This window comes from Mercenaria mercenaria, chromosome 14, assembly GCF_021730395.1.
Source record: "Mercenaria mercenaria strain notata chromosome 14, MADL_Memer_1, whole genome shotgun sequence".
Classification (NCBI taxonomy): domain Eukaryota; kingdom Metazoa; phylum Mollusca; class Bivalvia; order Venerida; family Veneridae; genus Mercenaria; species Mercenaria mercenaria.
In genome coordinates this window covers 20,815,195-20,959,373 of record NC_069374.1, presented here as the reverse complement: position 1 = coordinate 20,959,373, position 144,179 = coordinate 20,815,195, and the positions used below count along the sequence as shown (strand labels likewise).

At 33.2% G+C, this 144,179-nt stretch overlaps 2 protein-coding genes and 1 long non-coding RNA gene across 7 annotated transcripts; 1 reads left to right on the top strand and 2 right to left on the bottom strand.

Moving 5' to 3' along the window:
* Window positions 1-67,248: 67,248 nt before the first annotated feature.
* Window positions 67,249-109,201, bottom strand: LOC123526524 (neprilysin-like). Of its 5 annotated transcripts, none has more exons than XM_053523018.1 (24): window positions 107,151-107,359; window positions 106,852-106,994; window positions 102,275-102,403; window positions 100,185-100,378; window positions 98,309-98,341; window positions 96,845-97,006; window positions 95,496-95,582; window positions 94,533-94,747; window positions 92,647-92,826; window positions 92,137-92,247; window positions 90,296-90,435; window positions 88,676-88,769; window positions 84,692-84,820; window positions 82,769-82,867; window positions 81,987-82,064; window positions 79,372-79,475; window positions 79,065-79,123; window positions 75,166-75,217; window positions 73,637-73,704; window positions 72,388-72,518; window positions 71,389-71,454; window positions 70,759-70,863; window positions 69,359-69,435; window positions 67,249-68,546 (listed from the first exon to the last, which is right to left on the bottom strand). In XM_053523018.1, the coding sequence occupies exons 3-24, from the start codon at window positions 102,370-102,372 to the stop codon at window positions 68,447-68,449; spliced, it is 2,382 nt and encodes a 793-aa protein (XP_053378993.1). In that variant the 5' UTR covers window positions 102,373-102,403; window positions 106,852-106,994; window positions 107,151-107,359; the 3' UTR covers window positions 67,249-68,446. The 5 variants fall into 5 exon arrangements, with proteins under 5 accessions (XP_053378993.1, XP_045161648.2, XP_053378995.1 ...); XM_045305713.2 differs by having other exon boundaries at window positions 106,852-106,957; XM_053523020.1 differs by lacking the exons at window positions 106,852-106,994; window positions 107,151-107,359 and adding an exon at window positions 109,087-109,201.
* Window positions 109,202-124,298: 15,097 nt separating this feature from the next.
* LOC123526674 (protein artichoke-like) lies at window positions 124,299-126,140 on the bottom strand. The gene has a single exon (XM_045305921.2). It carries the CDS (start codon window positions 126,138-126,140, stop codon window positions 124,299-124,301), a length of 1,842 nt encoding a protein of 613 aa, XP_045161856.2.
* A 3,314-nt stretch (window positions 126,141-129,454) lies between these two features.
* LOC128548388 (uncharacterized) lies at window positions 129,455-133,560 on the top strand. Its single transcript, XR_008367003.1, has 2 exons — window positions 129,455-130,085; window positions 130,751-133,560. It is a non-coding gene; the product is annotated as an uncharacterized LOC128548388 (long non-coding RNA).
* Window positions 133,561-144,179: the final 10,619 nt, after the last annotated feature.

The following is a 144,179-nucleotide window of genomic DNA, read 5'->3' as shown; positions in this document are numbered from 1 at the left end:
ATTTACTTTGTTGTTGACTAGTACATGTAAGTGCCTTTTATTTTAACAATTTACGAATATTTTCGTTACTTGTTTTAACCGTAAAAAAGCGGAGTTAACGTACTAATGATGATAATGTGATTATTTCTCTTTTTTACAACAAACGCATCACCATCACCTTGGTATTGATGTTTAAATGTTCGTTCATGCATTATGAATAATGAAAGCATATGTTTGACTGTGGCGATATGAATATTCGCTTCTTGGTCCAAATTCTTACAGATATTACCTGAAAAAATGACTACAAAGAAGTAAACAAATTATTAAACATTTTAAAAAATGAAATAAGTGCGTACACGCTTAGATAAATAGCGCAACAACAAAACAAAGTGTTTTCACGCTTTGTTATTGCCTATAAATACAATACAAAAATTCAATGTATATAAAATAAATTTATGTTGGGCTAAGTGTTATGTATGTGTATAATTTTACGAAACAATATCTGGGGCCGTATTCATAAAGCATCTTAAGTATAAGTATAAGAAATTGATTATTTACTTAAGTATTACTTAGGTAAGAAATTTATTTTACTTAAGCATATTTGTTATTCATGAAACAACTTAATAAGTAATTATTGGCTTTTATTGTGGACGAAAACATTAAAAATAAAACAATAATTTCAGACAGATACAACATGCACAATTATGTTTAAAGTGTTTTTATCTGAAAAACAACACATTAATCGTACTCACGACGCCAATTCGTTTTCTGACTTAAGTCATTTCTTACGTATCTTAAGTTTAAGCTGTTTTATGAATAGGACTTAAGTTTTTTTACTTAGACTTAAGTTGAAATCACCACAAACTTAAGTCAAAACTTATACTTAAGATGTTCTATGAATACGGCCCCAGGTATATTTTGTAAAATTTAAATAATTCATGCTATATCATGCATAAAACTAAAGAACATACAAACATCAATCCTTAATTCAAAAAGAAACATAGATTTTATGATTTGATTCCCGGCTTAAAAACTGTCAACCTCTACTGTTAGGCAAGTGTTGTTGCTTTTTGTTTTTGAATTTCAAGTCAAAGCCAAAATCACTGTATAGGAAATGATTTGACATAGAAAACGAGTGGTCCAATGAATATTTTGTTCAGACAGAAGCATGGAATGGAAGTTATTGCCAGTTTTCCAGTTTTACTATTGTCTCTTGGCAGCAGTCACGTTCGGAACAAGTACTGTAACAGAATCGAAAAATTGCTTGTCGTTGCATCAATGAAATATCGTGGAGAAACAACAAACATATCGAAACATAGTGGTTGCAAACGATAACAACGAAATAACATACTAATTATGTTCCACAATTTTACAGCGTTTCAGTTTTGAAAATATTATATTCATTTAATGTATGTACAGTAACTTTATTATTACCATCTAAAACATGATAAGCAATAAGAACGACAGCTCTTTCACCGTTACATTTCTGTTACAAAGACTTTACACGGACAACAACTGAAACACTTGGAAAAAAAAAACTAAAAAGGTCTTACCAGTAATATCATGTTTGTTTATAACAATAAACAAGACCAAGGCTACTTTCGACATTATATGAGTTATACTTACGCTTTCAATGCAAATCAACTGGTTTTGCTTTCTTACATGCTATGTATATTGCCTCCTGTAACATCTTATTAGATGTATTATTTACCACCACTAGAATCTGTAAAATTTATCGTATGTTTGACTCGTATTAAATACATAGATAGAACAATAAAAATAATAAAAAAACTGTGTATTTCAGTTTCAAGTATTTTTTAATATATCAAAAAACCCTTTAATAGCAATTTGATGTAAAACTTTTGTTACGCTATTAAATAATACCGTTATTATAATTATAAAATTATTTTGTTATAAATCAAATGTAATATTCTCCACAATGCCAAAAGGAAATAAAGCTGAAACATTTCCAATACGTTTTTAATTAATATATAATTTTTTTATGTAAAACGAATAGATAAATTTTTAAAGGAAGAGCTGGTCTTAATAACTTGTAATTATTGAGCCGTGAATACAAAACTTGCGGTTTTCATTTAACAATAAAAATAATTAAACGTTTCATTTTTCAGCATGTGAATATAACATTAGTTGTTTAAACATTTAAACAGACTTGTCCGTCATTGAAAGTAAATTAAGCACAGGGTAAATCTTTAATGGCTCAAGTCCTTACTTGGACATATGAGTTACGAACTAAACTTCTAAACAAAATATAGTAAGTTAAAGGAGAGCGATGGTCTAGTGGTTAAGGTGTCAGCCGCTCAATCCAGGGGTCGTGGGTTCAAGCCCCACTGGGGTCACTACCACGTGCTCTCATGTGACGCCAGTCTTGGTACAAATAAGCTTTAAATTTTCATCACAATCGAGCTGAAATAAATTAGTATAACTAAATACAGCAACATAGACAATTTTTTGATGTATAGAGTGGCCAAGAGTTAGCAAATACCGGCAAATATTTAACTCCTTGTTCGAACATCTGAACTCAAGTTCCAACTACGACCTAGTTTTACATTTCAAAATAAGGCAAACCAGGGTTACGTACTGTTCTGTTAATATATATAGGTTAATTAATGGGAGAGCAGTTCCTTTGAGTGATAATGGTCCTAACAAAGTGATAATAGTCCGAGGGCTATTATCTTCTTCCAGAGCCCTCATCACTCAAAGGCAGCGCTCTTCCATGTTTTTATTTTTTAATTACACGTTTACCTATAATATAGTAAGAAAAAATTAATATACCACTGTTTTGACACTAGGATCTACTTAGGTCAGTAGATTCGAGTATTCCAGTTTTTATTTTACCTTTTTTCATGCAATTGTATAAAACTCAAATGCATTGACAGTAGTACTTTGTTGGCTACGGTATAGCTTTAGACTGAAAATAAATTGTTTAACGAAAAGTACAATAGTTCAGTTGCATATAATAAATCTCAAAGTGAAATGTTTGCTGTTTTACCTGTATGAAATGCTGTGACGTCATTTCTGTTTACGAATGTTAATTTCCCGCGCTAACGTCTGGGCCATTATCGATAATCGCCCTTGGGCCAATACAATCAAATTTCAATATGAAAGAAAGTTCTTTTTTAGCCAAAATCTTGTTGTCAGTGAATTTATGATCTCTGTCAAATTTGATTATGAACCAGATCTGAAATTAGACTTAATTTGTGTGAACTGTTCAAGGTAAAGTTTCTTTAACATTTTGAAGAATATGTTCAACAGACGTTATAGAATACCAACGCTTCAACATTTCAAGTACCTGTTTTTTTAACTTTAGAACATGAAATGGCCATTTTCTTTTACTTACAGTTCTAGATCTGTTCAAGAACCGGATCCTGAAGAAAAAAGTTTCAATGTAGCTATTTCTTGAAATATTGAAGAATTTCTGTTTGACTTTCACGCAGAGAATGATACCGCGTATATGTATCCATGCTGCATTTCTTGCATACATGCAGTATATTTGCAGCATAAATACTACAGTGCATATTGATACATATACTGAAAAACAGGGAATTGAAGAATATCATGCATGTGTCTGTTTGCATCACATCTGCAGTGTCCGACTGTGTAGTATGTGTTATAACTGTGGAGCTAGAATTTAAGCAATGTAGTTGTAGTGTTTTGAACAATTTGCAACATCAATAGTCAGGCTATGAAACTGTTTCCGATTGTATTACCCGGAGACCAGAAGCAGAATATTTTGTACATGATTTAAAGATAATTCCTATAGTTTTTTTCCTATCATAGAATTTTTTCAAAGTCATATATATGATAGGAAAATTTGTGCTGAAAACAATGAACAAATAAAAACAATGGGTCACCAGGCTTGTCTTTGTGAAAAATTGTTTGGAACACACCCATTATTGCTGAAACTTTTAGCGATTTTTCAACATTTTCATAATGTTCTGCTTTTTTTTTTTATAAATACCAACCAAAATATGCATCAAGAAAGTCCAATAAGGTTTATTCTATTTACAGATTTTATTTTGTACTTGATTTGATATCATAGTCATAATTGTAATACTACATCATTACAATAATGGGTACAAATGGAGAACAAATTCTTGTTACATATTCACTTTTGCGAACATTTTACCCATAGTAAACAATTTGTTTTTTCATAGAAAAAACGGTTTCATAGATTTTTTTCCTGTTTTCTTTGTGTATAGATAATTGTCTAACATTATATGAACAATACTGTCTTTGTACTAAAATGCGCTGTCAACACACAACCACAAATGGCAAGTTGCATGATACATGTCAGGCATGATACATGTCAATACAACATAAATCAGTATCAACATTTGATCACTGATAAAACTTATTAAAAATGCTATTTTATTCAAGATTCCTCATATTTAAGATTGTCTGTCACATGTTTCAACAAATGTCGACTTCACTTCAATTTTCCATAGATTGTGTCGGCTGTGCAGAAGGATGCGCATAAAAACTATAGGAATTCCCTTTAAATAACTGACCTATACTGCAAATATGCAGCTGTGTATAACATTAGATACATGCCCAAAACAGCAAGTTTGTGGTATTTACTTGTTTACAGTATTTACAGTTTATACTGTGTTTTCAGTATATACTGCAATTGTTGCATATTGGCAGTATATCTTTAACATTAATTAAATATTTGGAATGTACTTCATGTATGCTGAAAATCAGCAAGTTTTCTGTATATATTGCATTATCTCCCTAATAGTTTCCCCGTCCTCGGGTCCAGTTTTGTTATATTTTCTGGTCCTTTGGGATCAAGGAGTACACCCAATTTTACTAAAAAAAGCTGATTTAAGCTAATGCTAGGGGGGCGTGAGTGGTGCTGCACTTTTCATAACCTCTCATGAACAGACTTAATCGATCAGTCAAACTGAGTTTGCATTTATTTTGCTTCTTTCCGTTCTATGCTTCCAGAGAATATTGTAAGCTATTAACGCTATACCTTATCACTAATACAGTCAGATTTTCTTATGGAATGGCTCATATATATATTTACACAAAGTAGTAGATTTTTTTCCAGCTTATGCTTTATCATCAAAGTTCATGTTACGAATGAATCCTTTTGTACAAACACGCTATAATAAGTTTAAAGATCTAACTACTGCTTGCTATGATGACGAGTATTCTAGACGTAGCTGTTTATTAGCATTCTGAAGTAAGTGATAGGCTATGTGTTGTATTGTGCGCATATTTAAAGTTTACAAGACCGATGTATTTGGTGTTATCTCAGATGTTAAAACCAAGCCTACTATGTATCTATAAGTAATAGGATAATAGGTTTAGCTTATATTTACCGGAAATCTTTTTTTTACAGTCACTATCTCGTCCATATGCCTGTCTAAAGATGTTGTGAAAAGAATAAAGGGCGGGCAGGATGTAGACAATGGTGATGTGTCCTTCACGGTGAAAATAGAGAGGAATGGAAAACATGTCTGCAATGGAGTGTTTATAGACAGAAAATATGTTTTAACTTTAAGAAAGTGTGTTGAAATTTGGTAAGTACTTACTGAATTACATTTAGTTGCAATGTTTAATCACTCTGAAATGAAAATCTTATAAAGCTATTTAACACATATTCATAACGACAGTTTATAATAGGTTAGAGAGCAAGTACAGTTAACCGTGTTACGTAAACCAAAGCAATCCAAATAAGCAGTATCTATCAGGAAACGGGTTCAATAAGGGCCACAGGGGTGATGAACGAAACTAAGAATAAATATTATTGGGCAATATTCACACGTTCAACGAAAACCGACTGTAAGCATAAAAAACGGATTACCCTTAACATAAAGTAACATAAAACTGGAAATGCCAATAGATTTTTTTTCTTGTCAATTAAAACGGTAATGAAATAAAAACAACATAATGCGGGCATATGATTCAGAAAAAAAGTAATTCAGTATTTACACTAAAAAGACGTTTTGCTCATGATCGACAAAAACACTTCCAGTATTAATTAAAATAAATTTATTGAAAGAAATCTGAGAAAATTATACGTTATTTCGATAGAGTTCTCTTAGGTACACTTAATTAAACAGTTGCATTCCGTTCTTCCAAATGACAAATATTTATTGCACAAATTTATAACATTATAACCTTTCTCTCGTCTGATTTTTGCAAAGCAGTTATACGATGTTTTGTTGTCCCTTGCTCACCGTCGGCGTTGGTTAAGACACTACTGAGGCTAACTTTCGCTCAAACTTTATGAACTATAGTTCTTAATCTTTGCAAACGTATGCATCATTATTATATGAGTACGTAGGCCAAGAACCATCACGCTTAAATACATTTTATAAGAAATATATTCCTTTATATATTTAGATAAATAAATAAGAGTTTTATTAACTATTTTTTACTTTAATACTATCACAGCGTTGCAAACTAGTTTACTATTAGTATGGCAGTATGTAGGTCAAGAAAGATAGCTCTTTTATCCATTTTGTCAGAGGTATGGCCCTTTATGTAATTAGAAAATTAGAATTTCTTTTTCAGACCCACTTTCGTTGAACACTACATACGCTCTATCTTTCTACACTTATTTATTATCGTAAGATTAGGATGTAGGTCAAGAATAACAACATTCCCCAACTTTGCATTTGTTTAGAACTATGGCCCTTTTGTCTTTTGTTATTGCTTTTTTGTTTAGGTTAACTGTCCATGAATATGACAGTGACGATAACCTTGAAAATATACTTTGTTTTCACCATCATTAAAAGGGTAAGAAGTCTAAAAACCATAACTCTTTTCTTGCATTTTGTATTATGTCAAGCATTTATAGACAAGCGTTGGAATCCGCAGGCGGAGTTCTTGTTAAACATGTTTCCGTATACTAGTATTAGGCAGTTACAGTTATTTTGGTATATTTGCAGGGAAGCAGAGGAATTCAAATTACTATTTACACCTATGGATTCTAAAAGACGACAGTCTGTCGTGGTCACTCGCACTATAAGATTCCCCGCTGTAAGTACTGAAAAAATGTGTAGTATTTAATCAAGACTATTTCCTGCAGCTTTGTGTAAGTCATTTGTATTACACTTTGTACAACGTTTTAAACTGATATACTTCTTATATATAAGTAAGCGCTTAACGAAATAAGTTACCAGTAAACGCTGAAAACAATGGCATTGGTAGCGTATTTAGTTCCTAAGAAAAAAACTTTTATATATATTATGCTATGCAGTAACATTTTATTGAAATTTCTGAAAATTCTGTAAACATGTAACAAAATGGATTACAGAGATAAAATGATTTTCTCTTTGTTGACAGCTCCTTATTAAAATAACCACTCAAAACTGGTACATGTTCTATTTAGAATGACTTGAAAATATTATGTGTGAACAGAAAACCTGTCAGAAAATATCTTGAAACCAATACATTATCCTAAATAGATAAGTGACAGATATCCAGACATTGTCATTCTGGCTCTAAAAAGGAAACTTCGGAGAGGAAGAGGCGGTGTTAGGCCATTTAGACGATTTGCTACTAGCGAAAATGAAAGCACGATGACAAGATGTAAAGTTATTGGATTCAAAAGTAAGTTAAAAAATGGACATTGGGGCTTGGATCTTTTCCTTTTTAATGAAAAAAATATTACTTTTAATATTACATTCCAAACCAAACTGTTTAATTGTAGTGAAATCCTCGTTACAAAAGTATAAGTTAGAGAAAATCTCGACCAATGCACTACCTGTTTCACAGTATCTGCAAATACAAGATTGTTGGCTCACGTAAATAACCTGTTTAAGAATCCTGTTTTAGATCATTATTAATGTTCAGCTTTATTTCACAGGCAATGAACATGTTTACAATGAAGTTGACGTCAACATAAAATCAACAAGCAAATGTCAAGGTTCCAGTGAAGAACGAAACATATGCTTTAATGCAGTTCGAGGCAAAGTTTGTGAGGTATTTTGGATTTAGATTGGATTTCTATTAACAACAGCTATGTTCCAAATGTGTCATTTCCCCGCATCGAAACAATAGTATATGCATGGATGTGTAAATCATAAACAAACTAATACAATAAAACATCAAGGACAAAACAAACAAGCAAATAAACGATATTAGGACACCGCCTTGAAGGAGTCAGTGATAAAGTACAACTGGTGGCTGTAAAGCCGGTTAATGTTACTCTTTACCCAGACATATTCCATAATTATAGGACATTTTAAATACATCATCCCCTTCAAAAGAATCCATGCATTACGTAATGGTACACATGTAGCGTACATAATACATAACGTGCAATTTGTTACTATTACGTGTATATATACATGGCTGCGAACTTGGGTTTTGCTACCAGTGTGTATGTAAGGGATTCACGCAGCGTGCACAAGTGTTATTTATACCATACTGTTACCTTTGGAACATGTTGCAGTTAAAGAGCTGCGGTTTGCACGCAATTGACAAATTTAAGCCCACATAATGTTTTTTGATGTTGCATTGATCTTCCAAGGCGGTGCCTCTTTATATTGTTTTATCATTGACTACTTCTTTAATTGTCTCTGTTTATGTAAATAGCGTTTACATACATAGATACATATATACATACATACATACATACATCGCTGCAAGGTTTTGTTTTGGAAGACTGTGTTATAGGATCTTTGTTCTTGTTTGATGTTTAATATTTTTGAAATTTCAAAGGTAGTTTGGTCGCTTTAATCTATACAATCGTCATTTGTGTTATTCTCAAATGGAACTAGTTATTTTGCCACATATATTTTAATAGTTGCGCTACATTTAACTGAACATTTTCAACAATATTTTAGAAAGACGATGGGTCAGCTATTATCTGTAAAACAGGCACAACATCAGATAAGAAGTGGTACCTGATGGGACTTGCGTCAGCTGGAAAAGGTTGCCAAGCTGACAGCATCAATGGCGTGCGGATATCCTACAACTTGGATTTTTTATATTTCGTAATCAAATTAAATTGATCATTGTCTGCTCATCTGAGTACGTAGTACTTGGAATGACCTGCTGTGACTATTCATCTTCTGTCCGTCGTCAAACGGCATCTCCCTTAAAACATCGTTGACACTTGCTCTAAGATAACCATCAACTACATTCAAACTATTGTAATTCATTAAAACGTGACTGCTATAGGGCATTCTTCAGTTAATGCTTATGTATTGTAGGAATAGTAATATTTTAAAGTAAACGTTAAGCGAAATGTAGCCGATAAGATTGGGAAAGAGTAAATTCTAAATACAAATTAACTGATTCAGTAGTACATAAAGTACTCATTGTAATATTTTCCTAAGTTTTATAATATTTGTTCCCTTTCTTAAAAAATTGATTTTGTTCTTTTTTTAGCACACTAGGCCATTTCCAGTCTGTAAATTGCTCATGCGAGATTGTTTTTAAATTAAATCTTTCTACACACACCTTAAAGTGTTATAATTACGTAAAATATTATGCTAAGATTATAAGGTAGTTCGTTAGCTGTTGAGTGGAGTGTCTCTACTTTTGGTCTCTACTTTTGTTTTAGAACAAAATGACACATTCTGGCAATTAAGTACCTATTAGCAGCAAAACGAACCTTACTACTTAGATTTGGCATCAGTCAAACATCGTAGTATTAAAATCTTTTTCTTTCGTTTCTATAGATTGTTTGAACACATGTTAGTGTATGAAAATTAGCTTCCTTGTATGCTTGTATACATGATTGAGTGGTGGTCCCAATACACCCGCTTTCACGGCCTTGGGTATTGTGTAATCACCCCATGGATATTGTGCCTGCTTTTTAATTTTGTCTTTTGACAGTTCCCGTGATAAGCATGCTCCATAACCTCAGATCCCCCTTCTAAATTCCAGTTTGTTTAGTTCTGACCATTGTTTTCTCGTTTGGGGCAAACCTATTACTTCATCTGGGGACCAAACGCCGCTTTTCTTGGATTTACACGCCACAACCCGTGTATCATTGAAGGTTCCATGTTTACCGCCGTTTGAATAAATCTGCGGATGTCTCTAAATTGCTTTTTGTACTTTTAGCATGCGTAAATGTGGAGTTCTGCTCAACCCGGGGCTACAGGGCGTGGACGGTAGCATGCATTTCCACTACCGTCCATGAACAGGCTCAATCAAACCGAGCCTGCAACATTTTCGTATTTGTCGTGTTGAGCGACCTGTGAAGTTTCCACTTTTTCTATTTAACATGACACTCAGGTGAGCGATCTAGGACTATCTTGGTCAATTTGTTTAATTGTAGTCTTAGTTATGCACTGGAAACTAGTAAATAGATTTAATATTTTAATATTTTTATCTAAGTTACTCATCAGTTATGCAGGAAATAGTATTTTTCCACTAATCACTATTCAGTTATATTTCATTTTGTTACTAAATGCAAAATGAGGTTTTTTCGTAACCATTATTTTTATTTTGTAGTTGTTAGGTATCACCGAGTAACCATGAACGTCTTTCTACCAAATCAAGAGGTAAAACATAGCATTGTTAGTTTGTATAAATATGAACATCTAAATAATTTAAGTCTAAACATCATATACCACAGATTGGTTACGAAATACCTTCACTGTAAAGAATGTAAACTGAATAGAAATAATTTGGAATGACACGTTTTAGTTGTAGCTTATTAAATATATTTACATTGTAGTAAAAGACTAAATCACTTACGAAACGTCTGGCGGACAGAGAGAATTGTTGAACTTACATCTGATTTTTAATAAAAATAAGTGTGGCTAAGAAAATCACTTTGTGTGCACAAAAGTTTACAACTTTTTACCTGTTTACACTGATACCAAGACCAATATGGACTACAGAAAAGCTCTTTCGAAAGTTAAAAAAATTCCAGGATGGGGGCTTTTAATTTTTTTCTTTATTTTCAATTTCAGATGGTTCCAAGATGTATCCAGGCTCAGAACATATCTTTTTGGTATTGCTATGTAAATGAATGCACAAAATAAAAATGTACCTCTTATGACTATAATGTGTTTCTTTAGCAATTTATTAAAGACATTATTGGAGATAAAACAGCCCCTTGAAAATAATAAGAACGAAAGCTATATACATAATATCAGCAAGCAAAATACATCAACACATTAACTCACATTATTTATCACTACCATAAATAAAGATGTACACATAGCATTATTATCAACAACGTTGCGTGTGTACCCATGACTAGAGAACATCCTGTCAAACGGATCATGTTCAATGCACGGAAACTGGACTTTAATGTGTATTATGTTGAGCAAGAAGACATTTTCTCCTTAGAAAGTGTTTCTTCCAAATTATTCGGCAGACATCACACATTGGGAAATGGTCATTTACCAGCAGTATTCTAGAAAGCGCCAGCTGCATAACTGTATTAAATTTTACGAAAAAATTTAATTGCAATTGTGCTGGTAGCAAATACGATGAAAAGGGAATATAAACAGTTGCAGATAAGCAACTTTCAGTATAAAGTTCATGGCAAACATTTAAAGGATAACAAGATACCACTAACAATTGAAATTTTGTAGAATCTTTTCATCCGTCAGTTGAAATTAGTGTATCCAGAAACTTTTCAGACATGCTTAAAATTACAAACATTAAAATTGCAAAAGAAAGCAAATGGATTGGCTTGCTTACTTACGTGAAGCAAAACAAACCATCTCTGCTATCCAAAGTTTTCCGAGAGAAAAACTAAATGAAATGTAAACAAAGCTACAAGAATTTTTTTTTTTAAAGCAAATCGTTAATTGAGACAACTATCACCTTGTAAAATTAAAATCACTGCAGAGCATGCAAGCAGAATGGACAACGTATCAGCAGGTAATTTACCCGATAACACCTATGGGCGATTCTGGTATCATCAATCCATGTTGAATGAGTAAGTGCATCTGGAAGAAAAACAGTTATGAATGGCAAATATGTCAAATATTCAAAAAAAGGGGGAACCAATCTTGATATATGAAGAATTTCTGGAACAAATTTATATGACTGAAGATTATATTATGCAATCTAATCACCTGTGAACAGCAAAATAATTTGCCTCAGAATGTTCGTAAAAAAACGACTAAGTTGTTAAAACAACAAATTATTACAGTGTTGGAGAGTCAATCTGACAACCAGTTTGTTATGGATGCATATGTAGGTGTTGTTTATATAGCGACTCACGTTGCCAAAGCGGAATGTCCACTTTCCTCCTTTAACGCAATACAAGTTATCTTTTAAAGTTTCATCACACCAGTTTACCATATGAGTATATAAAACATACAAAAACAGCCTTCTCCCGAGATATTCCAAAAGGCATAAACAACACACTTATATATGACCAGTCGAATTCTGTTCACGTCACAAATTTGTATACAAAAGGAAACTAGCTGCAGAAACAATACACTATGAAACACGATTCGATTCAGCTGCATCTGTACTTGTTATATCTGACTGGGGTGTACTTAAAAAGGTCGCGATAATCGGATATGTTAGAAATTGAAGCAACACATTATTGATCAAGAAAATTACTTTATTGAGATTCTTCCTTTTTATTGCCGGAGGGATAAAACCACGATTTTCGCAGAAAGTGTTTCTTTCACTAACCAGTATTTTCTTCTAAAGAAAACCAGTGATATTGATGGTAAGATAAAACTCTACAAACACAATTGAATAAGCTGTAGCAGAACCCAATTTTTTATAAACGCTGTTTCGAATAAAGATTCACCTAAGACGTAGGTCGAGAAGGACACTGACGACAAGGAACTACACACTGATAGACGTAACTTTGCAACACTTGCATCAACATCAAACATATATAATTGTTCTTTTACGTTTTTTTTTGTGATTTACCTGTTTTAAAACTTGAAAATATGGAATTTGTAATCCCTGATAATACTTCAGCTTAAAACATTGATTAAATTAAACTTAGTACGTTTTTTCATATATATATATCAACAAATGACAAGCCATGCTACTTCTTTCCATATGGCTTCTTGAGATGAGGTGCAGTCGGAGAAAAATTGTTGCCGCGAGACTGATTACCAAGCTCTTCATATCCAGATATTCAAAACGTACTTATGGATTCTCCAAACCGGCGTCAAGGATTCTGTAACAAACCTCTTTTAAGAGACGTTCTCAAAGCACTAAAGATTGTAATATGTCAGAATAGAGTCAGAATAGTTTTATTGATGGAAATTAATGGTTAAACACCGTATATATTCTTTCAAAAATAATAAAATCTGTAAAAAGATCAGTTTGAAGCACAAAAGGCAACCAGGCAAAATAACAGAAGTAGCAGACTCGGTTTGATAGAGTCTGTTTGTGACAGGTAATGAAATGCCGCCTCCATCTAGCACCGGCTTAAACAGAATTATATTATATAGTAAAAATAAATGTTCTGCATAATTCCAAAGGAGTAGAGAAAGTAACAAAGACTGATGCTGTGGTATAAGTAAAAAAATCATTTGGAAGCATAAAACAGCATAACAACAGAATAGGAATGGGAATGAAATGTCCAATACTCCTCAAGCCACTTAGCTTGTAATAAACGGATCTTTAAAAATCCATTATCTACAACATATCTCGGGTCAGCTAAGAATTCTGACGGAATTTCATTACTTTCAGTTGGAGATTTTTTTCAGTTCAAACCATTTTTATGAATATACTTTTACACGTCTGCATACGGATTTTAGCCACCAGTCTCAGAATTGATCTTCACCTTTTCCCTTTAATAGTTAGTGACTGCATGCTGTCGTGATAAATTCAAAAACGTACCCGATTAGTATTGTACTTGTTGCGAGAGGGATTCCTATCGCATGCATGTATAAATTTATAAAAGCTTATAGCGAAATAAATAAGGATATAATGCCTAAAAAAAACAACAACAAAAAACGTAGGGTTTAGTTTTTCAGCATTGTACAGTGTCACAAATGAGCTTTGCACAACCATGTCCCAAAATCACAGAACGATGTAAATAAAGCAATCATCTCTAGGGGAATACTTTACTCGTAATTTATTTACAAAAACAAGCTTAAAGCACCACTTACGCAAATACCCAAAACCCTCGCATAAGACAGAGGATATATGAAAAAAAAAACATTAAAGAACAAACAAAAATAAATAAAAAAAATAATAACGAAACAAAACAAACTAGAAGACATATTTCAATACAGCTTAGTCCTTCTTTCTTTCAAGAACTGCCTAATATTGCATCCTGCACCTGCATCGTCAGACACAATCCAAAATGAAAAGAGAGCGTCCAACTGTAAATAGGTAAAACTTCAAACATGCAGCGTGACTCCGAACAATCGTGCAATAACGAATAATTTTGTACCTTCCTCGAAAATTGCAACTATCCGAAATCTCACGAAATTGTAAATAACATCCAAATAGGTATCAGAGTTTTATATACATTCCCGTATAGGTGTCTTAATTTTTAATTTTAAATCTAATATGAATTACTACAGAATAGTTTAGCAAAGTATTAACTACATGTTATCGTGATGATCCTAGCAGGTTAATAGTATTATCAAATTTTAGACTAGGAATATATAAATTATTGAAACAAAGCAAAACAGGGGTGTCTGAATAAGGTTATATACTTAAAATATTGTTCAAAGTTCATGTCAATAACTGATAAAATCTATAATATAATAAAGATTAAAATCAAAGAACACAACAAAGCAAAATTATAGACTTTTGTTTGTTTTTTTCTGTTCATAAGAGGTTATTGTAAAATAGATGTATTCCACGATCCCCAAAAAAGACTAGCCAATTAAACACCGAGTCCGAAGCTGACAGGTATGATAAAACGCTTGACAGCTTTTGCATTCAATACGTTTAGCTGAAGCCGTCAGAAAAATGAAGACAAATGGCACTCATTTGAGATTCTCAAAGGTACTTATATACTGTACTTTTTTTCTATGAACAGATTATCATGGATATCATTAGGGACGGTGAAAGTGTGCTCTATCTATTAGTGTACATCAATTATTCTTACAAAATGCAATTTTACAGTCTTCTGAGATTTAAACAATATACCATTGTCAGTTAATTTTACTCAATAGCCATCGGTATACTAATCTTTGCTAATGTAATATTCGATAATAAGAGGGTTTATTTTATTATACCAAATATAAAACTGTTGAAGTTTCCGGTCAGTTATTTGTATCTTTTACGGTTTAGAGCGTTTCCTCTGATAAAATTTAGATAGTTTTAACTGTTATCAACCTTAAGAAATAATGCCAAGTCATGGCCTTTTGAAAATTGTTAGTTAAAAGAATTATCTTAATATATAAAGATAGTAACTAAAATATCGCTTAGCTTAGTAAACATGCGGGCGAGAACAGAAAATTTGGTTTAAAGAGCATAAATATAGGCATCTGTATACACAGAAATATTAAAGATGATTATATTATGCTATCTTTCTTGCAGCCAAGAAACTTCACCTTAGGTCGAGTGAACAAGGAAGCATTTTCATGTTAACACAAAGGGTTTTGCACTGTTTTCATAGTCTACAAATGTAAAATATAACTGTGTTGGAAATATATTGACCTAAAGGTGTTTTCTGGTAATGGCAAACGCTGTCACAACTAAAGTTGATCGTTTTACAGGCATATGAATTCTTGACAGTCTTTATTTGTTCTATACCAGTATTTTGTCCTTAGTGATTTAACAAAAATTCAAAACCCAAAAAGAATACACATACACACACACGCAATTCATAAACTGTTATGAGGAGTCGTTATGGCTTTTGGTTTGAATTTTTTTTTTTTTTATGTCCTTCACCTTACGCATTGATTTCAGCTAATTTCACAACTGCTCATAACGAATAATAAAACCATAAAATGAAAACAATACAGTTTTCAGTCCTAGTTTGTTATAGTAAGAGATGTTATTTACAAAGCATTTATAGACACACTTTGATGACAAAGAACATTTTTAGTATTGAAATCAAATCTAAAGTAATTTAAAGAATTGCTAGAAAATTATGAAATACACATTACATTTAGTGATGAACTAGTTAGTTATTGTTGGGGGAAGGAATAAATAAAAATCACTGTATTATTTTTATACCAGGCGAAATAATTAAGGTATTATTGTGTAAATTTATACCACATTGTTGGAAGGAAATGTTATCTAATTTCTACAAATGTCTACAGTTTTCAAAATATACAATTCTAATATTTTATATTGTTATATTATTTAATATTATGTTTTTTACTTCAATGTGCCTATGTATGTATGGGTCCATGATATTAGTGTAAAAAAGCTGGTGGAAAGAGTTTGCTTCATAAAATCCCACCAGAACTGTTTTGTTCCCTGTCTTCTGATTCGTTTCGTCAGGTCCTTTATGGTGTTTCTTCTGATGTTCTGTCTCCTGCAAAGGCATTGAATACGTGCGATTTCGGTTCTTAAGGGTGTTTTTTTTACAAATGTACAAGAGCATTTTTATGTTTTACATGACGTGCATCTTTTTCCATTGCGTGTGTTACTGATTCAGCTGGGGGATTACTTTTATCTACAATGCCCCGTGACTTTGAGATATGATTGGGGTTAGGTTAGTTGAGCACCATAAACTAGTTTAAGCTCCCCAGTGGTGTTTTTGGCACTGATCGTTCTTAAGCAGTGTGCCACTTTCTTCATTTGTTTGTTCGTTTAATCGTGTATGATTTTCGAGCGCACGTCCGTTTTGGGAAGCTGGTTGGTTTGCAACGTAACATTCCATATTGGATATATATCATTGTTCTTTTCAAATGATCGATTTAGCTCAATATAAATTGTTAACTTTTGATAAAAGACATCAAAAAACTTGGAAATGGGTTCAAAACTGCATAGATGAAGAGTATTGATATGAAATTGTGCAGTATGAGGGGGCATCTATGTCCTATGTACATAATTATAATTATATTCCTAGAAGACTCAATTTACCTTTCCAAGGCGGTCACCCAATGTTAAACTTTATATATATTTGTGTCGTTGTTTCATCTGATTCTTTTACTCGTCTATGTATTACTGTGCAAAATATGTCTTAATTTTACACAGTCCATACATTGAGTATATACACTGTTGCAGAGCTTCGTTTTGAGGGGTGGTGGGGGCGATATGCATTTAAACAAAGTAACTATTTCTACTGGATCTGTTTTCTCGTTTGATCATATTTATTGCAGATAATCTTAGAATGCACTGTGGATGAACTTTGCTACGAATTGCAGAACAAGATAAAACGTGTTATATCTTATGTCTCCGTTCAATAAACGGCATACATGATTATGTCAGTTTTCTAAAAACACTAAATTGATAACTTTGTTTAATATTGTTTTTCTATGATATATTTATGTTGGTTGTCATTTGTTTCGCTTGACATAAACACTGTCATTAATATGCGAACATTTATTTGTTGGTTTGTGAATAAATTTAGAGAACAGCAAGTTATCTTTTTCTGTACATTTCCTGTTTGCCATCGTATTGTTTTCCCTAGAGAATCGTACACTTTTAGATGGTTATGCAAGATACTGATATGACGCATTTTTAATTTTGTATAATAGCGCCGATAATTGTTTTTCACATAATGAATTTAATCTATCCCCGTCATCTTGGCATCATGAATTCACATATATTTGCTTCATTTTTATCTTCGAGTCAGAAAGCTTTTGAAATGTTCAAACGTCATTGTCACAAAGCGACAGCTGGAGTTATGATTTCTACTGAATCTCAGCTATAGTTGTATGAACTGACATGGTACAAAATCCGCAAGTAGGTATACAGGACTGGCATCATCAACATTTTAAAACTCAAAAACGATGTGTCCGGAGGTTATGACACATTTCTTTGAAAAGATAACTTTTACAAGAATAGACGGCACAATTTTAATTTTGTTTTCGTTGGTTATTTGAAGTAGATCACAACGGTCTCATAACGGATATAGCGAAAGGTAATACAATGAACATGATCAAACAATACTGACATTCCCGCGCATTTCATGGATATCTAATAACATTGGTGAACATTAAAATCATTTTTTATTTCTTTACTCGTTTTATGCTAGAAAGGCGATTGCGCATGTTTCTTTTTGTGTTGTAATATCTACAGAATTCCATGGGATACGTTGATACCCTCGCCCTACCGGCAAAGCAAATTTCTATGATCAAATCGTCTCGGAGAAAATGGCCTCGCCCGAAGATCGAACTCACGAACCCGCGATCAGTGCTCTCTCCATTATTGAACTTAGCTAGCGATCTATAAACAAGTTAATTCCAAAGTTTTACTGCAGGGGTACATGTCTTATAATTGTTTTCGCAAACCCCTACCCTCAATTATGATCTCCTTTAAAGGCAATGATTTTCTAGCAAACAATATATTTTTCTTATTATAATAAGATAAATACCTTAAAAGTAGCTTTCAAAGTGGTATCATAGAAGTTATTAAGATTCCAAGAGAGACATTATTTCAAACAAAACCTATATCACATAAGACCAAACACAGTAAACCATTTGCAGTTATTAGGTATATTTTTTATATATAAATTTTGATTAGCAGATCAAATATGTGCTTAAAAACTGTTTTACTTTAAAAAACAATTGGCAATCCAAAGTCGTTAAATCCTATTGACAAACGTCAGATTCGCAGTACAATCTTGGAAAAGGGGAAAGTTTACAATGACCAAACCATATGTTAAATGCAAAGTATCTTATGTATATGTGAAGTAAAAATGTACTTTGTATAATCACTTGAAGCGACACTGAATAATTGACGAACAAAAACAAGAAGAACCACGTCCAGCAAGTAAAATATCATTTACCTGAACAAATTCCTCCAATTAGCTGTGTATATATATATATATTACGATCCGAATTTTCAAATATTCCCATTTCTATATGAAATTAGAAAGCACTTTAACGGTTTTGACTTTTCCATGTGCTTATCAAAAGTATTGATATCTCCAGCGTTATTCTGAAGTTGCATGAATCAGTCCCATTTTACTTACAAATGCTCAAATGAGGCTAGTTATTTCTATCTCAGTAAACGTAACAATTTGTTTTTAAAACGCATTTTTCTTCTTAAAACATTTTAATGTATACATCTGAAAGAGAGGAGGGAAATTTATTTATAATATTAGTGAAAACTACTGCTTTTTTATAAATCTGTCAAGTTGCTTATTTTAGACCAGTCGGATTTTTATTGAAAGTATAAATGAATAATTTTAAATCGGAACATTTATTAATATGGCTGCATCAAGTAAATTTTGTTTGTCGTACAGTATGGTTTCTGACAGTCATTTTCTGACATAACCCTATAGGAGGTCCATAAGTGGGATCACGTTATTAAATACTGAGTTTTCTATCTCTACAAGGTTACAGACATCCGCATGCTGGCATACCCTAAAGTTAGATATCATACAAATTGTGTTACAGGCGGCCATATTCCGTCAAGACCCGTGGGTACACAAGTCGATCCCCATATCTAGATTTGCCTAATTGACTTCAGTGCTCATGACTTTTCTTGTTTTCATTTTTATGTTGTGACTATTCTCCTAATATAAATTGGCACTAAACTATTGTATAGGATTTTTAAAATAAATTTCGCAACCGTTATATTACTTGGTCCTTAGCTGACGTTTTAGTGGAAATATGAATATTTAAAATGCCAAAGTAGCCTGTTTTGTAATATGATACCTGATAATATATTAAGTCTTTTTATGGAGTTCTTTAGACATTATTTAACATTTACGGATCCAGTCGTGGTCACCAGAAAAAAGAAAATATATGTATATTAATTTTGTCGTTGATCAAGAAATAATTTGGTAAATGTGGCTATATTTTTCAATTATTTTCGAGCGTAATTACCAATTACAACGGCAGTGCACTATTGAAATACACACAGTCGCCATATTCAGTTTTATTCTAAGTCATAGTCAGACATCAAGTAGATAAAGGCCTTTTTTTGAATTTGAACAGTTTTAGCACATTTGCTGCTAAGTATATATCAAAAGTTCATTTTTTTCAAAAGTTCAAACTTAATCCTAAGAAGGCTTCGTGAAACGGAGCCCAGGTGCCCATCTGGATATGACATAGTGCCTAGAGAGTCATACTGGACCGTTCTCTAAATGACGTCATATGAATTAAAGTCAATATGTACTAGATGTTTAAGCCTGATCGTCAAATTTTCGTTAGGTGATAGTCTATTGATGATATAAAGGCTGATTTGCTGTGGGATTATTTTGGGTCAATTTGTTGGACAATCAATTATGTTTATGAAGTGCAGAAGTATAGAGAGGTCCAAGTATAGTTCTCGAAGTGCTCTTTTTCTGTACTGTTCCATTCATTTTTGTATTCTACATATCGTCTTATTACGTGAATATGGGATTCATTTAGCGTCGATAACTATAATTAAGTGTCCAATAAGCTGAGAATACTGTATAGTATTAAGTATGATAGTTTACGTCCAGTTAACCGGTTTGAATTTGTGATATTTATTGTTTTTTACCGTTCCAAGGTGTTACCCCAAAATGTATTTTTATGTTTAAACTATTTGTATCGTTGTTTTTGTTCGATTGTTTACTTCTATGCATATCTATGTTTCACACATTCCTTTATTGTGTACGTACACTGTTTGGAGACGATACGTTCTAGAAATATGGCTATTTTTATTGGATCGGTGTCTTTATGCAAATACAGATGATTTTCAAAGTTACTGTGGTTGAAAAACTTTGATTTAATTTGATTTAAAAACCTTATTAATAAGTCATGTTACGGACTATACCCTCCAATAAAATTAACAATATTTAATATATATCGTATGTAATTTTCACCGTAACAGCCTTTTCTCCTGATTTACACATTTACAAATACTCTCTCTATCTTTCCCTCTCTCTCAATATAGATGGTACATACCTTTAATACATATTAAACTGTTAACCATACCTTGTGCTTCAGTTGCAAGAGACTGCTTATGTTATTTTCCACACTACTAGTTAAAATACAGCACGCGTATTAGTTTATGCATCAGTTGTATATAAAGTCTAAATGACTTGTCTATGTTAAAAGTGGGATTATCTTATTTAAGTTGTACCTCCATACGTGAAAGATTTTTCAAGACTAATTTATCACTTGTTAGTATCTATTTAGTACTCTTTTTGTGCTTATAGTATGAAAATGAAATTATAATTCCATAAGATTATGCTATTGCTAATTCGAATTTAGCGCAAATGTTTACTTAACTCAGGTTTTAAAAAAGACGTATTTTAGTGGAAATAACGTTTTGGTATATGTTAATCAGTAGATTAAGCAAGGATTACACAGTGAAATCATAAAAGGATATTCTTTATGTAGATAATAATTATGTTCATTTTATGCTTCAAATGGAGAAAGACTCTATGCAATGGGATTAGATATTAATGCTATTACAAATAGAACCAAATATCTTAAGTGGAAATTACTGGACAAATGAATACCGCATTCTGTTTGAAAAAAAATAAAACTGCTGATGTTCTCTACATTAGTTGCATTTGTCGTCCTAGTAACTTTTTCGTCAGATGAACGCATACTACTGGACACGTTTGGGATGAAAGTGAAAGCATTTGATTTGAATTATGTGAAGAGCACCATGACATTTGGAGTACCTAAGGAAATTAATCAACAAACAATGAAATCAGAATTACCACACATTCTCAGTATAACAACAGAAACATCTCACAATGGTAATTTCAAAGTGAAAATAAAGCCTGGTTTAATGAAAATAATCAATCCCTCGACACAAAAATTTGTTCTAACAATAAATGGATCGTACCTACTTGAGGACAAGAACGGTTGCTCATCTGTGACTAACTTGTCAATTCTTATTATGGTCCTGTCATCACCAAGTAACTTTGAGAGAAGAAATGTAATAAGAGAACCCTGGACAAATAACAGTTTTTATTCTTCCTACGGAAAAGTTAAAGTATTGTTTCTTCTTGGAATCATCTGTAGTTCAGATGTTCAAGATACCATTCAGCAAGAGTTTAAGATCAATAAAGACACTGTACAAGGATCGTTCGTAGATTCTTATCATAACCTGTCGCACAAGTCTGTAATGGGCTCCAGATGGACAACTGACCGATGCAGAAATGCAAAATATATTATCAAAACTGATGACGACATAGTGATAAATATGTTCCGAATTTTAAAAAATGATATGCACATGCTGTCCATTAACCAGTTTCATGTTCAATGCCGACGTCTATATCAGAGTGGTATTTTCAGAACGATACATCATAAATTTTATGTTGAATCCAAGCAGTTTAAGGGGTGGAAGGTTTATCCACCATACTGCAACGGGCAGTATGTGATGATTCTGAATGAAATTGTTCCCTATTTATACGAAGCTGCAATGCATACACCCTTCTTTTGGATTGATGATGTATTTATGTACGGATTAGTTATGAGCAATATACCTGCATTGAAATACAACGAGTTAAATCGGAAAGATTACGGAGAATACTCTGATCGTACATCTATAAATTGCTTAAAACGAAAAAAGCCGGAATGCTTTGCATATATTATGTTATTACAAATAACAGTCAGACTATGTTAGTACGGTCAGCTATTGTGAAGCAATATATTTAAAATGCTGCCATGCTTTAAGACTAGACGATTTATCATTACGTGGATAAAAACACTATGTTGTTCGATTACGTTGTTGTGTCCTGAAACAAAATGTTCAAAAATATAATATTATTCATTGCCATCTGTTGCGAAATTTCTTAACGCCTGAGCTTTTTTGTTGAACTTGCGTCTGTTGGCATCGGTGCTTCTTTATTTTATGTAATATTGTTAAGTCCGTCAGCTATATTAAAGAATTAGAAGTCAAATGTATATTAAAGAATTAGAAATCAAATGCATCCAGACATGTATAGCTCTGTCACATCTACCACTAGGTAGGAACATATTCTGTTTAATATCACGAATAAACATAAATGTTTATATTAAAATATAGTTTATTAAATAAATGTTGAATATTAATAGTTCTTGAATTATAGTACGTGTATTTATTACCTTTGTCAAATGAATTAACATTCCATTAACATGTCGTTTTGTCAGACAATAAAATTTATTGTAACTAAAATGTAAAAGAAACTTACAATATTTTACTATGAAGAACATTTGTGTTTAATTTGTATCATTTTTATTAAAACCTATCACGTTGTCCATCGTTGAAGTCTTTTGTCAGTCATGCTAAGAGTTAAAATGCAGATGATATTTACTGTCTTTCCAACGTACCAACAGATACAACAGAAGCTGGATGCAATATTAGTTTATCCTGACGTCACTAAGGTGTATTCAAATATTTTACTAGACGTAATAAAATGTTGGCTAGAAAACATCATGACTTTATGACAGAAGCTTTAAGAAGAATATTTAAAAAATAACATATATTTTAAGTACGCTATATTTTTATTGTTTGCGTTGTATTCTTCTATAAGGATCCTCTTATATATTTGAATTACATGTTTTTACTTTATTTTATTTGACTTATATCGAAATTACTGAGAAATTATATAGCTGATTGACAATATATATTATATCTAATAATAAACCAATTTATTCCTTGGAAATTGCATTGTCTTGTGAACAATAAACGATTGAACAGAGAAATGAAAAGGCCCATCCTATGATACGAGCACCATTATTGTAGTTCACACATCGTGTCTGTCTTTACTTGTGTATAAGAGATTTGCCCTTGCTTTTTTTATAATTGTTTTCTAGAATATTAATATATTGCCATAGATAGCAGTTCAGATATATATTAATTATCTTTATTATTTGATTGTAGCAAAGCATATTTTACTAGTCAAATGCAGATACTAAACAATCATGGATTTGGCAGCTCAGATTTGCAATACCGACAATTTCAAACATTTCCAGGCAGCGCATGTTTTATTCCATTTTAGTACATGAGATGACTTAGCCGAATTCTCGGAAGAAAATAATTACATAAGTGGTAGTTGCAATCCAAAGATTGCATGTTGAAAGACTGAGTGTCTTTGATATCAATCAGCCGTTGACTGTGAACTAAAGTTGCCCTGACTGTGAACTAAAGATTTCTTTTTCTTTTTTTATAAATTATATCCCAGATGCGATTATATTCATTTACATGGATATGTGGAAATCAATATGCACTATAACATGAATACAGTAATTCCAAATGATAACAAATGACACTGGATATAGCACGCGTGATGTTTTTTTTATATAAGTAGTCTGTGTTAAGGTAAATCAGATCAATGCAAATAATACTCCAAGTGAAAAACGTCGTAGATAAGATTAGTGGTTCACGATTTAAATAATTTCCAACTTGTAAGATTTTATAGACCGAAGTAATATTAGTTAAAGTATATCACAATTCACCAAAGGAGTATAGTACCGCGCTTGAATGGTAATGGATATTTCGACTTGCAAGATTTTATGGACCGAAGTATATCACAATTCACCAAAGGAGTATATTAACGCGCTTGAATGGTAATGGATAAAGCATCTTAACAGTTTTAAACATATTCGTGAATAAATAATTAAGTTTAATTTAACATTTAAATATTGTTTTATATTCAAAGTGTTCAATAACATTTACATATGCATAAGTAAACATATGAATATGTTTTAGCCTTTTAAAATTCATTTAGTACCTTGTACGAAAGATGTTATGCAGTAAATCAAAATTCACCTATTATAGTAATGGGAATACAACCGCGCTCGAATCAAAATAAATAAAGTATCTTAACTGTTTTAAACATGTACAGAAATAAATAATAAAGTGTCTTATAACATTAAAATCCTGTTTAATATGAAAATGTGTTAAATGACATTAAGATACGTTAACGTAAACATATAATTAAAATTTGTTTATCACTTGCATTTACCTTCAACGAAAAGAATGAACAACTTTCAGCATTTGTATGTCCTCCTCTTTACTGCCAATATCAACGTTTGTGACTCTTTATCTAAAATATTGGAAGCAATTTTCGTGCCGTCGCCGTTTACACATTAATAATGGTTTAGTCATATATTATATGACATACATTTATATCGTAAAATATTATGCACAATTATTTCTCCTGATATTTGAAAAGCACAATGAAGATAATTACAATAGATATATCTTTTGAATAACTTTGAACGGTTTAGCATATTTATATTGCGAATATTTGGTGGTATATCACTCGAAAAGATCTTCTTGTTCATTGCTGATTTTTTCTGCACTGTTAATACTTTTATTAACAATTTTGCATGCGTTAAACGTTATTTAAACTGTATCTAGTTCATTTTTACAAACACGAAAATATACATTTATAATTTAGTAGATTATAAATACCTGTACAATACCTCAAGCTATTAAATTGTAACTATAATAATATCAATATAATTATAAGATTAAATAATGAACGTAATGTAATTGCATATACTATATGATAAAACTATATTTTGCCACTAATTAAGCTTCATGTTAATACGATAATATATTTTGCCACCAATGAAGATTTATGCTGATACAATTTTTTTTTTAAAAAAGGTCCTTGTGAAGCAGAAAAAACAACCATACAGAAGAATACCAGACCCAGTTGGAACGACTTTATTCAGTAGAAACTTGCCCACTTAGCTCAGTAGGGAGAGAATTGTCTACGGATCGCGGGGTCATGAGTTCAATCCCCTGGTGGGGCGTATGTTCTCCGTGACGATTTGATAAAAGACATTGTGTCTGAAATCATTCGTCCTTCACCTCTGATAATTCATGAGAAGAAGTTGGCAGTTACTTGTGGGGAACAAGTTTGTACTGGTACAGAATCTAGGAACAATAGTTAGGTTAACTGCCGCCGTTACGTGACTGAAATACTGTTGAAAAACGGCGCTAATCCCAAAACAAACAATTTGAAAACAACAAACTGATCATAATAAAAAATATATGCTAGGCCTATACACCCACCAACCGCTCTAGCACATGCTTAACTCATTTGAACAGATGATAAAGCTACACCCAATGTGTGCTTCATACTCACAAACAACTCCTCTTTAATATAACACGGGTGGAAACCCGGATACAACTATTGATATTCTCCAAGCTAAAATGATTTATTCCTTACATAACAACCCGAACGAATAGCGATTTGAATCAACCGGTCTCTTAGGCCGACAAATACATTCACAAATGTTTTGTTGAAATAATAATATGCATTTCAAAACATGCATTAAAGTATACAAACGTAGACTTATACCGCGGGATTAAGAAGTAAGTTCTTACTAAGCTTGTATTAAAACCACTTTCAAGAAAATTGATAGATATGTGTTTGTACATTGATGATATAGTACGTATTTTTAACACAATTTGATTATGTTGAATCGTTTTATTAACATAAAAGTAACAGTCTCTTAACACAACATGATCACGTAATAAGAAATAAGTACAATATGAATGGCATTATTGATCTCAAAACTGTGGGTGGGTGGGGATGGGTTCGGCAGTTTGGGACAGGGCAGATAAATATATCTATATTTCCCTATTTACTTTTGGCAACCGAAAAACAATCATTAATTCTCTTATTGACAATACTTATAAAACCAAATACTAAATGCTATTTCAAATATGGATTATTTTCCTCTTTCGACTATTTTTTCTGACATACAATGCAAATCAATAAATTTTAGTGTCAAAGTTATGAGTTAAAAACATATGGTGAAACGCCCTCCACCCCCTCCCAATCTCAAAATTGGCGGATGGGCCCTCACCGACCATGCGCCTCCGCCCTTGCTCCTATGTCTATGTTACTGGAACTAATTGTGCCGTTAGGAACAGATGTACACATTATTATTTTGTACTGGGTTCAACATTTCATTTCATTGAATAGTAATTTTAAAATAATGAATGCCTTTAAACGTTAATTGACATATCTATAAAGAGATAAAGATACATTATGTATGCAATGTATTCAATTGCCTCCATAAAACATCTGAGAAAAGATGAATAATTCGTAAAACACGGTGAAATAATCTAAATTATGTCATGTTTATAGTTCAGTATCGGGATATTTGAACAGAAACATGTACAAAATGTAGGTGCGTTGACAAATCAGCTTTGCCATTTTACAAAAAAAAATAAATATCATCTTTTCTCTCACACATTTCAGATTGAGTGAGTTGGAAGAACAAAGTATTCGAACTCATTTAGGAATATTTACAGAAATACACCTGCCGATGTAATTTCACTAGAAGGGCTTATGAACACTAGAAAATGTAATACTGACAAGCAAGCAATGTAGTGCCTATGAGGTTCATACGACATTCTTGTCTTCCAATTTGTTTATGTTCCAATGGACCGACTGGCATGAGGATACCACCAAGATACTACATATCTATTTTGACGAGAATATTCCATTATTCAGAACAAAACATTTCACATCTGAATATATCATCTGTAACGAAGTCTTCCTCAGCAAAGCGCTTGGCCAGAGACTAAAAGGACAGATGATAACATGTACTTTCCATCAAACGGATACATTTTCATACAAACACTTGAAAAAAATCATTTGATCCACTAGTATGTCAAACAACCCATGAAAGAGAAAGGTATTGATATTTCATTGTGATGGGTTTTCTTATTTTTTTCTACATTTCATAATTTTGTCATTAATTCTAAGCAAACTACATCTTTCGTCTACAAAAGAAGTTATTCGTTTTAAAAATTCACTCTAGATTTCGCTCTCGGAGACAATACCATTTAAGGGCAAGGAATGCCTGACAAAAAGTTTAATTTATATGAAAACCACCTTCAAGCCTTTCAGAACGCTGAAGTTGACGATGTTTTGCACTGTGTTGCATATTTTAAACAACTTTTACCGTGCCGTTTTTTAAAAAAATTGTATAATTTATGGTATTTCCTCAATTGCTCAAGCTCAAGTAGAAACAAATTTCAGTGTGATGGTCACTATCTAAAACGTTTGCAGAGAATTCATTACAGCATTAATCTAAAGAAGAATGAAGGCAAAATAATGAACTTTTACCGCAAGTAACCCAGTATTTTTAGAGATGTCTAACTCTACCCCTCCTGATTCAGAAGTTAATTCACTTTGAACAGCAAGAAATCGCTTATAAAATGGAAATCTTCCACATTTGTACAATCCATAATAAGTCTTGAAAGAAGTAAAAACTTACTAGAAAAAAGGAAAATATGGGAAAAAATTTTGGTCCCAGTGGGGCTTGAACCTACCCCCCCCCCCCCCCCCCACCCCCTCTGAAAATTGCAGTCAAAGTAAGTTTATGGTAGGAATAGAAAACTCTTCAAAAAGGAGGTACTCTATTACGGGTTCAATACCTTAAGCCGATTTGAAGTATGCAATTTAAAAAATCCAAGAAGACGGAGTTAGCACGAGGACAACATTGCCTTATCCTTTAGTGAATAATAAAAATATAATTTCTGATTTCAAGTGTGACAAATTATTCGGGTTAGAGAGGAAATTGTAATGGAATGGTCATTTTCTATACAAGAAAGTTGTATATATCACATTAATATTCCCATTTAAACGATTTCGGTATCAATCCATGAAATTTGCAAAACAAATCAATGTTCCGTGCGAGGATATACTTAGTATAGATTTACTGGAGCACAATAGTGAACAGTTCACAAAATTATCAAAGGTCTAAAATAAAAAGGTGGTAACCTATACGTAGCCATTCACGACATAAATGAAAATGTTGCAGATTTGGTTTGATTGAGCCTGTTCATGGACGTTAGTGGAAATGCAAGCTACGTCCACGTCTGCTAACCCTGAGCTGAGCAGAATTTAACATTTACACATGTTTAAAGTACTAAAGTAATTTTAAGATACCCGCAGATGTATTTATATGGCAGTGTAAATGGGATCTACAGTGATTCACAGAATGTAATTCCAAGAAAAGTGACAAGAAACGAGAAAATGGGCAGAACCTAAACAAATCATATTTAGAGAGAGGATCTGAGGTTATTGAGCCTGTATATTACAGATATTTCCAAAAGACAGCATTTAAAAGGAGCACTTTTGATTGAACAATAACCAAAGCTATAAAACCGGGAATATTGGAGCCACCAATGCCGAGCCATCAATGCCGAAATATTCATGCTGAAACATGAAACAGTACTCTAACACAACATATAAGGTGTGCTGAACGGAATGGAGTATACTTTTAACGTTTCATGTAAACATGTCCAAACATTAAGAAATGCAAAACGCACGAAATGTACTGGAGAAATGTTTGTGTCATATGCATACACAGTATGCTATGTTATATCTTTTATTTGCTCTTTTAGCAAAATCTGTTCTGTGCCATGATTAACTCCTATATTCTATATTAAGATTTCTGATTGTTTTCTAAACAATAATCATAATCAGTTCATTCAAGAATAAGTTAAATGCAGAATTAGTATGTTTTAGTACCGTAATTAGGAGAATCGACATTATGTAAATATATTTTTTCCAAGCTGTTTGTTTCAGAAACAACATTCTCTCGGATATTATGATGAAGTGTTTTTTTGTTGTTTTTTTTTTTTTTCGATGGATTTCGCTTATTGACCACAGTGTCGCCACATCAGTCTGAACTAACCCAAGAATCTTTGCGTTCGGGAAATCAATTTATGTTTTTTTCCATACTTCCCGAACGGGAAACTTGTTACTAAATATAGTAACTTGTTTCCCGTTTGAGAAGCAAAATCATCATTTTGTTTGACTAATTTTTTAAATGTCTAAACAAATGTTACTTAACTTTTATATTGATTAATTTCAAAGTTTTCCGAACAGGAAAAATTACTTCCCAATCGTGAAACACAGAGTTAAAGTTACATTGAAGTGCATTCAGTCAAAATTATTACCCCTTTTTCCAGTCAGAAATTTCATTTTTGTTTGTTTTCAGGTTTTTGTACAGGTCCATATGAAGCTTTTTATGATGCATGCTATTGCATAAAAATCATTTTTCGCCAGTATGATTTTAAGCAACATAACATTTAAAAAATGAACTGCATGTGTAGGAGTATAAACTGCTTATTTGTTGCAAAAAAAGTGGTGAATGAAGCATTTGAAAATTTTAATTTGTTTTAGCAGTCATAAAGCATGGCAATGTTACAAAGTGTTTTATTAGTATTATTTGTGTAACTTAAGTACTATATGAAAGACAAGCAATTCAATATAAATCTATATAATGAACTTAGAAATCTCATAGTTGACTATAATTTCAATTACAAAATTTAAAAAAAAAATGAACGGGAAGCAAAATACTATACTTGGTATCAAGCTTTCCGTTCCGGAAGTAGGGAAACCCCCAGTAGTAGTTTCCCCTACTGTATATCAATATACATAAATATACATAAATATGACGATTGAAGAGATAGATAGTCAAACTATTTCTATTTTTAATTGAATATGCTGCACCATGAAATAAAAACTACTTACTTTCTTTATTTAGTCAATTTGTGACAATTAATGATATTTTTTCATGGTAAACATTATCAACTTCACCTTTTTCCAAAAAGTGCCTTTATCTGCTAGAATAAACATTAAATTCATTGCTTTTATCTGAAAAATTTAAAAGAACCGAGACATTATGCCAATACATGTTGTGAGCATGTCTGAATAAAATCAATTGCAAAATGTGGTCTCTATTGTGTCCTCACGGACGGACGTCAGAATAGGGGCGATCAGAAAAGCTCACCTTGTCACTATGTGAAAGCAAATTAAACGTGTTATTTTTCACGTCTCTGACTATACCATCCAATTAGATTAATAATATTTGATATACTTCGTATTCAATTTTCTCCGTCACAGCCTTATCACCTTTAGCCTTTATCAGTTTTAGCTCAATTGATAAAGTTAACCCTGATGTCTTGATTAATGTATATCATACTAAACATTAGTTTAAGTCCGTTTTATAATTTTATTACAAGCTGTAAAAAAGGTCATTTTATTTTTTCTACCTGCCAGTTGTATTGAATGATTTCCATTTGTACATTTCCGTTTTTCCTTTGTTTAAATGTGTACAACATTCGCATTATTAATTTAAATTTCAAAGACATAAAAAGCAACTACAAACTAGACATGAAATGCATTGTCATAAAATATAGGCATCCACGCGTGTTGTTTTATGCACCAATAGTATATAGTTCAAAAGTAACCAAGTTTATTTAGGATAAAAGCAGGATGATTGACTTATTTATGATGAACTTCAATTCGTGAAAGGTTTTTTTAAAGACCAAATTATCACTTGTCACTATCTAGTAAGTACTCATGTGTGCATATAGTATGAAAGTACAATCATAATCCCATCCAGGCATAGCCAGTCGACTCTGCAATAATATGTACTTAATAGAAGTTTTAAAAAAAAGAGTATTTAAGTGGGAATAAAGTTTTGATATATGTTGATGAGTAGATTAAGCAAAGATTTCACAGTGAAATCATAAAAAGATTTTTTTTTTTATGTAGATTTCATGTTCATTTTATATTTCAAATGGAGAAATATTGTATGCAAAGGAATTGGCTTTTAATGCTGTTAGAAGTAGAACGAAATATGTTAGTGGAATTAATAGATAAATGAATAGCGTACTTTGTTTCAAAACATTAAAACTGTTGACGTTCTGCCTATTAATTGCATTTGTCGTCCCAATAACTATTTCGTCAGATGAACGCATACTGCTGGACACGTTTTGTATCAAAGTGAAAGCATTTGAATTGAATTCTTTGAAGCGCAGCATGACATATGGTGTACCTAAGGTAATAAACGAACCAACAATGAAACCAGAATTACCACACAATCTCAGTGTAACGACAGAAACATCTAACAATGGTAATTTCAAAGTGAAAATAAAGACGGATTTAATGAAAATAATCAATCCATCGACACCAAAATTTGCTCTAACAATAAATGGATCGTACCTACTTGAAAAAAAGGACCCTTGCTCATCTGTGATTAATTTGACAATTCTTATTATGGTCCTGTCATTACCAAACAGCTTTAAGAGAAGAAATGTAATAAGAGAAACCTGGGCAAATAGCAGTTTTTATCCATCCTACGGAAAAGTTAAAGTATTGTTTCTTCTTGAAAGCATCTATAGTTCAGATTTTCAAGATATCATTCAGTAAGAGTTTCAGTTCAATAAAGACATTGTACAAGGATCATTCGTGGATTCTTATCACAGTCTGTCGCACAAGTCTGTAATGGGCTACAAATGGGCAACTAAACGATGCAGAAAATTGCTAAATATGTTTTCAAAACTGATGACGATAAAGTGATGAATATATTACGAATTTTAAAAAGTGATATGCACATGCTGTCCATTAACCAGTATTATGTCCAATGCCGGCGTCAGTATCACAGCGTTATTTTCAGATCGATACATCATAAATGCTATGTGGAATCCAAGCAGTTTAAGGGGTGGAAGGTTTATCCACCATACTGCAACTGGCAGTATGTTATGATTCTGAATGAACTTGTTCCCTATTTAGACGAAGCTGCAATGCATACACCCTTCTTTTGGATTGATGATCTATTTATGTACGGATCAGTAATGAGCAATATACCTGCATTGAAATACAACGAGTTAAGTCGGAAAGATTACGAAAAATACTCTGATCGTACATCTATAAATAGCTTAAAAGAAACAAGCCGGAATGCCGTTACATATATTATGTTATTTTAAATAACAGTCAGACTATGTTAGTATTGTCAGCTATTGTGAAGCAATATATCTAAAGGACTGCCATGCTTTAATACAAGACGATTAATTTTTACGTGGATAAAAGACCATGTTGTGTCTTGAAGTTTTCAGAGGTATAATATTCATAGCTATCTGACCACAGCCTGACCATGTTCATATAATTTGCGTCTGCTGGCATGGATGTTTTTTTTTTTTCTTTTCTTTTTTTGTCTTTTTTTATGGAGTATTTTAAAGTGCATCAGCTCTATTAAAGAGATAGAAGTTAAATTTATATTATAGTATAAGAAGTCAAATGCATCAAATCCACCACTAGTTAGGAGAACATTTCGCTAAATAGCACTGCGAAACGTAAATGTATACAATAACATGTAGTATATAAATGTTGAATATTAATAGAAGTAAAGTATGCATTACCTTTATCAAATAAATTAACATACCAGTAACAAGCCGTTTTGTCAGACATTGAAATAGACAGTAACTAAATGGTAAAAGAAATTTTAGAATAATATACTATGAAGAACTTTTCTGTTTAGTTTAGTGTATCTCTGTCATGAAGCTTAGTCATCTTCTTTGGTATACTCTTTTCAACAAAACCTATCACGTTGACCACATTGAAGTCAAATTGGCGAACAAGAAGAACCACGCCAAACAGCAAGAATAAATGGCGTGAGCATAATAAACATACTTATATATTTTGGAATTGTCTAAAACAGTAAAGCTACTTGGGCATCTTATTTTGTTCATACATGTTTTAGTGTTGAAAGTACCCAATACTGTGTTGGTACAGGCCCCAATATCCCTCCCCAACCTCCACACAGACGTATGTAGGAGTATAATCTCATCCTCTGTAACCCAGACCATTCATTACGTTTACACTTCATTGAATGGAGAGTAACGGAATGGATTGGCCAAACAGAACAAGTGAAATCAAGAAATCATGAAATCGTGAAGTTTAATGGTGAAATCGTGAATTCAAGAAGTGGAAATCGTGAAATCAAGAAATCGTGAAATCAAGAAATCGTGAAATCATGAAATCGTAAAATCAAGAAATCGTGAATTTTTTCGTGAAATCGTGAATTCGTGAAATCAGGAAGCAGAAATCGTGAATTCGTGAATTCATGAAGTGGAAATCGTGAAATCATGAAGCAGAAATCATGAAATAATGAAGTTGAAATGTCACCACGGGTCTTTCGTATGTAAGGCACACGTTTTGTTCTGATTAATGGAATGTGTTTATCTTTAATGTTAAATCCAGAAAAGGAATTTCATATATCATATGTCTAAACGATTCTGCACAGCCTAGTTACTATTCTTCATCTAACCTCTGTTTTTCTTATGGAGCGGAATTCATATTTTTAACTAACTTGTTTTCCAATCCATTTGATTAAAACTTTCTTTGTTTGTTTGTATTATTTTGATCGATATATGTCGTTTTATCAAACTTTGCTAATTTAAATGTAGTACTCATGTTTGTTAATATCATTATGGAAATAAATACAATTTAAGGCATTAGATCACTAATAAAGAACCTCCTTTTTGAAGAGTATTCAATTCCTACCATAAACCTACTTTTACTGCAATTCTTAGGTGGGGGTGGGGGTGGGGGGCGTAGGTTCAAGCCCTACTGGGACCATTTTTTCCCCCTTATTTTCCTTTTTTCTAGTAAGTTTTTACTTAAAATGGAAAAAGATGAATCTTATAAGCGATTTCTTGGTGTTCAAAGTGAATTTACTACTTAAACAGAAGGGGTAGAGTTACACATCTTTAAAAATATTGAGTTACACGCTGTTCTCTATTTTGCTTTCACTCTTAGATTATATATTGTGGAGAAATTTAGGTAGGTTTTACGTCTGCCCTAAGGTTATTTTTAAATGGAGTAAGCAAAACTCAAAACAGATACACAATATTCGACCTTATTTTTTCAATGTTGAAGTATGAATTCTGTCGCATTAAATCCGTTTACTTGAGACACCATAGAAAAATGATATTGACATTTTTATTTTGTGATTTATAATTGTTTATAATTGTTTACCAATAGTTTGATGTTTCTTTTATTAAAATTTATGGTAAAATATGTTCTCTGCAAAGTTTTTGGATGGTGGCTATCACTTTGAAATTTGTCTCTACTTGAGCTTGAGGAGATACCGTAAGTTATACAAAATTTATAAAAAACGGCACGGTAAAAGTTGTTAAAAAATTGCAAAATAGTGCAAAACACGGTTACCTTTCAGAATATACAAAGCAAAGGCCATTTTGTAAACATTACTATTAGTGATCTAATACCTTAAACCAAACGATTCTACTTTCCGTGAAAAAAGGATTGATTTCCATACAAACACTTGAAAATAATCCTTTTTTACCTCTGTGTAAAACAACTCATAAATGAAAATGGGGTATTGGTATTTCATCGCGATGGGTTTCGTTGTTTTTTCTATATTTTCAATTTTGTTTTATTATCATTATTTCTAAGCAAATAGCACATTTCGTTGAATAATGCATGCTACATAATTCATTTCGCTCTGATTTTCTTATCAACAATTGAATCATAACACATCATTTTAATAAGTTAAAATTTTATTATATGTAACCGGTATAACCTGTGTTTTGAACCATATTTCAAGAACTATTGGGATATATTATATCTCACATAAGACAGAATCTTGTTGTGATAAAAGGGCCGCCCAAAATTGCACAAATGGAAACGGCTGAGAGTAATTACAGCCATGTAGACGCCTTCACAATGCAAGTCATATAAACCTGGACGTGCATAAGGACAGTGGTCAAAATCGTTTCCCAGAATGTCAGCAATTACATGAAAGCATAGGGGTATCTGTAAAATTTTATAAACACCACATTTTATCGACAGCATAGAACAGAATAACTGTAAACTACATGTACTGTATAACAATGTAACACATAATGAAGCCGCCTCCGTTTAGGTGAAAACAGTCTTGCAAATATTGTTTTCAAATTGAAGGACTTTTATTCAAGACTGTATAATAATTTATCTTGATTATCGATTAAAACAGCGGATAAACTGTATTAGTATGTCAACATGTAGTAAATGTATTCGATATATAACAAAAATTGGAAGGCGTTTTTGTTGAATTATTTCAGCGGGAAAATGTATACAGTTACGTTTTAAAACAGCCAAGCTCGCTTTTGCTTTGCAACATATTCAAACAGTTTGTGATAAGAGTGTATCTTGTATAAAAGTAGTTCGATTAAGTTACATTATGTTTTGTTTTGCCTGACAGCACGCCTTTTCGAGATTCAGGACACGACAGTTCAAACATCAAGCTTCATATGTTCCTGTATAATGCTGTTTCATCTCATCACAAGAAAACGAGCCTTTAGCCTTGCAGTTCAATATCTCGAACCTATTTAAATCATAATTCTTCAAAATATTGTCAAGTCCTCCCGTAAACACATTCATAATAAAACAATTTTAAGTTAAATTTCGGTTGTCTTAGGCTAAAACACTCGTTTCATTGGAATTCGATTACCCAAGGTTCAATAAATTGTTACATGATAACAATCGGCTTTTACTTAGAAGAAAAAGACTAAGAAACACCTTGGAAAGTCAGGTTCTGTTTCGATTAGATTTTGTTTAGGTTCCAAATTAGCTGATACGTACTAATTAGCTAATGTTGCTTTTAGCAGACCTATGTATAATATTTGTATATTTGAAGTACAGATACATCAGTGAATGATTCTACATAGATTCTCGATGACTTAATGATGTTAGGATCATTACGGTTTAATCGACGATCAAAGGCTGAAAATGAAAGATAAAAACTGATTTTACGGTGTCGAAAATAAATAATATCACAAAACATATTGAGATAATAACTAAATTACTTCATGATATAGTTCAATAGATTTTGCATAAATTGTAAGGAGCTGGGTTTATCTTCTAGTTACATTATTAACACCGTACATTGTTATGTGCAACGACTGTGCTGTATGAATTGCCTTTCCAAAGTTGGATTATTTGACCTTAAGCGATGAAAAGGAATATATATTAATGTGTCTACTAATATTAAAATGATCATATACGGAATATCAAATCTTCATGTTTCAAATTCCACTTGAAAATTTTACTTTAGATTAGTTTTATTCATATCACTAATGCGCTACAGAAGTTAGTGGAAAGAATTACATGCACTTTATGTCAGACATTATCCTTCCAACAAGGATGCGTATGCTCTGTGGATCGGGGAGGATTGTTTAAGTCCGAAGAAATTATTCAAGCAGTAAACAATACAAATTTTTGTATATAGAAGACTTCGTTTATATTTCTTGTCATATAAGAAAATGAATCGCTCATATCTCAAACACCATCCAAAACTGGCAAACGATTAGCAATGACGTTAGATATGAACAAATACATTCGCAAAAGATTCAATGTTCCATACGAGGACATATTTATTCTTATGATACCATTACTAGAGCACAGGTAAAATATGAGAGAACAATTCACAGCATTGTCTATGGTTTGAAATAGAAAGATTGGGAACTTAACGTCGCCATACACTCACGAAATAAATGAAAATGTTGCAGAAATGTTGCTACGCAATTAAGGTATGATGTATATACAAAAATAATCAGTTCATTCAAAAATAAGTTAAAAGCAAATTAGAACGTTTTAATACATCAAATGGCCTTGAATAAGCAAACTGTACACATGGCATATATTTGTATGGGCGTTTCATGATACACATATTTTACTTTGCTAGCGACAATAACACATTAAAACTTTGATTTTTATGGGAAAATTCGTAACAATCGTCCATGATTCTTCATCCAATCCCAACGACAAGGAACACACTCGAAATTATGCGAAACACTCAGTGATCTACATGCTCTACATAAATACCGGTTGCAAAAAAACATCGTTTTATACGGTTTGCAGGCACATATACTTGAAACATATCATGATTAAGAAATATTTACAAGCTTTACAAATATTAAATACCTGTATTTGTTTGAAGAATTAACTTTACTTCATATGCATACATGTTGTTTGGTTTGCTTACATACTTATCTTAGGAAGGCCCTACCAACCCACCTGTCATTGATGAAATAATGTCCGAAGATGCACCAGGGACTTCATCCACCAACAAATTGAGGAAAGTTCGTCAAAAGACCTGTATTGTGTACGTGTCACTCCAGATCTAACAAATAAAGCTGTATGAAAACGGAAGAGTCCAAATAAGGTATTTAGGTAATAGATGAACTGCATTATATTGTAGACTTTCATCAAGGTTATATGATTCGTTATTTAATGGTATTATAGCCTGATACCGTGATTTTTATATTAGTCTGCTACGCCGTTTCTCGTTAAAATATATTGGGAAACATCTCATTTATCAAATAATGACACATTAAGTGGATTTGTCTGTGTCTGGTCATGGACCAATCTTTCTTATGTGTTCTTGAGAGCGTTAAAATGCGTCTGTATTTGTCTGGCACCTCATGAAAATCCGTAAACTTTTGGCGTAAAACTTTTCCACTCTTGAACTGTTGTGAGATATTAATTAGGTTCGAATTATTATCATTAATTAGGTAAGACATGATTGGCGACATCTACAAATAGAATGAGAAGTAAGCAATTAAGTAAGTAAAGACTTTACTTAAGGAGGATAAACATTTTATTTTATAGTTTTCCAATCTTCCATGTAGGCCTCATGAAGGAATAGATACCTCCATTTTCTCAAATGCCTAACAGTAATTTAAAATCCTTTCAAAATTGAAGTAAACAACACACAGATTTAAAATGTCATGTTCTATGAGTCTGGCGCCTATGTGTGTGGAAAACAAAACAAATCATTTTATAAAGAAAATTTAGCGTGTTGATATCCTTTATAAAGATTTAATAAATAACACACTTAAACTATTTTTATATGTTGTTTATGTTTTTTTACTTTTAGCATTAAATCACGAAGTGTAACATACCATTTAAGCCGAATACACATAGTAATACACAACTCCAATGCTGATGTATATGAGTCAGTAAGTATTAACTGCAATCCAAAACTAAATATGATATTTGTAAAAAATGCAGAAAAGAATCAATAAGTTCCCCCGCTCGGTCACAGCTGGTGTGGGTTTCATTTGTCTTTACGTTGGTCTAGGAACAGCATATCAATAGCGTTCATCAAGAGAACTCTCTCAAGGGAAACCTTTTGCTTATACATATTTTCTGTCTTTTAGCATGCCCTAAGTTTGCTATTACCCTCTAAAGGTTTTGTTTTGGAATTTCAGGACTTGATATAATAATTCATGAATGTTGGAAGTGAAAACCATATTGGGGCATTATTTCATAGATATTTTCTTGCAGTGTTGTAAACTTTATGCGTTTTGTAAATTAAAACAGCCTTAGACTTTTTGGGGGTGATATATGTCCATTTATTTGATTAAGCTGTTAGTCATCGGAAAACAGAAATAACCTATTCTAATTCTGCATTTATAAACGCATCCAATTTAGAGGGTTTTCACATACCTGTGTAAATGTCTAGGAAGTTGTATTTTATTGTGATATAATATTGCAAAAAGAAATCCAAATACATATTTAAATGTGCAATTTAATTTTGTGATTAACACAGTTTGATTTTGTCACGTTTACACGTAAGTTTTACCACAGGCTTTAAAACTACCGGATATAGTCAAATACACCTATATTATCCACTTATGAAAACGCATTACACATTACACTGATAAGCAAATAAAATCTGGAAAGTAGATCCCTTTGAAGCATCGAGAACCAAGCAAACAGTGAAAATTGCAGACTAGGTTTGATAGAGTCTGTTCATGAGCAGTAATGGAAAATGCAACACTCCTCACGCCCCCAGCACCGGCTTAAGCAGTATTCAATCTTCGAATCTAAATGAGTTGAAATCAATGTTCCCGAAGGACCAGAATGTGATATTTAATTTGATCATATTTTATTTTATATCGTCCGGAAAATGTCGCAATATTCAAAGTAACGGCACTAGATAGTTGTTTTCTGGTCGCAAGACAGTAATTAACCTGTGTTCAAACTTCGTGTATGTTACTACAATTAACCGAAAAACAAAACTTCGTCGACACATGTCACTATGAAATAACATATTCTGTAATGAGTCCTGTCTTTCCCCGTTAAATTTCAGGGCAAACAAAAATACATCATTGTTGTGAAAGCACCTCAATACCAGGAACAAAGTTAACGCAAATTGCACTTCAATCAAAAATAATACCGCAGTGACAACTGCCGGTAATAGACAGACTAAATTGTAATTTCCACGTTAGGGTCTTATTTATCAAAATAACCCAGTTAAAGTAAAGGCAACATGTCACATAAGAAAGCAAATATTAAAATTTAATGCAAAAGGACATTGAAAGGTTATGATATTAATATTTTTGACAAGAAACAATACGAAAGATCCACAAGTATGAGACCGAATAATACATTGTAATATTTAATGTTGAAGAAAAAAAACAAGTTAATTGCGTTTAAGAATTTATTCGTCACGTTAAAATAATTATAATATTCTTCACTTCAGATTCTGTTCTATAGAGAGATACCAAATGATATATTTAGGAAGGTCGCCAATGAATTTCCCAAATAGTATGACGAGTGACGAATCGTCTTTCGCCTTGTTACGAGCGTATTAACTGTGATCTGGGTCTTTTGAAAAATGTCATGCTTGTACATAAATTAAAGTTTAATATTTTAAGGTAACCATATATTATTCTTTGTTTAAAACGGAAGAGGAACACAGTGCCAAGAACTTTGTAAAAAACCTCATAATGAACAAAAAGGAACACAAAATGTTATCTTCGGTTCTGTCCTGGTAACATGATTTATCATTTCATATTTCTTGCGTTTAAAGTAAATGATAACACATTATAACGTTCATGACTTATATACATATAACTTTAAGATGTTCATATGATAGTAGTGTAGTTGCTGAAAGCACGCATGCTTTTGTATTTCTTCACCTTTAGAAATCAGCTATAGAACTGAGTAAAACTACATCACACTATCTACAGTAATAACAAATAATGCAAAACATACAAAGTCTGTTAGCACTGACGCTTTATCACTTTAGGTGTCTGTCCTACAGCCGTGTAGAAGATTAGTGTATCCCTTGAAAAACGTTGTGTGAGCCACGAAATGGTCTAATCTCTCTCCATACACATGATCAACGTGAAATTAAATTTTCGCGACAAAACAAAATTGATTTAAGCATCACAGACATGGACAAAAAATGTTTTACTTACATTTTTTGTCACATAGTAATGTAAGATGCAGTCCACTTTCACACGTTTAAATTGAACCTTTCATCACAGATCTTCCTTATCGTCGTGTCATTACTACGATGCTCTAACTCCATTTTTATGAAAATTGAGTATGATATACCGTTGAATTCGGGATTTCAAGTCCTATCTCCAGCTCTATTCCATTCATTGATCTGACAATTCTGCTTGACATAATAGCATGGAATTCCTTCTTTGTTTTCTAAAATTGAAGTTGAACTTAGTATTACAATGTCTTATGTCCATTATTACATGGACATAGACCAATATAATTCTAAGAAATGTTAGATTATAGTGGAGATAGAGCAGTGTTATAATAAGAAATATTGCATTTCAGTGGAGATCACGTGACAATCTTTTGCCATATTCTTGAAAAATACTGTAACATTATCCACTTAGTTTTCTCTCTTACATAGTGCTAAGTCCTGTTGCATCATAATACTGAACAAACATAGCTATCACTTGTCATATTAAAATGTCCTGTATTCAAAAGCAATGTAATACTGAACGTTTGAAATGCTGGAATTTGGAAAAAGTTCTATCTCCAAATGAAAAGTTTAATTTTCCGAAAAATCGAGATACCAGTAGATATCATGAAAATGGGACACCTGATGTTGTTACCAAAGCAATGTCCAGCCAAAAAATCTAGATATTTGTTTCATTTTTATCACAGAAAATAAGAGACCAAATTTTCAAAGTCAATTTCCCACAAATTACCAAAATGGAGTTCGAGCATCGTAATAATGACACGACGTTTTTTTAGCGAGGTATAGTTGAAATATATAATATTCAACTCAGATAAAACTTGAACACTGTCATGAGCGAAAGCTTTTCACAGTCTCAATGGAATATGTGGGACGTATTTAAAACTTAATTTGCTGAGGATTCCACAAAGTTTCAAAGTACATTAGTTTTGTGAAAGTTGTAATGACATTTCATACAAGTGACCATAACACCGTCTTTGGTTATGTTTTCTTTAGTTGCTATTGGATATCTTTGGGACAGATGACATGAAAGATAACAATACCTGCATCCAGGGCAACCACACGTTATTACAGTGCTTATAAAGGTATTGCACATAACATGATTTCACTATGAACGGAAATGTATTTCAATTTTGTTTTGCTTTAAATTTTAACGTGATTTTATGATGTGTTTACTATGATAAGAAGAAAATACATGCAATATTATTCCACGAATTATCATACATTCGATCAATCTGGTGATACAGGAAAAGGAAATTAAGAAAGAATTGTTCATGCCAATGACACAAGTAACAGCTCATATACTCCTAGGAATATATAATAAAAATTTGTAGTTTGGAAAACACTTTTGACAAAATTAGAAACTATATATGCGTGAGGTCGTTATTAAATCGGATTAGATTGACATTTTTGTCAATTAGTGAAAGTTTCTTTCTCACATATTCGTAGCATGCTTAGATCGATTTGATAATCTCAGAAACAAGTAAATGAGAGTTTTTGAGAATGCTTAGAGAGAAAGAAAGAGAACAGAAGACATATCTATATTCAGCTGTTTCAGGTTTTAGATTTCCTTTCTTCCCTATTCATTAAAGTTCTTGTTATAATAACCGTATCACACAAAAATTTGTCAGACGTTTGTTACAAAATGTACTTATGGTAATGAAAGTTATTTTCTTTACAAATGAATTACATAATAAGATAATTTTGATAGAGACATACTTGATTTTGATGTCAGTTCTGTTTCCATCACTTGATCAATAGTTACATCAAGTTACTGACAAGACGCTTGATCATTGGATTTCAATTATGTTTTCATCAAACCCTACCCTAGATATTGCGAGACTTAAATAATATAATGTCATACGTAATGCTTATTTGACAGGAACGAACGCAAGTTAAAGACGAACTTCCTTCTGAAATAGAATAGACAATATTATTTAATTCTTAGGTCTAGGGGAGCATGAATATAAAAATGACACATTCATTTCCTTGCCAAAGCTAATTTTGTTTAATATATTCCTATGGAGAAATAAAAGATAAATATGTACACTGATACCTGTTTAACCCTTATCATGCTGGAGAAGATTGATTCTGCCTTTGCGACCAGTGTATATCATGATCAGCCTGCACATCCGTGCAGTCTGGTCAGTATCATTTAGATAACTGCCCTTTTAATAGTTAATGGTACTTTCCAAATTAAAAGATGGACAAGTTCATTAGAAATTTTACAAGGTAAGGGTTAAACTATTGAAAAACTTAAAGGTAAGAAATTGTTAAGAATAGTCTCAATGTAAGCACCGAGTACAACAAACACTGCCAGTGTCACACAATATATATTTACAAATAGTTACAATGTCAAGCATCAGTTAATAGAATATGTTGTATATGTATATCAGTAGCACATCAATATTAGGAACTGCTATATAATATTATATACATATCAATTCACATATTATGTATTATGTATACAGCGTGAGGAAAGAGAGGTTTTCTATCAATTAAAATAATAACAGTATTGATTGTCAAAAGCTTTATGTACATATATCGTTAAGTTCTTATTAATATAAACATTTTCTGCAGTCATTAATTCAATAACTCTGTATATTTGGTCTTGACCAGTAATATTTCTATATATTCTTTTTCTCAGATCGGTAAAAAGCGAGCATTCTAAAACAAAATGAAAATCGTCTCCTAAGCTATTACAACAGTGACATTTTCTTCCATTGTAAGGGACTGGAACCGGTTTATGCCATCTGTCTGTTTCAATTTCTAGTCTATGAGATGAAACTCTTAATCTACAAAGTGCATTTCTAAACTTACTTATGTTTACTAATTTTAAATAAGGTTGAAGCTTGAAACTTGAAAACAAAGCATAACTTTTTGCTCTTGATGAATCATTAATATCCGCCCTGCAGTTTTGAACAAATACATCAGTTAATCTAGTTTTTAGTATAAATATAAATACATCATTATCACCAACTCCCTGAAATAACCACACATCATAAAAACCGAGGGATTGTAATAAACTTTTTACAGATTTTGCGCAAGAGTTAATATTTGTTTTTACTTCTAATTGTCTGCACATCAAATCGTAAATAGCCTTTACATATTTTTCATTCTCCATTTGTATAATTTTCAACCAATATTTTATAACACCCACAGCTATTCTTTTTAACAGCGATGTCCTACCAAGCTCACCGTATATAAAGTAATTTTGTGTTTGGATTTTTACACCATGTAATCTTTTACAAAAGCTAAAATGTACCCTTTCTAGCACCATAGATTCGTTTAACCCCCAAATTTCTGAACCATAGTTTAAAATAGGTAAAATTAGCTTATCAAATAATTCCAACTGACATTTTATTGGCATACCTGGATATTTAACAAGCGTTGATTTCAGTTTATACATTGCCTTTGTAGCCTGTCCTGCTAAGGTATCATATGCCATTTTAAAAGAGTCACCAGTGGTAAAAACTATTCCTAAATATATAAAATTATTGACAATATCTAAAACCTCCCCTTTAAACATAAATTGTAGATCACTTTTAACTGTCTACCTTTCTTAAATATCACAATGTTTGTCTTGGTTGAGTTTACACTTAGTTTCCAATAAAGCATGTCAGTAAAGTATTAGAAGCAACAGTTTCTCAAATTTTAACTTTTCAACCACAATGCTGCCTTTGTATTCCTTTAATAACATGAAATACATAAGAAAGACAAAGGGGTGTCAAAAGTGGGGGGCAGGGATAGGGTAAATAAAACGATGAGGGTTAAATGGAAGTGGCAACATGAAATAGAAAACAGTATACATAACATATAAACCTAAATAATCAAAAAGTATATCTAAAACATGGTCACCGCTTGGGAACACTCTGTTACTCTGTTGTGTAAAAAAATAGGGGTTTGAACATTTGTTTTGATTCCCCGCTAAGATAATCTCTAACGTAAGTGACAAAATACCAGACTGTATTAGACAAAACAAAACCATACAAACAAAATCGTTCTGACCTATTAATACAAATTTGTGTCTTTTATTCTTTATAAGTGTCTTAAAACAACACAAGACCATACAATTACAGGGCAAGGTTAGACAAGTTGCAAGACAAAATTCCAGTAGCCAAGCCCGTTTTTGGCTAAAAGCATCACGTCGTCTCACACCTGAATTTGTTATCGCACAATCAAATAGGATACCAAAGCGACTTACAATAGCTAATTGTGTAGAGTCAGTCCCCAAACATGTCTTGTGCATTACGAATTTGCATCGAATCTTGTTTAAACAAAGTATCTAACAAAAACAAAAATTTGATGAAATCAAGCATTATGAATAATGTTCAGTACTTTTACTACAGCATCTTAATATTATACAGGGTTTGTAAAACTAAGCTTAAGAAGTCGTTAATGATTATTGTTGTTTTTCGACAGCAGTTACTATGATCCGTGAAAATGCTTTAGTTACAATATACTTTTGCTCTGATCAATATATAGCATGTGATCATATAATACTTAAACCTATCTCTCTGAAGTAGAAAGACACTTTACATTTGGCCACGAACAAAATACAAAGAATATCTTTACTTAAATATTAAACGTAAAAAATGAGTGAAATTATCATTACACGAACAAGGTTAGCAATATAGTAATTGCGCCTCTAGTGGTTAAATGTGCATGGTTGAGCTATAGAAAAGAAAATTATTTAGATTGTACCGCACTATAGTCGTTCTAATGCACAATGCAATAATACAGCTGAGAAGGAAACAAACACTTACACTTAGTGATGATATGAAAAAAAAAAATAAAACTCTAATAAATAGCAGTTTAAAACTAAACTATATCATAGAAACATTGTTCACTTTTCAGAAAACATAGCCAATACATGTAGCAACTCGGTCGTTATTGTATAGTCATCGTGTTTCTTCCGTTAACTGTTTATACATTTTGTCAAAGGTAGTAGCGTCATTTATACATGCGTTACAGCGATTTGAAATGCAAGTGCGAGTTTGTTGCAGGTTCTTTACTTACGGGACTCAAAATGCTGCTTGTCATACCTCCTACTGATATCATATTATTCACCTGGTCAATTGCTGTCACCTGTATATCAAATATTTTCTCTATACGGAAGCTTGGTCGAATATAGTATTCCATATTAGGTTTTTACAAGAGTTACTTCCCTTGTTATGCTTAGTGAGTGACAAGAAAGCGTCAAGATGTTTTGCAGACACTGGCATGAAATTAAAATTTAACATCTAAAATGAAAAGAAGAGTATACCTTGAAAGCACTTAGTTAAGCGGCAAGCATTTGGATTGCATATTTATGTAATAAAGAAATTTTATTTGATGACTTTGATTTTGTGACATTGTACGAAGTTATTTGGCATGTTTACACCGACCTCCGTAAACCAGATGGGTATAGTAATCTATAATAGACCACATCGTTTGAGTCTATTATGTTTGTACTAAATAAATATCAAATATCATCATCTCACAACATTATCAATGACGAAAATATTGACGATGCAAACACAAATTACTACGCTGTATTGACTGAGCTTAATGATTTACCTATTGATAAGCCGAAACAAACCACAATACCATAATATTCGACACTAATAGACGTAATGTCTTTACATTTCATCATTCTAGGTCAGATGGGGTACTAAAACTATGTCACCTGGTCAAATCAAAGACCCTTAATACTTTTCGGGTCATGGGGTCAAAGGTCAAGGTCACTTAGGGTGAAATCCATTTTAATTCAATACCCGAAGGTCTGTTATTCTTACATACTTCCAATTTTATAGGATGGTTAGTCTTCTTTAACAGAAGACACCTATTAAACTTGAACCTGGGTCCTAGTTCAAGGTCATTTAATATCTAACGCTATCGGGGGGGGGGGGATATGTGTTTTTCAAACAGCTCTTGTTGTATTCAGGTCCACTTTTCAGCTTGTCTTGCAAACTTTTAATTAATATACCTGTGAACATGCCCAACACACATAAATAAGGAGCATATTACAGTTCAGTTATTTCTGTGATTTGAAACTAAGAGCTGATTACTGTATTTTTGCTTCTATATCTAAACCCCTTCAAACAGATAATGCCTTTTGTGAATGATTTTATATCATAAGATTTACTAATATTAATCATTCGGAGGTGAAGTCATGAGGAGTTGTTGTGATGGCAGAAAATTTGAGTGATCATTTAGCATTTTGCACAAGGCGTGTACCAGTGGTCCAGTTTAACAGAGATTACAAACAATTAAAACTATAATTTGATATTACATCAGCTTGTGATTGATGATAGTAATTCAATGTATCATTTGGACAGATCTGATGAGTTAACAAATATTTGAAAGTATACGAGGAACATTTTACACACCTTCAATATTAGTATATTGTATAGTAAATATTATAAACAATTAAAGTTGAAAAACTTAACTGGTTTTCACTTGATATACAAAGAGATAGATTTGCATGTTTAGATTTGCCACTGAACATGTCTTTATATTTGATCAAAACTTATTGTGGTTAAAGTATTCTGATCAAATCTATTTATTTCCGGTTAAGGTAATGTTTCTGTAACAATGAAATTAATGAGTAGATATTAATATATTATAAAATGTAGGCTAAAATACGACATATATCTACCCAAATAGCATCAACTATGATTATTTATTGGACTTGCTTCCTGATCAACACCCCTTGTCTCCAAATTATAATAACACTTTGATACCAATTTGATTGATTTTCTTTAACTCATCGTAATAGAAGTAACACATGCTTTTCAGATTCAGTATTTACATATTCATATGAAACCTAGTTAAATAAAGACGGATCAACTGGCTGTGCTTTAATTGAGACATACATGCATGGCTTGTCACTCGACATATAAGACATCAGTTGAAAACGGGTATTACTTGAGTCATTCAGTGATGTCAGTCTTGAAAGTGAGTCATCCATGGATGTCAACCTTGTAAGTGAGTCATCCGTGGATGACACGGCTACATAGTCATCCGTGGATTGCTCGTTTACAGAAGTAAGTCATCCGTGGATGTCAACCTTGTTAGTCATCCGTGGATGAAACGGCTATATAGTCATCCATGGATGGCTCGTTTACAGAAGTGAGTCATCCGTGGATGTCTCAGTATGACGGAAAGTGAGTCATGCAGGCATGCCTCATCTCTGAAGGTGAGTCATGCAGGCATGGCTCTACTCTGAAAGTGAGTCATGCAGGCATGGCTCTACTCTGAAAGTGAGTCATGCAGGCATGGCTCGTATTTGAAAGTGAGACATGCAGGCATGGCTCATCTATGAATTTGTTTATGGTAAAAAGTAACAAATACAGCGGTTTGTATATTTTCATTTGCTTGACAAGCGTGGATAAAAAATATACATGACGTCACAGAAAAAAATATATTTGAAAACGCCCGTTTTGTTATTTAAAAACCATATTCTGACTTCAGGTAATTCCCTGTTATTTTAATCTTAAAAAGTACAATTTAATATTAGGCTGTACTTCTTTCGAAGAAGAATGGAGAACATTTATGAAATTAACAAAGTGATTGATTGAAAAGAGGTTTTGTGTCCATATGCCTCAAAAGCTGCCGGTGAACTCAAAAGCATCAGAGAGAAGACGACAAAGAAAATACCAATGATGATATTCAGGAATCTCCAGAAATATCCCGGGTGTTAAAAGGACTAACCCACACAATTTTGGCAAAAATAGTTTCTCTCAAAAATCCATAAAAGGACTGTGCTCTGAATGTGAACGGTGGTACAAACTTATTGACATAAAACGTTTGCAAGATATTCATATAAATACCAAAAATATTATGCAAAAGGTAGCAAACCGTTGCCACGTTTATGAAAAAAATGCATTTTTACCATTGCAATATCTATCTTTATTTTTCACTCACTTTATCATTTTTCCATGTCATATTTGCATTCTTTGTATTCATAAAGTAATGTGTAGAAAAGCAACATCTTCCTGTACGTTCAAAAGATATGACTCTAAAATATACTTCAGGAAGGCAAACACAGCAGATGTACATCAGTTACAGTGAAAGGGGAATAACTTAAACGAAAAGGGAATTCATTGTTGCAAGTGTTTGGTTTCTTTGTACTTTAATGTTCTACAAGTCAATTTTAAAGAATTTGAGTAATCTTCTGCCATTGGGTCATTGTGTTTGGCAGCCGCCTCTAGACAGTTTCTGTGATAGTGATGCAGACAGGTAAAAAAAAATCTAATTTTCACCGCTTTTATTTACTGACTAATATTCTGACTAAAGATTAATGTGAGGTTTAATTTATGTTTGATAGTGTACATTCAATGGTTGTGTACGTTCCATGTAACTATAACAATTACTACCAGCCAAGTCTGGTACTGCAATATCAAACTGGCAGAAGACAATTGATGCATTCATGCCAACTTCATTTTTGAGTACGCAAGTCACTATAAGGAATACAAGTGCTACCATTTTATCCAAAACTATGCCTTTGGTTATCACAGATAACTGTGTTGCTTTGACAAGATAATATGTGCAGTCACTGCATACAAATATGTAGAAACTATGTACAGAAGATCAAGATAGGCCACACCCTGCGTGTCTTCATTTCACGACCAGCTATTCCAAACATCCATTCTTTCCAAATCCTACGACTGTGCAATATATGGAATCAGCTGATGATAAAGGTATGTCTTACCCAATAATTCATACGCATTTAGAATATGTTATGTCGTTGGAAACACAAATCGAGGACGTCAAAATAATATGACCATAGGTTCAGCATTTTACAGAGAAGGTATAGATACGTGAATTTGTTCAACTGTCTAAGTATTGTGTTGTTGTTGTGGTAAACGCAATATACCATAAAATGTATCCCCAACGAACTAGTTTTAGGGGAAGCGAAATCTGTTATCCTATATTATACTCTCTCTATAGGATTTACCTTCACGAAAAAGGGTAAAAAATGTTTAGAGAAATCACGCCTAAAATTTCCTCATCTTTTGGCGATGTTAACGCATGAATAAGAATTTCCGGTTAGCTTTTTTGATCAGTATAGATCTACTTCAAAAATGCCCTTTCAGACCAATAATCAGGCTGAATGTCATATTTTGAAAAGAACATACTCCAATACAATACGACCAGAATCGTTTAACCCAAATCAAACAATCACACACAGCACAGGTAGACGGGGTAAAATTCGGTGTTGCACTTGGATGACAAAGGGCAAACAGCCTTTATACCTGTGTGTCTTAAAACCTTCTGAAAGGATGTTAATAAACTAGCGTCCTACCTCACAACCAAGATCACTTCGGTATCAACGTTCATATGCAATGCTATCTCTAGTTGTTCCAAATACCGATCAGTAACAGATACCCGTGTCAACTCCAATTGTTGGTATACATGTATTAATTATCATTATCTTTGCTGTATTATCAGGATATGCATGCCCAAATTTCTATATACCTTCATGAATATTAAATTAGAACTGTCCTTTCATCGGTCCGTTCGTCCGTCTCTCTGTCACGGTTCTTTGTGTATCCGAGACCTCTGGCAGTTTCGATAAAATACAAATTGGTTTACTTCATCAAGGTGAAGTGAATATACACTTGTTGTAGGGATTATGTCCGATTTGCATTCTTACGATATAAACCTATGACCACTGGATATAGGAATAGACTGTATTATGTGTAGTCCACTCCCCTCGGCTGTTTTTATCCTTCTAATCTAAAACAACATTTTTTTTGCATCATAAGCAAGCATTGCAGATACGTATATTGTCGATACTTAAATTTCAGACACGTTTTGATATGTTATGGACATCTTTATAAAATATGTCAGCTGCATATGTACATTACATGCTCAACTACTCCTAAATTTTCAATCCAAAACAAATGACAATTTGGTAATATTATCAACATGAATTGGCCATTCGCATATTATTGGGATTTTTATGTCAGATTTGATCTATTCATACCTCCGTTTAAGTCGTAGTAATTACACAATTTTATTTTCTCAACTTTCCGTCGATTTGAAATGATAACGTCATCTCACTGGATTTTGATACTATGAAATGCAATTATCATTTAAATGTGAAATTGTATCTTGGACTTTTGTAATATTTATAAGCATTTTAACAATATAAAAAAATTATAATAATTATGACAGATGGTTATAAACCTGTCTGTAGAAAATCATTTTGTTAGCAGCTTTTGCGTAGCATTTATTTCTAAAAGAAAAAAGTAAAATTAACTTAATGTAATGCATTTACCTTTAGCATATTAAATAGGTTAGCATTTATATCATTCTGATATAAACGTATTTGATATCACCTATATTGAAATTAGCTGCAATATTGTTTAATAAATTGTTTCTTGAAACATATTGTTCAAGTTGTTTGTTTTGGAACAATATCATACGTGTCCAGCATGGTAATGGTTAAAAGAAAATCTTCCTTTTGAAAAGGTGAGTTGTATGTATCTGCGGATACGACATTCTTATACTTAACACATAATAAACCGTTATTCAAGATTCCGGATTGAAAGATTTTTTGAAATTCTTTGAAGTCTGGCAATGTCGATTTGTCTGATTTGTACGATTTTTTTGCGTTTAAACGTATAGGTTATCGGACTGACGCAAATACATGTTTTAAAATTTCTAAATAAAGCTCTGATTTCACTTAATCAGCATTTTTGATTTTGAAGCAGGAAAAAACAATACATATAAATCTCTATTCGTTATAACAATATATATATTTCCAGGACCAATTTTAGTAGATGTCAGAAAGCAATCTTAGCGTTATAAAGTCTTATTGGTAATCTGAATGTAAGCGACACATTATTTTAGGTATTGTTGTCTCGTTCTTATTTATGGCATTGCACTCAACAGCTGGTTCATCAGTATCTGGTCACCCAGTTTTGATGTATCTACCAATGTCTTGGAGAAGCCACGTAAACGTTTTCCAAGCCTTCGGCAATGCCTTAGCTGAAAGGGCAATTATGTGACCACGGTTTTTGCCCAATTTTACCAAGTCACAACCGGCAGGACTCGGAGAAGACTATAGCACACCGTTCTCTAATGGCAACGTTCGTGAAAGTAGGAAAAAATTTGACGATAGTGTTCCAGGCCAGATATCTACGTTGTCGCAAGATGTGTCTCATAGCCTTTTCCGAGCTTCATTGATTATTTATAATGATTTATCATTTGTATCTACAAACATTCGTGCTTGTCATATGACGGCAGGTAGTTTGTATGCTTTAGTTTTGGAAATAAATGTAGATGTAAATACAATATGACTGAAGGAAAATAATTAATAAAGGCGGTATCGACATACTATAGATTGGATTAGCTCGGGTATGTTGCATCCTGATATCCGAAATATTTTGCAATAAGACAGGAAGAATTTTGATTACGTCATTGTTTCCGCTTTGTTCAACGAAATAGGATACATGTTTGTCCTGGCTTATAAGTCAAATGCTCTATTAGTACTGCTGATATCAGCTAACTCAAGTCCAGTGCTCACTCTTGCAATCAGGTAGTCGGACAATCCTGCATTTGTTCCGTGGGTTTTATACTTCTCACAAACTTTGTTCTCTTTAATGCTATTGGTTCAATAAAAAAACGGATGTGGATAGACACCCAGACGGACCATGTTTCAGGAACTTAACATTATCAACAACGACTTATTACTTTTCTGCAACTGAAGCAACACGCAAGCTTCGGAATGTACAACACACATTTTCCCTTAAGCCGACGCTGCCAAATACTCTCGACATAGGATTTAAACACCGCCGACCTCCTAAAGCTCTGTTTAATGAGGCGGATAAAGAAATTGTATATATCTCTTTAGGATCAATTATGAGATTTGAAAGTATTGATAAATCATTATAGTATGCTGTTATTGGTATATTTGGCCACACAAAATACAGATTTCATATAACATCTACCTTCCAATCTGACCAACCAAATATCAAGACGTGTATCTGGTGCCCTCAACAAAATATTTTGGGTCATCCTAAGACAACAGTTTTCATATCTCACGGGGGCATACGGATCTAAGTTACAGTCCACTGTGAATGATCTTACTATGCCTGGCCGCCAGAGCAAAAAAAAACCAACAATAATTAGAAGACTACCCGAGATCTTTTAGAAAGCTGTTCCGACTCCTCAAAGATTCATGGCCTGACAACAACTCCAGTATCATTCTTCTGCTGCGGCTAAAATCTGCCACAGAAAACTTTAAAAAAATGTTATTGCAATTACGATTTCTTCCCCTATTTCAAAATGTATCAAGGGAAATTACTATAAAAAATTTAAGATTGTTATAACAATTATGTTTTTCCCCTGATTTAAAATATATTAACAGTTTTAAGTTATATGTACGTTTCTCCACGATTAATTTGGACGGGGAGGGAGGTGGGGGGGGGGGGGGGGGCGGGAATCAAATCAAAATATTTAGTGTCAAAAACATACAAATCGGGACTTCTAAAGTCCCATCGAAATTTTTGACGATATATTTCATGATTTTAAATCTATATTAATCAAATTCCCAACATATTTAGACTGTTATTTCGACAAGTCAAAATATGCAATAGCACTATTCCATTTATTTTATAATCAAAAGTAGGATATTTTACTTTTACATGTAGTAACTCTATAAACACTTCCGACAAAGACAGCATTACACAGGGTAGAAGGTCTGCGTACGGGTGTAAAGGTATACTAAAGCAAAATGGGAACTTTTCAGGGGAAACTGTAACTAAATATAATAAACAAAGCTACAAACATTCTCTTCATGATATCATGGATAGAATGACATTTTCGTCAAATTACTGTATGACAAATTTTAACAAAACTAATGTCGCTTGCAAAGTTAAGTACCCAAAAATAATGTATTGATATTATATTGATTTATACATGTTTCAGGTAAAGTACACGTATGCCAAATATATATTTTGTTATGAATTTATGCAGCAATTTAATTTTCACTTAAGATATAACAACCAAATAAGGTGAATCCATAACTGAAATTAGATAATTATGTTCGTCAACTTCATTAGAACAAACTTTAGAACACACGTAACGCATCTGTTTTAGTTGCTAACACTACCACTTTAGTTCATTGGCTTTGTATCACTTTCCCGATATGACACCTGGTGTGAATATTGTCTTTTGAGAAAACCACCACTCTGGCTTACAGGAGGTCGGTGGTACTTTTCAGTACCCATCAAGGCTTAAAAAATAACTGGAGAAGCACTTTGGGTCTAGTTCTTTAACAAAATACCGTAAAAGTCGCAATGTGACTTATTATCAATTACAGACTTTTATTTGTTAAAAAAGAAGGGCTGGTGTATGTTAAGCAATCCACATTTCATTGAATTATATTTTGTTTCTCATTCTGCACAGTCATTGGAAACAAACAATGGATAAAAATCGCAAAGAAAGAAATTGATATATGTTTAATGTCAATACACGAAAGTCATAATTAAAACAGCAGTAATGATAAAAGCATCTACAACTTCAAATATACAAGTACCGTACCTTTACTGTAAAAGTAAAATACACTCACGGACAAAAATAATCATGTATGACAAATTTTAAATTATTGCACCTGTATTCAGGTGTTTATTCTCTTACTATTTTTCATTAAACCAGATTTGATAAACTGAATAATTTGAATATCTGGTCCCATTGAGTGGTTTCTTTCGTAATACTGGATAACTGACCGATGTCGATTTAGCTCGTTTCTCGTGCTGTAATTTATGCTTTACGAAATTCATAGCGAAGATTTATAAAAAAATAATTTATATTATACTGAAGTCAATTACAAACACGGAAGCTACATTTTAAACACAGGAGCTACACTCATTATCAAAATACACTGATATCAAATTAAAGTTCCTTTTATTGAAAACAGTATTGACTTTTAGTCTTCTAAAAAGGTTTGCACATATAGAAAGGCTTTAAAGAACAACCAATTAGATTGGTTCGAGAGATTCATCGACCTTAAACAAGTAAGGCTGCGGCTCTTTGGCTCCGTAGTTGATGCCACCATGTGAATGTTTAACATAACGTGACCGTTACCTACTGCGGCATGCAGCAACATTAAAGTTCATTTTATCTTTTATCATCAAATTTATCATCAAACGAATTTGACAAATATACGAGATTCTCATCCGGTGACATTAACCAACACTATATACACACAAAGGAAGTACTCTATTACGGGTCTAATACCTTAAATTATACGAGATGATGTAAGTTTATTATCACTTTAAAATTTCCTGCATTGCTCCCGTATATACAACCTTGCTATTCATGTTTTTTGAGTAATTGTTTAAATATTTTACTTTTAAAATTAGTCAACTTCTTTTTTGTTACTTTAGTCAAATCACCTCTTTTTATATGCTTTTCAAAGAACGTTATATTTACAATCAAAGTCATGTGCCTGTCTGCTTATTTGTGATAATTTCTAAAACCGAAATATAAGCACATATAAATATATATTATAAATCTAAACATATAATATCAAACTGAAACATGCCTGTAGTATGATTTCAAAATGTGTCCAATATATAAACCAGAAGGACACAGATTCACTCGTGTAAGTATGTATGTAAGTATGTGTAGATAATATATACATGTAATATCATATGGTAACTATCAGCCTACGGAACTGGGTAACACTTCATAAATTAAATATAAAAGAAACAGACGCGGCAATATAGAAGTAAACAGAGATTTAGCAAGATGTGCAAAAACTGTACACTATAATTCCACATATTTCAATTCTGTAAGACGGAAGAATACAATACTATCCGTCAGAAGATAAAGAAAACAAAGTTCATAAATTATTTAAACCGTCTACAAATGTTAGATAGTATTTACTATTTCTGTTAGTATTCGCAGAGCCTGCAATTAGGGAATTTCATGTTTTAATTATTAAATAATTTAATAATGCAACTGCAATGTAGCATGTTATTTACATAAGCGACATCATTATTGATAACGTCGTTGCCTGACGTCTGCGTCGTTATTAACATGCTCCTGAAGATTCATATTATTGATGAAACCGGTTGAGATTTTTAACTTGTAATTTTTGCACGAACGATCTATATAATTATAATAACAAAAATGTATTTGTTCCGCTATGTAACACAATTTTTATATCTATTAAAGGCGTTACTTAAATTGCAAAACATACATTTACATGCTGACAAAAGTAATACAACAGGGTAGGTTGTCCGGAGGCACAGAGTATCCCAAACAAAGCAAGAGAGCCACGCATCGTAAAGAAGGTCCGTAACTTTAAGAAACTGTAACGAACAAGGATCAAAATGTAGAACTAGTTAGCGTCCCATGGATCACCTAAGTCTCGTGAAAAATATTTATGCAGATCATGTAGCAGATGTTCATAAGATTAGCTCAACCCTGCATAGCATAACGAAATGTCAAGCGTTAAACGTGATTTTGTCGGTAATATTTCATAGATATTTTTCATTAATCCCTTCTTGCTTGTGTTTAACCATGCATAACATTTATCTTCAGGATCCATTTCACTGTTCTTTTTACAGCCGAAAGCATCCGAAAACTCTCGAAAATTTTGCAAGGTTCCAATAACCCTGAAAGTAGAAAATATACATAAAAGTCAGCTAAAATTGCATCATATCAACTTTGCGTCAGCACGATTCAAAATGAATGAAATATTTACGACTATATGCCCAAAGACGTCGGGACGTAAATCTCGACTTTAAACACTGCGACGAAACAAAAGCTCTTCTTAATTATATGATGGACTAACAAGGCACAACGTCCCCACACAGTTGATTTCTTGGACTTGTGGTGATGCTACCATATTATATTATGTTCAGTGCTAAAGGGCAAAATATCAAATAAGCGTTGTCACTTTCCATGAAAACAGACTCCTTAAAACTATTCACTTCAGTACTATATGTATACGGGTGTATAGACGATACATAACAAAGCGCATATTTATGAGACTTTATTGGTCGATCGCCTATCTTTCGCCGACAGTGACTTCGAATGCACCCATTGAAATCGAAAGTTACTTGATACAATGCTCTAAGATGAAGTACCAAACACAATAACTATAAATTAATCATGAATTATATAAACTGTTACAGGGTTTAATTGTGTACGTTTGAGGAGTAAAGCCTTTATCTCCCTTTAAGTTAATTTCTGAAAATGAATATATTTCGAAATTATGAACGGCGGGGTAATACGGAGACGGCAAAATACCACAATGAATGTTTAAGTAAACAGACATTATTGTTTTTTTTTACAGAATCTTTAAATTGAGGTATGTCTCCCATCTAGTTGGCTTATGGAAGGTGGGTGGTTCTACCCTGGTGCCCGCTCGTGATGAAATATTGCACGGATGGGCACACTTAGTTTTCTCCCACCATCAAAGGTGGAAAATTGCCATATGACCTATAATTGTGTCGATGCGACATTGACCCCCTCCCCCCACCCACACACACACGAAAATATCACACACACAAACAAACAAACGGAAAAACAATCAAACCTGGGTCTGTGCAACTGAAGTTAGCTAGTTACTCACAAGGTTCAAACGCATGCTTGCTTATAATTTATCGCTCGGTTTTACCAATGATTATAAAATGTTTTAGTGCTACCCTCCATACAAGTGCAAACATGAAGGGAAAACAGATGTTAAGGTAATCGAATAAATTAATAATACTTGTATAAGTAACGTAGGTATGGTGAACACGCCTTATTGGCATACATCTGTTTAACGGGCGCGGTTAAACCATAGCTGGATATTAGACTGAAAGAAGTTATAATGTTTAATGCCAGTGAGAAAAATGCATAATAGCCAAAGCCAAATACTGGACCAGCCATATAAATGGTTGAACACCAGAAAACAGGTATGTTCGTTGTGAACGACTGTTCTGACAATTGATGTACAACGTATTCAACAACTCAGCTCATTTCAATAATAAAACACTAACTTTGTTTTTGTATTTTCGAAATTGCGGTCGTCAACTGAGAAGAGTATCAGTTTGCAAACAATTTTAGGGCTATTGCAGAAAAACAGCTATAGAACAACAGCATTTGTATTTGATACCAAACACGATACATGGGAGGTAAAACGTATCGAGAAAACTATTATGTATTTATGGGAGGATGAATAGTCCGAGATTTACTGTATTCCGGTGTGATGGGTTTGAATGGTTTACATGGTATGTATTTACCAAGCCGACCGGCAAACAATGCGATCAAAGGAAACCGACTGAACTTATTTAGATAGTCTTACAAGACAATCGATTGTCTTACCTGATCCTATCTGTTTCAAGAAGTTCACTTACAGTTAGGTTTGCCTCCGGTGCTACGAACTGACTGCATTGATCAATAAAACACTGTGCTTTTTCCTTGAAATTGGAAATTATTGAAGTATTTGCAGTTTGGTTTATTAACATTTTTATCTTGGCATGGCTGAAAGCTTTTGAGCCTTATGTCTTTTAATATAGATATGCAAAGAAGACATAGTACGATTGTTCGCTGAAAATGCAAATTGTGATACAGAGAAATAAAGTTAATTGAATGTAAATCTATATAAACTATGAATACGGTGTTGTTATTTTTTCGTCTTGTAGAAGAATGTATTGTATATAACACAGATTGGTCACAGGGTATGGATGGTGGCGTGAGTGACTTTGCACAATTCATTACTTGTGACGAACAGATCCAAATATGATTATTTTGTTTGAAGTTTGTTGGCCTTCAAATGTTTGTTTGTGAGACACTTTATTTTCTATTTTTGTCGATGCGACGTAACACACAACAAAATAAAATAATAAATTATATTCTATTTCATAGAGAGTGGGCTTTAGTGTAGCTGAACGTTTCATTACCTCTCAGGAACATATTCAAACAAACCAAGTCTGCTGTAACTTGGCTTCGATGTGTATTATGTTTCAAACATATTTTCATCAGGATTCGATTCAAACGAGACACATTCGTATTAAAACAAGAGCTGATTTTGTGAAAAACGCATGTCTCCCACAACTGCCTAATCATCTGAATAATAGTGTATGAGTCAACCATGCACCTATACCTAACAGCTTTATGCCCAAAGACCGGAGCGAATTTCGGTGATTTAAGAATCATAATTCCGAAGTGCGTCAGTCAATTTTGCTAGTTATCGAACTTGCCGAAAATTTATTAGCAAACACATTTTGTTCAAGTTTGGTGAAGACCTGTTAAGAAATGATTGACTCAGAGCACGGACAAGATTTGAGACAGACGGACACACACACACACACACACACACACATACACACGCACACGCACATACACATACACATACAGACAGACAGGGGTAAGTCAATATATCTCCCATCACAGTGGTGTGGGAGACATAGTTACCGGACGATGAGAGTGGAAGTGTATATTTTCGAGAAATTCGAATGTTCAGGGATTTACAAAATTAAATCCAGAATGAATAATTTAAAACACTAAAACATAAACAAAACAAACTAAGTAATTAAAAAAACTTGTTTTGAGATTTGTATATTAATGGTTTATTTTTTTATCTCATTTATATCTAATATGGTAATACTCCAAAACAAGCTTTGGTTTTAAAAAGCAAACGTTCAAATATCGTTTAAATTTGTTATGGCGTGCAATCCTGGTTTAAGTTACCTAGGTCATCAAATCCATGTGTGATTTCGTGCCCTATAACGCTGCCAATTCCACCGTAATTCACGGAACTGCAAAGTATAAGATAATCCTTTATGATTTAGGAATAACACAAACGTGTTGCTGTAATATGTGTAGAATCACTGGTTCGTAATCGATCACAAACAAGCTCGAGCAGTAACGTATCCCGAGAGTACTAACGGGCTCGAGAAAAAACGTATCTGAAGAAACTGGTCGAAACTGAGCTCTTGCGTGATCGAGTAACAATGTATCCCTTCGGAAACAAACACACGTGAACACTATTAAAATTCAAAGACTAAAAACGAGCTATCATGCTTAATCACAAGACCATCTTTAAAGACCTACGCCAAATCATTGTTTTATTATTACTGTTTATTAACATTATTCTGTCGGTCATGTTAAGCAAATCTAGAGGATCTAGTGAAATTCTGTAAATATTCTTGGACTATGTACAATTAATGTTTGACAGTAGATACTTATCTTATTGCATGTGGCATATATTAATTTATTTGAACACAGTAAATGCTTCATTTTACATTTTAATATGACGTTTACATGTACAATGACATTTCAGAAGCACTGCAATCGCTCTGTTTATTTCACCGTTAAAACAGACCTTAAATCGATCAAAGTGAATAACATTCTGTCAGTCTCCATTGTTTGGATAATTGAATGCCATTTGTCTCATACTGTAATTACGCCTTGCTATCATATAGGGCACCTTCAAGTCCCATTTATAAAAAAATAAAAGAAAAACCCTTACTTTGGTTGACCCTTGCTATAATATGGGGACTGTAGTATTCCAGCTGGGAACTCTGTAAAGACGTATAGGTCATTGATTAGTTTTTAACTTTATTTAATTTACACTCACTCTCACACGCTCTCATCCGCGCTCTCTGACATCAACATATATCTAGTTTAAACCTACAGCTACACAACGCGTCTAAGTAACCATAATTAATATCGATTTTTGTTCCAATGCCAAATTCCTGTTATAAAGTAACAAATATTGTAAGAGCCGATGGGTATATGTTTAAAGGTTACCATGAGCACGCACTGGATTGTATTTTCACTTGTAGTCTTGTAAGAATAGTTTATACTTGCTATGCAGATGACAAGATAAAAATGCACCCCTCTTCCATGTGCTTGATCAAATGTCTTCATATTGCGGCGATGTAGGCTTAGTTATGATAATTATGCTTTACTGATTTTCGAGACAGCGGATCTAGTCACCAATAAGCTGTGTAACGCTTTTATCTTTTACATCCATTGTGACAGGAAAGGCCGTACCGGCGACAGTTACCATCAGAACAAATCAACACCCTTTACAATATTTACAAATTTATTTACAAAAGATGATTATTAACAATGAATAGATGATATGAAAAAAAAACTGATTATAAGAAAGAAAAAAAAGAAAGTTCAGTATCTCTAGATACAAAAGTTCTTACAGTTCCATTCTAATCTGACGTGACACAGGTCTTTAATTTAATTGTGAACTTTAAGTAGCACAAACAATATATGACAACATATCTTCTAGTCCCTTTAAACCGTGAATACGTTGATTCCGTATTGGCTCCCTATGGTGGTAGGTGATTGCATCCCTGAGCTGACTTCAGAGGATAACAAAAATCATCGTCTTTGCGGTTTACGGCACAACCATGGGACGAAAGCTCTGCGCTGGGAATATCACATCCAGGCGAGTGAAGACAAGTGAACGTCGGGCATTGTACTTCCGGGTTATGACATCACCAGGTAAAATCGTCTGGCGGAAGAAGCTAAAATATATAACATATGGTAAGCACCATAGCAAAACAAATAAGTCAGTGCATAAAACTGCTCCTTTGGATACACCATACCTCCGTAGGCTCCCATAAATAATACGTGCTACTTATACAAATATATGTGCTACTAAGTTCAGACGTCACGTGATTAAACTACGTCACTAATTACTTCCATTATTACAAAGATTACTTACTTAAAAGACTAAAGTTAAAGTATGAAAAAGATATGAAAAGTTTATGATGAAACATTATAGATACGGACATGATAAACTGCAGCTATTATTTACAACTACAAATTAACACAATTCAATATAAATCAAACGTTATATGATAGTTGGCATCCATATAATATCTAATGCCATATACTAAAACGGACATTGTATGTATATGCAATAGACTGGCACACAATTTCATATTACAATAATATATTACATACATGGTACTAGACTTGCCATATAGATTTATACATAACAATACAATGCAGTAATGGCGTTCCATAATTAACAAAATATTTGACATAAGTTTTTGAAACAGTGCTTTACAATTATCACGATACAAATTTCAGTATAAATCTAACATCTTACATAAACGAAACGTTTAGACTCATCTTTCTAAATAATTTACAAAAGTCTAAAAAATTTAATAAATTATCCTGACATACCGAAACTAGCCAAAATCACCTGCCGAAAAGTAAATGTTACAGAATTCTGTAGAATGAACAAAAATTTACCAAATAAAAATCGTAATGCAAAAATCATACAAAAATCTAACAAATATATTTCTTACCTCGATCGAGCATAAATTTCTAGCAAGAAAATAATTCAGACATAGATTCGTCTATAATGTCGTAAGGTGGTGTGCGCAAGGCATATCTAGTCCAGTCTATTTAAAGGATCATGTCCCACCAAATACTAAATTTCATGGGATTCACGGCCTATGCGTGAACTCTTACTATTTGCATTTCCATGGGATTCACGATATAGCCGGGGAATCTAACTACTTTGGCGCGAATTAAAATTGACAATTTGAGGCCCATTATAGTGGTTTTGGGGATAAAAACATAAATTACTGAAGTTTATAAAATATCAACTTTCTTATTACTGAACAGAATTTAATGAAATTTACATGAAAATTTAAGTTATGAAATACATAGAAACATGAGAGGTATTTTATGCGTGAAATCTGACATTTACCTCAATAACTCAAAAATTTACAAAAATATGATGCAATACCTGCATTTACACTACAGATAAAATAAGGCCCGTATGTCAATTTGTGACATCCATGCTATACACATTTTGTAGATTAACAAGAGCTCCTCCAAGCGTTTTGACTTTTGAAGCCCAAAGGTTAGGAACAAAACATAGAAGAAATTAAAAAAAAATATCTAAGTCAACAAAAAATATTTACCAGGTACAGGTATGTCAAAATACATCTAAAATTGGAGGTAACATCCATGTTGTACCACAGAAAAGTGGTCACGGTTTTTCCCTACGGCCAGTAATAAAAAGTTTCAAAAGAAGCTATGGTGCTGACGCGATTGTCATGTAGAAATAATACGCACAAAGAAAGTTCGACCCCTTGCTTTTCCATCTCAATTGCTATTCAAAGGTCTGTGCATTTGGTTGCAGAACCAGGTGAATTTCTCGAGTAATGGAGGTTCAATTGTTTTTTTTTCATTTTGCCTTGAGCTATGAATAAAATTTACAGACCTCAAAGATGATATGGTGATAAAAATAGAAGGCTAAATCATATAATCATATGACATGTACGTCGGGTTGCACCACTTGAGATACAATCATCTCTTCCGAGGGAAGGGGGCGTAGCCCAGGAACAGCCTAAAAATTATGTCTCCCAACATACGCACACGCATCATTTTTTTGTTGGGTTTAACGCCGTATCGACACAATTTTAGGTCATATGCTTGAGGAAGAACCAAAGTTTTATCTCTGTGCATTTTTTCATCACGGATTGGTACCTTGTAGAACACAGACCTTCCGCCCAGCAAGCAAGCATGCTCCATGGCTTCCTGGCATGAGGTATTGAACGCCCCGATTGAATCTGGAACCCACATGGAAGTGGGGCAATTTATTCGACGTCAGCGACATTGCCCCCCCCCCCCCCCCCCCCTCCCCACACACACCCCTGCACACACATCATGGATCTGCATTCAACGTAGTAACTGTTCTTGTGTACTACTCTCTACCTCATGAAAAATATACGTTACACTGTCAGAGATGTTTTAAGTACTTTTGGACAAGTAAACATTTGCTACATAAATGAAAATAATCTGAATACTATTCAACATAGACTTCAGGTTCTTGTACGATGCACTTTGTCTCAGCGATATCTATGTGTTTTTAAGTTTCAATGAAGTGCCAGCTGTAACATTTGGATTTCAATTTTGGCATGGAAAATGTGACTGAAGGTCAAATAGACAGACAGACAAACCGATAAAAAATCTTTAAAATCTCAATATGAAATAAAATCAACTTTATTGGTACTATAAATATATCATATCGGTAAGTAAGAAGTATAACAAGACGGCCAACATGGCCATAGGTCGCAATCTGAGTAACACACCATAACAGTGTAAACATGTTTTACCTAGTGATTTCACAGAGACAAATATTCTGACAAATTTTTATAGGATTGGACAACAAAAGCGGCATATTGAGTGTAAACAAGCATTTTTCTTTGATTTTACCTTGTGACCTAGTTTCTTTATCCCACTTGACTCAAATTCGAACTTGACCAAAGTTTTATAAAAATATACATCCTAACAAAATTTCGGGAAGATTGGAGCAAAAAAAAGTGGTTTCTAGAGCTTTTCCTTTGATTTGACCTGGTGACCTAGATTTTGACCCAACGTAATCCAAATTTAAAATCTTCCAAGACTTCATGATAATACACATTTTCCTGTCCCTATGTTTAATCTTATTTACAGTTCTCTTCAGAAGGTTATTTCAAATTGACATTTTTGTTTCCACTGGCTCCAAAGATATGTTTAGCCATCAGATAAAATTGTGCTATTCTTGAGGCTTACAATTTTCTTATAAAACGTTTCCAGTATTTATGTAAATAATAACCATGCAGTCAGGGAACCAGGCTAAGATCTGAGGTTCATGAAATCTTTCGACAGGATGGTGTTTAGTAACTTTGCAACAGGCAACCTGAAAGTTTCACGAATTATTCATGAACTTTTCACTGTAAAGTTCATGAAGTGTTCATGGAATTTTCACTGAAAAGAAAAGTGGACTTTCCAGTTCGTGAACACATTATGGAATTGGCTAATGAATAGTTAATGAACAAAAACCCAAAATCCTAAACTGTGTAAAATCCCTTTATGATCTGTTCATGAACAGAAAAGTCCCATTTTTAGTTCATAAAAAGTTCATGACTAAATTCATGAAATAATTCATAAACAGTTCATGAAAAACTCATGACAACAGGGATTGTCAAATTCAGTACCCTTAGTCATTTGGACCTTGGCCAACAGCTGTGGCTTTTGACTGGCAAGCTATAATAATTAAGTGTATACAATAACTGGACATTTATAAGTAAAAGTAATATTTGTTGTATTATCAACTATATTAAATATTCCAGTATCATATATGACATAATTTCATTTTTAATAGTACATTGTACACCTGCACACATTTCAGATAGTTTCCAATTCTAAAATGTGTGTAAAGTGTACTGCAAATGCATCATAAAAGGTATTTAATCTTTCAATATATCAGTTTCTTAAAATGACTAATATTATTAAATTTTGCAATTTACCATGTAAAAAATTTGTTAAAGATATAATATAAATGTATTCACTTTTCCGGTATGATGTCAGATGTGAGACACAACACATAATTCAATTAGATATATCTTGATTATGCTGCCAGACCATATAGTGCCCTGATGTTGAATGACACACACATCTACCAAAAACAATAAATACTGCATCATATATATATTTAACCTACTAAGTTGACGACCTATTCAGTCAATACCATTTACAATGTTAATATTCTATCAAAACAAATCTACTGTATGACAACATATGGTAGTTACACTGAGTCACAGATATTATCTATCAGCCTGTAATCAAGTAAGGCTTTAAAACATTTTCCATTCCTTTTGAAGGGATTTATATCTGTATTCAATAGGCTATTCTTCAGATTTGATAATGCAGTTATAGCCAGGTATACATTTTTTCAATAAAAGTGATCACATGCCTATTTTACCCCACTTTGAAGACAAACAAACCTGAAGCCCAAATAATGCTGGCAATTCTGCTCAGATGAAATATCATTTACTCAAAATAGAACTGACTATAAAGATAAGTCAAGAAGACAGCTTCCAACATCAGTGAGGGGCAAAAGATTTGCAGTTAGTGATCTTAACCATTTAGCCATGGAGGTCCTTTTAAAGGTTAATCAAACAGTAAGAAAGTTTAGTATTTCCAAATGGGTTATTTTTTGACTGCTCTGTAAACAAAACTTTGTATAGAGGACCGGAGGCTCAAACTTGCAACCCCTGGTTTTGTAATTACGAAATATTACGATTCGTTCGAATACATATATATATATATATATATATATGTAAGGGTTCATTTTTTATTTCAATAAGCGTCAGGGGCGTCAAAATTCAAAATGTAACAATTTTCAGACAATTAAGCAATGTACTTCATATAAGGATACGTTCACGTTGGGATAGTATTGAAAACGAAACCTTCTCATGATATCATGATTGCGGGATTTATAGAAGTTACAATTCATTTCAGATAGCGCCTGTGGTATAAAATGTCAAATAATGAATATTTAACTCTGACCTGTAAAACCAAATTCAGCCGTCTTTGCGTGGAGTGGGTTATTAACAGGGCAAGTCCGTGATAACTTATCTTATGGTCAGATGCTACTAGACTGGAGAAGTAAGAAACGAAATAATAAAATGTGTGCGTCCTTTTTATTACTTTTTGGTTCCGGTCTCCCTTTTTATTCTAGTAACAGGGATCAGTGGTACTTTTCAGTACCCGCCAATGCTTAAAACAATAATTAAAGAAGCACTTTGGGTCTACCTCAACAACAAAATACTGTAAAAGTCGCCATATACAAATGTATGACTTATTATCAAAAGGGGATGAAAATCCCCGAGACGGTAACGTCCGTATATAGTTATTCGTCTTTGTTGTCTGCATATACCAAGGCATTTTTTCGATGACTTTCGGTTCCGTTTTATGTACAGTCCGCAGACTGGTTGTCTGCCTGAGTAACAGAGCACCCCAAATCAGTTACAGAAATTTGTAAACCGTGCCAACGTGTTTCTTTTATTTCTTTTTTCGATTTGAAAATGTATATACAACTGAATTATTGTTTTAAATAGTAAGGAGTTCTGCGCGGAGTGCAAACAAACAAAAAAGAATGTCCTAAAGCCAGTATGAGAACGCGGTGAATGACGTCACCGTTACGGCTACCCATAAATTTTGCAAGGTATGATGTTCGCTGTAACAGGTATGGTTCCACTAACTGTAAACTTCATGTTTCAAGTGAATATTGACTTTCTTTTGACTAGTGAATAATTTCTTTGTAATAGGAATATTTTAATGATAAATCCCAATTCTAAGCTGTGCCTTAATTTTATTTATTTATATATGTTTGATGTTAAACTTAACAGAAGCAAAAGCAGGCCATTTTATTTGTTAAGGAAAAGGGACTTGGGTGTGTCAAGCAATCCACATTTTATAAATGTATTATTCTCCCCAATATGCACAAAAATAACAAACACAGAGTGGATTAAAAATCACAAGAAAAGTAATTGATATTATGTTTAATGTAAAGAAGTGATATAAAACACATGAAATTCATTATTAAAACAGCAGCAGCAATGATGCTATCATCCTAAGACAAATTTAAATGAGAGTAGGTAAAAAAAGTATTTCTTTTAAATTTTCTCTCTTGCTCCTGTATAATTATACAACCTAACTCTTGAAGGTTGTTGTATAATGCTTTAGTAAAATCTTTGTTTGTTACTTTTAAATTAGTAACATTTTACCTGTATATGATATATATCAATAGACATCCTTTTCAAAGTTATATTAAAGTTAGTGTGCCTTTTTACTTATTTTGATTATTTCTAAAAATGATATGCAAGCATAACTGTAAAATTTAAACAGTTACCTAAAATATTAAAATGCGACATGCGTGTAACATTATTTCAAAATGTGCCAAATGAATAAAACAGATAGACAAAAATGCATTTGGGTATGTATAGATAATATATAAATAATAATATATGGGTGAAACCATCAGTCTACGAACCAGGGTAAACCGTCTATGAAAGCTAAATAGTATTAACTGTTTAATATGTAGTATTTGCATAGCTACAAACTTCGGAATTTATGTGTTTATTTAATGTTTTTTTTTTTTTTTTTTTTTTTTTGTTAATGATACAAACTACAATGTGACAGTATTTTTATTTACAAAAGCGATGTCATTATTGATAATGTCGTAGCCTAGACGACGACCTTGTTATTAACAAATTCCTGGGGATTCATATAAATGGTAAAACCGGTTGAGATTTTCCAGTTGTAATTTTACATGAACTACGTTATACCAAAAAGGTATTCCGTCCATACTTTCCCGCTATATAACACAATGGTCATATTTATAAAAGGTGTTACACACATTGTAAAACACCCATGTGTATACTGACAACAGAAATACTATCAAAATGGCAAAGGATAGATTTTCCAGAGGCACATAGTACCCTAAAAACGGCCAGAGAGACATACATCGCAAAGAAGGTCTGTAACAAAAAAAGATACTGCGGCAGATACAAGATGAAAATATAGAACCAGTCGGCGGTCCATCTCGTGAACAAAATATGTATGCAGATTATGTAGCAGATGAACAAAAGATTCATTCAACCATGCATAACGAAATGTCAAGCGTTGTTCGTGATTTTGTTGAGAATTTTCCTAGATAATTTTATCAATCCCTTGTTTGTTGTGTACTACCATACATAACATTTATCTCCAGGATTCATTGCACTGTTCTTTTTACAGCCGAAAGCATCCGAAAACTCTCGAAAATTTTGCAAGGTTCCAATAACCCTGAAAGAAGAAAATGTACATAAAATTCAGCTACGATCGCATCATATTCGCTTTCTAATTGAATAAATATTTAAGACTATATGCCCTAGAAAGTCGGAAAGGTAGACCTCGATTTTAAAAACTGCAACGAAACAAAGACACTTCTTAATTATAGGACTTACTAATTTTAACAAGACAGACTGTCCCTAAACAGTTGATTTATACGACGCTAGAGGCAGGATTGGCAGTGATGCTAGCGTAGAATATATTATCATTTTAAACATAGTGGTACTTTGTTTACTGTGATTTTTTCTGTGTGGCGTTGTCCACTCCCTCGGGACAAAATACTGAATCGAAGTAGTCATTTCCAATGAAAACAGCCTCCTCAAAACAAATCTCTCCAGTAGTTTATATACGAATGTATAGACGACAATCTACACAAAAATAGACATATTTACCAGAAGTTTATTGTCGGTCGTCTGTCGTTCCGCCGATAGAAACTTTGTTGCACTCATTGAAATTTAATGTTACTTGATATAAACAATGCTTTATGATGAAGTACAAAACACTATAATTATGATTATATCATGACTAACATAATTTGTATTTTTTATTGTGTGTCTCCTCCATTGACAGTTGTAGTTTATTATTTTTGGCTGCTAAATAATGAAGAGACACGTTCTGTATTTTATATTTTTTGAACACGGCACGACATTGGGGTAAGGATGGGGGTTTTACAGGAACACGGAAGATTTGTATTCATTACTGAATGGTTGCCCTGTAACATTGAGACATATGTTCTTACATTTTATTCTCAAAGGTATGAGACGTACCTAAACTGTTCCGGGCTGTGTACACCAGTCTTAATGAGATTGACAAGAGCTTCTTTACGGGAGTTATCACACCAGATCTGAAATAAAGCATCACCTCTTAATAATGTAAATTTTTAAAACTGATCTAAAAACCCCAACTTCAAAAAAATCTTAATTTAAGAGAAAACACACACAGGGATTTCATTAACATTTCTGGAAACTAGATTAAGAAATATTGGATTACTATATTTTTTAGATCAATACACGGAGTGTCTTTACTAATCATAACCGTCATGCAACCGACACCCTTTCCATATTGACAACATGACCAAATATAAAGTCTCTCCAAACCTAAATCCTTGTCATGCGTACATGCAACAATTGAAATCCGCTTTCTTTAAATGGACTGTCGTAATTTAGAGAAATGTTATAGAATATACCGCCTTTATTAACTATTTCACTTCTGTTTTATTATATTTACATCTACATGTACACCATGAGATTTTTTTCTTGGAAAAGTGACTAAATATTTTCTATGATTTTCATAGCCTGTCTTTCCGTGAAATTAGTTCATTTCAAATTGAAAGTATCATTGTAATAGTAAAACGAATATTGTATTCAATATCTTACATTTACTTGAAATATTGGTTATGGTTCGTCCTTTGAACGAGCCCTAGGGAAACAGTTTTTTTTTATATACTTCATAGTGTTGCTTGCATCGTCTCTTTAGCTTCAAACGTATAGATACCAAATTCATTATTTACGTTTTTTGTTCTAAAATTAAATTTATAATGTTTTTCATAACGCATCTGTATAATTGAAGACATATTTTTGCTTTTCTTCATAGTGGTATTAAGATAATGATAGTATAGACATTTTCTCGTAACCGAAACATTCACATCTAACCTAATATTGCCAATTATTATACTTATCAACCGCTTTTATTGCTTATCACTATAGTGTTTATCAAATTGTAAAGACATACATTCTCTAAACGAAAACATTTCAATCCCATTCACCTATTTTAAAAGATATCGACATATTAGAAGTTAGATTAGTTGTCTTTGGGTCAGTTAGTTCGTTCTTGTTCTATGGGATCATTGTGTCCTGTTATGTGTACTTGCAATATAAAGCTGGCGCTAGGGACATGTGTGGTTGATACCTTTTTTTTTTAATTTTTGATATCTTACCATTTAAGGATAGACCTGAGTCTATAGTGAGGTTTTGCTTGTTGTGTTACATGTTTCAGTAAGTTGAAAAATATTAATCCGCATATTGAAGTTCTTATGGAGAAAACTATTCACGTTAAATCTGACCTACACGTAGAATTCAGTCCCAGTGCAATTAAAATAAAATGTTCTTCTCGATAGGTTTTACAAATAAGTGTCTTTCTCAGCAAGACAAAGGTATAATTTCAAAACCTGAGCAAAGCTTATAAAGAATAGTTGGTTATGTGTAAAATTTAATCCCGGCAACATTGGCTCCTCGATATTTTGTCGTCCTTCCTCCACCCATTTTCTGTATGCCTGAAACAAAATATTCCTGCTCATATTACTATTATATTTCTATTACAAAAAAATAACAAAATTCACACCTTCCTAATTATGCATTAACAAACTAAAGATCAACATGCACTACGTTATGTATAAAATGGATAACAATGTAACATACATGTAAAGGTATTGGCTATGCTATAAAGTAATAACAGTTGCCAGTACACACAGTGGCACTTAAAAGTTATCTTCAAGAAGTGTTGGAAAATGCTTCCGGTATAACCTATTTTGAAAAGCTTATGAACATGAATACATAGTGTATGCATTTCATTTGAAGCCAAAAACACTAAATGAGCCGTGCTAGCATCCGCGCAGTCTGGTCAGGATACATGCTGTTCGCTTTCATTTAGCCTATTACAATTAGAGAAACGGTTAGTGAACAGCATGGATCCATGCTGGTCATAAAGCCACTTTGTTGGTTTCCTCATGGCGTGGCTCAAATGTAATCAAAATTTAACTGAACCGCCTCCAACCGTACTTGTGAGAAATAACCATTACCCGAAAACTTTGTTTGACTCCTCCATTATCTGCTATATTTTCTGCTTGTGTGTTAATGCCGTTAACCTTGAATAAAATGGATACATACATTTAGATTTCGTAGCCTGTCGGATAAAATAAAAACGTTTATATTTTGTCTAAATGCCATTGTCTATTTACATATTTAAAGAAAAGTGACCTTACTGCATCTATCTGCGTTCAAAGCTTCAAACCTGAGCCCGTACAATGTTAGTTACTTACAAGGTTCAAACGCGGCTTACTCTTCATTTGCTTGCTGATGATTTATCACTGAGTTTTACTGACGATTATAAAAACATTTAGAGATCCTCTCCATATAAATGCAAACAGGAAGGGAAAACAGATGCTCAGGTGAACGAATAAGTTAATACTTCTGTTATGAGTATCGTATGTATGGAGAATACGCCTTATTGACGTCCATCTGTTTAACGGGCGTGGGTAGGCCTTCGCTGAATATTAGACTGAAAGATACTATTTATTTTTAATGCCAATGAGAAGAATGCATAATAGCCAAGTTCAAAATGCTGGAGCAAACATATAAATGGTTAAATCACTTAAAAGCCGGTATGTTCGTACTGAACGACTGTTGTGACAATTTATGTTTTAAACAATTGATTTAACAATTGTGTTGCTCATCTTAATAATGAAACAAAAACTTTGTTTTTTTTTTATATTTGAGAAACTGAGATCGTTAACTCAAAAACATTATCTGTCTGCAAACATTTTAAGCACTTATGCGGAAAAAAACAGCTGTAGAACAGCTTTGGTATTTGATGCTTAACACGGTGCATGTGAAGTAAATTTAAATGAGGACGAATAGTCCGAGTGTGATGAGTTTGAATGGTTTACATGGCGTGTATTTCCCAATGCCGACGGGCCAAACATGCGAACAAAGGAAGTTGTTTGACCCTTATTAGATAGTCTTACAAGACATTTGACTTTCTAACCTGATGGACTCTCTGTTTTAAGAAGTTCACTTACGGTTAGATTTGCTTCCGGTGCTACGAACCGGCTGTATTGATCAATAAAACACTGTGCCTTTTCCTTGAAGTTGGTAATGATTGAAGTATTCCACCACTGCTCAAGGTTGCCGTTTTTGTCAAACTGTCTCCCTGTAAATATTTTTTTAAAATGCCTTTATCAAGAGCTTTTAATTCGCGCTAGCACTTTGGTGTATTACAATTTTGATCTTGACATGGCGGAAAGCTTTAAAATGTGTGCCCTATGTCTTTTGCATATAGGTATGCAAAGAAGACATGGTACCAGTTCTACTTTTTTGCATGCCGAAAGTGAAAATTGTGATAGAAATAAATAAAGTAATTTGAATGTAAATCCACATTAACCTTGTGCTCGATTTTTCTAATTCATGTTGTCTTTTGGGGGAATGTATCGTATTCAATGCAACTACGTAACAGTTTATTTGAGGTGGAGGACGAATAATATCAAACACAAAGTCTTTCATCAAGTCGTCTCGGAGAACATACGCCTTGCTCAGAGCTCAAACTCACGACCCCGCGATCTGCGCTCTCCCTACTGAGCTAAGGGAGCGGACACTACATAACAGAGTTTGAACACAAGGTATAGGGTGAGGGTGTGAGTAACTTTGCACATTTCATTACTTGTAGCAAACAGATCCAATCAATCCAGATATGATTATTTTGCTTGACGTGTGATGGCCTTCAAAAGTTGGTACGTGAGACTCGGTATTTTATATTCTCTTGTCATATGTAAGCATAATAACTGCCAAGTTTTACAGTTTTATTTAGATTTCCAGCTTAATCTGTGTGTGTGTTTTAGGGTTATTGAACATTTTCATTAACTTTCATGAACAGATTCAAACAAACCAAATCTGCTTTTACTTGGCTTCGATGTATTTTATGTTTCCAATATATCTTCATCAGGATTCGATTCATACAAGACACATTCTTATTACAATTAACAGACGATGAGAGTGTAAGTTGTATAATTTTAAGATATTCAAATATTCAGAGATTTACAAATCAAGAAGTTCTCAGGACTGGATAATTTAAAACCCTAAAACATACTACAAACTAACTAAATCAATAAATAAATAACTTTTTTTGGAGATTAATTTGTTATTTACAGTTTTGATTTTTATCTCAATTATATTTGATGTAGTAATACTTAGAGAAACAAGCTTTGGTTTAAAAATGCAAACGTTCAAATATCATTTAAAATTATCATGGCGTGAAAACGTGGTTTAATTTACCTTGGTCATCAAATCCGTGCGTGATTTCATGCGCTATTATAGTGCCAATTCCACCGTAATTCATTGAACTGCAAATAATAAGATAATTCATTGTGATTTAGAGACGGTACTTACGCGTCGTAAACTGATCACTAAAAAACCCGAGCAACAACGTATATGTACGCAAATCCTGAGAACATGGCCCCAATTTTACGATAAAACTTAAGTAATTGTTTAGCTAAGACTGTTATTTTAAATGCTTGTTTTTGTCCTTTATGCGTCTTCAATGTTGACTTTTTCATCTATATCAGACCCGTACATGACTCATTCATATTTCAAAACGCAATAATTCTGAATTTTACAGAAAATGAAGTAAAAAAATAAGAAATATATTTAAGCAAATATTTAAGTTCGTTATATCGTGCTTAAATAGAAATATCATATTTGCGTGACTGAAATAGGTACTGCAGACAGATACTACTAACCATAGTTTATTTTGATAAAATATACATTGGTATAGAAAAAGTCAACATTGAATATCAGTAGCTTAAGCAATAGCATGATTTTAAAGTAACAGACTTAACTAAGTAATTGCTTAAGTTGTTTCGTGAAATCGGGGCCAGGCCTGAAACTGAGTAGTAACAAGCTCGAGCAGCAACGTATTCCGGGATACTGGTCGGAAAGTGAGTACTCAGGGCTCGAGTAAAAACGTATCCTGAGGAGCTGGTCGGAACTGAGACAACGTATAACGAGAAACTGATTGGTGACTGACCACTAACTAGCTCAAGCATCAACGTATCCCGAGAAAGTGGTTGGAAACTGGACATAACAACGTACCAGTAAAAACTGCTTTATAACCGAGTATTTACAAGCTCGAGCAACAACGAATCCCGGGAAATCAAACGGAAAATGAGTACTAGCGAGCTCGAGCACCAAGTTGAACGTGTCTCGAGAAACTGGTTGGAAACAGAGAACTTACGAGCTTGAATACCAACGTATCCCGAGAAACTGTTCGGTAACTGAACGCCAATGAGACTGAACATCCACATATTCCGAGAACTTATTGGCTACCGAGGATTGAAAAGCTGGAGCACCAACGTAACCCGAAGGGCTAATTGGTAATAGAGAACTACATCCCGAGGAATTTTGCAGGACTTACACTATTTATATAACTATTTTTTTTTAAAAGAAAAAGTCTTGAAGAGAGATATAATGTTAAATCACAGGACCATCGTTAGTGTCTGACGTCAAAACCTTTAGTTTAGTTATAAACATTAATTCATTGGAATATTGGCATATTAATTCATTTGAGCACATCAAACGCATCATTTTACATTTTTGCCATTTCACGCTTAGATGTAAGATAACAATTAAAAAGTACTTCAATCGCTATGATTACTTCACTGTAAAATCAGACCTCAAATCGATAAAATTCAGTCTACATTGTATAGTTCCATACCACTTGTCTCATACGTTATTGACACTTCTGTTTTCGTATTGAACAATACTCCTTTAATGTATCTTTATAATATATTGAATACAAAACTTACTTTGGTTGATCCTTGTTATAAAATGGAGACTGCAATATTCCAGCTGGGAACTCTGTAAATAAGTACATAAATTAATGTTTTAACTCCATTTAATTTCGGCCAAGATTCTTTCTTATAGCCGGTGGGTATATGATAACAGGTGAGCGTCAGCACGTATTGGACTGTATTTTAATTCATATTCTTGTTAAAATATCTCATACTTGATATTGCTTAATAACAACATATATAAACACACATTTTCTACGCTTTATCAAATGGTTTCATGCTGCAGTGGTACAAGTTAAGTAATGACAATAGATATGATTTATTACTGAATAGTTAGTAACATTTATCGACCTAACAGACATGCTCAGTATAAACATATAATGGATGTAAACTTATCAACGCCTCTGAAGTCACAACGTCCAGGATCTGAAGAACAATTCACTAACATTTAAATTTAATGCTGATGTGAAGCATCTGGAATTAGTGGAATTATTTAACATAAAGGAACAATTTACATTAATACAAGGAAAAAAGTTGCAATATGGTCCTTATAAAGATCTGGGAGGAAGACTTTACACTATCGTCGCAATCACAATCGAGCTAAAATAAATTGAGTTAATCAAAGGCAAAGCAGCCCTAGAAAACTTAAATATTTATATAAAATATCTATTAGTTAAACATTATTTTTGAAAACCATTCAACACTGTAAGCTTATCTAAGACACAGTAACATTGAGAAAACGAAAGTATTCTATCAAGATTAATGACAAAGGCTCATCCTTTGGACAAAACTCAAATATCTTGACAAATAGAAATCATTCTTAGCCAATGTTCATATTTTCTAGAGCGAAGGCAGTAAAAAATCGATTAGCATTTTACTTCTATAAAGAGGGATGATCTGTAAATATATTACTGATTACCTAAATACTTGTTTTCCTTATATTTTGTATTTTGTTAAAATAAATACATAGTCCTCTCGTAAATCTAGCAACTCGAGTTTTAATTAAAACAAGAGGGCCGTGAAGGCCCTGTATCGCTCACCTGACCTATTGACCTTAAGATCATAGAGATTAACATTCTGACCAAGTTTCATTAAGATATGGTCATAAATGTTGCCTCAAAAAAGTTAACTAGCTTTTCATCTAGTTTGACCACATGACCAAGATTCGAACTTGACCTAAAGATCATTAAGATTAACATTCTAAGTTTCATGAAGATACAGTCATAAATGTGGCCTCTAGGGTGTTAACAAGTTCTCTTTTGATTTGACCTAGTGACCTAGTTTGTAATCCCACCTAACCCAGATTTAATTCTGAGCTAAATATCATCAACATTAACATTCTGACCAAGTTTCTTTAAGACATGGTCATAAATGTGGCCTCTAGAGTGTTAACTAGCTTTTCCTTTGATTTGACCTTGTGCCCTAGTTTTTGATTCTACATAACCCAGATTCAAGCTGGACCTTAAGATCAACCAGATTAAGATTCTGACGAAGTTTCATAAAGATACATCATAAATGTGGCCTCTACAGTGTTAACAAGCTTTTCCATTAATTTGACCTGGTGACCCAATCTCAAACTCGTCCAAGATTTTCTTGAAGGTAAAACTCTGACCACGTTTCATTAAGATTGAGCCAAAATTGTGACCGCTAGAGTGTTAACAAGCTTTTCCTTTGATTCGACCTGGTGACCTAGGTTTTGACCCCAGATGACCCATTATCGAACTCGTCCAAGATTTTATTAAGCAAAATTTTCTGACCAAGTTTCATTAAGATTATGCCAAAATTGTGACCTCTAGAGTGTTAACAGTCAACCTGTTGACGACGACGGACACAGGACGATCACAAAAGCTCACCTTAAGCACTTTGTGTTCAGGTGAGCTAAAAACATCAAATAGTTTCAAGACGTCTTGGTTAAACAGAAATATCACCCGAAACATTTATTTTATACTTTTTACTTGGTATTTATGCTTTTGCAGGGCGAGTAATAATTCAATGTTGTCAGATAAATGGCCATACATTATGTTAGACTATGACAGTTGTATTATTAAATAAAATAAATGATATAGAGAAGAAAGATACATGGACATGTAACCCGTGATACCCATCCCCGTTCACCTAAACGCTGAAGCAGAATCCATACAATTTATGAATCATATATCAACAAATAAAGTTTGAATCTTTAAAATCAAACAAAGGATTCTTCTCTCACTCATTAATCATTGCGATATATTAGAAACACCATCAGAAAGTGATCGTAGGATACATTTTGGCAAACTGAAAGTTAAATGTACTTCTCAATATTTCTCCGCTGTATTAGACATATATGGGCACTTAATATGTTTCCAATTTATTTACAAAACCAAACGTTCTTTCTAAACGGATAGTGACTTTAGGCTGCTGTTTGGACAAGCGTACTCGTCTTAAGTGGTCTGGTGGAGAAAAAGTCTAAAATATGGCTGCGTTTGGGGTGCTCTGTGCTTCTTGAAAATCTACCCTTACATTTTATTTTTCACAAGTTGCATTTAGAAATTTCAGAACGGTTAAGTAAAATTATAGGTTCATATTTATATCATAATTTTACACAGTCATGCAATTACTCCGTCGCGATGATACTACAGGATATGATCACGGTGCTCATACATGATATCAACCAAACCCTACATTTGAAGAAGAAATTATAATGTAGCGCTTATACTTCCATGTAATAGTTCACTAGACCACTTTCTTCCATTTGACCAGAAAATTAATTTTAAATTTTCTTAACCTTTGTATTGCGCATCTGCAATTGCCTTTTCCAAGTCTCCTACATATCATTACTTGGGATGCAAACGATTTTGGAATACACTTCTCTGGTGAAAAAAATACTGATTTTCTTCTGTTTAGGATAGTCCAATATCTGTTTAATTTTGGCAAGATGAGTTATACTGATGAGTCGCCAAACATAAATGAAATCTTCTGGAAACACGCTAGGTATAGTCTTGTCCAAAGCAGTTTTGAAAATTGTCACTACGTTCATACAGAACTGAGATCAATTTAGTTTATTCATTGGCAATTTACAACCTTGAACCTTGTTCCGGCCATTGCAATAACTCCTGCAGCTAAGAACCACGCTAAACGATAATGAATGTCTTGTATTTATTTTCACTTTCCAGGTTTTTAACAACCATATAGGACCTTTTGTTCCACTTATTTAGTTAGTAGAACAACGGCTCCCAAGAAATAAAAGGGTATTCTTTATCAGACTGCATAGTTTCTTAAACAGCTTCGTCCATAAAATTGTCCCTTTTATTTGTTTGGAGTTGGGCTTATGAGCCTTGTATTTTTTTAATTGTGTTTTTTAACTTAAGAACAAATCGCGAAAGTAATTTCTTACTTGACTAACCTTTGTTTTTATGTCAGTAAACTGACGTTTGGGAGGATACGGTGATGTGGCTAAAAAAGCATTTCCAAAGTAAGTCAGTTATGCAATATTTCTTCAATTCTACCAGTATAAGTTTATTGCACTGTGTCTTATTTTCTTACGAATACTAAATAACAAGAATAAGATTTGACAGGATAAATATACAAAATATATAAATATACGTGTATATATATATATATATATATATATATATATATATATCAGAAGGCATTATCATTTTTATAATGTTTATATGAATGTTTGATTTTTTTCCCAATTTTATCGCGTACATCTTTGAATCAATAGGGTAACGTAGCGAAAATAATAGAATAAAGGTAAGATTTCGAAATGTCCATGCATGTTTCTTAGACATCTTCAGTCATACGCTAAACACCATCTGTTCGCCCTTATGTTCTTTGATCGTATTGATTATATGGATACTGATTTTTTCTAAGTTTAAGTAAATTGCTTTGGCCTTGAATATATACGATTTACTTTCAATGATTGTACTTACGTATGTTATTCAGGACTCTATTGTATAATGCGTTAACTTGGGATGGAGCATCAGTCCAACTGAAATTGAAGTTCATCTGCATTATTTGGTTTTAAGTTACTTTCCACAGTTGTTTAAAAACATTTTGCGAACCTAAATCTATCTCGATGCATATCTGATGGTTTCAATAGCAGTAGATAACTATGTTTACTAATCTGTTTACATTTAAAAGAATAGCTTATTTCAATATTATCAGTAGAATATTTTACTTGTTTCTCTGAAATGATAATTCATATGGATGAATACAGGAAATGCAAATCCAACTTACTCGTTTTTGTCGTACTTTTGTCTCAACTTTCGAAATTGCCCGGACATATGTTTTTTCAAATTGCTGAGAATATTCTGGAAATACTCGTGCTTTTTTATAGTAGCCTGAAATAAAAAAATAAATAAGATCTTTGCTTTTCATTTAGTTAAAGCTATACAGTAAAGATTACTTCTAACGTTCTAGCTTTGCGAGCTGGAAGTATAATGAAACAGCTCCGACTTCCCATGTTGGTTTTTGATTCGCATTTGAAAAAAAAACATAAGGCTAGGAATACCATCTGGAATTAGGTGTCGGTTTTTCTAAAAGCCGTGAACATCACTATGCCGCTATTAAAAATAATTGTCATTAAAAGCGGTTATTCATTTAAAAATATTTGAATACGAAAATATGAAAATTGTAAGTATTTATTTATTTATTTATTTATATTTTTTTTTGAATTTTGAAAATCCATAAGTGAGCGAATAAGTCAAAAATCAAATATTCTGATCCCATACACAATGCAAAAACATTTGTTTCGCCTACCACCAGATAAACAGATCTTTATGCGTGACGGCACGGCGATCTCTCTTATATATGAGCCTTTGTGGTTTGTAATTCAGTCAAAATACAGTTCCCTGTGCATTTATGGCTGGTTTTAGTCAACAAAACATGATTACCAAACAGATGAAAGCAGGATTCCAGTCTGCATTGTAAGTGGCTTTGTTAATTTACAAAAGGTTTCGATTAGCATGGAAGTAAAGGAATGTTGGCAAAATGAAATCATTACAGCAAACAGTGTAACTAACAATACCATATTTGAACAAAATTTTGTGTAATTTGAAATTAAGGAGGTAGGTTACCTTCATATTTGTATATGCGCATGTCCAACCGGAAGCTAACGTGACGATTTACGACGACGTTTACGACAAACTAAATGTGTTTGTATATTCATTCTTCTGAAAACAAATCATGAACCTGTCTTCGATCTGTTGCTTTATGGCTTAATAATGCAGAAATAATGAATAAATTGCCGCAGAAACGCTTCAAAACAATGTTGTCTTAAAATGACGTCACTGACGTCATGACGTTACGTGTCAGTTACCGCGCAAAATTAACAGCTTTTATCTTGAAAGTTCGTAATTCTGTGCATTTTCTTTATTTTAACTATTTTCAAATAACCATTATTTGCTTAAATATTTCCAATGAGTCGATTGCTCTGAATAATAATCAATATTTTGCTTTTTTTATGTAGTTATATTGAAATGTTATGCGGAATGTATGAAAATGGATGAAGATAGCCAATATTATTTGGAATATAGTTGGGTGAAAGGTTACTTATTACGGCAATTTTCAAATAAAAAACCTAGCAGTTTGATTTGTAATACCTGTTTTTCAGGTTCCGTTGATAATTTGTTACTTATATACTAGAATTTAGATCTAAAATTGTTCAAATTTCAGTAGAAAATTGTGGTTTCTTGAATTAAATTGATGTTACCATGGAAACGAAGCCCGTGACCTATGTATCTAAATGTAAAATTCAAAAGCGTTGACACTGGTCTATTTAAGAAACATAGCTTCGGCTTTTTATTTTCATTTCAACAATATCCATGAGAATAATAGCAGCATGCTGAACGATTTTTCCATAAAAAATGCCAGACGAGGGGTACTGCTGTAAGTATTCTAAGCTGTGAAAATTGTTTGAATAAATGCAAATAACACGAAAATATAACTTGCGTTAGAAATAATATGTTTTAAAGATACATTAACTAGAAAGATAATCTTATTCAATATCTTTTTATAAGAAATTATGACCAAAAGCAAGATATAAGCTATTTTAAACGTCTCTGTTGCCATGGTTACTTTAAACTTTAAGAAAAATAGGGTACCATGTGAAGTGCTTGGTATTTTGCTGTTAATATTACCCAAATATTCTATGCCGGTCATTAACAGAATGGCACTGAAGCCGTCGAAAACCCGTATTTTTATTCATAGTTGTTTAAAAATGAGAGAAAATGCGTTACCATGGAAACACGAGCCCCGCGACATACACATTTTAAGCTGATATTAGAAAGCTAACGTGCTTTCTAGTAAAATTATCAATTATGCAGACTTCTACGGATATCAATGAAACTAAAATACACTGAAAAGTGTTAAATATTCGTATTTTCCTTCTTCTTTCAATATGAAATACCTTTGGAGGGTCATGCTCTTCAAACCTTGATAAAAACTGAACTAGAAGGGATAGAGACAAACGAAATTGAGATTGTAGCAGTTTAAACTTCATATTAGATGAAATTCAAAAAAATGCTGCGGTTCAACTAATTTGAATTTACCCTTGTAACAAGGTAACCTGCCTCCTTAATCGAACTACTTAAACTTCTAAACACTTTTAATAAGATACACGTGGTTGAAGACAAGAAAACAAGTGATTTCCTCCGCAACAGGTGTCTGCTAGCGATCCTGAATTATTTCCGCAAATATGGTGTGCAAACAAATTTCTTTTAAGAATTTGTTGTATACGCTTTAAACACTTGCTTTCCTGACTCCTAATAGATATATCATTTTACGAACATTTCCCCATGCCAAAACAGCTTGTTATATATTATCAAAGATATTAAAGTTAAAGACATCCTTACATTTTCATACAGCTTGTTGAGCTTTTCCACAATCAAGATTTTATCTGGATAACCAATCCATTCCTTAATCGCGTTTGCCTAAAAAGACAATGTTCATTTACTATGTAATGTGTAAACAATGAAACGTGAATGGAATATACATGTAATTGTCTAGATACGGTCTAATAACATAATATGTCACTAATATTATAAGACTTTATCCATGTCTATGATTAGTAAAGATAAGTACATTTTTTTTTTTGGTTTATCAGTCAAACAGACACAAATTTAGGCTATATATCGACATAAAGGCTTTTGATGCTTGAGGAAGGTACAACCGTCTTCCTATACAATGTATTACTAAAACTATTGTCGTGCACAATCGTAGAATAACAGACATACCGTATGCAAGCTAGATTGCTTAATCACAGAAAATATCACACGAAATAATTATTCTATATCCACAAAATCGAAGTCACAGTGCTGGCATGCAAGTGAGTCAAAGTCAGCGATTTTAAATACTCTGCAAACAAGGCATTCCTTAAATGAATAGATGTAGTGTATTTTGTTGGACACTGGTTGGCGCCATTTATTAATGAAACTATATGATGTCACAAGAAAAGTGGGTTATTGAATCGTTTTCACTGAATTTTATATCCTATGAAATTGAGATAATTGAATTGAATTTAGCACAAATTTGCGGAAATTGCAGGCAAATCAAATGTCCCTCATAAAATATATAATTCAAGTATCTGAAAATTAATAAGTTTTGTAACTTTTTTCAATCCGACAATAATTGATACCTTTTCTCTTGCTAGTTCTTTTGTTGTTTCATCCATCCAGTCAAGCTCATCCAACAGTTCATTAAATGCGTTTCTAATGTTGCCGATCATAGAATGCACCTAAAAAAATGATTGTACGAATTAGACCAATAAGGATACCCAACATGGATTTTTTTTGTCAAAACGCAATTACAATGCAAAATGTGCGTATAGGGTTTAACCTTCTGTTAATATGCAAACAAAAGTTTGTGTTTTATTCTGTGCAGTCTTTCAAAACTGATAAGAAAATTACAAGTCGGTAGAGACTGTTTAACATTCTAGTACTGTATAGCGGTTTATATTAGCGGAGGTTTAATTTTCGCTATATTTGCGAAATGTAAACACCTTGATTATTTGTTACCGAGAACGAGAACATAGGACGGCCAGTAACAGGGTGATCTCTTGTTTATCGTCTATTCATTTTAACAGTAATTGGTTCAATCCTATAAATGTAGATAGTATGCGCATGAGAAATAAAGATGTGAAAACATTTTGTTGTTATATAGCGGTTGTTCTTTCCATTTTTGATAATTGCAGTTGCCTGTCCATCACAGATAATTTTGTTGGATCCGGCAAAACTATTAAAGGCGGCCTTTTAATACCACACTTTCCTTTACTAGAATACTCGTAAAACCAAGAACACAAGAACCAAATGTGACAAAAGATACCATTACAAACATGTTCATAAAAAAGGAAATTGTGTATGTACAAGTTGTCAGCGGGGATTATTTTTATTTACACCGTCCCGTATCTTTGGAACAAAGTGGGGGGTAAGAGTGAGGCTGGTTGCGCACCATAAACCGGTTTAAGCTCCCCAGTGGTGTTTTTGCCACTGACCGTTCCAAGGCGGTGCCCCACTGTGTTCCTTTGTTAGTTCGTTTAGTCCTGTGTGCGAGTGTGTGTGTGTTATTGACTGATGTGCCCGTCTGCGTGCTGTCGGTTTCGTTTTGTGGAGGATGCGTTTTTGGTACGTGGCACTCCCTGTTTGTTATTTGTCTTTGTTTTGTTGTTTTTTTTTGTGTGTGTGTAATGAATCAGTCAAACAATAAACTTGCAGATGCGGTAAGATACTTTTTTATTGATTTTCGCTGTAATTGCTGAATTATGTATAAACACGAAGTTTACTTGTAGCTACTTGTACTAAGTGATAAAATATTAGTAAAACATTGGTGAGTTTATTTCAATGCATTACTTGTGTAACAGGACTAAATTTCGCAAAAGTGTTGAATTATTATTAGTCTATATGCGTCTCAATTCAGACGAAAACGACAAATTTATTTGCGTGTTTGTTATTATTTGCATGTCTAGGAAGATTGACCTCCTTTTCATTTGTTTACAACCATGCTTTATAATTCGCGGTTGAAGAAGTTCCCGCGAAATCAAGACACGTGATTTCAAAACTTTTAAAAAGCGCAAACATTTGGCACCGTGAATATATCCCCATTTACAGTATATGACCCATATTAGTTGTTTTGTAAGATGCAGATTTCAAAAACAGAAAATTACTTTTTATGGAAAAGAAAAATAAAAATAAAAAAAAAAACACCAGCGAAAAACATGGAATTTTATATCAGGAGAACAAGTAACTGAAATTAAAGGATAAAGTAAGCATATAACCTATTAATTGATTAGAACAGTTCTGGATAAGTATTGCTAAGTTCAACACCTCCAGTGCCACATTGCACCAGCTTAAGATGTTCTTAACTCAGTAATATATTGAATAAGCTCCCTGATCCAAAAGGAACAGAAAACATATACAACACTCAGTTTACAGACGAAGCAACAGCTGTTTATGGACTCTGAAGATGCGTCTTTATCCTGACGTATTTTGTCTTATCACTGTTTTTTAACAAATATTGATTTGTGATGAATGCACATAGAAATGCCATTAAAATGGCATTTTACCGTTGTTTTTGAAGATTCGTCAAAATTCTCCTTTACAAACATGTGACCGACTGCCATGCCGAAATGAGCTTCAGTATAGGACACACACTCTTTCCATCTTTCACTAGACGATGCTGTCCCATACAAAACCTAGAAGTTAATTAGACAGAAATGAAGCTGAAATGGTGTGCAACTTAGACTTAATCAAATAAACAATTTGGCATCCTACCATCGTCCATGGAGTAGTATGCATGTCTTCACTTTCCATGATATATTTAACGCACTGAAAGAGTCTGGCTCAGTTTAATATTTTGTCTAAAAATAAGTGAGATTTAAGTTTTGTACTTAAAACGTATAGAATAGTTATTTGTGTCCAACCGTCTGAATTAAATATCTATTTTATAAGTTTGATAAAATATTTTAATTAAGATAACTCTGCCCGTTTGATAAACCTGAAGCAGTGTAGTAACGTCATTTTTCCGGAAAGCGTAGAATAAAGCCAGGATTCCACGTACGGACTCGAAAATCATTTCTATAAATATCTACATTGCAGGGAAAAATCTATTTGCGAAAATGTTATTAAAAGTGTGAATTTCCCATTATGAAAACTTTTGTCAGATTATTGTTTTTCACATGACCCTATCCTTTTTATATGCCAGATTTTCTACATATATACAAGAGTTTCGAAAAAAATAGGTATGATCAAAGTATACATTGTAGAAATAGATTATCTGAATGTGCTGAACTGAAGTCCTGATTAATGGTGAAAGAGTTAATTTCTATACTACAATGGCAAATAGTTGAATTTGAATGAATGTGAAAAATTTATCACGATCAAAATGTATCTCTATTATAAAGGCATTTTTCAGTAGAGAGAAAACATATTTTCTCACCACCGTATCAGATGAAGACACGTTTTTTTTTAAATATATGGAGCACGTTTGGTTACGTGACGCGATGTCAGAATACATATATGATAAACATTTGAATTAGTGCACAGATAAAGTTACAGATAATATCAAATTTCATTTTTTAACTTATTCTTCAGTCAAAACTTCAATAACAACACATATAATTTAATATTTAACAGATGCTCTTCGCTGCTGAAAAGAAAAGTGTGTATCATTGTTACATTAACAAATAGTTCTCTAGACAACTCAGAAGGCATTTGTCGTCTGGAATACATCACATAGTTGTAATTTCTATGAAATAAACCAGGGCATTTGTTCATAGTTCGTTGAAATTCATCGTCCTCGTTTTTAACACAGCCTGTGTTGATAAAAAGCCTGATTTGTACTAGTATAACAGGATATGAAAACATATGAACACATAGTACAAAATGGAGTACTGTTCATAAAAGAAATATGATTGGCGTTTGTTTGTAATGAGAGCTGAATTATCAAATGTAAGGTCCAAAAAGGAGGTCTCGGAGACAAATAAAATTTAACGTTCAAATGTGGACAAAGATTACTAAAATCAAGTGTTAAATGATATGCTGTAGGGCAGTCATTCCCGTGTCATATATCATGTAAATTGTAAGAGTTGTCTAAAAGTCATCAAAATAATTACTACATTATTGAATTTCATTTTATATTTCGACATAATATATGTTAAGATGAAATCAGCTAGCCTTACTCGTTTAAATAAAGCAGAATTTTTCATGTCGAGTATTTTCCTTTAACTTGATAATTACTCGTACCAGAAGGCAGCAGATCGGAAAGACGTAATACTCCCAAACTATTTTTTTGTAAGTTTTACATACAGGTGACTAAATGTTCCCTTTATGCTGTTAACTGGTTTGTTTATCTGTAAGTATATTTCCCAATATCACTTAGTTAAACATGCATAGTCTTAAATATGATTAATGGCGTCAAACCCTATTATTTGCATTTAGTTTTCATGGAAAAACATACTTTTCATATTTTGGACAAAATGAAGTCAAATACAAAAGTCGACTCTAGGTACTTGAGGAATAGGTCTGCATTGTGTTTATAGAGCTGTTAGGGATTTGTGAATACTATGCACACCTATTACGAGAATGATAACTGACCTACTACATACTACTTTGTTTTTCATAGTCCAGCTTGGTTTTAGATTTGTAAAGCGTTTGTAACGTGTATGTATTATTAGAAGAAAGAACAAGACAATATGTGCTATAATTTATCGGAAACTATTTATATAACAAAATGCCCAATTGCTACACACCTAAAAATATATTTATCAGCAATTAGGACATGACATTTTGTATTGCATGAAAAATCCGTGCACATTTGGGGAAATATTTGGAAGATTATAGTCTTTTTCTGAGATGATCTATGTGCGTCTAGTCAATTAGTCAGAATTTTACGATAATGTTATTTCATATGTATATTTTTTACATAATTATTTCAAGAAACTTTAAGATTATTTTGTTCTTTAATTTGCTACTTAAATATACATAAAAGTATTGATATAGATTACATTATCACAAGAAATGCGTATCATCTGTATCACGTTAGCCAGTAAATGGTGCTTTCCCGTTACGTCACACACAAATAGCGTAATTAGGTTTTCTTGTATATTTTTTGGTAAAATAATCTTAGCAGGCTAGGCGTTTCTAACAAGCGTATATCATTTCGATCGGTATAAATAATATACACCAATCGGTGTAGTGGGAATAACATACGAACAATACGAACAAACATTTATAGAAAAAAATAATTCTACTTGTACATGGTCAAATAAGTCTGGTTTAAATAGTGAAACATTGATAATTGTTAAATTCGGCGTCCTTGCAAAGATTTCAGTTGTAAACTACTAACTATCGTCGACGACACTTAGCAGTTATAAAAATAGCAAAGCAATTACTAGCTGTGGCTTTTATTTATAGATTTGAAAGGTTACTGGGACCGCAAGTATATTGGAATGCAGCAGGTAGAGTAGCCCATGGAGACTCGGTAATTTCACGTGATTTTTTACCTATACGCGATTGACTCATCGCATTTATGGAACACCGTTATTGCAATATAGCTGACACTCTATATACTTTGCTAATATACCCTGATCAGGCGCGCGTCAAGAAGACTGAACGAAATGTGCTAAAAAAACTGCATGCATCCCATCGAGAAGATATTAAAACCTTCCATCTTCACGACAGTGAAAGTAATGAGTACTACTATTTAAGACGTTTGTAGTTTGAGGCCTCTGTTTTCACTGACATGGCAATGATTTGAATAAACATTATTTCGTTTAAAGTCGTTCTTGTCCTCCACAATTTTTTACACAAATGAAAGACTGCCAGGTCGACAAAACTATATGATAAAATTTAAAGGCATACAATTTTCAACCACTAATTTGATATGAATTAACGACGTTCAGCAAAATAAGAACATTTTTCAGAAAACGAGAATTGTACTTTGACCAGTTTTCCACAAATAACCACTTTCTAACAAGATACAATGTTGTTTAATCTCTGACAACTGCGTGAGTGTGCCGACAATTTGGTTCAGTGGTGACTCGGGTTTGATCCCCGCTACAGGCAGGCACTTGAGATGTTTCGTCATAAACGTTTTCGTGTAAACAATAGAAGTAGGACAGGTCTGGTAATAGTTAAAGACCTCTTAAGTGGTCTATAAGGTTTTTATAGACCTTATCGAATCAAGGAAGCCGGTAGGTAATTAAATTTGCAGTAGCTTTAATAAAATTTGTATGAAGATTCTTCGGAAGCAAAGGATGCAACCAAGCAAAATGACAGCAGACTCGTTTTGACTGAGTATGTTCATCATTTCAAACGTATAAATGTACGGATGATATAAGAAATGTCCGCAATACTTGGAATAACAATTACTCAAATTTTATACACTGCATGAAATCTACAGTAACAAATTTATGTACAATATTTAACTCTTTCCGGTCTACCTTAAAATACATTTTATACGCTGCCGATAACGTTCCTGAAGAAAATGAATGAAATAATACTATGAAATTGTACTTTAAAGAGAAGGACAAGCGTTAAACATGTTATACCTTGTTGTATTCCGTTATGAGATCTTTAAACCTACTGTCAAGGTTACTCGCTCGATGCTTAATGATGAACCACACCAAATAGTTGGCAACTACGCTGTTGAAGAAACAAGAGAACTTGTTAAAGTAAAGAAGTCATTTATAAAAGTGAACTTAACACCATATAAAACAACATCACTAGATTAATGGAACGGGTTATGTGGATCAACTAAATCTAAACTTGAAAAACAAAACTATATAAACTATACGAATACTGATAATCAATTATTATAGGTTATGATTTTGCTATTACGTTATGCGTTGTCTGTAACCCCACAGTATTTCATCCCATAATAATGCCGGCTATCTCTGGAGGCGACGAAATGTTAAAAAAATCCATGCGCTGGTAACATTTAGAAAGCAGTTAATATACGCGTAACAACAGAACATACAGTACAACCTCTCCAGTGCGGCCCTCTCCTAAGCAAAAACCTCTATATAACAACATCAAAATTTCCCTAAGCTGAAATATACTATTAAGTTTTCCTTTCTAGAACAACAACCTCTACATAACAGTCAATATTTGTATCTCCAAGAGGGTGTTGCTATAAAGAGGTTGCACTGTATGTACATTTGGAATACGTTTCTTTTTACTTTTCTTTATGATATTTCATATTTTGTCAATATCTTTAAAGCATATTTGCGAAATTTCACAAACTGTCAAAACAATACACTGTCATTGTGCTATAGAAATACCAACACAAGAAGACCATATCATGACATAATTTCATTCATTTTGCAACCTCAATACCATTTTATAGTCATAAAACGAGGGAACTTCATAGTAGCTTTTTAAACGCTTCGTCTTGCATTTCATGAAGCAACATTTGAGCCGCGCCATGGGAAAACCAACATAGTGGCTTTGCGACCAGCATGGATTTAGACCAGCCCGCGCATCCGCGCAGTCTGGTCAGGATCCATGCTGTTCGCTAACAGTTTCTCTAATTGCAATAGACTTTGAAAGCGAACATCATGGATCCTGACCAGACTGCGCGGATGCAAAGCCACTATGTTGGTTTTCTCATGGCATGGCTCATATATGAACCATACTGCTTTTCTCGTTAATGGTTGTGTCTTTCCCATTATGATAAATAAAAATAATTTGGCAAGTATGTACAAGTATAGTGTTAAGAATAATATTTTTTTATCAACAACACAAAAGTCCAACCAAAATTTTTAAAAAAAGCTTCTGTTGATGTTTACTATGCTTCTTTTATTTCATGCAAAATTCCTGTTCTGCCACGGATGTAAGGTGATTATATAAAACTTAATAAATATTTAACGGAAAAGGACACACGTCCGAAAATTTAAAAATAAATTGTACTCCTATACCTGAACTTATTACTATGCCAATTAGGACCAGCGAATTTCCTAATATATTTCCTACAGTTCGACTGATGCTTTTATGAGTCTTTCTTCAAAATATGTTTTACACTTCAGTAGTATTTATATAATTATAAACTTGTCAGTATAATATTCCTGCTAGGAAGTGTGTAAAAACGGAAACAGATAGTTATATAGTGTACAATTCACACCCACAACAACACGTTTTAACATAAATTACACTTGAAAGAATGACAATACCGTTTTCCATGTTTCTGAAGCACACTGAACAGTTTCTCAAAGTACGGTATAGCTTCAACAACGACTGGTTCACTTTCGTTCACTTGTATCTTCACGTTCTCCAAATCGAAGACACCACTTATGTACTCTAACCAATCAAACTAAAATGGAAAATACCGGTATAAGCAAACGTGACCACAAGGAGTGAAGTTCGCTGGCTTAACTCACATGCCCCTCACAGACAATTACCATTTGTTTAGTAATGTGTCGATGTGACGTTAACGCAAAAATATTTATCCATATACTAGAAGAGAGAAAGAAAGATCTTCTCATTACCCTTAAATGTTATTATTGGACATTTGGACATAGACCTGTTTGTTTTAAGATTCGATTAGTCCCAGCATGAGCTGAATTGTAACAAACAAACTGATATTAAGAGGTTTTTTGAAATTAAACAATGAAACGAATAAAAACGTATTTCAAAACATCATACAAGAGCATTACAAAGTTGCCTATACCTGCTATTCTATCTTGAAAAGCGGTATCATATCTCGGGAATCTTTTCTTTATTGTTTGATGTACGAAAGGTTAGTTTCTTGAGAAAGGTAATAAGCGAAAAATTTATTATGCTACTATTCAATATCATCAAGTGGAGTATTTGCTAACGCGATATTCTTAACCTTGAGCACAATCAACTCGATATTCACCTCCAGGCTAAGGAAAGTTACACAACAACAGTAAAAAGAAAACTAACCAAGAGATACATAACTATAGGAAATAGCAGTCATATACACTCGTACCTTGAATGATGGTTTAGATTAGGATAATTTTACTCGACAAGTGCCTTTTTTCACAGTCGTTTCATAATTTTCTGCATACTATGCGTGACTAGCGACTATAAAATGTCAGAAGATACCCATAAAATATATGTTTAAGAAGCTATATCCTGATTGAGATTTCACATTAACTTTTTATGGCGGGTTACTGTAATCCATTACAACAACGAAAGTAGTACGTAAAGCGATATTTCTTTTATCACAGTGTATCTCTGAGTTGTGCTGGTTCACAAACTTGCAAATGGATTCCAAAGAAAGCAATGTAAACAAAACCTCCAGTGAATTTTAATGTATTGTTTTAAAAAATCGGAATAACTCCCGTATCACTGGGACTTATCGTATTTCTACATTTTACCTCTTACTATTAGGGGTAAAGACAGGTTAGGAAGTTGGTGAAGTTATGAAGTTTCCAAAATATTGAAGTCGCTTTTAGAGCAACTATATAGGTAAATATAAAAAGGCGGCCGTAAAAAGTCGCCCCGATTTCATCTCAGCGTTGTTATGTTTTCTTGCACTTCGGGATCATTGATTTCAACTCATTTAGATTTGAAGATTGAATACTGCTTAAGTTGGTGCTACGGGGCGTGGGCAGTGTTGCATTTTCTATTACTGCTCATGAACAGACTCAATCAAACCAACTCTGCAATTTTCACTGTTTATATTGTTCTCGGTGCTTCCGGAGGATCTCCTTTCCAGATTATATCTTCTGTTATGTAATATCATAATGCAGCCGACTGACCTTTTGTCATTTATTTTCAAAAAGACACTATATGGCTATGAAGTATTTATAATTTCTAAAATATTGAAGTCGCTTATAGATGGATATAAAAAGGGGCCTTTTGTTATATTATGCAGTCGAACAGCCTTCTGTCGTATTTTTGTTTTCATGTAGACATTTATTTTCATGTAGACACTTTGCAAGTATCAGGGTATAGCTTTGTTACAAACGTATTTTGTATTTTATCAGTCGTTATTCCCTTTTACCATAATATTTGATATATAAACTCATATTTAAAGAAACGGTACCTGTATTGTGTCGGTGGATCCTGGTTCTGTGATGTTCTGCTTAAGCTCCGATATTGTCATTTTATTGTACACAGCTTCGTTGTCACGCCTATCTTCCGCTCTAATGCTGATCTGAAATAGTTATAACAATACTTTGGTTTACGGTGATAATATTGATGATTCCACATGCGTCCAAAATGAAAATGTGAAGCTTGTTTAAAAACCTAGCTATTAATATATACCTAAGAAATACCTGTACATTCAATGAAAATAACTAGCAGATTTACATAATATTATAAGTACCCATTAGTATCACTTGATGTGTATCTCATCATAAATTCCGAGGTGACAGACGTTATGAAGACTTTAATACTTTGTCAACTTAGTCACATTTCAATATGTACAAATTCTAAAATACATCTCACGCTTAAAAAGTTTGTCCTTTTTCTATTTTGTGTTCTATGTTTCAATCTAATATTCTACTACATTTTGCTTCCCAGTGAAAATGTAAAACTTAATTGTGTAAATTACGTTTGCTATATCTATTTCCAGGTCCAGAACTTCTCTCATTTCTTTATCTGCAACATCACTATCAGCTCCAAATAATTTTGCGACAGATACCGCCAGGGTAATGTATGCCTCACGCACGGGCAATAAGAAATCCAATAAGTAATAAAGTCTTCCCGGGAGACCAAACTCTGGCTGATCCATCTATTTAAATGGGAAAAGATAAAACAAAATCATAACTTTGGCTATTTGTGCAGCTTGACCACTTAAAAGATCTTGCCGGCTTAAAATGTAAAATAATGCACCAGAAAACAAAATTAAAGTTTACTGCAGAGACAATATGTATGAAATAGTGGACTGCTAATTAAATGTCTTCTGTAAGATCTTGCACAAGTTTGATTATGGAACGAATCTAAACCGTGAGTTTAAAGATACGTGTCGTCGATTGGTGAAGATTCAAAAGTTTATATTTTCACACTGGTCTAGTACAATTATACTTCGTAAGAATCTTTATGACGTAAAGGCAGAATGTTCATAGCACTAAGGTGATCCCTAATTTTTCAAAATTTAATCATTTTGACTTTGAAACAATTTCATTTCGAAATCATTTGTAGAATCTGTACTTTTATAACATCTTTGTGGACAAATATAATTATGTAAAAGATGTAACTGATACAGCTCCGAACTACAAAATTTGACTGAGAATTTACAGTATGTTTGTTTCATTTCGCATATAGTCGCTCAAAACATTAATCAGAGATTCTCGAATTGTCCATCTACTTTTCAGAAAGCATGTGGCTCAGATTTCAAGTAAGTTTAATAAATTCTAAGATTGTAAATTATCCAGCTGATATCTTAGCCATATCCATATTATTTGAATTTAAAGTAATCTTCCTATATTACCTACAATATCGGATAACGCAGTCAGGAATCTAACAAGTCTTCTGTTGTTTGCTTTATTTATTGATATTTATAGATATGTGTCCCATACTTTGAGTCATATATATATAAACTTGGTTATTTATAGGGAAAAAGTGGGTCTTTTGGCACTCAACAGTTTTTACCACTTCACCAATGGTCTTGGGGTGGGGCGGATATCCTTATGCAACTAGCCTAAAGTGTACGGAACCGGTAAGTGGGTCTTTTTGATTATAACTGATTGGTGAGTCAGATTTTTTATTAAATATTATATAGGGAGCCATTATTTAACCAAATATGAATTCTGAACAAGGTCACTATTTCAAAAGATAGTTTGTTTGTTCATGAATTTTACTAAAGGAAATGTGGCAATATTCCCATTTTTCAATGAAAGGCGTTGGTCAAATCTATCTCTAGGAATTATGCATGTTTGTCTCCTGTTATGTATCTTGTCATTTAAAACAAAAATGAACTTACATAAACACCCCTAAAATTATTTTTCTACGCTATTGATTATTACTGATTTTGTTATTAAGTATCCTTTCACCCCTTCATCCACTCCCGTACACATAAAAACTCACGTCAACATTCTATCCATCCAACACACTCCCAACTAAAAGCTTCACAATACTTTTCTAATACTTTGAAATTATTGGAACTTATGCTCCTCTTGTCTCAGGCTTTGTTTTACCAGGCATCTGCTGCAACACAATGACAGACACACAAACAGATAGACGGAAATAGTATCTTTCCTTTTTCCTGTGCGAAGCTGTAAACGCCATCAAACATACAATTACTGACAACCGAAAATAAATATTCAACATCTTTAAGTATTGTACAATAAAGACTGGTGAGTATGATTCCAGGTTAATTACTTTAACGGTATGCGAGCGATATTTGCAAATGATACAAAGCGCTACTTCTAGGAAGAAGGTCACTGATTTTGAACACTAAAGGTAACATATTTGGAATTAAAGATAAACGTTACTTACGTAAATGATATACTTTTCTGAATCTTTAACATCGGCGAATACATGTAAATGGATAAGAGGCTTGTTGTTGTATTGTATAAGCGAGATCAACAGTTGAGAAAGACTAAAATTGTTAGGCGACCAATTGCCACCGGGATTAGTTCCAAGAACTGGCCAACCGCCTAGTTCACTTAACAAAGGTATAGCGGCAGTAGAGCCTTCCTGTTCGATTTCTTCTGCAATAATATATACAATTTAATGAGAGTTTAGTTGGTGTGCCTGTATTGAATAACAGAGTTTAGGTTTGTCTAAATAATTTTATAAAGAGAATTATGATATAATCTGTAATAATGCGAATTCTACGTGACTAAAGCATTAGAAATCTTTTTTTAATGTTGACTTAATGAATGTATCGATATGATTGTCTGAAATCTACAATTACAATATACTGTTAACAGGTTAATCTTGCATTGTTCCGATTTCTTTATTTAAGAGGACTCGGCTACGAAATGAAGTCGGCAACAAAGTTTTTCATTATGTTAAATTTAGCTTTTCTGTTCATATCTTTTAATCTTTATTTTTTTTTGTTGGGTTTAACGTCGCACCGACACAATTATAGGTCATATGGCAACTTTCCAGCTTTTGATGGTGGAGGTAGACCCCAGGTGCCCCTCCGTGCATTATTTCATCACGAGTGGACACCTGGGTAGAACCACCGACCTTCCGTAAGCCAGCTGGATGGCTTCCTCGCATGAAGAATTCGACGCCCCGAGTTAGGCTCGAACCCACATTCAGGCAAGTGATTAATCAGAAATAATATTATATAAATGTAATGTAATAAATTTCAGTATCACTATGAAAAATCCGCTCTTATTCTAAATTGGAAATGATGACGTTTATAATTGAAATAAGACGTTCTCCGATAAAAAAGCAATACTTTTTTCTCTTTTCTTCTATTCAATATTTACCAACAGTTCAGTTTACCTAAATCAATACAAGATGCATACATGTCCTTCGCTTTTGATATGGCTGATATATTTTTGTATGATGTATTATCTTCTTCAAGCAGGTCTGAAATGAAACATTAAAATATGTATGTATATAAGATCAAGTAGTATGACGCGCTAAACAGTGCTGTAAGCGTTAACAGTGTTAATGAAATATGATATAAACACTTCTATACGTTACATGTTAAAAAGATAGATTTCTCGCATGACGGCATCTAATTATATCGTAAAGTTCACGATATAGCATTCTGTGAATATCATGCTAATGTGTTTGCCTTCAGCCGGAAAAGAAAATGTACGAGTGTGCAGGAAGCCTGGCCCTGGTAAAGGTAGTAACAACAGGCTGTCAGTCTTATGCATTTTACAAGATGTTGTAAGTGAATTTTTCGAACAATTCAATTTAGATTGCTTGTAAGGCGTAATACATTGATAAAACATCAACCGTTCAACTCATCAATACATCGCTGGCTGTAGACCTGCCAATCTCAGTCATAACAATCCTACGTGACTTAACTTCAATCAAGGTAAAATTATAATATCAAAACTATTAAAGCCAAAGGAAAAAAAAGAGATTTCTTGGTGTCTTATGACATAGATATATATCTTGTTATAATATAAAACTATATAGAGACCAAATAGAAATCCGTGTATTCTGTTGTTGTTGAATGACGTTTCATACATATGTTTTGTAAAAAGCAACCATTATGTTAGAAATAAAGATAAATACTCAATCTTTATAACAGTTGCAAAAGGACAGTTACAATTATGTGACCAAATATGTGTTACCTAAATCTCTGAATAGGATAAACTTAATAGGATTCTGATAGCTGACTGAAATGATTATATCAACAAAGTATCTCAAATTTTACCGGGTCTGTTTTGACGAACCATCACAGATGAGGTATCATCTGTGTTATTTCCATGGTAATAAAAGTGCCTACCTTGTATTGAAATTGCGAATAAATACGATGGTTTGATTTCTAATGTTAAATCTCAAAGGCGATATTTAGAATACCGACACTTGGCGTTTACTAAATCAACGATACAACATGCATTTTGATTTTGACATTTGAGCCGCGCCATGAGAAAACCAACATCCGCGCAGTCTGGTCGGGATCCATGCTGTTCGCTTTCAAAGCCTATTGCAATAAGAGAAACCATTAGCGAACAGCATGGATCCTGACCAGACTGCGCGGATGCGCAGGCTGGTCTGGATCCATGCTTGTCGCAAAGCTTCTATATTGGTTTTCTCATGGCGCGGCTCATATATCAATAGTTTGGTGTGTATCAAACGGCGTTTATGAAGTTGGTCTTACTTGTACTTACTTTTATTTATGATACTGATAGTGTCTGCGAGCTCACTAACCACACGATATTGAGATCTGTCTTGCGGAATAACAGTTTTCTTCTTCCACCCGCCGCACGAGTACATGTAGAAATCTTCACACGGATCCACTGCCAAGTCCATATTCTGCAAAATTCTTGAACCTAGATACACAATAAAAGTATTTTACAGACATAATCAGTACAATTTATATATACGGGTATGTCAACTTATATGTCGCCGAGATTTACAGTGCCACTTAGACCGTAGGTTGCCTTCGAATTGTATTTGTATCTGTTCATTTCTTAGATTTTTACGTAATGTGCATTTTACTGAGTTTAAATGTATTTTTATGACAAGAGGAAATCAACATTGACCGTTTCAAAAGGTACTTCGTCTTTTTACAATTTAGTACATCATTTAACTCAGCATGATTAACACTTAAAGTTATTTTTGGGTAATAACTCATACCTAGACATTTCTAAAAGGATAAGTAAATTAACATTTGCGTATGCTTTACAACAATTTATAACACGTATTCAGGCTAGTTTGTTTTGCGATCATGTCAGAAATATTTCCTATCAGACTATATATATATCTAAATTTTTACATCAGTAACCTATAGTGTATAACTGTAGATTTATAATGAATGTACATAAACGTGCAATACATATTTTGATCATGACTATGCTTTCATTCTGTCTTAGATAAAACTTTCGTTACTATACGTTTATGTTTTGTTTACGTATTTGATTCAAATGTACTTGTTGAAAATTGTCAAAACGTGTCGGTTTTACTTCTTGTAATACTTTGAAAACGACATGTAGTCGTAGAATTATCAAACTTTGTAAAAAAGACGGCTTTATTACATTGAAAATTCTACAGGACATTACCAACATCAATTTCTATAGTTATGCCGCATTTCAGAAAAGGACCTCAGTGAAAATATTTATAACAAAGGAAGCACTGCATTAGAAGATGAAAGGTGTGTATAGATTTGAAAAATCATTCCAAATCCGTAACAGTTTTATCACAGTCCTATATATTACTAGACAAATTAAATTTTAATACATGTACTATTAAATTCACACGTAAAAAGAATCAGTCGGGTTTTAGTGTACAATACAGATAATCCATCCCTGAAGACTACAGATAAAGTCGAAAGAAATTATGAATACTTAAATACTAAGCACTGTATAAATGATTATGTCATTATATATGTCATCTATTCGATTGAAGCTTACAATGCTGGACTCAAATCTTTTATTCTTCTGTCTCTGTGTCTCGCTGCAAGTCCTTAGCGAAACACAAGCTATCCATGCGTTATGATTTGGCGACTTAAATAATAGAAATGTACATTCAATGTCTTCATTCCAAAACAATTACACTTTTTGTGTGTAGTCTTGATTTATACCGAAGGCTTTTTAAAGTATAAGATTTCACCTCAAGAATAAAACATTACTTACTTGCTTGCACACAAGCATGTGTCAAACATATTTCTGAAATAAAGAAAGTATATTGCACGTTATGCATGTGTAAGGATGTATAAATTTCTTTCTACTGCCAGTTTAAAACGCTTTAAGCTTCTAAGATTTCAATTCACACATTAGCCATGTTTTAGTAAATTTGAATTTATAGTAACGTTAAGATTTCCTAAGGTCTCGGCTGAAACCGTACTCTATATGATTTAAAAACATGTATATATATATATATAGGTGAATTTATTAGGCTCCTTGTTTGTTTATTTCTTGTCCACTTTCAGATTCTGAAATTGTAAATATCTAACTGTCCCCTGATTCAACTTCGTCTAACACTTTTCCTTCCCTCCCCTAACCCCCTAACCCTGCAAACAAAACATTCTAAGCATGTTCACGTCAATACATTGTTTAAACATAGTACATATCAGCTATTTACTGCTACATAAGATTTTTAAAATAACAAATATTTGCCTGGGTCTTCTAAAATTCTTCATTTCTATCTATTGCCTTTAGTTTGTACTATTTGATCAGACTACTCCAAGATAATAAGTATAGGTGAATTTACATGATTATTATAAACCCAAGAATACTAATTTTAACCAGCTTGTTTGTTTACTTGACAGGTTTGTATTTGCTGGTGAGTGATTTTTACCAGTATTGTCTGGTCCGATAAAATATTCCATCTCTCAATATTTACGTCGCCACAAGCCTCAATAAGAAAGCTGACGCTGTGTACTGTTTCAGTAACATGTATCGAACTTTTAATATTAACACGGACGTTTATAACATTCATTTATTACACATCTTTCAAACCGTAAAAGTTTGTGCGATAATACATGTATGTGATAAATGGGGAAACAGATGAAATAAATGACGTGTTAGCTCTGTATCATTTAACTTATAACATTCGCGTATCAAATACACTGCCAGTTTTGCAACTTTGAATAGTATGCAAGAACTCTTCTATTATATTATTGCTTTAGGAATCATATTTATGTATAACTTTTAGTTTTCCTTCTTATTTTACTTCTAATTAAATATATGAAATAATGAATTCGCCCTTCGTTTATATTAGTGAAAAGGAGATAGTGCTTAGAACGTGTGATTCAAGCTTTTCTTTCGAACAATTGCATACGAAACTGCAAATATTGAATGCATTGATTAAAACAAATATGAGAAAACATTCATAATTTTGCTTGATAAAACGCAAATTATCACATTTACTGATCTGAAAGTAAAATATAGCAGAACACAACAAAACGAAAATTTGAAAGTTCTGTGTGTCGTTTTCTTGACAAAATGAACTAATAAAAACAATATAATGAAACTTAGAACGCGACAGAATAAAGCATCATATTCATCATAGCACTATTAACACATTTTGGTATGTTGGAGCGCGTGCGGCTATGTAGCTATTGTAGAGTTGTCCAGGTGTGAACGTCAATTAGAGAAAAGAAACATTTATTTCGTCTTGATGAGGCAATTGCAAATAAACGAAATATTTCATTTCTTGTTGGCGTGCAGGCCAACACGCCGACACGAATATATTGTGGAATGAGTGCTCGCGTTCTATGTTTCGTAATGTCGCGTTCCTCTAAAATGGTTATATCTCAGTACCAACGGCAGGACAGAATGTCAAAATATGATTTTTAAAACGATTTATCATAAGTATTATAATCCTGTTTCTTTAGGTGCTGGAGAAGCATTCCTTATATATAAATGTTACTGAAATGGAAAGATTCATTTTCCTACTAAGTATTTATTTCTTCAATCACTCAATTTGAATGAAGATTCGGACAAATCATTTTATAATAAGAACATGCAAATTAAGATATTAAAAACTATAAATAGCATGTATATCTACCCGGTGTATAAGGTGTGGTATCACCCTTAGGTAGTGTTGTAGTGTCATCGACTGGTTTGGCGTCCTCAGTATCCATCTTTGTAAGCACAACTGCAATTACTAACCCTATCACAGCCAGCAAGCAGATGAAAACGAAAATAATTAGTCCGGTTTCGCGTGTTGTTCTTCCTTTCCCTTGTCCTTCCTTGTTGAAACTTTAAGATAAACATGTCTTTTGCTACACGAATACTCATGCTGATGTGATCAAACAAAACACATTAAGGTAGTTCTGCACACTTACCGCAAATATTGAATATAGAATTTTATTTAATGCCACTATGTATTCGATGGCAGTTTAGACAATAAATATGATACGGTCTTGTTCTTGGTTTCTTTTTTGTTATGTCAATCTGTTGAATCTTGACATCGTCAAATGATAAAAAATGCCAGTTTGTCCGATGATAAAATAGTAAATTGATTTAAGTTGCAACACGCCAACGTAAGTGACGATGACGTAATTAAACAATTTATGTGATGCTATCAAATAAAGAACCAGAGAGCCTCAGTCTGTCCTTTATGATTACGTTGACTTTCCAATATTATATCTGGTAGTTATTTGAAAATTTGGCTTTACGGCGTTTCAAACGATTCCTGACATTAAGAACTGAAGACATTTGTGATATGAATGATTGATACTTAATTTATTACAAAAGTCAGAAAAATTTCATTAAAAATTTGTCATGAGTTTGAAGTCGACTTCTATTTGTAATATTTTATAATATTGGTGAATGTATGCTGTGTATTTCATTTTGTATAAAGTAAATCAAAGCACGGGCTACAGGTGCACATGCGATCACTGTCACACGCTTCAAGTATAAAAAAAGAGACCCCAATAATAGCAGAGCAGACTTAATAAAAAAAATAATAAGTGAATTTTAAAATACTTGAATACATGTTGCAAGAATGAAATATTTATCATATATGGATGAGTCCTTTGATTTATGTACTGTTAAAATTAACAATGACATTAGTGTTCACTGTCAACACTTAATACATAGGATATGATAGATTCCCCAAACCGTATAACGATTACTAGACATTGTTCCAGGTATTCTGGAGAAATGACCTTAAAACTCCACTTCCGGGTAAGCAAACGCGCAAGACTACTTTAAATGCAACATTTTCTAAAACGTGTACACTCGAGTCAATCTTTATTTTAGTAATACCATCAAATTAATGTGAACAAAATATCTTCTGCATGTACATCTAGATTTTAAGTTACGTGCTGATAGTTTAAACACACATACCAAATACTAAGACATAGCCTAAAATTTTCAGTACAAATGAAAGATATATTTTGCTTAATTTGGCCTTATTATGTTACATTGTTAAAGACTATTTTTTAATGCATACATACACCAAAATAATGCAAAATTTATGAATATTTTAGCCTGAAATAAAAGTTATTGATGTATCATTTTCAACCTTTTTACATATGTAAAATTTTTGTATACCCTTTCGTCTACAAATTTTCAATATTTAAATGTTGATATAGTTCACTGACTACGTTTTAGATAAATTACATTATAAAATGCAATAGTTTGTGTAAATGTTGTTTCAGTAAATAAAATACAAAAAACATTTAAGTTTTTCTAAGATTTAAGATCTAGAGCACCCACAGCCTAATATAACGCTACTGTAAAGGATGTCATTTGGTTCTTCATCTTTGAATAATCCGTTATGCAAAAAAGTATTTCATGTTTCATGCGAAGCAATTGCCGATGGGAATATCAGGCACCTGGTAGAATTTCATTACAATCTAAGCAAAGCTGCTTCTAATGACAACTGAATGACAGATAAAGTGTAAAAATAGTTTTAGAACAACAATTTGCTAACAGTTGTCGATAAAAGTAAAAGTGATAGAGTGTCGGAATTCAAACTTGGCGGAAATAACTCATAAGTGCTAGGCTCCATCTATAAAGACAAGAATACCGTTCATATATCACAGTTGTATTTTAATAGTTTCTTAATGCATTTTTATTGAAACAAGTTTAGATTATCAATTAACAAATGACTTTGTACAATATTGATGTTTAACGAGTAACTCCTACCTTAGCTGTACCCGAGTGTCTTTCGCTAAGTCCAATCTACTGTTCCCATTCTCAATATTACCTTTATCGCATTCTTTGTTGCTATGCACCGCAGACATTGTTCACTTACTAACAACTACCCTTCAAAATCTGTAAATAAATGCTACTGTCTCTTCGCATTTGTGATATAAATTTCAAGTTATTTCGAAACAAGTGACTGCAAAGAATTTATGGAATACAGCCTAAAAATGAAATGCTAGTGCCAAGTAATAAACGAGTGCTACATGTTTTAAGATAGATATAAATATATATGTAGCATTGCTTAAAAATACAAAGCTAAATATTCTTAACATATTCCAAAATGTTATAAAAACATTGTTCATTTGCACATCTACATTAACATTTTTACTACTTGCGTAATAAATAAATTAAAGATTGTAAAAGAACAAATTTACTGAGAGCAAGAATTGCATTAAAATGTAACATTTGATGTTATATATAACATATATAAGGTTGCCAAAAAGCATAGATAGCAAGAACTTTTCGGTACATTGTGTAGATGTATATTTACAAAAAAAATGTTTTGCGTAACATGCTCTGAATTATTAACTTTTAAATTAATATTTTCTAAATAGGATACACCTTTTAATATGGAGGTTTCCGTCATAATCGTCGCTACTCAGGGGAAACTGTCTGTCGATAGAAGCAAATTGTTAAAGACCCACCACGACAGAGTTTTACCTGCCACATGAAATTCATGCAAATCATTCTCATAGAACTAGGATAATATAGCCTTTCTACAAGTTTGCAGGTGGATAATATAGGCCTTCCCTGTGTTTTAACAGATTGATCTGCACACTTATTCAGTCTCTTTTTAGTATAGTTTTATAAACATAGAATGATAACTATCTTACACAGCTGAAACGAAATGTGGTCTTATTGTGGTCTTAACCCGCCTTAATACATCAAGAACTGTGCATACTACCACATTAAAATAATAGTAAATTTAGACATTAAAAACATTTGCTTAGCCTTATATATCTCACTGTCAATTTATATATAGATACTAGTTATCTCTCATATTCTTCGTGTAAAGCATGTATAATTATCATCATGGAAATACAAAAGAATACAGCTAATTTGTGGCGCGTCTTTAAATGAAAACTGTTTGCTAATCTTAATCCTAACCTTGATTTTCCAAAGTGAGTGCAAAGTTATTTGTCTACCTTGTCTATAACACATGTACATGTTGATATAGTTATTCATCTAACAAGGGCTTCCGTGGCGTAGTGGTTAAGGCTGCTGACCTATATCACTTACCCCCTCACCTTACTTGGGGCATTAGAGTCTTCATGTGCGGAAGCCATGCATTTAACGGGAGGTCGTTGGTTCTACCCATGTACTCTCCCGTGATTACATAATGCACGGAATGGCACTTGGGGATTTTCCCCTAACATAAAAAGCTGGAAAGTCATCATATGACCTATAATTGTGTCGCTGCGACATTGAATCCAACAAAACAAAAAGAATCATGTTACAGTGTCCATTAAATGGTTTGGTTTTATTTTTTCACATATTTCTAGATGTATGTTAGTAACTTGATGTTTATACACAATGTGTATTTTATCAGTGTATATGCATCATTTCTCAGTCGCTTTTTGAACATATTTCTCTTTGCGAAGTTCAACTTTCTGTCCGCTAATACAGTTCAAAACTTATAATGTCAAAATCGCCCAACTCTCTTCATTTGATGTTTGCCTATTTTTCTTTTTGAAGCACTGATCAAACACCAAACGAAGGTTTTGCTGAAATTAGGAATATATATACTTTGTCCAAGCTTCATGGTTTGAGACATTTAAGCTAAAGCACATAGTCACCTAAAGCCTACAATAAAGTTTCAGCGAAGTTGTTTTTAATTTCTTTTATTTTTTATTTTGTTTTGTTTTGGTTCACTTCCCTTTTTATGAAGAACATAGCTCTGTACTTTTTGTAAGATTGTGGACTTTGTTGCAATCAATTACAAATATATCAAGTAAAACTGCAGTACTGTAAGTAGTGCCTACTTTAATTTTGTGATTATGTTATAATTCCTACATTATGGGAATTTCTTTGGCTCTGTGAGCCTAATATTCCGTTAGCCGACCCCATGTGAATAAAAGGCACACAAAATATTACCGAGAGCATGAATTGCAGAAAAGAAGTTTCAGTTCTGAAAACGTAAATTTTGAAGCATCTCATCAACATAGTATTACAAATTCTTAAAACTTCATTTAGAGTCAATACTAGGTGATTACTAAAAGGAAATAATATTATATCTGCTGATTCTTTCTGGGTTTTTTTTCTAACAGTCATAAATATGTTAATGTCCCATGATTTTATTATTCATATTCAAGGTATTATTTTCAGATTTTCAGCTCATGGTTGCAATTGACATATTGTTATCACACAAAATACAAAGCAACATTATAAGGATAAAAGTTTTAGAATGTTTTTTAATTTTTTTTTTTTTTTGCTGTTGCTAGGTTCAAGGTCATTTACGCAGTTATTAAAATAGTGACATGAGATCTTCTCAAATAGCAATCAAGTTTTGTGTCGTGTAAACCTACGATCAGATACGCACAGACGGTTGATATTCCAATCGAACCACTTTGGTTATGGTCAGTGTCAAAGTCTCCCTTTTAAGTTATAGTGCAGAACTGAATTAGGTTAGGATTGTATTTAAGGCTGAAAAGTAGTTTGTAGTATTGTAATTGTGTATAGTTCGGATGTCAGACTTATCAGTTTGATAGTATGATATTGCGTTAAGTATATACTCATAATTCCTGCAAAAAGGTTGAAATGTCAAAATAATTGAAACGAGTGTCTCAAAATCAGCTTGATGTGCGAATCTCTAAAGTCAAATATTTCAAAAACATGCAAACTATTGATTTTATTTTACCATAATAAAGACCATTTGTTAGTTAATAATCTTGACAGGATTCGTTAAAATCTACAGTTTAGAAAGAAATCTATTTGTAAAGATTACATCAAAATTACAGCATAGAAAATGACGTGGCATTCATATCATTACAATGCATATAATGATGTATATAAAAAGTAATGTTCTGATTGATTGTAAAAAGAACACAATTATGTCATTATCTGGTCATATGAACAGCACACTAAGTTTGTTGGCTGACAATGTCTGGAACATAAGTAAGTTGTTGTCAGACCATATCAGGAGAAGCCGTCATGTTAAGATTACCGTTACCTCATCGTCAATCAACGTCAAGAAAATAATTCAATATTACGTCGTAGTCTGGCACTATGAACTACCAGGTTACATCATAGTCTGGCCAAATAAGTTATTTTATTATCTGACCTTTAAGAAAGTATACGATGCTGACTGGCAGCAATAAGAAGAATTGTTACACTTAGGGCTCAAAATCTGTTGCAAAAGTTTTATATATTATAAATAACTTTTTTATCCGGACTAACTGGCAATTTTCAAATAACGTCACATTGTTTCATAGCGTTATAAAGCAATATTCATTCAAAGAATGACTTTGGAGCTCCTTGTTTACAACATCAAGACCCTGCTAACTTACTGGAACGTTAATGTCAAACTTAGTACTCAAGATTATATTAAAGGTTATCTATCAATATTTCGTGACCGGGGCATTATAAAGTCGTTACACAATAAGATATTTTGAAATAATTTTACACAGATATTGACACAAATAGTTAATAAAGTAGACTAAAAAAAATCAAGGTTTCAGTTTGGATTCAATTTTACGATATCAACCAAGTGTTGTATAGCAGAATCCTTAATAACGTATCAAATCCTGATGAAGGCTTAACGTTTGTCTAGCACCGCAATAAGATTTTATTTAAAATATGACATTGTAATATTTACATTTCCTATATGTTTTGGTATAGAAAATATACTTTCGTGTACAAAACATTTGTGCAGTAATATCTAGCGAGGTCTTCCACTATATTTCCACTAAAGTTTAAAGCTGAATTGACATGACTATATGACCTTTCATTGAATTTAAGAATATAATTTAGATTTGGATCAAAAACTGCATTCTGTCAGACGGCGAATAACAAATTATCTTGGACGGGACTATTGGCCTGTAGATTGATAGCCTAAACTTATTTTTTGTGGCATGCTTTGTTAAAAAGATAAGTTTAAGAATGGTAACCAGGGCTGATTCATATTTTCCCATCCTTCATTAATTCCTCATAATAATATATACCCTGAATACTAATGAAGGTGCATATATGAAGTTATTCTAAGATTATGAGTTTCCGGCCCTTTTGTCAATCTTTGGTGCTCGGAAATGCTTTTTTGCGTTTAGAATCGCGTGATTAGTTGCAAGATAACCGGTTCATGTTTGCCTCCCCCCACCCTGCCAGAAAAAAATACTTTTAGTTTAATACATTACCCATTCGTTGTCTGTTACATGAAAATCCTTTTATCAGCAGTATTAAAACGCATTCTACACTCATTTTAAATTGAAAGCCACTCTCAAATTAGTTTATATCACTAATTATTTTACTAAGTAAATTTTATACGTTTAAACAAATGACTTTGTATAAAATTGAAGTCTTACCTTAGCTGCGCTTGAGATTCTTTTGTTTTATTCAGCCCTATATTTTTGTCAAACTCTTTAATTATCAAACGTTGCAGACATTTCACCTAACAGCCACAATCTTACTCTGTATATGCAAATAATCTATTAGATAGATTCAAAACCTGCAAATGAATAGTTCTTGTCTTTTGCATAATATTGTATATAAATTGTACCTTTAAGTTAGATTTAACGAAGCAATGGAAAAAATATTTATAAAATTAAAAACATCTATTAAATTTGCGATGTTAATAACAAATTACTATTTCAAATACACTTACTTGGAAAAATAGATATTTAGTATTGGGTGACTATTCAGCTGCCAAAACTTAATTCCTTTGCATTACCCCCATGGAAAGTGTTACAATGTATTATTAAGTTAAAATATATAAAAGAGATGAAAGAAATGGAAAATGTGCGTAATTTTCCCTGAACACACGGTACACTCGCGCACTAAACCGAATAAATATAGAAATATCATACAGTTAATGCAAAACTTTTCAACAGTTAAATAACATTTTTGCGCTTCATATTCGTTTAGAGGTGGATTGCGGTATCACCTTCCATGTACAGCTAGGGTTAAGTTTCAAGTAGACAGTTTACGAAATAGAAATAATGTTAAATTTTAAACAACTTCCAAAATAAGGTTTACCATATCATTATTAATCCTTTGAGTTAGCTTAAACACTTTCTTCATTAACATAAATATACTACATTATAAAGCATATAACGAAGCATCTTATAGGTTATAGCCGTATCTGTTCATAAATTTCAATCAAGTGCTGATATTATAAAATACCCCGCCCATTTCCAATGACTTTGTGAACACAATATTTTCTTATGTACCTCCTTTAATGTGCAATTCTGTCGTCACGCTCGTTATTTTTCATCAACAGAAGAGGATTTTTCTGCTTGTGGTATAAAACAATAATTTAGCGTTTAAAATAAATTGATCTCCAACAAAGTCCACTGTCGATTGAGGGATTTAAATGACATATAATAACTGTATTGTCTATAATTTTATGGTAATAAAAATTTCGTTTACATTTCATGTTCATTTGTTTCATTTGAAACTCCACGAAATCTAACGTAAAAATAGGCCTAAAATGTAACACTATTCGTTTATCACATTTCATTGTATTGCCTAATATAAAAGTGGTTCAAAACTAACTTGATAAGACACGATTTCTGCAGTTCGTTATGCGTAGATTTGCTTGACAACGTCAAATCGTTTCTGGTAGGAATGTAATTTAAACATCAAGTAATTTATCGAACTGTTACACGAAAGTGACTTTAGCGCGGAAGGAAGGCGTGGATACAATCTTTCAGTAGCACGTTAAATTGCGGATGCAAGAAAATGTTGTGTATGGTTTATGAGGATAACTGTATAAATATCAAACTATATTACACTCTAAAGTATGATTCTATATTTCATAATTATATTTCAATATAAGCAGCGCACTTTAATGCAATATCTAAGAACAACAAAATAATGGGAAAACGAAAGAAAGATGAAGAAACATGACAAAAACTAACATTAATACAGAATAACGACATAAATTTGCTCTTCAGGCGTCAGAAGTATGTTATATGAAACACTATAACACATATTTGCAGGAAAAAAAACGAAATAAAACATGCATTTATTAGCCGTTGACTTCTTAAAGTTGTATTAATATGTCCAGATTTTAGCTTCGGAAAAAAGAATAACCAGTGTTCAAGATAGATTATATTTAGTAAATGTATAACAACATAGTATTATTACAGTAAGCATATACCACCACTATAAAAACTTGTAATCGTTATTGCATGGCATGTAATAGTGAAGTTCTACATGCACAGTTAGTTTTTATATTCAGCCAAGGTAAATACATGTGATGTGTAATTTCTAACATTATCTAATGCTATGATTGAATATTTCAGTAAACTACAAACGTACTAAACGTTCAAGTGGTACATCACTAGGTTAACTATATCAAACCTTATAGCAGAAACCACGTACAGTTTTTAACACGAATGTGAGAATGATTTCTCTAGTACACACCATAAATATAGTGAGCTATAATTGCATATCAATTCACAATTTACTGTTTTTAACACGAATGTGAGAATGAATCGAAGTACACACCCTACATCCTCACCATTTTGTTTCTTCAAATTTCAAATTTGAGTAGTTTAAGTTTATAATTTCCTTTAAAGAATAAGTTTGATTGGAACCTTATTCTGGTACTGCTCGCCGTATAAAGCTAAATGCGTGTCCAATTTTTACAAGACGCTGTCTTCCCGCCATATCTGAAAACTTTAATATCCATTTATTTAATTTATTTACAGTATTAGAATACAGTAGTTATCAAGTGCTATTTTATTCCCATTCTATTTTTTTACAAATGCAATGACACTGCAACTTATGCCCATATTATCAAGTAATATGATCCCAGTAACCAAATAAGGCATAAAGGAGTATTGTCGGTATTTTTTGCGTGTAGGAGTGTTTGATATCAAACGAAGTGTATCTTAATGAGTGAACATTTTTGGTCGAAAATTTGATACAGTATTACATCTGAAAAATCTTTTGAAGACTACTAGAGTATCTTTACTTGTGTGTCAGAATCATAAAATGATATCAAAATATGCTAACCTGGCATCTGTCGCAGTGGTAAAAATATGTTGATAATTTATATATATATATATATATATATATATATATATATATATATATATATATATATATATATATATATATATATATAATAGTGAAATAAAATTCGCTTCTGCATTATCTATTTTTATATGAATGACAATATTGTAAAATTTTCATATCCTAGAGTTTCAAATATGCGTATGGAACAGAAATGCTTGTACTAATAAACTGCATTAAAGAGTGGGTGATGTGGAGTAGGATTGAAGGTAGCTTTCAGTGTAATAAACGAATTTTCAATTTAAGTACAGTGTTATAAACGGATTTTCAATTTTAAGTACATACAAACTTGCTTGAGATACCACGTCTATTGAAGGACCACTGCTTTAAGAGATCTGAAATGCGCGTACAAACTGAAGTTGGATCATTAGTTATATATACACTACCATCAAGCTGCGTAACGATATCATATCTTGCCGACAACCCTTTACTCTCATGCTATAATCGTCACATTTTGTGAATTGATAAATCTACAAATTTACAGTTCAGAATTGAATCCTGGTCATTATGCTTTTTTTTAGTCCATCCTTTCGGTAATCATCAGATATCACGATGTCAGAAATGTCTTGAAACCGTTCGATTTTCATTCCGTTTTATCCTGCACGTAGAATAAATGATCCTACAACAAACTGCGGACCGAGTAAATTATATCTAAATTTCTTTGCTTTACCATGTTGTCTTTTAAAAGACATTACGCGTCCGTGTCTAAAATACAGAAGTATTGTTTTTCTATTTCCTAGATATTTACCCTAAGCCCTCTTAACATAAGGGAAACAATCTTTTTATAGAATGTTATTCTTGCGTGAAAACCTTTTGTAAATCATAATCCTGTCAATGTTTTACCAGTGCAAAAGAAAAGTAAGCTATCTATTTTACCTGCTATACTTGATAGCACAGTCATGCATCTAACAGTCCTGAAATTGTTTTCTTGCATTTTCTCATTTTTCTAGATATTTTCCTATACATGTACTTTGACATATATATATGGATAGCAGAGATCATTCTCTCTCCAGCAATAGCTTTCTCAACAAATTTTACCTTGTGAAATTGTGTGGGTTTTAACACTTTAAAAATATCGTCTGTTTGTTGACAAATTTCACCACAAAAAATGTCACATATTCCCTTAGGGCATGCAATGATTTAAACTTTACATTTTTCTTTTCTAAGTGTGATCTCTGCCATAATTACTTCTAATTATTAGGGACGGGAATGAATACTGAAATCAATAGCCGATTATTCGGTTTGCCATATTCGAATATATTCGACATGTTTTAATGGAACATTTAAATTCTTATTAAGTGCCTGGCATACACACAATATATTCCATTGTTTAACACGTGAATCATCGTACGTAATAAGGCCTAAGGCCTAAAAGTGTTTGATTCAGGTAACCGACCCTTCTGTCAGTATAATCATGACCATGTTGAACTAATTTTGTGTCTTAACTTCAAAATTATACAAAAAACACCTTCTTATAGTTTAGACCGCCGAAACATTATCTGATAATAGCAGGACGTCCAATATATATAGCACGTGTCACGCTGTTGTATTACCGCCGCCATTTTTAAAACTTTCAATCGGCGTTTAAAAAACCCCGATAAATATACCGAAGGCAGACTTAAACCTCCATCAACATGATCTTATCCATTTACAACATGTTTTACATTTACATTTTCATAGCATATCATTTCCATCGCCGTGACGTACTAAAACGTATTAGCCTCTTGTGGCCCTTTCACGCTTCCGTAGAATCAACATTTATGACACGAAATTAATTTTGAAAATATTTCTGAAATGCCTAGGTCTGCAGCTCTCAAATACGAAAATATCTGACATCCGAGGCATAAACTGACATTTTTAGACAACGTCAAAAAGGACCCTATGAACGATTTGACGAAGTTCCAAAAATCTCCATACATTGTATACCCGTTACGGACCCCTGTGGGAATTGTGTTTTTTTTCCGAGTGCAAATAATAATCTTAATACACACATATATTTTCATTGCAATATAGAAACAAATACTAAAATTACTAAGGCTTGTAATACCGTAACCAGTTCTCTCTTGCGATGAGCCGTAGAAGGATGAGTTTTGTGACGCAAAGAAACAATTCAGCCAGCACCAAATGTATTTAATAGGTCATGTGTATTAACTTTTGCAATGTCAAATTTTAATTTCTGTCTAAATTGAGATCATCATCCTGTCCTTACCACTGCACCGATTTCAAAGCGATACATCTCTTATTGTAATTCACAAGCTTAAAACACACGAAGTAGAGCGACAAACACTATGCAGATCGCCGTTTCAGCTGCAAAAATGTTGTATGCTTCACTGAATAAAGTTTGTCGTGCGTTTCTCTGCATGGTAAACTGATTAACCGTCAGCTTAATCTTTCTGAAAGGGGTATATAGATCTTGCGCAATCAAGTTCTACAAATGAGTGAAATTCTGGTAAGTAAGCAAAAAAAAATACCTGTGTTAAAATGTTACGCTTACACATAAAGAGCAACATATCTTAGTGGTATATTACCCGTATAATCGAGTCATAGTGTCGTTAGATGCAATAGTTAGTAATTTGTTCATTACCAATAATGTGGACTAACAGTATGAGCACACGTTGAATGTACTGTTCTATAGTAAATATCAATGTATGCAAGGTAAGTCGAAAAAATCTGTTAACTGGGCTCCTGGACAGTGTCATGACAACAAGCCCCTTCGGCTTCTACAAACAAACCAGTTTCATGATCAGGTCGTCATTGTAAACCTAAAGTGACGACCTTTCCACCAGTATATTACATCTGGCTTCTGAAATAAGTGGTAGTAAAACGGCAACCAAATTTGATAAAAACGTATCAAATGTCAGTTGGATAGATGTGCAAGAATCTTTTGTCATATTGAAAGATGCTTGAATACCTAAGCAAGTAACTTGCAAAATATATGTCTACGATGAACATTGTTACTGAACATAAGCTCCACCATTTCCATTTACAACATGTTTTACATTCACATTTTCATAGCGTATTCTTTCCATAGCCGTAACGTACTAAAACGTATTAGACACTTGTGGCCCTTTCACGCTTCCGTAGAATCAACATTTATAACACGAAATTAAATTAAAAAATATCTCTGAAATGCCTAGGTCTGCAGCTCTCACATACGAAAAAATCTGACATCCGAGGCATAAACTGACATTTTAGAAACAAATACTAAAATGATTAAGGCTTGTTATACCGTAACCAGGTTCCTCTTGCGATGAGCCGTAGAATGGTGAGTTTTGTGACGCAAAGAAACAATTCAGCCAGCACCAAATGTATTTTATAGGTAATGTGTATTAATTTTAAACTTTCAGAAATCCCATGTCCGGAGCCCGGGAAATTCTGTCGGGCTACTATTTTTTTTTTCAGAGCGTGCCCGCCGGGCTACCTTGAAACTACATAGTGAGTAGCCCAGAAATCAATACTGTAGTCTTCAAACATAGTTTTGATAGTTCTCTATAATCGGGAGATACACGTCCGAGGCATTAATTATCTTACCACCTACTGTTACAGTCGGCAAACAATTAACCGTTTAATCGTACAGTTGCATAGCTAACCGAAGATAAAGGTTAGACTGATTCAATAACATCAAAGTCACTGATCCGTAGTGTTCAAACCAATATGCAAACCAGTCTTAAAATTACGTCATTTTACCGCCACCTGCCGAAGTGTACTTTCATTTTTGCTGACCTCAATATTTATCGAGCGATCCGAGGAGACATTTGACTTTGAGGCAGTTTAGTGTTTACACCGAGTTTATGCTTTTCAATTTAAATACTTGTATAACATGCAAAACATCGACCATGATTTAGCAAAAATCGGCGAGTTCATATCAGAAACTAAACAGAATTTCGGACAAATATAAATTCGGATAAGTGAATACACAGTGCCAAAAAGGTGAGAGAGACGTTCTAGTCCTTTTTATTAAACTAGGCGTTAAAAGATGTTAAGAATCAGACAGAAATACTTGTTGACTTTAAATAATTTTATGAGATAAATTGCAATTCATACTGCCCTAAGGAATTTGCAAGTTTATAAAAAATGATTGACATTCCTTTTATGGTACTGTCATGTTGCAATAATTAGATAATTAAATACATGTAGTTTTATCTATTACAATGACAAAAAGGAGAAAAATTAGTAATGATAATTGCTATCTAAGAGAACAAAATCTATAACGGCATGTGCATATGGTTAAAATTCTGAAACCGTATATTAATTTAAGCATTCCATCCAACTGTAGTATACAAGCACTTAGTAAATAAACCGAAATGGCCATTGCCAAATAAACTTAAATGTTCGGGTTACCAGACAAAAATACTGGCTACCAATAAATTTGCAGATTTCTGAAACCTTGCAGGCTCGTATTATGTTAAGGTAACTTTGAAATGAGTATTACATTTGATAATGTACATTATGTCATTTGTTCAATTATCTCTCCTGATAGCATTCGTCGCGTACGTATCATGTTAAAAAATATTCACTTCGAACAGCGTCACTTCGGACGAATTCAATTTGTTTCAAATCCGACTGCGTCTTCTTCTAAAGTTATATCACTGATAAGAAAAAATGATGTATTCCATAAAGCAATAGGAATAGGAATTACGGAACGTATGAAAACATCTATATACTGCATGGAGGGTAGATCTAGTAAATTTTCCAAATTAGAGTCTACGCGAAAATGAATGGATTTTTAAAAAATCCAATTTTGCAATTTCTAACCTTTTTACTTTACTTTGTTTAGTTGATATATCTCCTGTGTTCAAATCTTAAAACACATCACTGCATATATATACACTATCTTGAAAAGAGAAAAATCGCTAACGGTTTAATTAGGTACGAACATTTTACACACCCTATACACGTCATACGCTCTTTAATACATGTAGCCGGCATTCCTATCCTTATTGCCGAACCAAGCTAACATATAGAGTTTATAAACTTATTTTCCCTAAAGAATAATTTGAGACATATTGTATTATAATTGTTAAAAATTTGCATTGGCAATTACATATTTAGCACATATTTGTTAGAAATGCACATATATACAAATATTATTACCTCCCTTTGCCTTCGTAAGTTGGAAATTAGAAATACATTAATGCTAAGGCTAGATGCAGTTTTAAAACTTGCTTTTAAGTTCAGATTGTTGGAGTTTCCCGATATCTATAAAAGGGGAGAGGGGCAGTTACGATGTATTTTATAAGAAACGAGAAAACAAACATTGTGTAATAGGGATCGAACAATTTACAATGAGTAGGAAAACTAAAAAAAAAGTACAAAATGTTGTTAAATTGTAACTTAATACCTTTACAGTATAAGGTCCACTTGTTTCTGTGATGCCTGCCTGCGTGATGGTCTTCCGCCAACTTTTCCTAATTAAAAATTCTAAAACAGGCCACATAAATATTCGGTCTTAAAATGCGTGAAGTATGGAAGTAATTTCTATTTTATGTTTTGTTTGGTATTTCTTTCAATATATTTTAAATACTAATAATATCTCAAATACGTGCTCTAAGAAACACTAGCTTTAAATAATGAGATAAATAATTATTTAAACGCCCTTGAATTACTTTTTCTACTTTCATCCGTTAAAAATAATAGAACATCCTAATCGTAACTGTCTTTTAAATAGCTTTTTCTCTACAGCCTCCAATAAGTGCAATATTTGATTATTTTCTTTAATCTACCTTCTCCAAAGTTCTTTGAAACACCGTGATGATTCTTCTGTCATAGATAAAATTAAGGGTAGATTACCCGGAAGCACAGAGCACCCAAAAACACAGCCATCGAGCCATGCATCGTAAAGTAGGCCCACAACAAAATAAATGACTCTGGTAAGGTATCCAGACACGTTAGTTCGGTCAGCTGTAATTCGGCTACTGTTGACAAACAAATTTAAAGTCAACAACAGAAACAACTATTTAATCTACCTCTGATATACCTCTACGCAACGAATAGACTGTACATTATGGGAATAAGTTACATAATTATACTGACCAAACAGCTATGTTGAATTTCAAAAATATTGAATCACACGCTTTTATAATTATATTCACTTTACTACCTCTCCCATTTTTGAAAAGCAACAAAAATGCACATAGAATGTGTGTTTTTATCAAATGTGTGAATATATCATTTATAGGATGACAGAGGTTTAGATAAGTGAGGTTAAATTTCACACATTTATTTATATTCTGTTTAGATATAGCACGACAACGACGTTATTTTGTTTTTGTTATCGTTTTCTTTGCCATGTAGTTTTTCGGTCGTATATAAATTTAACTTCTAGACATTTAAGTGTACTTTTTTGACTTTTCAAAAAAGTGCTGACGGTTTAAAATAAGTAAATTCATATGATACTGTGATTTGAGCAGCAACAAAAGCAGCATTGAAGCAACAACGGTAGCATTTGATCAGTAAAGCAGGAGTCAAAGAGGGCGCGATGATATTGCTAGGTTCTTGGACGTTACAGAAGTTCTGGGAATATCTTAAATGCTGGTTCTGCTGCTAAAATGTTGCATCTATTGCCTAAATAGTGTTGCTTTATGGCTTAATGCTGTTTTTGCTGCTTATGTACTGCTGCTGCTGCTGCTGCTGCTGATGATGATGATGTTGTTTCTGTTTCAATGTTGCTTGTTTGAGTTCCAAAGGATCTACTTGCATATTTTTACTCCGGCTGCTCAAATGCTGTTACAGCTTTAGGTGCTTAATTGCTTGTGCCGTTGCTTATGGACACACTAAATAGTGAACTGATATTTTTGGAAATTTTGCTTTTATTTTATACAAATTCATGATACTTTCCTGTATCAGCTGCTAAGAGAAAGAATTTAAAAGTTCAAATATAAAAACTTTTTGATGAACAGTTAACATTTGGCATGTGTTTACAATAACATCTGTCTTATTAGAACAGCCAGTTCCAGTACTTCCAGTACTTTTCAGACCAGTATTTCTCAGGCCATCAGCTTAGCATTTATTGCATGAATCTGTATCATCCAAGGTTCTAGAGGAAGCGTGAATGGGAGTTTTATTGCTTTGATGTAACCTGAATCATATGGGGTATTTTAACATGTAATTATCGCATAGTGCGGCAATTTTCCTTTGATCTTTGCAGCATGTTATACATAGTAACACACATTATTACTACAAAACTGTGCTGATATCTTACAAAACTGTTGCGATATATATCAACACGGAAATCTCTATGGAGTTTCATAAGAAAAAAAGTGTTCCGATATATATCAGCACAGTAAAACTGTTCCGATATATATCGGAACACTTTTTCTCTATTGAGGTCCTATCAAGGGAGTATAATTGTTTCCTTTCAAAGAAAAGATGATTTTAGCCCCAATTTACAGTTCACAGAGAAAGAATTGTCACAAACACCTACATTTATAAAGTAAAAGAATAAATAAACTAGAATATTTCAAAAACTTGATAGCTATTGCCAAATTCAGAAATACATGAAATATATGAAATTCTGAGATTTCTCAAATGTTTCTTTTTCTTTGATTTTTTTTTACAAACAAAACAACAAGTTTTACAATATGTCTGGCCAATGAAATGCAAAGATTTAAAACCAATGCAGAAATTTGTTGGGTACTTTTATCTGGGGAACACATTTTCTAAAACAGAAGTTTTAGTGTTTCAGTCAGCGAGGCGCAGAAAGGGAATCAAAATAGTAAAAATAATAATAAACAAATTTAAATGAAAATGATATATAAATTTTAATGATAAACTATGCGATAAAACAGTTATAATATGTAGTGCTCGTGTGTTACCAGGATATATCAGAGCTAGGGGTACATCTCGTTATTTTTCTCTTCACATATCTGTCTCGGCCTACCGGCCTCGACGATATGTGCAGAGAAAAATACCCTCGATGTACCCCTAGCTCTGATATATCCTGGTAACACACTCTCACACATACTATAACTATTACATATAACATATTTGTATTAGCAGTTTTTGTCAAAACGCTTTATTATTTGTGAACAAATGTGAATAATATATGACCTGTCCGCCAATGAATTCATGAATTTATAGATGGAAGAAACATGCCTAGTTAACTCTTTGATGAAGGGAAGGCCTACGGGTTTAGCTCATAAAATACATTTTCTTCTTTGTCTGAGACAGAAATTAACGACGTGTTGAAGTGTTTGAAATAATTCACTTTCTTTATGTATACATGTATTAAGAAAATTGCATAAAAATCATCTGTTTCTTGGAAGAGTGGTATACTGTGATTCTGTATTTTATAATAATTTAATCCATTCTTGAAAAAAAAACTTTTAATTCAATGGGGAGGTACGGTGGTATGTTTAGGACATGCATTTACATTTTTAAAGATTAAATTATCTCGTGCGCACGACATCTTATTTCGAGCACTCGACATCTTATCTCGCGCGCACGACATCTTATCTCGAGCGCTCTACATCTTATTTCGTGCGCACGACATCTTATCTCGAGCGCACGACATCTTATCTCGAGCGCACGACATCTTATCTCGAGTGCTCGACATGTTATCTCGTGCGCACGACATCTTTTCTCGAGCGCTCGACTTCTTATCTCGTGTGCACGACATAATATCTCGAGCGCTCGACATCTTATCTCGTGCGCACGACATCTTATCTTAAACGCTCGTCATCTTATCTCGTGCGCACATCATCTTATCTCGAGCCCACGTCATCTTATTTCGATCGCACGACATATTATCTCGAACGCTCGATATCTTATCTCGTGCGCTCGACATCTTATCTCGAGCGCACGACATCTTATCTCGAGCGCGCGACATCTTATCTCGAACGCACGACATCTTTTCTATATATATTTGGGTCCTTTGTGTGTATTTATGTCATCAATAAAACATACGGACAAGTAGATAATTAGGGTCCCGCCTAATCAGATATTATTTAAACTTCCCACAATCACAAGTGTATCGCATCATTTGGAAAAGCAGTGTACATAATTGGTCATCCTATGACTTTAAAATTAAACAAACATAATTATTGATGCTCACTGTTAGAATAACAATAAATCGCAGTTCGACTGATAGTATCAATCCGCATATTGTCAGAAAAGTTATTGCATGCATGCATTAAGGGGAAACGGGGATATTCTTTGATATATGGATGAAACCTACATATTATAATTAGATCTTTGTCAGAGACTTAAATGTATTCCTTTGCGTCATCACTGAATTTTTGCTGCCTTTTTATCAGTTTGTGTTTTTAAATTAATAACCCGTGAAACGGTTATAAGTATATAAACGAAACAAAAGCAAAAACGGTGGCAGTCGTATGTTTTTGCTGATGATCTGAATACACAAAATGGGCCTTAATATATATAGATAAGATGTCGTGAGCACGAGATAGGTGGTCGTGCGCTCGAGATAAGACGTCGTGCGCACGAGAAAAGATGTCGAGCTCTCGAGATAAGATGTCGAGCGCTCGAGATAAGATGCCGTGCGCATGAGATAAGATGTCGAGCGCTCGAGATAATATGTCGTGCGATCGAAATAAGATGACGTGGGCTCGAGATAAGATGTCGTACGCTCGAGATAAGATTTCGTGCGCACGAGATAAGATGTCGAGCGCTCGGGATAAGATGTCGTGCGCTCGAGATAATTTTATCTAAAAAAAAATAAATGCATGTCCTATACATACCTACTCATTAATTGGTTTTTGTGTTACTCTTTTTCTGACAATTTAGGTAAAATTTGTGACCAACTTTGATAGTCAATGGGACTCCAACAATGCACTTAAAAGTTTGGTTCATTTTCAAGTATTGGTGAGAACGTTGAATCTATTTGGCCAATGGTAAAGTTGATTTTTTCCGGCCGCATGCGGTATTTATTACATCTTTACTTCCTGTTTATATCTGAGGTGAATGTCATTTAACAGCTGATTAAAACTGTACATTTTTATTAGTGAATGAACAATACCACAGGCTTACGAATGGATAAGATAATGTATTCTAAAGGGGTGTGTTTTGACAGTATAATCCGTTGCAAGGCTCCTTAGGAAATAGCTTGTAAAACGTCATAAACCTGAATCCTCTACGACAGAGTTCGATTCTGCCACTCTGATACGGAGTGATCTCCCTCAAACGATTTACAGTCAACTCGTGCCCTAGTCAACTCGTCCCCCAGTCAACTCGTCCCCATTTTGGTCATTTCGTATCCCTTGACGATTTAAAAAAATGGTCATTTTGTCCCCTCCCCAACCTCCCCCCCCCCCACCCCTCACGCCCCTAACCCCACTTTTCGGCCCCTCCTTTTAGTCTTATTTTTTTGTCAAAGTTTCCTAGATTATGACTAATATAATTATGATGTAAAATATGTGTTCTGTAAAATATGTTCTACAAAAAATCTTGAACATTTTACTTTAAAAGTGCAGAGTGTATGCACGTTTCGTAGCTTAAAGTGTGTATTGACTAATGCGGTCGTCTAATTTTTTAAAGATATTTCTTGTTACCCCTTATTTTAAGATTCTTTATAGCATGTCTTACTTCGGAAGAGTGGAGAAAAATCATGTTAAGGTAGTTCTGCACGTTTGATAAACCGGAAGTGATGGCGTAACGTCATTTATCCGGATGACGTAGAATAAAGCCTGGATTCGGCGTACGGAAATGAAAATCAGTTTATGAATTTATGGCAACTCGTGAGTAAATTTATTACAATGGCGGCGTAACTATCTTTCTAAAGTTAATATATGGTATTAAAACATCTGACACGTTAAATAATTCATAATAGTGGCTTAAAACCAGCTCAAAATGTGCGGATCACTTTAATTATGGGCAAATATCTCAAAAACAAGCACACGGACCTGTACATTTTATTTCACCATATAGGTCATATGTTTATTTACGACTGTGAGACCCACCCGCTTAGCTCAGTAGGTAAGAGCGTTGGTCTACGGATCGCTGGGTCGTGAGTTCGATCCTCGGGCGGGGCGTATGTTCTTCGTGACTATTTGATAAACGACATTGTGTCTGAAATCATTAGTCCTCCACCTCTGATTCATGTGGGGAAGTTGGCAGTTACTTGCGGAGAACAGGTTTGTACTGGTACAGAATCCAGGAACACTGGTTAGGTTAACTGCCCGCCGTTAAATGACTGAAATCCTGTTGAAAAACGGCGTTACAAACAAAATACGACTGTGAGAAGTTTCATTAAAATCTACATTGTAGAAAAAGTTATATTCGCGAAAATGTTATGAAAATTGTGATTTTCCCATAGACTCCCATTATGAAAACTGACGTGATGTTCTTATTTTTCAAATCAGTATAGCAAAAAATCAAGCACACGACCATATCTTTTTTATTTGCTGAATTCGGAAGTTTGGAAAAATCAGGCTTTAATCAAATTCTACATTGTAGAAAAAAATGTTGATCCGAACGTGCAGAACTACCTTAAAGCAAAGCTACCCAGCACTGCTATGTGTGTCCTTAAATGCAACTTCTGTTGCTTAAATTCTGCTGATTGAATACTTTTGTTACTCAAATTCTGGTGCTGTTACCTAAATGCTGCTTCTGTTTAAATGCTTCTGTTGTTACTTTACTTAAATGCTGCTGTCAGGTACAAATGAAAATGCATAATCTTAATTTGCAAATCCATCTTTAATGATCATGTTTCCTGGTCAGTAAAGTTAGTAAACATATACAGGCTAAATTAAAACGATTTAAGTAAATACACAAAGAAATTTACAAATCCCATCCAGTAGGTTTACTATGGCGTCGGGCGGACATTCAAATATTGACTTCATCGATGTCGTTTGGGTCAGTGGCTATTATTGTCTTTAAACCAAGTCGTGATAAAAAATATTATATCTCCTTGTATGACCTTAAATATGACCTAGGTGAAAATAATTTACCGTTTTGTGGATGTAAATAAAATGAAGAAAGTGTGTGAAAGCACTTTTGATGGCTTGATTATTTAATGTATGATTCATCTAATATTCTCTTTTAACTCTGGGATGAGTCATCATGATGTTATTAGGACAACATGATATGAAGAATGAAGTGGTGTGATGACGCATTTAAAAATTCCGTGATATCACTTGGTTAGTATGATGACCCATGGTTGTGAGAGATGCCGTCTGTGCCAATGCCCAACAAATATCTAAATACGCTTATAAATGAAATGTAGCCGAACACAGTTAAAAGCAGTAAATATCAAGGTAAAATCAATAAGTTAATATCTAAACACCGTATACATTTAACCCTGCATACAACATTAAAGAGGAAAGTATACAAAGTTTAAATCACAACATATACAGTTACAGGCTGGCGACGTATATGAAGTTGAAGCAAGGAGGTCGAACCGATGGACATGCGTGACTCCAGTATAGAAACAAAGAAACGGATACAAAGTTCCAAGAACCCAGCCTCTTGGAACAAAATCCAACTGCATTGCATGTATATATAAGTGAACGATATGCATGTATATTTCAAAACGTAGCCAAAGTAAAACAATAGGCAAAATAGAGAAAATAAACACATTGCGGAAAAATTGCGTCGCCGCCTTGGTAGTGGCAAGGGCACGTTAGGCGAGTTAAAACAAGTTAATTCTGCCCAAACTGTTTTTACCCCCATTAAATATCATATTCTCAGAGAGGTGCAGACAAAACTTAGGTTTATCACTTAAATTATATCTAAAAGTAACATATACCTTGTATCTTGAGGTTTAATGAATATCTAAAATGGTATTTATTTATGTAAATCATATATTATATGGGTGATTAAACGATGGCAATAATAGAAAATGAAAAAATGAAAAACATTTTCTTTGGTTCTTTCTGTTTATCAATATTTCCTTTAAAATCAGTTTACTTTCGACAATTTCGAAACACATACCATGACAGGAAGAAGGGTTCAGCTTCTTCGTAGAAGCTGAATGTCCATGAACATTGGACGTAACTTTGATACAGAGTAGTTATCATACTATTTGCTAAGACAAACTGATCTCGTTTTGGAATCTATATCAAAACGTACAGAGCAAATGCACTAGAAAGGGAGGAAAAACCGCGGCGACACTCCAGACTACAGCAAATTCAATTCAATTTGATACCAACAAATCGAGAATCAAATCACGAGAATATTACGTGAACATCATCATGTGCATTAAATGTTTATTTCTATAAAAAATGTTCAACCCCATTTATCGCGTAAACATCCTTAATTTCTTAAGTGGGTTTAGTCATACACATTATTGCTGCTCTAAATGAAGACATATCTACTTCAAAATATTAGCTAACAATTTATGCATTCTGTTAGTCCACTTTCCCTTTTATGGTCGTCTGTTATGGTGACGGTCTGAGACCTTTAACACAAGTTTTGTGTATACAGATAGCCTAACCACTATAGACTATTCATGATTATGAATATTTTCATATTTATTCTACATGTAAGTTCAATAGTAAAAAGTCCGTCTATTGTTTTTTGTTTGTTTTTTGTTGAATTTAACGTCAGACCTACACCATTAAAAATTATATGACTATCCATCTTTTCATGGAGGATCCAAGGTGCCACTCCGAACACTATATGGAACACCTGGGTAGAACCACCTGCTAGTTTCAAGTCAGGTGTATTGCTTCCTCACCGTAAAGCATTCTACACGTAAAGCGGGCTTTCGAACCCAGAGTGGTGAGGGAGAAGTGAGGAGGCATCTATGCTGGAAATTCATATTGAGAATGGACGTTATATATAGACTGGCTCCGTTCACTATATATGAAAATATAAAACATATAGCTGTAATATATCATATTAGAAGCTAATCTAATGCGGAGCTTACAATACACTCACTATTTAAATTAAATATTAGTGTGCAGAAAACATCGAAAATCTGTAAAATAACACATAGTTTCTCATATGATCAAATTGAATATGTAGGAAAGTATACTTCGAGAATTCTGCTAGTGTTACATAGTCACTCAAACTTAAAACAATCGCTTGACATACTCTGTGATAAAGCTTCTTTCTGGCAATTTAAATTATTACAGAATACATCGAAGTTGCAACATTTATCAAACAACAAAAAGCACAAATCTTATGTATCCATACAAGACACACATTAGATTATACCAGAAACCGACATTTCAAACCTGTAGAATAAACTGCTTTTCTAATTGTTACTATAACGAAAAAGCTACAAAAAATACATGCCTTTGTTTTTATTTTTCGGTGTTAAGTCACACCACAGTGTTCTGTAATAATTCCCTATTCTCGTGCGGAAGAATCTTAAAGTCCCTTCTGCTAATTGGAGGGACCGCAATTCGAATCAGCGATCTAATTCTCGCCGCAGAGTTTCTCCACGAGATAAAAAAACTTATGTCAATCCAAAGTTCAACTATAGATGTACATAAATTTTCCAGAGTTTAGTACGTACTGCCCATTTTCCACATCACAAAACCCTAGTTTCTTCTCGTACAAATCGTACGTGTTATTATCAGTATCACGGATCCTTATCACAATACTATCGGCTTTTTAACATAAATGCTTGGTCATACTCATTACACAGTGACACTAAGACTGAATTGTCTGTTAAATACTACAACAAAACGACTTTTCAGGAAGAGTGTATTTAGTCAGTAGTCTGGCGCCCGAGTGAAAATCCGGCCCTTCACAGACGGATCTCGTTTTCCCAATCATGTTTCGAATGTTCGTTCAGAGGGTCTAAACGTACTTATATACAAAATCGTCACTTACTGCTGTATGATAGAAATACTACAAACTGATGTGATTCAGCACCTTGTCTGATGAGTGCAACACGGTCTTCCATTTCCAGTTTGTACTGCCGACGACGACGGCGGTATCGCATTACCAATGCCAAAATCATAACTGTTGCGATTGTAAAAACAACAGCAATACATGACATTATTATCACTTTTGGCTTGTTGCAAATTATTTGAACATTGTCTATAACATTTTGATCTATTCCAACTTTGTCGGCATTCTCATCCAGACATTCCAGTGCAGAGAAACCTTTAACCACAGACTCTGAATGAACGAGCCATTTTATAGAGGAAAGGGAGTCACAACTTGAACAATTGATTGGATTTCCATTCAGAATTAGCAAACGCTCCATCGTTGAATTATTTCTTCTGTTATTTGTATTTAGTAAACTACTAAGTCTAGCCATCGAAGCAGCATTGAGTATTTTTATCATATTTCCTGCCAAATTAACCATTTTAACTTTCTTCAGTCTTTCTACATCAAATGACACTTGCGTTAGCAAATTATTCGATAAATCAATTATTTCCATTTGAGAATTATATCTAAAAATATCACGTGGCAAATGTGTAAGGTGATTGCCAGCCAGATTAACATAACTTAACTGTGTTAAGTTGCGGAAGACATTACTAAACATATCGGCATCCTCGATCATCATATCATTCAGGTGATTGTTTGATATGTCAATATGTGCCAGTAATGTAAAACTTGACAATAACTCTGGTCGAAGATAGCGAATATTGCAGCTTGACAAGTCAATTGATTCTAATTTTGACTTCCGCGAGACAACTTTTATATCCAGTCTTTCAAAATTGTTGTCTCTTAATACTAGTGTTCTAAGATTGAATCTGCTTATACTAAATATGTGCACTGAAACGTTTTTAATTAAGATTCTAGTCTGTTTTGGTGTTAATCCCGATAAATTTATATGTTCAATGTTTGATAGTAGTCTTATCGGTGTCCAGTTAAGGTCGAACGGTATGAATATGTTGGAAAAAATCTTTGTCGTAGGACCGCGATCTGGGAAGGCCGTTGATGGTAATATTATGTAACTTGCATCTATATATTTCAGATTACGACAATACCGGGCTACATGGTCATGTGTATAATCGCTTAACATCATTTTTGATATGTTGACATATTCCAACGTCGCACAGTTTTCTGCAAATGATGTTATATTCATGAACAATATTTGCATTGAGCTGATATCAAGTTCTTTTAACTTTTTGTTTGAAATAAGTTTGAAAAATTTGTCAGTGAGCCTGTTCCCATTACGGAAGCTATTCAATAGTGATAGATTAAGACTTTGTAAGTTAGGCACAGCTTCACCGTCGTTCAAAGCAGTTATTAGGTTATCGATATCAAATCGGCGACAACCTGACAAATCCAGAAGTTTTAAATTAGGGAGTCCTCTGAGCGTCTCCGGTGTAAACTCAACAGAACTTGATATACTTATGTGCAATTTTTCAAGGTTCTTTAATCCATCAAAACACAAGGAATCGAATTTTTCCACAGTATCATGGTTTTGAGTCCACCGTCTTTCTGAAGAAATTTCTAATTCTTTTACTTTTCCCCACTTATCCGATGAAAACGTTCCCTTTTCTATGATTCTGCCAGGCACATATATATTAATAAGATGAACTGACTTCACTCCGTCTGGAATATCACTTGGTATGAACTTACAAATAAGTTCTGAGCCACTTTTTCTGCATACATGTTCTGACAAATCTTTGCTAATCGAGTCACAATTTCGATTGAAGTAGGTAAATCCAAATAATAATAAATAGAATGAATCTATTTGCATCTTCATCTTCAGATTGACCACATAAACAAGGTGTATATTTCATTAAATTTGCATTTCTGTTAAATTGTAACATATCGTGCACAATCCAAGTTACACTGTTACCAACAGAAATGCACAATAAAGTAAAATACTTAGTCCAAATTCCTCTTTTAAAATGCTGCGTAAAACGTTTACATTAGTGCAAGGTTTATTGCGAGTACTTAAGTGATGTAAATCAGGAAATCAGCACTCTTAAACAGTATGACCTTTTCACCTTGCTTTGTGTAAATTAAGATGAAGTTTGTTTACATTTAAATCATCGGTTCAATATCTTCTTAAATACGATACAATAAGTAAAACTATTAAGCGGGCTATTTAATAAATATTGCAAATGCTTAAATATTTTTAAGAAATATTAAATAGATCTTAAGGTAAGACTGCTTTTACATTGTTTTTCATGAAACAACCCGTGAAACACGGACATGTATGAGTATTGCATAACATTATAATTTTTGTCAATGTGTACATTTGCTCTGTTTAAGAGTACAACGCATAAAAGGAGTCACTTTAGATCTAATAAAAACTTCATCTTTAAGCTATGAATATGAATCAAAATTATCCTTTCAGTTGTTCGAGTTGTTCATTCAATCTGCAAGTCCTTCTCTATCAAACTTACATTCTACTGAACATTTTCATAACCCTGTCTAATTTCAAGATTGTTCTAGAAATTATTTGCAAATTTTTCTGTGACATCTTTTTCGTTTTTGTTTGATGTGACGTCACATCGACACAATTATAGGTCATATGTCGACTTTCCGACTTTTTTAGGTGGAGCCCCCCCCCCCCCCCCCCCGGGGGGGGGGGGGGCCTAAAAGAATGGTTGTTGCAAGCATTTGTCTCGCATATCCTTGATTTCTTCGTTACTTTATGGTAGAATGGTAGAATATACAACATGCCTTTAAGTCTGTTATTGATTGAAAAACTTTTCACTTATGTACTTACTTGATCTGTTTCTAATGGTTGTATCGAGTATCTTAGTGAATCTGTACGGTCGTTTGAAATCCATTCCCATTAACTTCAATATATACTTAGTCGTTTATTGAGTACATGTGACTTTGGCCCCAAACTGGGCCCCAATAGATGAAAAAATAAAAACGTTCCGTAAAAAAAAAAAAAAGACAAAGTCAGTAAATTTTGCCTTTAACTGTTCGTAAATGACAACACTTAGCCTTGCAGAGCTTTTAAATGCGTTGATAACGGAAATTTTGGACAATATATTTTGATTATAAAACTGTTCAGCCTGTAGAGAAGAGCTTGAACTATAACGGTTTTACATTTTTTTAAGTGAAGATCAAACATACAGCAGAATTCAAATGCATTTATTTGAGCCGCGCCATGAGAAAACCAACATAGTGGGTTTGCGACCAGCATGGATCCAGACCAGCCTGCGCATCCAGGCTTTCAATGTCTATTGCAATTAAATAAACTGTTAGCGTACAGCATGTATCCTGACCAGACTGCGCGGATGCGCAGGCTGGTCTGAATCCATGCTGGTCGCAAACCCACTATTTTGATTTTCTCATCGCGGGGCTCATTTAAGCATTAGTTCAAATAAAGTTTTTTTCCATAAAATAAAAAAAAAATAAACTATAGTTAAACGAAACAATGTGAATTTCCGTCTCACATTTTTAATAAAAATATCCCGTTTGGTAGCTCCACGGTTGACACTTATTATCCCCGGGAATTTCAGCCAAATACAACTTATAGATAGGATACTTAGTATTGCATCCTTGTTTTTGGATTTGCATGTCACTATACATAACAAAATTATTCATAAGAGGAGATTATTTCCATTAAATATAATTGTACATTTCCCTCATTTTCGGTGCAGATTTACCTCGTACAACATCTTATGGAACATACAAATATTTTTTTTTTCAATCCATTGAAACATAAAGAATCAAATTTCTCATAATATCACGGTTTGACGTCTAGCTTTTTCCCGAAGAAACTTCTAGCTATTTAACTTTTACCCAGTTCGTCGATGAAAACGACCTTTTTTCATGTACTGCTTGATGAATCTTCGTCAAACTTTGTCCGTAGCATCGCCTAATCCTGTTTAAATATGGACACTTGGCCCCTTTCAAGAGCCATTGGAGATGACTTAAAAAAATGTTTAAACGACTTCTCATGAATCGCTCAATGGATCTTCATCATAATTGTAAATTCATTCTTCAAAATTCTTCAAATAGGGCAATGCGCCTCTTTTAGTGACCGCTATAGCTAAGAATAGAAACGCTTTATTAATAAACGACTTCTTCTCATGAGAGGAGCTTCATCTTTTCTGAATCATCACTGCAATATCCTCTTCCGAATTTTATCAAATGAAAACACTTAGCCCCTTTCAAGTTCACTCGAGCTAACATAATCTCTTGTAAGCAATTGTAAGCAACTTCCCGGAAGCTTCTCCTGACAGATCTTCATCAAACTTGTCATAATAAGTTTTTCTTTTAATCTTGTTCAAAGGAGGTTACTCTAACACTGTTAGTGCCTGTTCATAAACCGCATGATATATCGTCACTTAACCCTCAAGTTTGTTTGAATAATTATGCATGTTTAGGCTGTCAAAGCATAAAATAGGAAATGAGCTGCTTAAGGGATGTTCACTTAACTTGGCTAGAAACAAATGGTAACAAGGTACAGTTACCTGCCCTTCGTTACCCAACTAAAGGAAGTGTATCCGAGAGAAAAGAGGTCCCTCATTTCATGATGGATTTGATTGTAAATAGATATTCTGAGCTTCTGAAAGTAGCCAAATTTTATAGATCTGATGTAAACGAAGAGAAAGGGGTAAAAAAATCTGGAAAATCATGGTTTCTTGTGCAAATGACTGTCTGCGGATTTGTACAAAAAGTAGGCTGGACCGCTTCACTTTGTAAAAATGCAATACAGTATTCATTCTGACAGATGTGAGGAGAAAAGTAGCAGGTCAACAGTCACTTCAAAGTGATTTTTGTGTTTCTCTTGGATAGATTTCTAAAGAGAAGGTATTTGCATCTGTCTTCAGAACATTGTGTCAAAGCCTTGCATTGATATATTTGTATGTAACCCTATGGGAAATTAATTGTACTTTGGGGCCTGATATGATGGAAACTATCAGAAAGTAAATTGTCAATATACTTGTCATTTTTCATTATACAAGGCTAAAATGTTGACAGTAAATGGCTGGTAAGCATAGAAATCTGGTAAATATTTAGATTAATCATTACATTTGCTGAAATTGCTTAAGTTTGGGTGAAAAGTATATGTACTTGAAAAATGTGAAAAATCCTACTTTCAGTTTACATATTTCTGGATATTTTCTAATTTTGCGGGTTTTCATGCATGAAATGCATTTTTATAAGTTCTTTGTTTGAAACCGGTATGCGTTAAACAGAATGGGGTATTACAAATGCCGCGATGTGATATTTTCTTGATTTTTTAGAAATTTGAGCTGCGGCCGAGGAAATCTGACCTTAAGTCAGATATGTATTTTTTCTATTCTTGTTTACATTAAATTGCTCATTTGGTCACTTGAATTAACACAGTACACACAGTCTGAATAGAAAAATATGTGTAAGCATGATATGTGCAAGAAAAATCAGTTCAAGGACTTGAAAATTGAGCAGATTAGGCCTGAAATTAGCATATTTTAACTGATTTTGAAGGAAAACAGGCAGATTTTCACACACTAGACTTGCATATTGGTTTCCTCAATGCTTAATTGAGCATAAATCATGATATCTGAGGTCCTGGATTGTATATTTACTTATTTTGTTGGATGTCTTACACTTTTAGTACCTGAAAACCTGAAATGAGAGCGCTCGGACAATGTGAAGTTTGTCGCATAGACGGGGATTGACCGCCTTTGTACATATATGTCTGCAGCTTTCACAGATTTGACCGAAGACAATTGTTCGGTGTTGTGAATAGGTAAATAATTCCTTTTTAGATGCTTTTAATTTAGATCAGGTACTTTCTGAGATTTTGTAAAATTTAATAGACTTCGTTTAATTGCACCCGCAAGCGAAAAAAAAGCTAGAAAATAGAAATGTAGTGGAATAACATTATCTCAGCCAGTTTTGCCATAATGACTACTTTGTACACCATGTGTGGTAGTGAGATCACATTTATAATCAGTTACCATGAAATTTGACAGGAATTTGTACATGGTAGTTGATGCTGTACTGTGTATTCCCAGTGTGAATACTCAGTACAGATTGTAGCTAATTTTATCTGAAAACAGTAAACATTGTTTCAGATCTAGCAGTCACTAAAGCAAGGAGACTGGACAGACTGCTTTGTGATTGATAGTTTTGTTATTCAGATTGTTTGTTATGACACATTTTACATGTATAAGACTTGAATTTGAGGTTTTATATTACATTATCATGTGATTATGACAGTTTCAGTATGGGGAAAGGAGATTGTGATATAAATATCCATAGAAAAGGTGCTTTGATGGGCACTTCTTTTGCATTTCTCACTTTCTTTGCAGTCAGATTGTTTTGAAATTATAGTTTGCACATACATACAATCATGTAAACTGATTAAGTATTCATTCTAAGAAATTATGACTAGCTTGACTCATATTTCAGATGTTGTTCGGCGCAGGCCTTCCAGTCACACCGAAGATCCTGGTTCGATCGCACGAAGGGTCACTTCCATTGATATTATTCACCGGAAAAATTAGGAGCACCAGTTGTAGTTTCTCAGGTTGATATTTATTAAGGTTTTTGCAGAAATTTAGCCAGTTTGGAACATTCAGCAGGCAGTGATGTACTCTAAAATCATTATTTATTGAGATAGGGGCTGTTTTTGTCAGAAAGCTCAGCTGTGATACACAATGTAAGATTTTGTGTAGTGTAAATGGTCATGGTGTGTCTGTTTCATGTAGAGAGTGCACTGAATGCCTATAAACTGTAAGATTTGAGTGAAATATTAATTCCAGAAAGACTCATAAGCTTTCTAGGAAGCTCACATATTGGACTTTTCAGAGCTGTTTGGCTCATTTTACCTAGGGTAGCCATAAATGAATGATCACTGAAAAGTATATGACACATATATGTACAAAAGCTATTCATTCTCATATTTGCCACATACTGGGCTGCTTTAAAAGGGCAAATTTGACAGTTACAGGATTTTTCTTAGTTCACATTTTACTTTTTCGTGTGAGTAGACTACGCGTTTTGACGTGCTTTTTGTAATATGAATAGTTTTCCTTAAAATTGAAACAGTGATATTGTAATCAGACTTGAAGTGGCTCTTAATTTGGATAGATGTATAATAAGGAAACATGCCTTTTTTTATTTTGGGTGAAAATCTCATCAAACAAAAAAGTTATAGTATTTTGTGTTTGTTTTCATCTGAAAAGTATGCGAAATTTTTTTGGCTCAGATTTGACCGATACCATGTGTAACATTGGAAGCAGTCAAATTTTAGTGCATAGCTCAACAAAGGTGTAACTTTCAGATTTAATTTGCTATACATCTGAGATTGTACTGGTAAAATATTTTTTAGTTTGAAGAGACAAATAGGTCTAAATTGGTAACAAGGTACAGTTACCTGCCCTTCGTTACCCAACTAAAGGAAGTGTATCCGAGAGAAAAGAGGTCCCTCATTTCATGATGGATTTGATTGTAAATAGATATTCTGAGCTTCTGAATGTAGCCAAATTTTATAGATCTGATGTAAATGAAGAGAAAGGGGTAAAAAAAATCTGAAAAATCATGGTTTCTTGTGCAAATGACTGTCTGCGGATTTGTACAAAAAGTAGGCTGGACCGCTTCACTTTGTAAAAATGCAATACAGTATTCATTCTGACAGATGTGAGGAGAAAAGTAGCAGGTCAACAGGTCACTTCAAAGTGATTTTTGTGTTTCTCTTGGATAGATTTCTAAAGAGAAGGTATTTGCATTTGTCTTCAGAACATTGTGTCAAAGCCTTGCATTGATATATTTGTATGTTACCCTATGGGAAATTAATTGTACTTTGGGGCCAAATTCAACAGGACAAGGTATTCCTCAGAGCCACTTAAGCCTTCTAGTATTTGGGCCTCTTATTTATTCAACGTTCTCCACCAGATTTCAAAAAGTCATGAAAGCATAGATAAATGTCTACCATTTACAAAGTTTAACGAGCTAATTTTGACAAAAGAAAAGAATTTACACATCTTGTCATATCTTGGTAATAAACCTTTTTTCGTTTAGACATTGTGACCATATATCATATATATGAAAAGTTAAAATCTACAACTCCATATCCTTATAAATGAAATGTTGTTTTCTTTGTTAAAACGAATAAATTATGTGCATTTTTGTGACTTTTTAAAAATTGGTACAAGTCGTGAGGTGAATGAAATAATGTCCTTGCATAATTTGATTTTTGTGAAATATTGACATGTTATTAACAATGCATGTGTCGGCATGTGTAACACATTAGCCATATGTACGTTAAGAATTATGGCAATTATCGCCAAAATTAGAGGCAGCGTTACGATGGCTGTTCAAAAATAACGTCTGCTGTCAAAAGCCACCTTTTGTGTATAGTGCAATGTGAGATATATGATTGTAATTTGCAACTGTCATATATTTTTGTTACATTTTTTTGACACGCGAAGTACGTAGAACGTTTTAATTACCATAGCTACTCATAACCGGCGCAGTCGCTTTTTCATCTGTAATGATTTGAATTAGACCGCTAATGTTCGCACTGATTGTCCACTTGTTTACCTGAAGATACACCAAAAAGCAGCACAACTTCATATATACACCGGACGAGAGAAGTGGAAAAACACAACGTTTGAACTAAGTGAGAATTGCTGTTGATAATGCACGTAAAGTCGTCATTGGCTTGCATAGATAATAAGACATTTGCTAAGTTATGAAATTTATAAACTAATGAAGCAGACGCCATGACAATTTTCGGTCACCTGTGTCTTGATATTGAAGTGTTAGAAACGTTTCGTAAATGGCCTAGAATAACTAAAAGACAGCGAAGGTCTAGAGAGAAAAAAATACGTGATTCGACGTTAACGTCAATCTATAACGCCTTTGTTCATGGTGCGCACCTATTCTGAGTTGCTTTGTGTAAGTGTTCATACTGCTTTCAGTATTCGAACCAAACAACTTCTTATGACCTAGGTATTTTTTATTAAGATTAACAAAAGAAACATGCAAAAATAAATTTATGCAAACTTAAAGAAAGCAGCTAATGAAGTCAAAACGTCGTTAACGTCGTTGAAATATGATCACCGTGCGCCAGGTTAATGTAAATGACTTTCGTCGAGGAGGCGTAAGTCCTGATTATAATATCATAATCACGTCCAATTCGTAGTGAAGTTAGAAGCAACATTGCGAATCATGATGGTGTATTTCTTGTTTTGCTTCAATAAAGTATATAAATGTTAGAGACAAAGTCTACGTTATTTATGAACATTCCTAGTCAAAGTTCCAATAAGTATATAGTTTATGCAAAGTGAATAGAGAATAAAATCTTTGAAAGGTTTCTTTGGATGCATAAAGCTCAACCAAGCAACAGCGGACTCGGTTTAATGACTCTGTTTATGAGAGGTAATGAATGTGTTAGACACCTCACGTACACCAACCTCCACTATAAGTTTATTAAATGGAATTCTATGGCATGACAAATATAGTAACACTGCGTGCAAGAACGTGGAGACTTAAAACGACACTTACAGATTGATGTTGTGTTTTATTAAATAAACACTTCTGTGAACCTTCCTCAAAATGGCGAAAAACGAACTGAAAGGACTATGTCAGTTTTTTTGGGATAATGAAAGTAAAGAGAAACTACTGGTTATCGTCCAGCCGACAAATGAAATTTGAAGCCATGGTAAAGGTTGATACTAAAATAAGGCAGTCAGGGATCAACGCTATGAAAGAAGAAATTGCCCCTTTAATGCACTTTTGCAACTTGACGATCTTGAACAGAACGGTCGTCGATCGTGTTTAGACTTTTCAGGTATTCCTGGTTTAAATTTGGATGCGACTGAAAATGTCAAATGTCGAAAAAGAGTTCTAGATCATACATACAAAATCATTGACAAGTGTCATCTCAATTAAGGGCAGATTAAAATAAGACAATTACAGCACCAAATCGATTGCAAACTTCACTTAAAGTATTGGACCCCTAATAGTAATGTTTTAAAAATGGCATTTGCTTGGTATATTCTTAAAGTTGACCATGTTTCGCACTGTGTTGCAAATTTTAAACAACTTTTACCGTGCCGTTTTTTGTAAATTTTGTATAATTTATGGTATTTCCTCAAGCTAAAGTAGAAACAAATTTCAATGTGATGGACTTTATCTAAAACGTTTGCAGAGAATTCATTACAGCATTAATTTAATTAAGGAACATCAAAATATTTCTAAACAATTATAAAAACAAAATAAAACTGAAAATACCATTTTTTCTAGGGTATCTGAAGTAAACAGATTTAATGAGACAGAAGTCTAACTCCAACATTGAAAAATTAAGGTCGAATCCTGTTGGTCTGTTTTGAATTTTGCTCATTTCATTCAAAAATAACCTTGGGGCAGAAGTTAACCCTACCTGCATTTCTTCCACAATATGTTATCTAAAGAATGAAGGCAAAATAGAGAACTTTTACCGCATGTAACTCAATATTTTTAAAGATGTCTAACTCTGCCTCTCTTGATTCAGAGGTAAATTCACTTTGAACATCAAGAAATCGCATATAAAATGAAAAGTTTCCACTTTTTTTACAACACATCCATAATAAGTCTTAAAAGAAGCAAAAACATACTAGAAAAAAAAAGAAAATAAGGAAAAAAATTTGGCCCCAGTAGGGCTTGAACCTACGCGGTCCTGAAAATTGCAGTCAAAGTAAGTTTATTGTTGGAATTGAATACTCTTCAAAAAGGAGGTACTGTATTACAGGTCCAATACTTAATATTCTGAACTTAAGCGTCTAGTATTTATATGCAAGCAGAAAGGCTTTCAGTAGAGGCATATTCGTCAAGGGAAACCTGACATAACGCAGGAAAAGCATTGCCTATGAAGCCCGTCAGCTGGTACGTGTCAAAAGACACAAAAACTATGGCTTGCTTTCTGCAAAGTGTTTGCTGCAATGCATTGATGACAATCAAAAGAAAGGATGACATTGTCAGGAATATGCTAGACATGGACTCAATCCTGCACGTTACTGAATGCGGCCCGCCAATATTCAGATAAAGAAAAACCGCCAAATAGTACGTGTATTTTAAAATAGTGATGATTTTGTATATAACTTCACAATAATTCTTTCAATATCAATTACATATTTCAATTATCTTTCCGTAAATTAGACGCTGAATGCTCACTTTTGTAAGGTACAAATTAAATTATAGATAACACTCCGATCTTCTGGAATCCATGTATTTACTTTTGAAATTAATATAGAAATATCTTCCCGAAATTCTTATGAATCTTGACACAATTTCGGCTCTATAACATTAACATCCCATCTGGAAGTCTGCAGTAATTAATACATTGCATACTGGTCATAGCCAATAATAGTATGCAACACAATATAACATGCATTTTGACATGCATACTCAACACTAAACATCATTTGCACTTCGGGCATCAATATACATATATATTGATACATTCGGCCGAACGCAAAAATGACTGGATATCTCTTGAATACAAACGATCCGCTGAATGTAATTACTTTCCAATGCAGTTAAACATGCTTTTAAGGATGTACGAACTTTTTCAGAACATTCGCCATTTTGAAAAAAAAATATCCTTACTACACCTGGTATTTGGGAACCTAACACTATTCATTCCGTAAAGTGCCTTGGAACTTTTTTTTTGTTGTGATCTTGGAACGATCATAGATTATCAACAAAAGAAAGTTCCCACAAACCAGGTATTAGTAGATATATATTTATACATAACATATATATCTGACCTGAAATCCAGACAAAATTAACTGGAATATTATATGTTTCATGAAGTACCCTCACTTTTTCAATATTTCTTAATTTCAAAGATGTTTAAACAGTGGATGAAGAAAATTCACTGAAATGAAAACAATTGCTGTCACCTGTGCCTTTTCTCCTCTTATTTGTTTTAGAAACTTATGTTTTTCAAAGCTCACATAGTATGCGAAAATTCTTAATTAAAGAAAAAAAATGATCTTACATCCTTAAAGGGGCTCACAATTCATAAATTTGTAATATAAAATAAGATACTTTACAGCAAACGGAATAGCTGGCCTTTGTCATAGAATGAGAAATGAACACGTCTAGAACGGCGGAAGTTTACTGCCAGAATATTTCAACTTTCATTTTCCTAAATAAAATCACGTGGTAAACAAGACCCGTGTTTTCCAAACTGATTAAAATAATATATTAACGCTACGCATAGGATCTGAGGAAACCGATAGCGTCACGTTCGTACGACCTTTTCGCTAGCCGATCAGAGCCTTGCTTTCAACGTTTTGAAAAATGACAGTGAAAGTTAAAAAATCTATATTTAGCCTGGGATTTCAATTTTTGAATTGTGATTATCACGGATTTATTATTCTGGTGAATCATGTATTTTACAATAATAAAGCGAAAAGAAGATAGCTATGGCGGAATCCACGTCTAGAAAACAACACATTGTGGTCGATAAATGTGTTTTTTGCATTTGCTTTTTCTAACACTGAAATAGGCTGAACACCACTAATTCCGGCTATTCTTTATTTCATATTACATCCACCTACTTTATAACGTTTATTCGACATTTTCTAGCTGGCTATCAGATTTTCAGAGACTTATATTTCCATAAAGAACTATATCGCTACTATAGAAAAACAAAAAAGGGGTTATTATCTTTCAAGCCGCCATTTTAATCGGCATGGACCGTGTAATGAGTTCATACAGATACTGCTGACTTGCCGGTCATTTTAAAGGAATATTAAAGTCGTCCTTCATCTTCTAGTGTGATTAGCAAACATGGGTCTTGATGCGTTCTCAGGATCGGAAAGAAGACCCCTACAATGTATAGACGAAGTAAATTCAAAATCAGTTACAATTAGTTAAATTAATGCACTCCGCACGATCTTGGACACGTGTGAGATAATAAAACAGATATAGCAGCATTATGTTAATAGTAAATGTACTATATATTCTAGCTACATGAAACAATATGATAATGTATTATAAGGAAAATACAAAATGTCTTAACGTACCTCTCACAAATAACAAACACTACTTGCGGTGAGCAAGACTTCGATTTATTTTGGAGGAGTTGCTGCTAAATACATTTTCATATAAATGTTTGAATTTCTGTTCGCAGGTGACACATGAAATTAACAAATAAATTCTCAAATATAAAACACCAATCATGTACTGTGAAGGCATTTTCTGTTTGAATTTACAATATGCCGTACCAGTATAATTCTACAACAGAATGTTCTACTAAGTACAATGACTGATAATAGGTAAGGGTAGATTTATCGGGAGCACAGAGCACCACAAACACAGCCTCAAAGCCACGCATTTGCAAAGTTGGCCAACAGCAAAAAGAAGCTGTAACGGAAAAATATTACAGACAGGTTGCTTCAAAAATCCAACAAGTACATTTTGATTTTATGCTAAATATAGATAAAAGGGGAGGAAGGAGTACGGGGTAGAAAGGGGGATGGAGCAGGGGGTTGAAGGGGAAAGTAGAACAAGGATGAATATAAAAGGGAATGCTACGTTCCTTAATCACAATTACACTACAATGTAAACCACAGTAGCGCTGACATTCATGTACTAAAGACAAATACACACACCCACACACCTGTTTTAAGTATGTTCTTCATGAACATTTACATAACATATTGAAGTATTTACAACTCTTTGCTTAACTTTCTATTATGTATTTTACCTCGATCTAAAAATAAATATTACCTATTGATAAGACACCAAGTATATGAACCTTTGGCTTAAACATTCATTCTGTTAAGATATATAATAAACTGAAACTATAAACTGTTTTCAAAGTTGAAAACAGCTGGCTGACGTATTGTATCGACGAAGTCAAGCCTAGAACTGAAAAAGACCACGTTATCTCATACATTTGTCACGCACAAATGACTCGGTGCATTTGTACCCCACTACGTTAAGACATACGTTCTGCTCTATACATAGTAACGCGCAGAACTTTCAAGCTTTAATGTACCTCTCACAAATAACAAACACTACCTGCGGTGAGCAAGACTTCGATAGAACCAAATGCAAAGGTGAGCATCTGAACTTTTCTCACGATTTACGATGTGAGAACGTATAATTTTAACTGTTAACTTTTTAGAAATTGAGTCATCTATGTAAGAATCATTCGCTAGATCAGACGTCCACCTGCCATGACGCTTTAAACAGCGATCTGACACGCCCTCTGCATTGGAAACTTTAAATTTGGAGCTACTAATTACGTTTACCGACAATACATTCTTTCGCTCGAGTAAAGCTTAATTGTTTGTCTTTCTTTAAAAGAAAGCATTTTGCACCGGATCTACACGCCGGGCGGAATAAAAACATATCAGAATCGGAACGTAAACCGGCCTGATGCATGTACCTATCTAACATGGCGACCGGACACGCGCTTGTGACGCCCCTTGAAATAAAGATATCTTTTCCAGCTCTATAAACACCTGTTTTACTATTTCTGACATGAATTATCATATATTCAGGGTGATATCACAACACTTTAGCTCACTTACTTCACTGAACCTGAAAAAATCCTGCATAACATACTAAAATCATAGCAAGATCTCTTAATGCTATAACATCAGAATTTCCACTAAACATGTCATAGAATATCACTATATGATCAGAAGATAAAACGTCATTTTTCTAAACAGGTTTAGAATTTTTACGTTCAGCACATTCCAATATGCCTGAAACGATTGAACTGTTCGTAGGATCGGGCAGATCGTTGATGCTGTGATACCACTTTATAGCGTAATACGCCGCAGACACTACCGCATAATCTACAGTACCAGAAACCTGTTACTTGAGCTAGAATCTAAAAAAAATCGTATGTGTGTATATTGACTTTTATGCTTTTATGTGTCCACACCGTAACATTTTTGAGCTGCTGTGCCGTCAGGTAGCATTTTCAGTCCCCAGAAAGTTTAGAATATCGAAGAAGAGGTTCTAAACTATGTGAAACCGCATAAATGTAAGAGTTCTTTCGAAATTTAATTTTGGCAGATTTCCCTTAGCAGGGTACACTTAGATTCGAAAATTTTGGGCACGGACAGTCTTACATGTAGCGAGTCGCAATATTGCACATCCCTTATGAGCAAAATCAGGGTGGCCGTTTTATAAATTGCGTGCATGTTTTGTGCTTTTAATTAATGGCAAGATCAGGATTCTCATACAAGAATAAAGAAAGTTATTAAAACGAAAATTTTACACCATCCATGAAAAATAGTATGTCAAAATCATCAATTTTGCACTTTTTGAACAGCCTGCAGTGATCCCGCTGCAAGAACAATGCCCAATTTTATTGCATTTCTTAATTTAATAGTCCTTACTGAACTTCAGGATATAAACGGAATGGGGGCCCATCCAGCTCGTTTTTCTCTACAAAATAGCGATGATGTTCCTGAGTATCAATCAACAAGCACAGAACCCTTCCCTGATTTGAATTTTCCGCGAAAAGGTGCCTCATTGATTCATACAAAGCTTCCAGCAGTTAGTTTTACAACTGACATCAGAATTTTACAAGTGTCGGCTGTATAAATTTTCTAAAGAATTAACAATCATTATCTCTCATCGTAATTTACAGACATCCAAAATCACGAAGTTCTAATTATTACAAATATTGACGGGGGCCAAAATTCGAAGTTTACCCTGCTACCTGAAAAAGAAAACACTGAAACGAGTTTTAGAGCAAGAGCTAATTATCTGACTAGATTTATTTTCGCCAGCGATGTGGCAGCCATTTTGTTTTAATCAAAATTCATATCTGAAAATTACTGGCAGGGTATGGAATATAGCATGTCTCCTCGTGACGTCTATAGAAATGCAATGAATTTGCGGAAGGCGAGATAAACTGAAATATCTTAAACACATAACACACGTCATATCATGTAGTTACGCTGTAGCCTATTTCATATTTGATAAAATTAACCTATTCAAAACTGAAAAATTGAAACGTAGTCTCTAAACCGAGATAAGATTTACAAGAAATCCTGGTAATTTATACAGTTGCGGCAAACGAAAAGATGAAGACCAATATAACAGAACAGAATAGAACAGATGTTTATTCACTTGAACTCAATGTTCCTCGTGATAAACACATTCACAATCAAATTAACTTATTGACATGTATAATCATAACGGAATCTGACATAAAACGTACTTATATAAATATATTTATAAGATATTTCAGGATTTGGATGGACGGATTAACATTTATAACTTACAAATACTAGTAGTTATATATCATATATAACTACTAATACTGTACAGTTAATTAGAATACTCAACTTATACTTGGTACCGATATAAAAATACCTAGGTAATTGAGGCAGAAAACACGACCGAGACAAATAGACAAGTGAGGCAGAAAAATATGGAGGCAACGGCCTCGGTTGCTTCAGTAGTCGCTACGGCTACGGTACCATGAAACTTAGCATGTCTTTGTTCACTCGTCTAGTATTCAGTTTGGAGTTATGGCAAAGTTCTTGTAACAGCTATCATATATGCATACAGACATATTTCTTGAATAATATATCCTTATTCTTCGAATAGACGAGCTAAAACGAAAATTGAGGGAGACATTTTGCACACATTTGATAAAAATATAATATATCAAACAGTGAAAGCGTATAGAGTGAACCCTGCCTTACTGATCATCTGTATTAAGTAGCTATCAACATGACTTAAGCAGTCATCTTTTTTAAGCAGTCACGCTGAGTCGCTCCCTATGATGGCTGCTTCAGATAGGTATGATATAGTCTCATTCGACTTTGTTTGCTAAAAAGATATGAACGCAGATATACTGTTTTGATGGAGAGTACTTCAATATTGTTTTGATGTATAGGCAACAACTTTAGCACTCATCCTTGGCCTTGATACTACTCTAAGGGAGCTTATTAAAGTCTATAATTTCCATCGAAGAATTTTGAATGGTACTCTTCGTGGTATAAAAGTAGCTAAATGCGTTTCCCATTTCTACAAGACATGTCTTCCGGCAATTTTGTGAATTTCACATCTGAAAAGTTTCAGTATGAGGCTGCTGTCTGTTTCTAATATTCGAACGGAGTTATCAAGTGTTTTTATTCCTATTTTATTTCACAAATTCAATGACACTGCAATTTATGCCCATATCACTAAGTAATGTGATCGAAACAACAAAAAAGGCATACAAAAACTTACTATGCGGCATCCATTACGCTTCATTCATTTTAAGATAATTTTTTCCACAGTACTGTATATATTGTTTCATTTAGCGTGTTTAGATTACGATGCAAGTGTTACTTAATGGGTTTCATCTTTGACACTGCAAAAACTTGATTTAGTATTGAATTTGGTAAATCGTTTGAAGATTATCAAAATTTCTTTTCTTAACTTCCGTGTCTGAATCATAAAATGATATATCTTAATATGTCAACCTGACATCAATTTATTGTTATTGTTGTAAAACCATTTGTTGAAAATCACTCACTGTAAAAATTAAACTTCAGTCAAGAATCTGAGTGAGTAGTGGGGTGGAAGGTAGCCTTCAGTGATATACTTATATTTTCATCTTTTAAGTACAGTCAAACTTTCTTTAGAGAACACAATTCTCAATGACTCAGATAATAATCCCACCTTGTATTTACCCATGTACCTGTATGTCACAACTTAGTGATAAGTCATTTCAATGTAATGATAATGCTTACGGTAAATACTGAATCTAAATTTTTTCTTCTTGTTTTTATATATGATATATGATATGGTTCAAATATAATTATATCTTAAATTTATTAAATAGTGGATATGAATGTATTTTGATAGACTTACAACATTTTCTGATGTCATACAATATGCATTTCCCGGCATTGAGAGAAGTAATTCCAGCAATGATCGAGATTAAATATTTATCAATAGCTTGATAGGTAGGACTATCTGCACTCATTAATCTTATACAGATAAAATAAAAGAAAAATAAAACAATTTGGTCAGACAAAGGCATTGAACACACAATCCTGAGGTTAGTGGCAAAACGCTTTGTCCGCAGTGCCGTAGCCAAACACAAATTTTAACCAAGACAATCTAAGGGGTCCGGGGGCATTCCTGGGACGTCTCTGGTCCATTCTGGAGCACTCTCAGACTGTGTTATATCACAGTAAAAATCATCCTTTTAGCCCTATCTATCACAGATACTTTCATATTTTAAGATAACTCTCCATTTTAGGAAGGTAAGGTGGGGGATCTATTCCTAGGAAATTTTGAAATACAGATACGAAATGACGGCCTAAGGTGCATTTCTTTTGGTCTAAATTTTTAAGAACTGAAGGGGGAAACTCCCCATTTAAGGGGGATCGGGGGGCTCTCCCCCCTGGAAAATTTTGAAATACAGGTATGAAAGTATTATTATAATTATTGGTACGGATACATGGAAATTAAAAAAAAAAATTTAAACATGCTAAAAATGATCAGTTCAAGACTTAAGTATTATATTTGGTCTTACATATTATATATAAGCAACAAACATGATTTTTTTCAATTGTTTTCATAATTTAAAATTAAGGTACTATTTCCATAACATGAGTCCAATTGCATTAAGATATCTGAAATGCACCAACTGAAGTGTGATAGCCTACCGAAATATCTCACAAACATCAAACAGTTGTAACCTCGTATCGTGTATTTACGCTGTTGTCTTTTAACATACCTATTTAAAAATGAAAATTGACGACATATTACTAAACCGAAATCAGACACTACCGGAAACCAAATATTCAAATAAAACGCACATGTATCAAAAGGAAATTCAATTCTTCATTGATTTACCGTAGTACGGTGCCCCTAAAGTGACATGTTATGCACTTTTTTTCCGCTTAGGTAATGTGATACTTTTTTTATTTCGTTTAAACGAAATCATTTCGTTTGAACGTAATAACTATTTCGTTTAAACGAAATTATTTCGTTTTAACGAAATAACTATTAAACGAAAGAGTTATTTCGTTTAAACGAAATCATTTCGTTAAAACGAAATAACTAATTCGTTTAAACGAAATAACATTTCGTAAAAACGAAATCATTTCGTTTAAACGAATTAGATATTTCGATTAAACGAATTAGTTATTTCGTTTAAACGAATTAGTTATTCGTTTTTACAAATGTTATTTCGTTTAAACGAAAGTCTCACATTACCTAAGTGGAAAAAAAGTGCGTAACATGTCACTTTAGGGGCACCGTAGATTTGTGTAAAACCTATCAAATGATTTTCAAAATTACAAATTTTCTGCCGATTCGAACCGATGTATGTACTATACACGACTAACGTTCACCGCGTCTTCATGGCAATATACGCAAGCGATAAACCTGTCCAATAACTTTACATGACGATTTACTCCATTATTTTGGTCCTTCAAAGATTTGACGGTTAGATTGCCCGTCAGAAATTGCCCGTCAGAAACATAAAACAATTTGACAGTCGAATTTTCTTGACTATCTTCTTCTGTGCTAACTAGTCAGCTAAAATCATAGTTTATTTTTTGCTACTGATCGTTTATTTACAAACTGGTAAATCAAAGGACAATAAAACTTTACGGTACTTGTATTGAATGACATACTCAGTCTCCTATCAGTGAACAGGATGTAATTGAGAACTGTAAACAAAATCTAGTATATTACGTCTGTGATGTCTATGCAAAAAAGATATACTGCGCGTCATTTATATTTTGACAAGATAGTGTAAAACAATTTTGGGGAGAATTGAAATTTTGTGTACATATCAAAATATAAACGGACTATTTCTTTTATTTATATATGAACAGATGGTTGCATCTGGAATTTCGGTGATGTC

Bases quoted from the DNA above. Each gene is read 5' to 3' on its own strand.
- LOC123526524 (XM_053523020.1), bottom strand. From the start codon at position 102,372: ATGTCTGCGGTGCATAGCAACAAAGAATGCGATAAAGGTAATATTGAG. The intron at 82,065-82,768 runs GTATCAATTATT...TTGTCTTTTTAG, and splicing joins AAGAACTAGCAAGAGAAAAG to GCAAACGCGATTAAGGAATG. The intron at 79,476-81,986 runs GTAAGGATGTCT...TTTTTATTTCAG, and splicing joins TCAACAAGCTGTATGAAAAT to GCTACTATAAAAAAGCACGA.
- LOC123526674 (XM_045305921.2), bottom strand. From the start codon at position 126,140: ATGAAGATGCAAATAGATTCATTCTATTTATTATTATTTGGATTTACC.